The 142,986-nt window shown below is 50.3% G+C and overlaps 3 protein-coding genes across 4 annotated transcripts in view; 1 reads left to right on the top strand and 2 right to left on the bottom strand.

Moving 5' to 3' along the window:
- The window catches only part of LOC141050841 (RING finger protein 112-like), a 9,837-nt gene extending 105 nt beyond the window's left edge, over positions 1–9,732 (bottom strand). Inside the window, exons 1-13 of the mRNA XM_073547520.1 lie at positions 9,349–9,732; positions 7,763–8,051; positions 7,474–7,686; positions 6,966–7,103; positions 6,739–6,843; positions 6,597–6,647; positions 5,224–5,268; positions 4,996–5,082; positions 4,599–4,722; positions 4,108–4,238; positions 2,637–2,690; positions 1,388–1,462; positions 1–1,221 (exon numbers count right to left, since the gene is read on the bottom strand). The exon at positions 1–1,221 is cut by the window's left edge and continues 105 nt beyond it. Of these exons, the coding sequence (XP_073403621.1) occupies positions 832–1,221; positions 1,388–1,462; positions 2,637–2,690; positions 4,108–4,238; positions 4,599–4,722; positions 4,996–5,082; positions 5,224–5,268; positions 6,597–6,647; positions 6,739–6,843; positions 6,966–7,103; positions 7,474–7,686; positions 7,763–8,051; positions 9,349–9,716 (2,070 nt within the window). The 5' untranslated portion in view covers positions 9,717–9,732 and the 3' untranslated portion in view covers positions 1–831. The remainder of the gene's footprint in view (positions 1,222–1,387; positions 1,463–2,636; positions 2,691–4,107; positions 4,239–4,598; positions 4,723–4,995; positions 5,083–5,223; positions 5,269–6,596; positions 6,648–6,738; positions 6,844–6,965; positions 7,104–7,473; positions 7,687–7,762; positions 8,052–9,348) is intronic.
- Positions 9,733–14,846: 5,114 nt separating this feature from the next.
- Positions 14,847–26,366, bottom strand: LOC141050842 (RING finger protein 112-like). Of its 2 annotated transcripts, none has more exons than XM_073547522.1 (14): positions 26,198–26,366; positions 22,080–22,158; positions 21,544–21,826; positions 20,679–20,873; positions 20,270–20,407; positions 19,927–20,031; positions 19,528–19,578; positions 19,276–19,332; positions 18,701–18,787; positions 18,248–18,371; positions 17,869–17,999; positions 16,918–16,971; positions 16,142–16,216; positions 14,847–15,987 (listed from the first exon to the last, which is right to left on the bottom strand). In XM_073547522.1, exons 1-14 carry the CDS (start codon positions 26,349–26,351, stop codon positions 15,481–15,483), a joined length of 2,040 nt encoding a protein of 679 aa, XP_073403623.1. In that variant the 5' UTR covers positions 26,352–26,366; the 3' UTR covers positions 14,847–15,480. The 2 variants fall into 2 exon arrangements, with proteins under 2 accessions (XP_073403623.1, XP_073403624.1); XM_073547523.1 differs by lacking the exon at positions 26,198–26,366 and adding an exon at positions 22,846–22,986.
- Positions 26,295–107,520, top strand: LOC141050643 (transmembrane protease serine 9-like). The gene is made up of 16 exons (XM_073547229.1): positions 26,295–26,424; positions 44,531–44,793; positions 45,127–45,156; positions 63,756–63,918; positions 63,998–64,269; positions 65,946–66,115; positions 70,651–70,974; positions 71,142–71,242; positions 82,539–82,824; positions 100,161–100,263; positions 101,738–102,109; positions 102,581–102,604; positions 102,967–103,120; positions 104,680–104,951; positions 106,602–106,771; positions 106,854–107,520. The coding sequence occupies exons 2-16, from the start codon at positions 44,748–44,750 to the stop codon at positions 107,415–107,417; spliced, it is 3,051 nt and encodes a 1,016-aa protein (XP_073403330.1). The 5' UTR covers positions 26,295–26,424; positions 44,531–44,747; the 3' UTR covers positions 107,418–107,520.
- Positions 107,521–142,986: the final 35,466 nt, after the last annotated feature.

Below are 142,986 nucleotides of genomic sequence, written 5' to 3' on the forward strand. Positions count from 1 at the left end.
TTTGTATCAGATTTTATCCTTCAGTTACTGCCAGAGCAGCATTCACAGTGCTTTTATGTTCTCTTCCAAGAGTATACTTTATAGATAAGCAGAATTGTGATTACAGCTCCGGATGTAATTAAAGTGACATACACAGTGATGCTCCATCTCATAGGGTAATCTGAATTACTATCACAAGACCCCTCAGTAATAAGATGAACCTAGCTCACCATAGAACTGTATCGGTCTCGGGGGCTCCAATTTCTCAAGGACCCCTCACATACTGTATGTGAGTCTTAGGCTCCTACCTGATCAGTAATTGTTGTTGCCGTTTAATAGCCTCCTGTGTAACGACCTTTCTCCCGAACTCTTGGGTTTTAGTCTTACTCATAAATGGCAACTGCCTCCCCAAAAAAAGGTGAGACCCCCATACACGTCAGCAATTCTCTGCAAAGGCCAAAAACATCCCAGAATCCAAATATTCGGGAAAGTTTCACACCCCCTGGTATCTCAGGCTGGAAAATAGGCCGGAGGGATGTAACTATTCCCAAAATGTTAAATAAGCTTCTCCAGGAGGCTAACTGTCCGAAATTGGCAAATATGGGGTAAGGTATACCAATCTGTCCACCCAGGAAGCGGAGTTCCTATTACGGGGATTCACAAAGGAGACTTCCCTGGTCTTTGGCCATGTAAGAGATGGGGTCAATTGACTTACCAGTCCTAAAGTCACACACTCTTCATGATTGGGGATATCGGGGTCTTGTGGGGTTCATGCAGTTTTTATTATTAGGATCTTGCCCCAGAGAGGAGAAACCTGTGACAATACAATAAACAGAAGGCCATATTGTAGGGTCAACGGAAGAATCGTCCCACAAGTGCAGAAAACCCGGTCTTCAGCAGAGCGACTGTTGTTGCTGCTACCTCCGTAGCCACCGTCTTCTCTACTGCTACCACCGCCGGCTGTGCCATGACGACAGTCCCCCTGGCTGCAGCTGCCCCAACCACCCCATATATCCCCAGACCGGCAGTGACGCCCAGCGTGACAGCATTCATTGTGAAACGAGTGGTGTAACCGGAGCAAAACTTCTCTTGCTCCTCCTGGAGATGGGACGCCAGCTCTACCTGCAGCTCGCGGTGATGAGACAGGTTGGGACCTAGGAGAGAGTCTTTGAATTTTGCTGTGAGTTCTGCCGACTTCTCCAAGACCAGGGTCCTCATGGTTGATGGTAGGAGGTGATACGGCTATGTAGAGAAGAGAGGAGCACAAGATGAGATTGATCACCAAGGTCTACTTTCCATGATCACAACCTCCAGGGTTAGGACCTTCATGCCCGACAGCTCACAGGGCTTCTCCCAATCTTAGGTCTCCACCAGTGAAGCGTCTTTCGCAGTTTTAGTCGTGACTCACCTGATTCTTCAGGAATTCCTGGAGTTCATCTTTGATGCTTTCAAGGATCTTTTGGTTTTTGATGGCATAAAACATCTGCGAGGTGAAAAATGAATGACTGAGATACAGCGAGGAATGATGGTGTTATAAAGACTGGTTAGTCGGACATAGATTGTGGTCTCCCCAACACTTTGACACATTACTCCCCAATATCAAGTAACGGACACATCCATAATGTGAAGAAAGATGATGGTTTCATTGGTTCACATTTCCTCCAATCTCCTCCTCTTCTCATTGGCTTCTTCCCCTTTCGCCAATATTCTCCTGTATTTTGTGTCCCCTCCTGTCAGTTGACTCCTTCTGCAGGTGGTCCTCCTCCTGTGGCCTTTCCTGCACATTTCCTCCCTGCCAAATCGCTCCTGTTACTCATACCTTTCCTCTAACTTCTAGCTCTCCCTTTCTTCTTCAAACCCTCCCTCCTAAGAGTCATCCTCCCGAGCTTCTTCCTACTCCTATGTCTCCACCTTCCCTTCTCGCAATATTCTCCCACTGCAGTATCTACCTTCTCTGGCCTCTCTCTCTATAGTCCCACCATCTGCAGCTCCTTGTCCAGGTATGACCATTTCTTCCACGTTTCCTCCTCTACCTACCTTGACCACTACATTCTCCCCATATCCTCCTCATTCAGCTCCTTCCTCTCTTCTCTCCATATTCTCTCTGTGCTCCTCTTTACTTCTGTGTCTCTTCTCACCCAATTCCTCCTTCTAAAGCTCCTCCCTTTTGTGGTTCTTCTGCCACATCTCCTGCTTCTGATGCTCCTCCCTTTCCTGTGACACCTCCACCAAATCTCCTCCCCTGAAGCCCCTCGATCTCTCCTTTGGCTCTTCTGCTACAACTTCTCCCTCTGAATCTCCTCCTTCTCAAGCTCTTCCCTCTCTTGCGGATGCTCTACCCCATTTCCTCCCTTGGAAGCCCCTCTCTCTTCTGTAGCTCTTCCACCATATCTTCTCATCTGAAGTTCCACCCTCTCCCCTGGCTCTTCCACCACCTCGCCTCGCTCTCCTGTGGCTCTTCATCTAGATCTCCTTCCTCTGAGGTTTCTCTCTTCTGTAAGCTATCTTGTAATCTTGTAAAGATAATTTCTTTATTTAAACCTCTGGGTGCACAGTACAGGAGAATTATGGACCCTAAGATCCTCTGATAATTAGCGGGTCATGGTGGGACATTTTTTTTTCTCAGCTTGTTCTAGAGGTAAGATGACATCACTCACCTCCATTGGGGTAGAGAAACCATAGTTCTGCTTCTCCAGAACATCAACAAAGACCTGAAGAAGAAACGCTCTTTAGAAGGTTAATCATAGTCATTTGGAAACACATAATAGTCAAGCAATAGAAATGGCTAAATAGCCGCTACATGACAGCAGTGCTGTTACTGCTCACCCTCCATGACACCCCTGCTGTCTATTAGTGCACAACCCCCACAATATCCCTACCCCTCAACCACAGCCCTGCCCCTCAGCCACACCACTGTTGACATAGCCCTGCCCCCTCAGCTACACCCCTGCTGATGTAGCCCTGCCCCCTCAGCCACTCCCCTGCTGATGTAGCCTTGCCCCTCAGCCACACCCCTGCTGACGTAGCCCTGCCCCTCAGCCACACCCCTGCTGACGTAGCCCTGCCCCTCAGCCACACCCCTGCTGACGTAGCCCTGCCCCTCAGCCACACCCCTGCTGACGTAGCCCTGCTCCCTCAGCTACACCCCTGCTGACATAGTCCTGCCCCTCAGCCACACCCCTGCTGACATAGCCCTGCCCCTCAGCCACACCCCTGCTGACATAGCCCTGCCCCTCAGCCACACCCCTGCTGACGTAGCCCTGCCTCTCAGCCACACCCCTGCTGACGTAGCCCTGCCCCTCAGCCACACCCCTGCTGACGTAGCCCTGCTCCCTCAACTACACCCCTGCTGACATAGTCCTGCCCCTCAGCCACACCCCTGCTGATGTAGCCTTGTCCATCAGCCACACCCCTGCTGACGTAGCCCTGCCCCTCAGCCACACCCCTGCTGACGTAGCCTTGTCCCTCAGCCACACCCCTGCTGACGTAGCCCTGCCCCTCAGCCACACCCCTGCTGACGTAGCCCTGCCCCTCAGCCACACCCATGCTGGCACCGTTTGTTCCCTTTGCCACTTTCCTTCTGTCGTGGCCTGCCTTTCTGCGTCACCCCTGCTGACGTAGCCCTGCCCCTCAGCCACACCCCTCCTGACGTAGCCCTGCCCCTCAGCCACACCCCTGCTGACGTAGCCCTGCCCCTCAGCAACACCCCTGCTGACATAGTCCTGACCCTCAGCCACACCCATGCTGGTACCGTTTGTTCCCTTTGCCACTTTCCTTCTGTCGTGGCCTGCCTTTCTGCCTCACCCCTGCTGACGTAGCCCTGCCCCTCAGCCACACTCCTGCTGACATAGCCCTGCCCCTCAGCCACACCCCTGCTGACGTAGCCCTGCTCCCTCAGCTACACCCCTGCTGACGTAGCCCTGCTCCCTCAGCTACACCCCTGCTGACATAGTCCTGCCCCTCAGCCACACCCATGCTGGCACCGTTTGTTCCCTTTGCCACTTTCCTTCTGTCATGGCCTGCCTTTCCGCCTCACCCCTGCTGTCACCACCCTGCTCTCCATGATACCATGATGATAGTAATATGTTGGGTATAAATTATGGAGAAATCATAAAATTCCAGCTTTACCTGTAACATGGAGGGGATGTGGCTGCAGGTCAGAACTTCTCCCCTCGCATCCATCTTAATCCGATGCCACACTCCCCGCACCACATCTGCCACGTACATTCTCAGATTGTCCTGGAAATCCTCATCCATATCTGTCAGGAAGATGTTACAGGTGGTCGGTAAGGGGTGATCATTATACATGAAGAATAAAACTAACTCCAGGATCAGGAGATGATAAGACATAAAAAACATCACGTTACAGGCTAAAAACGTGACACCGTCCTCATGGTGTTACCTCCCCCAGCCCAGTGTTCATCCACCATCCCGCACTCTGCAGAATGGAACTCCTCTAACACTGGACAGACTTCTGCAAAGTTTTTGATAGAAAAGCATCATGGCCTATAATTTGGGGCATTTCTCACAAGCACAGATTTCTTATCTCACTCCATCATGGATCAGTTTCCAATCTCCCCAGTAAGGTCTCCATCACCCACCACGTTGAAGGACCTCACCTTGAAGTCTTCCTTGGCTCTCTCCAGTAATTCCTTTTCCTGGATGTGGCAGTAGGAAGCAGCGAGTGTGACTGCTCTTCAGACCCCATAAAACTTTGGGGTAACTACGGCCTTTCTGGAGTTTCTAACATGGATATAAGAACATAGATAAATCAAATCTCATATTCCGAAAACAGAGAAGGAATATAAAAGTCTGCAGCACTGGGATATGGTGAGCTATATGGAGGTTGGCTTGGTCAGTAGTGGAGGCTGTCAGCTAAGATGGCTTCAGTCCTCATGGACCAAACGGCCTGAGCTGCCACCAAGGCCAATGCTCCGAAAAGTCCAATGTCACCATGGCAGATCTCATACTGAATAGACTGAGATGTTTGGAGGCTGCGTCCATGGATTTTCATACCTCAATTTCCCGACTGATATAAAACCGAGCTGCGTCTCTTCCACAATTGTCGGAGTCGTGCCAGTCTCTGATTAAAATGTCCAGGAACTGAATCAACGTACAGAAGATACATGAAATGTCAGTGATAGGAAATATGGAGCTACAGAGAAAACAGAAACCTACATCCTATATCACCCCTTCCACCCACCACGATCATCCGCGGATTATAGGCCGGTCAGGGTCACCTACCTGTAACCGCTCAGAACCAAACTCCTCTCCCATGTTGAGGTACATCTGAAAGGACATTATCATCATTAGTCTGGAATGTTGCACACAGAACACACTTGCACCCATCTTGAAGGACCTCAGAATTAATTAGTCATTTTATGGAGGACACAACCATTTGGAGGAACCCTCTCCTTACCTTATTCACAATCAATCCCGAATGAGCCTTTTTTATGAAGGACAAAACTTATCAAAGCAGCTCCATTTCATGCCCATTCCAATGGACCTCACGATCAAACTGAGATAAGAAATTATTTTTGAGGACACAACCTATTGGAGTCTTCTATTCACCCCTGTCCTGACAGACCTCACAAAGTCTAAACTATGCCGGCCATTGTATAGGAAGAGACAACCTATCGGAGGAGCCCTCTCTTCACATTTATCCTGAAAGACCTCATAGTTATATAGACTGAAAAAAGACCTTGGTCCATCAAGGTCTCCGTTTCTCCACTAATTGTACATTTTGTCACTAATTTATCTATAACCCCCAATGTTATGTGTAGTGACTATTGAGGAAATCATCCAGCCCTTGTATAAAAGCTGCCATAGTGTCGGCCATTACTACCTCTTGTGGTCGACATACCACAGTCTGACTGCTCCAACCGTAAAGAACCCTTTCCTATTTAGCTGGAGGGATCGCCTTTCTTCACCTCTTGATATAATCTGGAGTATATCGGACACATGTGACTCAATTCATTGAAAACCTTACAGTAGAAGGTCAAAGCCCAACTTTCCGTAAACATCCAAATTTGGTCCAGTAATGATATTTTCACAGTTCTATCTGCCAGTAGATCCTGTTCCTCAGTTATCCAAACTATGGGTCCATTATCAACCGGACATCTCAAACCAGTCCTGCAGCCTCGTAGAGTGACTAACATGTCGCTCCATATTATACTAAGGAGCAGTCATAAATGCCAGTTACATTCCTCTTTAGATCATCCACGTGGTCACAATTTCATGTCTGCCTCAAACGTATCTAGTCAGCTCTTGAGGAAGCATCAAGAACCGATCACATCCCTTCAAGAACTAGACCTGGATATCAGATTTCCAAAATATGATTTAAGACTTAGTATAAAATCTACTCATATTTTGAGGAACCAGCAAGTCCTCAGTTTCATTCCTATGTATTCGGAGCACCAAGAAATAATCCAGTCACTATTCAGTCCTACATCCCAGTAGAAACCATTCAAGAACCCATACACTCCGATAGACCCTACAGAAACACGTCAAATCAGGACCTCTTCAGTATAACACTCATCCCGATCCTAACGAGGTCCATCTGTATGGCTGAAGGACTTGTAGACCCGTGATCTACCAAATGTCCACACAACACTCACCTCCATGTAGTCTAGTTCTGTCTCCTTCAAACTTCCAGCCACATTGAAAACCTACAAGATTCGACAAATTAGCCGTTAAATCCCTCATTTTTGTTTTTTGAACGGACCCAATAAGATCTATAGAAAATAGTAGACCCCTCACCAAATGAGAGCTGAGTAGCATGGACAATGCCGAAAGCTTAATGCAGCTCTCCCGGTCACCCTCGATATCCAGTGAACCCTCTGTGTCCAAAACATAGACCACTACCTAGGGGAATAGATTTGAGTCAGCGAGGTACAGAACAAAGGAACATTGCCAATGATGTTATGAAGGAGTAGAACTCTCAGATGAGATGGACGCCATGCCAGAGATGTGAATCCTGATCTCACCTTCTCTCCCTTCTGGCCCACCATGAAAGGTCTGTTCCAGATCCAGATCCCCTTTGTAGTGCTGTCGATGCCACATTTCCATTCGAAACCTTGGAGGGGTTCATCATTTGCTCCAAGACTGAAGTCCTCGCCCTTCTCCTACAAGAAGTTACAAAGGAGTCTGGTAACATCAAGCGGAGCTATAGGATCCCTCAGGTTAGAGGAGCAAATAAAGGGTCTTATCTCATTGGCGAGCCACACTGAAAATCCTCAACCGTCAGTCGCTGTATGAGAGCTACCGAGACCCCTATTCAGATCAAGGCCCTAGAATGAAGCTGACTGGTGTGTCACAGGTCGTGGGAGCCTCACAGAGAATTGAGCATCACTTGACATCCCCAGATACCCTCGGGCATCCAGTAATATCCATGGAAATCACCGTACAATGGCGCCAGGTTATCCCAGCACATCATATAAACATTTGTAGTGACTCGCGCACTATAAGTTTATGCCCCCCTTGGCCTCCGCTCACCTGACTCTCCAAGGCCCTCAAGACATAATTCATCAGGAACGACTTCCCGCGCCGCTTTTCTCCGATGACGCAGAGCAGATAGACAGGATAAGTGGACAGATGGCTGTTCATGAAGCAGTTGTAGACCACCGACTCATCCAGGTGTAAGCGGCCATTGCCATCCGTCCACACCAGCTGTAACGGGTAACCCTGCTCCGGAGGTTGCAGACATTCCTGTAGAATAACAGATGCTGGTAACGCCAAGATCTGATTTTTTCTGGATTGATTAGCCTGCTGGTCACATTGTTACCTGCTCTCTGGTTTTGTCCTGGATTCCCTTTTGGATCTTGTCGATGAGGTTCATCAGACGATAGTCGGGTGCAATCTGATTTCGGGGACACTGTGTCCTGCACTCGGGGCAGAGGTAACCGGCTGGGTGTGGGGTGCTCCAGTGTGTGGTAATACAGTTTCGGCAGAAGGTGTGCCCGCAGGCGATGGACACCGGATTCTGCAGGTCATCAAGGCACACTGAGCAGGTGATGTCCTCTGCTAGGACCTGGAAGCCAACGGCACCATCTGAAGGTAGCGGGGGGTCATTACTAAAGAAAACAGAGCACCAATTCAACTCGAGTCACTACAGGCAGTTGGCTACACGGTTACGCTGGTGATTGAACGGGACAGGGTGGCTATGCCAGAGATCGAGTGGGGAAGGGGGCATCGCCAGCAATCGAGCCGGACAGGGCACCTACGCCAGCGATCGAGTCGAGCAGGGGGGGCTACGTCAGCAATCGAGCGGGACAGGGCAGCTATGCCAGCGATTTAGTGGCTTTTCACAGCGATGGAGCAGGACAGGGCAGCTATGCCAACGATCGAGTCGGGCAGGGGGGGCTACGTCAGCAATCGAGTGGGACAGGGCAGCTATGCCAGTGATTAAGTCAGGCAGGGGGCATCGCCAGCAGTCGAGCGGGACAGGGCAGCTATGCCAGTGATTAAGTCAGGCAGGGGGCATCGCCAGCAGTCGAGCGGGACAGGGCAGCTATGCCAGTGATTGAGTCGGGCAGGGGGCATCGCCAGCAATTGAGCGGTACAGGGCAGCTACGCCAGCGATCGAGTCGAGCAGGGGGGGCTATGTCAGCAATCGAGTGGGACAGGGCAGCTATGCCAGCGATTGAGTGGCTTTTCACAGCGATGGAGCAGGACAGGGCAGCTACGCCAACGATCGAGTCAAGCAGGGGGGCTACGTCAGCGATCGAGCGGGACAGGGCAGTTATGCCAGCGATCGAGCGGGACAGGGCAGTTATGCCAGCGATCGAGCGGGACAGGGCAGTTATGCCAGCGATCGAGCGGGACAGGGCAGTTATGCCAGCGATCGAGCGGGACAGGGCAGTTATGACCAGCGATCGAGCGGGACAGGGCAGTTATGCCAGCGATCGAGCGGGACAGGGCAGTTATGACCAGCGATCGAGCGGGACAGGGCAGTTATGCCAGCGATCGAGCGGGACAGGGCAGCTATGCCAGTGATTGAGCGGGACAGGGCAGTTATGCCAGCGATCGAGCGGGACAGGGCAGTTATGCCAGCGATCGAGTGGGACAGGGCAGTTATGCCAGCGATCGAGTGGCTTTTCCCAGCGATGGAGTTGGACATGGCGGCTATGCTGTCGATAGAGTGGGATAGTGGAACTATGCAGGGCATGAGCAGGCGGTGCAGCTATGCTGGCGGCAGCAAAAGTTAGTGCGGCTATGCTTGCGATGGAGCAGAAGAGTGCGTCTTCTCAGGCGGCAGGGCAGGGCGGCTATGCTGGCGTTGGAGCTGACGCGACTCTCCTACAACCCGGACTACATATTTCAGTGCTGTCGTCGGTGTACAGACTGTCACTGTGGCCCCCGGCCTCTCACCTCACAGTCTCGGCGCTCTCGCTGGGTCTGGCCGCTCGCTCTCGCCGTGGTCTCTTTCTCACCCTCTTCCTCTGGGGCTCAGTCTGTGGTTGCGCCGGCCTGAGTGAGGTTTGCGGCCTCTCTGCCGCCCTGTGCCTCCTGGCCTCCATGTTTGTTTGTCTGCCTCCAGTGACAGTCACCGCTCCTCCTCCTCCTCCTCCTCCTCCTTCTCCTTCTCCTTCTCCTCCTCCTCCTCCTCCTCTGTGCAGCTGTTCTTCCAGTTCCTCACTACACCCCACCTGCCTCTGATGCAGCAGAGCTGAGCTGCTCCTTTGTTTCAGTTGTGGAATCTGAACTGTTGTGAGCAGTCTGGAGACAATAAGGAACATGAAATCCTCCCAAGATGTCCGGACGGTGGCGGGGCGGGAGCGCTGCGCCTTGGATGGCGCTCAGTGTGTATGGAAGCAATTAGTGACTGTAATGGGCCGGCGCCGCGTCTTCTGCGCATCGTGCCCGATCACGGAGTGCAAAGTCCTGTAACTTTCTCGTAGACTCTGGGGCGCTGTCATTATTGCATTTTCTCTTTTTTTTTTCTTAGTTTGTGACTTTTTTTTCGCCCGTTTTTCATTTGCGCCTTGTTCCTTGTTTTCGATGGACGCTGTTGGGTTTGGGATTTCCAGAAGTTCGCGGTTGTGAATGATAAAAAAAGTCAGAGAAGTTTTGCAGTTTGCGAATGTTGTGACATTGTGGAAGAAGGCGTCACATTACTGATTACGGACAACGCGCACGGAACCTTCGCTTTTTTTTGTCACTTTGTCGTCTGCTGCTCACTGAGGAGTCTCTGCCGAATCTATCAAAATGGCGCAGGCGGCTCAATATGGTGACAAGTAAAAAAAAAAAGTTCAAAAACCTCCTTAAGGCTTTGTTCACACGTTGCGTTTTTTTTCCGCCGTTTTACCAAATAAACCGCATCAGAAGCACTTAAAAGCTTACCATTCGTTTTAATGAATTCCGCACTTTTTGTGCAGATGTATGTGTCTTTACCGCGAAAAAAAACGCTTTGCGGTAACAGGCTCATTCATTTGTCGGAAAATTCCGCATTTCTAGCTATTTTCTATGTGACTGGGGACGCGCAAAAAACGCACGTTTTCTGGGAAGGAGTCCAGTTTTCATGCAGAAATTTTCTGCATACGCCGGCATTATTCTGTCTGTAAATATTTTACTGCTTTACACAACAAAAATCCTGTCCTTCAGGAAATCGCTCCGGGGAGGACTCGAGCACTGGAGGACTGGACGTCTGGAAGACTGGAGGACTAGAGCACTGGAGGTTTGGAAGACTGGAGGACTAGAGCACTGGAGGTCTGGAAGACTGGAGGACTAGAGCACTGGAGGTCTGGAAGACTGGAGGAAATGAGGACTGGAGGACTCGAGCACTGGAGGACTGGACGTCTGGAAGACTGGAGGACTAGAGCACTGGAGGTCTGGAAGACTGGAGGAAATGAGGACTGGAAGACTGGAGGACTAGAGCACTAGAGGTCTGGAAGACTGGAGGACTAGAGCACTGGAGGTCTGGAAGACTGGAGGACTAGAGCACTGGAGGTCTGGAAGACTGGAGGAAATGAGGACTGGAGGACTAGAGCACTGGAGGTCTGGAAGACTGGAGGAAATGAGGACTGGAGGACTAGAGCACTGGAGGTCTGGAAGACTGGAAGTCTAGGAGACTGGAGGACAGGAGGACAAGTTTTTCTTATTTTGTGTAAAAAGTATAAACCTGGAGCGAGACTTTAAGGCCCTGTGCACACGGTGCAGATTCTGTGCAGTTCTGCAGCAGATTTGGCCCTGCGGATCTGCAGCAGAACTGCAGGTGGTGTACAGTACCATATAAGGCTATGTAAAACAAAACTGCTGTGCACATGCTGCAGATTTTTCCGCGCAGATTTGGTGCAGATTTAAAACTGCAGCATGTCGCTTCTTTTGTGCAGTAATATAGAAATCCGCTGGTGAAAACTGCACTAAATCTGCAGGTAAAGCGCAGGTCATTTTATCTGCAGATTCAGCAAAATCAGCGCGGAAAATTCCCCAGCAGAATCCGCACCGTGTGCACACAGCCTGAAGAGTGCAGCACAAACCATGAGCGATGGCCGTCAGCGCTCTGATCCTTCGGGTTGAGGCCCGTAATCTCTTTTTCTTATATCTGAGGGTTTGTTACAATTGTTTCCCGTCTACACCATGATCTGGGAGTGGAGCAATGGTCACCGATCTCTCTGCTGTCCTCATCGTTTGTTACAGTGTGTCAGCGCAGGGAGCGGGTATCACTCAGGACGGCACTGCGGGGTTATGCACCGATCCATAGTAACAACCCTCCAGCTCTGAGGAGTAGTCGCTCTGTGAAGAGTTTTTCCAGAATGCTGCAAAAAGTGAATAAACTTCTCCTGTTTGTCACCTTGGCCCCTCCCTCTTGGCCATGACAGTTTGAAAAGCCCATGACTTGGTGCACAGCGAATCCCCTTCATTGTCTTCTAGTTCCTCTCATTTTTAAGATCTCTGCTTGCTGTTGATCAGAGGATTGAGTGGGATGCGGCCCTTCACAAAAAGCAATAATATACCGCCACCTGCTGCTGTCACTGAGAATTGCAACTCATAAAGCAGAGTGACCCAACAAACTGCTGATTTCCCACATTGCACTGCATGATTATTACACCTTTCAAAAATGTTATTAAATACGTATATGTGATGTCTGACAACAAGGAGGAGAAAAAGACAGCAGTCATGTATCTCTGTATACAGGGAGCTCCCCCTAGTGGTGGCTGCAGACAGGACCTTATCATGTATCTCTGTATACAGGGAGCTCCCCCTAGTGGTGGCTGCAGATAGGATCTTATCATGTATCTCTGTATACAGGGAGCTCCCCCTAGAGGTGACTGCAGACTGGATCTTATCATGTATCTCTGTATACAGGGAGCTCCCCCTAGTGGTGACTGCAGACTGGATCTTATCATGTATCTCTGTATACAGGGAGCTCCCCCTAGTGGTGGCTGCAGACAGGATATTATCATGTATCTCTGTATACAGGGAGCTCCCCCTAGAGGTGACTGCAGACAGGATCTTATCATGTATCTCTGTGTACAGGGAGCGCCCCCTAGAGGTGACTGCAGACAGGATCTTATCATGTATCTCTGTATACAGGGAGCTCCCCCTAGTGGTGGCTGCAGACAGGATCTTATCATGTATCTCTGTATACAGGGAGCTCCCCCTAGTGGTGGCTGCAGACAGGATCTTATCATGTATCTCTGTATACAGGGAGCTCCCCCTAGTGGTGACTGCAGACAGGATCTTATCATGTGTCTCTGTATACAGGGAGCTCCCCCTAGTGGTGGCTGCAGACAGGATCTTATCATGTGTCTCTGTATACAGGGAGCTCCCCCTAGTACTGGCTGCAGACAGGATCTTATCATGTATCTCTGTATACAGGGAGCTCCCCTAGTGGTGGCTGCAGACAGGATCTTATCATGTGTCTCTGTATACAGGGAGCTCCCCCTAGTGGTGGCTGCAGACAGGATCATATCATGTATCTCTGTATACAGGCAGCTCCCTCTAGTGGTAACTGCAGATTGGATCTTATCATGTATCTCTGTATACAGGGAGCTCCCCCTAATGGTGACTGCAGACAGGATCTTATCATGTATCTCTGTATACAGGGAGCTCCCCCTAGTGGTGGCTGCAGACAGGATCTAATCATGTATCTCTGTATACAGGGAGCTCCCCCTAGTGGTGGCTGCAGACAGGATCTTATCATGTATCTCTGTATACAGGGAGCTCCCCCTAGTGGTGACTGCAGAGAGGATCTTATCATGTATCTCTGTATACAGGGAGCTCCCCCTAGAGGTGAATGCAGCCAGGATCTTATCATGTATCTCTGTATACAGGGAGCTCCCCCTAGTGGTGGCTGCAGACAGGATCTTATCATGTATCTCTGTATACAGGAAGCTCCCCCTAGTGGTGGCTGCAGACAGGATCTTATCATGTATCTCTGTATACAGGGAGCTCCCCCTAGTGGTGACTGCAGACAGGATCTTATCATGTGTCTCTGTATAATAAGAGCTCCCCCTAGTGGTGACTGCAGACAGGATCTTATCATGTATCTCTGTATACAGGGAGCTCCCCTTAGTGGTGGCTGCAAGCAGGATCTTATCATGTGTCTCTGTATACAGGGAGCTCCCCCTAGTGCTGGCTGCAGACAGGATCTTATCATGTATCTCTGTATACTGGGAGCTCCCCCTAGTGCTGGCTGCAGACAGGATCTTATCATGTATCTCTGTATACAGGGAGCTCCCCCTAGTGGTGGCTGCAGACAGGATCTTATCATGTATCTCTGTATACAGGGAGCTCCCCCTAGTGGTGACTGCAGACAGGATCTTATCATGTATCTCTGTATACAGGGAGCTCCCCCTAGTGGTGACTGCAGACAGGATCTTATCATGTATCTCTGTATATACGGAGCTCCCCCTAGTGGTGGCTGCAGACAGGATCTTATCATGTGTCTCTGTATACAGGGAGCTCCCCCTAGTGCTGGCTGCAGACAGGATCTTATCATGTATCTCTGTATACAGGGAGCTCCCCCTAGTGGTGGCTGCAGACAGGATCTTATGTGTCTCTGTATACAGGGAGCTCCCCCTAGTGGTGGCTGCAGGCAGGATCTTATCATGTTTCTCTGTATACAGGGAGCTCCCCCTAGTGGTGACTGCAGACAAGATCTTGTCATGCATCTCTGTATACAGGGAGCTCCCCCTAGTGGTGACTGCAGACAGAATCTTGTCATGCATCTCTGTATACAGGGAGCTCCCCCTAGTGGTGACTGCAGACAGGATCTTATCCTGTAACTCTGTATACAGGGAGCTCCCCCTAGTGGTGACTGCAGACAGGTTCTTATCCTGTATCTTTGTATACAGGGAGCTCCCCCTAGTGGTGACTGCAGACAGGATCTTATCATGTATCTCTGTATAATAAGAGCTCCCCCTAGTGGTGACTGCAGACAGGATCTTATCATGTATCTCTGTATACAGGGAGCTCCCCCTAGTGGTGGCTGCAGACAGGATCTTATCCTGTATCTTTGTATACAGGGAGCTCCCCCTAGTGGTGGCTGCAGACAGGATCTTATCCTGTATCTCTGTATACAGGGAGATCCCCCTAGTGGTGACTGCAGACAGGATCTTTTCATGTATCTCTGTATACAGGGAGCTCCCCCTAGTGGTGGCTGCAGGCAGGATCTTATGTATCTCTGTATACAGGGAGCTCCCTCTAGTGGTGACTGCAGACAGGATCTTATCATGTATCTCTGTATACAGGGAGCTCCCCCTAGTGGTGACTGCAGACAGGATCTTATGTATCTCTGTATACAGGGAGCTCCCCCTAGTGGTGACTGTAGACAGGATCTTACCACATATCTCTGTATTCAAGGAGACATATAGAGATACATAAGCCAGTGTATAACTGGGTGAATAAGACACAGGATTTGGTGCTCTGTATCAGAACATGTATAAACTTTTATTATAGAATTTATTAGAACAAAAAAATAAACAGTATTTTCATTTTAAGAAAAATTCTCCCACATTGATACTTTTGTTTGTAACATTCAATTGATATAAAATTGTAAACAATCTATAAACCATATATTTATCGTTTTATCTATTAATATTTAGTTCTATTTACTGTAAATTTCATAAATTAGCGACAATCTCTTTGGAGTCACAGACTCGATATCTGATATTACACGGTACCCGGACTGCCAATTTTGGACATGTGCTGGACCTCTTGGAACCCTGAGAAGCTCATCCTAGGGGACAAGTGGCAGCGGCGCAGGATCACTCCCCAATAATGTGAATGGAAGACATGGAAACAGCGGAGTGGGCGCTCCGCCGGCCCTGACCTTGCTCATCACTTCTCCAGTGAATGAGTCTTTGATGGATGTCCTGTTACTTCTATTTTAAAGTCTTTTCTGTTTAGCGCCCCCTAGAGGACACATAGCCAGTACATCCAATTCAGTGTTATCGGAAGACTTTGGTCTCCAGGGTAAAGAACATGAACATCTTGCTGCAATTTGCCACTTTTGGGAGGTTATGTCTTCTTTTGGGGTCTGATGATGGCGGTCACTCTTCACTCCGCTTTGGGCACCAGCTTTTGGGTGTCTTCAGGCGTTGAGCCATTGGTATCACCTTGGTCATCGGGCGTCTGATCCTTCTTCTTCTTCTCTATATGCCCAATAATCCCCCCCACACCTCCTCCAACTCCTGTCCCAATAGCCCCTCCGACGGACCCTCCGACTGCCCCGCCGATTATGATAGCCTCCGTAGCCAGGACCGTTCCAGCCACGGCTGCTCCCACGATGCCTCCTGCCAGGGTGAGGATCCCTCCACCCACCGCACACCCGATCCCCACAGCGCACTTTGTGAAGCGCTTGGAGTATTCGGAGCAGAATTTCTCCACTTCTTGGTCCAGTAGAGCCTTCATCTCATAGGTCAGATTTATCCTCGCCGCGTCATTGCTGCCCCTCAGATTCTGCTCGTACTCCTGAAGGAGCCGTAAGGCCTCCTCGCTGACGACCTCCCTCATAGTAGAGGGCCTAACCTTCAACACCTTGATAGGAGAAGACGGGCTTGGAGCCTGAGGAGGACACGAGAAGATACGTTACATTTCATGGTCTATGACTACAGCCTGGTATGGACAGATGGACGAGGCTGGCGATGATCTATAACCATGCCGCCATGGCCGATCGCTCCGGATACAGAACGTCCCCACATGGGACGAGGGATCTTACCTTATTTGCAACAAAATCTTGGAATATTTTCACCGTGATCTTCAAGTTTTTGTGGTTTTCGAGGGCATAGAACATCTGGAGGAAGAGAACGAGGCGTTAATGTGATGACCGGAGACGAGGAGCCTCATCCCATCCTGTATGTAGGATACCGGGGTGAGAACTAACGATGGAGGAGAAACGATACGGCCATGGGAACATGGAGGGGAATCATCCTGAGGGATTACATCCTATGTGTCCGACTGGATCTTATGTGTCCGACTGGATCTTATGTGTCCGACTGGATCTTATGTGTCCGACTGGATCTTATGTGTCCGACTGGATCTTATGTGTCCGACTGGATCTTATGTGTCCGACTGGATCTTATGTGTCCGACTGGATCTTATGTGTCCGACTGGATCTTATGTGTCCGACTGGATCTTATGTGTCCGACTGGATCTTATGTGTCCGACTGGATCTTATGTGTCCGACTGGATCTTATGTGTCCGACTGGATCTTATGTGTCCGACTGGATCTTATGTGTCCGACTGGATCTTATGTGTCCGACTGGATCTTATGTGTCCGACTGGATCTTATGTGTCCGACTGGATCTTATGTTTCTTGGAATGTTTCAGAACTATGTATCCTGAGTGTTTCCTGTATGTGAATGACATGGGACTGGACATCGGGGAGAGGCCGGGCCCCAGTCGGCCACGATTCATGCAGATTAGGGGTCACCGTGATTTTGTGGATTGTAGCGCGCTGCCTCTAGTGGACGACATAGGACATGACACAATTACCTCTATAGGGGAAGCAAAGCTGAAGTTTTCTTGCTGCAAAGTACTGACGAAATCCTGAAAAATAAACAACACAGGAGAGAGAAGGGTTAACAAAGAAAAAAAAGAAAAAGACATATATATAAAAAGTACATAGTGGCTGAGAAGGTGGACATAATGTCAGCTGAGCATCAGTAGATGCAGACATGGCCGGAATGGAACGGGAGAAAAAAACAGTTCAAGCGCAGTGAAATGGGGAGTCGGGGGGGATTCTGGTTTTTGGGGTTTTGTTTCTAGGCTTTCACTAATAATGTGAATTTTCTTCGTAGTCATTTTCAGTCCTTTATTGCCCGTGATAACCAGCTGTGTGCGGGCAGAAGAGGACGCGGTTACTTGGATTACAGGGGAGGATTTTTTTTTTATAATTTTGGGGGAGGACGGGAAGGCAAAAATGTGACCCTCAGCGGCATTAATTACGGGCACTCAGGGCGCCATCACTGAGTCAGGGGGCCCATGCGTGCCTTGCCCGGGTGCCGGTAGCACACAATTTGACACTCTTCTTTTCCAATTTTTCTCCTTGCTGCTCGTTCTGCTCTCGGCATTAAAGCCTCCTCTTCAACCTTCAGTCCGGACACCCGTCGCTCATATTCTTCCTCTTTTTTCATCCACAAAAAACCGTACTGATGCCACGTCACGACCCCAATATAGCACTTGAGTCATTTAATGACCCTCTTAAAGGGATTACTTACAGAAAAGTCAGGGTTCCTCGCACCGTGCCATCGTTAGCTGATAAGAAGGAATTATTAACCCTTTTCTTGGTAATGGGTCTTATCAATTTACAAGAAATGATGAGCGAGGAGACTCTACACCGACAGGTCCCTAGCGCGGACCATAGCGCTACTGTAGCAGCGGAAAATGCCATATAACGCCCCGAGATAATCGTCAGAAGATCTGTGATAACATTTCATGTCCGACCTTCAGCATTCGGCCCAGCTGGCCGCACGTGATCCTCTCTCCATGGACATCGGTTTTACGGTGGAGCCAAACGTCTTCCATGACGCTGGAGATGTACGTGGTCAGGTGGCTCCTGAAGTCATCGTCCATGTCTGTGAAGAGAGGCAATAATCATCACACTGGAATATACAGGTATATTCTACCGGGTGGGAGCAGTCCTAGGGTCTCTTACCCTCCCGGCTTGCAGGTAATTTGGGGTGAGCAGTGTGTGGCGGGTGGAGGGGAAATGTAACACTGGATGGCGCCCATATCACGGTGGAGCAATGTTTCCATTGGTGGTGTCCCTCATCGCTCCGACTGATCGGTCTGTAGAGGATAGTCCCTCTAACTCGAGTCTTACCCGATAGCCGCCCTTCACTGGATCTCAGGAATGTTTTCCCCGGATGAGGCAGGAGGAAGCCGCTCACGGACGGACTGCGCAGAGTCTCCAGCACACGGCGGTATGTCGCGCTCTTCCGCAGCTTCTACAAAAACAGAGTGTAACTTTCCATCCTCAGTGTCAGGTTCGTACACCTCCTGGGATGGCCGATACCCACCCAAGATTTTATTCACGTAGCCATGTGTTGGAGACTTGCAGCTCCCCGAGTGTCACCAAAGTTTGGTGAAAAAACATCCAAATACAGACCGGCGCAGTTTGCAAAGGGCATCAGAAAAAAACCTCTTCTCAACAATTAGTGACCAATGACAACAAAAGACCTTTTGTAAATTGTGATAATCTGGAAGTCGGCACAAATTATGGCTCCGATGTGGTCACAGCCGGACAGTCCTAAATACAATAGGAGCTCTGTCATACCTCCGTCTCGTGCTCCAAGTAGGACTTTGCCGCTTCTCGACCACAGTCGTCGGGGTTATGCCAATCACGAACCAGAATATTCAGGTGCTAAAGTGTAGAAGACATCAAAGATGGAGAGATGCAACCACTGGGAGATGCAGGAAGTCAAAGGACGATGGGGACACTAAAAAGGCGGAGAAAGTATCTGCTCTGCTCCTAATCTTCAGGAAGGTGACCCCCACTGGTTTTCCATTGCTTATTACTGGAGCTCAGGTGGAGAGGACAAGCACTCAAGCTCACAATGGCTGACCGTAGTTGTGGTCCTTCATCTACACATCACCAGAGCGGACATAGGAGATGCCATAAACTCAACCAGAGAAAAGAAGACAGCTACAGTAATGTGCCAAGAAGTAGTGGTCACGATTTTGGTAAAATAGCCTGAAGGTTGCTGGGAAGAAGCTGAAGACATTGACCAATGATGTCATCAAGATGCCAGAAATGAACCCTATCAAAAACTGCACTCTAGAGATCCTGCAAAACATTCCCTACAGGATTGGTAAGAATGTGTGGAGAGAGCGACGCCGAGAGGAGGTCACCTGTAGATACTGTAGACAGAAGGATTCCCCTGTGAGCTCCGACACGTGGAGATACATCTGAAAAGACACAAATACATCTCGATCGATCCAGTCCATCTCGTAGAAATGAAACTCAAGGTTACATGGGCAGAAGCCTCTTCATTCCACTGATACATTGTAGTGACAATGTAACGATGGTCCGTGATACATTCAAGGACTGACATCGAGGAGAACAACAACAGATTTTTGTAGAGATGTCCTCGACTTCCGTACCTCCAGATAATCCAGCTCTGTTGTTTTCAAGCTTGCATTAATGTTGAAGATCTGAGGACACAAACAAACGTCACATGAGAAGATGTTCATGAAGAGGATGGACGCCCCATCACCAAGACGTTACATGAAATTACATCAACCCCCACTAGAGATCGCGTGAGTGACACAAGTATAGTAATCCTGCCATTGACAAGGGCGGTGGGCTACATCAATATCTAGGGGGTCTATACAAACTGCAGAGTGCAGCCACTCATTTATCTTTTATGCGGTTTGATTAGTGTGCCAAAACAAAAATATATATTGTGGTCATACATGTGTATTACACTCTCCAAAATCTCTTGAGGGAGTAAAGAGGTGTGTGGGCATGGGTATTCAGGGCTCCGCGAAGACCTCACATACCAGGTAGGAGCTGAGGAGCATGGACAAGGCGGAGAGCTTCACACAGGTCTCCCTATCACCTTCGATGTCCAGTGAACCCTCTGTGTCCAGGACAAACACGGCCATCTGTACAGAGAAGAAAGAAGGGTCACATCATAACCAAGGACCATGACGTCAATCGTGAAATCCAGTCTGTGCTTCTGTAAATGACATGTGATCGAGTAGCTGCAATCAGATCTGACATTCATCCATGATTTACAGAGACCGGAGATCGAAGCGATAATCGTTACATTGATCTTACCGGCGGCTCACGATAAAGAGTGCGAGGACAGACCTGATGAGAGACATACATTGTGCCCTTTACCTTTTCTCCGTTCCTCTCCAGGATAAAGGGTCTACTCCACAACCATATCCCTTTGGTGAGACTGTCTGTCCCGGATCGCCACTCAAAACCGTGGAGGGGCTCGTCCTGTTCCCCTAGGCGGATCGGCTGACCCTTCTCCTATACAGAAAAAATAAATTTGTGAAATCATTCTGAAACTATTTTCTCAATACCAAGGATGGATCCCCATCAATAACATATCTCCAAATGCAAGTCCCCCTCCCAGGGTAAGCATGTGCCGAACTCCTCTATAAAAACAAGTAACTTTGGGGTGGAGCAGATACAAGCATGAGGCCCCCCTAACCCTTGACTTGAGGGGTGATGATATGATCCCATTTAGTCCCTGTGACATTGGATGTTGCCCTTTATCCTGCAGGTTATGACTCCTCACCAGGCTGTAAAGTGCTCTCAGAATATAGTTCATCAGGCTGGACTTTCCTCTTCTCTTCTCTCCAATCACACAGATAAGGCACAGGGGGTAATCGGAGATCTTACGGTCCAAAAAGCAGCCATCAAGAACGGATTCATCCAGCCCCATTTTGTTGCAAGCATTGGTATAGACCAGCTGGACGGCACGTGGAGGAGCCTAGGAGGACATTAGTCATAGTCAATATTTACGCAGATCATTGCATCTCATATCTATGAAGTAGACAGATAGGAATGTCTAATGGTCTGCCATCTGTGATTACCCACAGGCTTCTCCTCCCCCATATCAAATAAACTTCCATGTATAACATTGTCACCGGTGTATTAACTGAAGACTGGCATGGCCCAAGTACCCATGGCGTTCCCTACTATTCTCTAACAACCCAAATGATACAACAAAGGTATGGGGCCATGATAAAGGTTTGTGTCATACATCTTTATGAATGTGTGGAATTTGCACCAGATAAAACTGTTTCTCTGTATTTGGCATTAAATTATTATCACTTTAAAGGCTCTAAAAACCACTTTTACCTACTAGTTTGGACTGTTATTTTTGACAGCTAAACCATTGGTATGAATCTTCAAGTATTAACCCATTCATTGTCTGAACAGTGGGCGTGGTTGAAATACCCATGGCGGTCCCTACAGTTTTTCAATAGCCAACATAATACTCTTATCTGTGTTATGATAAGTTAACATAAGTCTGTGCTGTAAATCTCAGCTAAGCGTAGACTTTGTACAAGCTATAACCATTGTTACTCAGCGTTCATTATTAAGTTATAGAAGGGCACACATGCTACAGAACGTGCAACTTTCTTACTTTCACCTACCAGTCTGGACTGCTCTTCTTTGACAACCAGCTGAACCTTTGACACCAGTTGCTGCAGGCGGTAGGCAGGTATGAGCTGATCTCTCGGACAGACTTTCCTGCATTCTGGACAGCGATACCCAAAGGGTTGTGGGGTGGACCAGTAGGAAGAGATACAGGGTTTACAAAAATTGTGCCCGCAGGTGATAGATACCGGGTCACGGAGCTCATGGAGACAAATGGAGCATGTGATATCGTCTTTTAGTTTGGAGAAATGTGCAGACCCTTCATTTGGCATGGCTGCCCTAATTCACAGAGACATCCGGCAGAAAGAAAAGGAAAGTTACAAGTCTCATCATGATAAGTTATGTGAAGTCAGGGAGTAAAGTAAAAGCAAAGTAGACGAAAACAGCAAAGCTGTGACGGAGCATGGATCAGACGATGCTGGGGATAAGTACAAACATGGACGACAATATGATAACGAGTCACATGACCTGCGCCTGGAATAAAAGGAGCTAAAGACTATAAACACCACAGGAAAAGTAAGGGATGACTTACGGCTTAGAGCGGCTGCTTCCCATGTGGCGAGTGCAGGGCGCCCTGATATCTATGGAGCCTGCGGGACAGAGGTCGATGACTGACATAGGAGGAGAAAAAGCAAACATATCAGACATGGAAACACCCTGACGGAGTTAACCCCTGAGCTACTGACACCGCGCAGAAAAGGCGAAGTACAGGAAGATCAACAGCCCTGACTGCACAGTGTATGCGCTCCATCACCTAGATTATGTCCATACACTGTATGCCCAGTTATAGCCACACATCGTACGTGTTCCATAGCGTCACAAAAGTTACAAACATGACCATAAATGTATAAAGATACATGCATTATTATTACAGCAAAACATACAATACACAGGATAACAGAGGGGACATCAAGAAAACTCCCACAGATGACAGAAAGGATGTAAATCCGGCACCAATGACAACACACACAGCGGATGCGGGGATGCGAAGGTGGATGCCAAGGAACAGCAGAAAGGGCTATGAAAAATCATCTCACAAGAAGATCGACAGCAGTGTAAAGTAACCATGATGCATAGCGGGTATCACCTATAAGCACCCGACAAGCGTGGCTTCTTCCAAAGGGGCAAAATGCATGTCAGGTGCAGACAGGTGATACCTGAGTCATTCCTTTTGGCTGTTTGCACATGTTGTGTTTTTGCTCTCTATTACTAGCACCAGGTCTTGATGTCAGCTCTGTGTTTGGACAATTCACAGTTGTCATCAACCCCAAGACCCATTACTCCGATTGTCACTGTACCAAGGCAGGAGGAGTCGGGCGAAGTGCCAGAATTGACGAATTGCACATGACGCTCCAATTCTGTGTAGGCTGCGGACTGCTCTAATTAGGCTGGGAAGGGGCCATTATCCATGGACTATCCCAGACTGTGTATCCGTACACCCCCGTGTCTCCATCGTATCCGTACACCCCCCCCGTGTCTCCATCGTATCCGTACAACCCCCCCGTGTCCCCATCGTATCCCAACACCCCCGTGTCCCCATCGTATCCGTACACCCCCCCGTGTCCCCATCGTATCCGTACACCCCCCCGTGCCTCCATCGTATCCGTACACCCCCCCGTGTCTCCATCGTATCCGTACACCCCCCCCGTGTCCCCATCGTATCCGTACACCCCCCCGTGTCCCCATCGTATCCGTACACCCCCCGTGTCTCCATCGTATCCGTACACCCCCCGTGTCTCCATCGTATCCGTACACCCCCCCCGTGTCCCCATCGTATCCGTACACCCCCCCCGTGTCCCCATCGTATCCGTACACCCCCCGTGTCTCCATCGTATCCGTACACCCCCCGTGTCTCCATCGTATCCGTACACCCCCCCCCGTGTCCCCATCGTATCCGTACACCCCCCGTGTCTCCATCGTATCCGTACACCCCCCGTGTCTCCATCGTATCCGTACACCCCCCCGTGTCCCCATCGTATCCGTACACCCCCCCGTGTCTCCATCGTATCCGTACACCCCCCCCGTGTCCCCATCGTATCCGTACACCCCCCCCCCGTGTCCCCATCGTATCCGTACACCCCCCGTGTCCCCATCGTATCCGTACACCCCCCGTGTCTCCATCGTATCCGTACATCCCCCCCGTGTCCCCATCGTATCCGTACACCCCCCGTGTCCCCATCGTATCCGTACACCCCCCGTGTCCCCATCGTATCCGTACACCCCCCGTGTCCCCATCGTATCCGTACACCCCCCGTGTCCCCATCGTATCCGTACACCCCCCGTGTCTCCATCGTATCCGTACACCCCCCGTGTCCCCATCGTATCCGTACACCCCCCGTGTCCCCATCGTATCCGTACACCCCCCGTGTCTCCATCGTATCCGTACATCCCCCCCGTGTCCCCATCGTATCCGTACACCCCCCGTGTCCCCATCGTATCCGTACACCCCCCGTGTCCCCATCGTATCCGTACACCCCCCGTGTCCCCATCGTATCCGTACACCCCCCGTGTCCCCATCGTATCCGTACACCCCCCGTGTCTCCATCGTATCCGTACACCCCCCGTGTCCCCATCGTATCCGTACACCCCCCGTGTCCCCATCGTATCCGTACAACCCCCCCCCCGTGTCTCCATCGTATCCGTACACCCCCCCCCCCGTGTCTCCATCGTATCCGTACACCCCCCCCCCCGTGTCCCCATCGTATCCGTACACCCCCCGTGTCTCCATCGTATCCGTACACCCCCCCGTGTCTCCATCGTATCCGTACACCCCCCCCGTGTCCCCATCGTATCCGTACACCCCCCCGTGTCTCCATCGTATCCGTACACCCCCCCCGTGTCCCCATCGTATCCGTACACCCCCCCCCCCCGTGTCCCCATCGTATCCGTACACCCCCCGTGTCCCCATCGTATCCGTACACCCCCCGTGTCTCCATCGTATCCGTACATCCCCGTGTCCCCATCGTATCCGTACACCCCCCCCCCGTGTCTCCATCGTATCCGTACACCCCCCCCCCCGTGTCTCCATCGTATCCGTACACCCCCCCCCCGTGTCCCCATCGTATCCGTACATCCCCCGTGTCTCCATCGTATCCGTACCCCCCCCCGTGTCTCCATCGTATCCGTACACCCCCCCCCCCCGTGTCTCCATCGTATCCGTACACCCCCCCCGTGTCTCCATCGTATCCGTACACCCCCCCCCCCCCGTGTCCCCATCGTATCCGTACATCCCCGTGTCCCCATCGTATCCGTACACCCCCCCCCCCGTGTCCCCATCGTATCCGTACATCCCCCGTGTCTCCATCGTATCCGTACACCCCCCCGTGTCTCCATCGTATCCGTACACCCCCCCCGCGTGTCTCCATCGTATCCGTACACCCCCCCCCCGTGTCCCCATCGTATCCGTACATCCCCGAGTCCCCATCGTATCCGTACACCCCCCCCCCGTGTCCCCATCGTATCCGTACACCCCCCCCCCCCCCGTGTCCCCATCGTATCCGTACATCCCCCGTGTCCCCATCGTATCCGTACATCCCCCGTGTCTCCATCGTATCCGTACATCCCCCGTGTCTCCATCGTATCCGTACACCCCCCCGTGTCTCCATCGTATCCGTACACCCCCCCCCCCGTGTCCCCATCGTATCCGTACACCCCCCCCCCCCCGTGTCCCCATCGTATCCGTACATCCCCCGTGTCTCCATCGTATCCGTACACCCCCCCGTGTCCCCATCGTATCCGTACACCCCCCCCCCCGTGTCCCCATCGTATCCGTACACCCCCCCCCCCCCCGTGTCCCCATCGTATCCGTACATCCCCCGTGTCTCCATCGTATCCGTACACCCCCCCGTGTCCCCATCGTATCCGTACACCCCCCCGTGTCTCCATCGTATCCGTACACCCCCCCGTGTCTCCATCGTATCCGTACACCCCCCCCGTGTCTCCATCGTATCCGTACACCCCCCGTGTCCCCATCGTATCCGTACACCCCCCACCGTGTCCCCGTCGTATCCGTACACCCCCCACCGTGTCCCCGTCGTATCCGTACACCCCCGTGTCCCCGTCGTATCCGTACACCCCCGGTCAGTGCTCCGCAGCCCCCCGTTCCCCCCCCCGGTCAGTGCTCCGCAGCCCCCCGGTCAGTGCTCCGCAGCCCCCCGTTCCCCCCCCCGGTCAGTGCTCCGCAGCCCCCCGGTCAGTGCTCCGCAGCCCCCCGGTCCCCCGCCCGGTCAGTGCTCCGCAGCCCCCCGGTCAGTGCTCCGCAGCCCCCCGGTCCCCCGCCCGGTCAGTGCTCCGCAGCCCCCCGGTCAGTGCTCCGCAGCCCCCCGTTCCCCCCCCCCCGGTCAGTGCTCCGCAGCCCCCCGTTCCCCCCCCCGGTCAGTGCTCCGCAGCCCCCCGGTCAGTGCTCCGCAGCCCCCCGTTCCCCCCCCCCGGTCAGTGCTCCGCAGCCCCCCGGTCAGTGCTCCGCAGCCCCCCGTTCCCCCCCCCGGTCAGTGCTCCGCAGCCCCCCGGTCAGTGCTCCGCAGCCCCCCGTTCCCCCCCCCGGTCAGTGCTCCGCAGCCCCCCGGTCCCCCCCCCGGTCAGTGCTCCGCAGCCCCCCGTTCCCCCCCCCGGTCAGTGCTCCGCAGCCCCCCGTTCCCCCCGTGTCTGTACCTCTCCTCTCCTCCCTTCTCTTCTCTTTCTCCTCAGTTTGCAGGAAGCCGGAACAGAAAGTGAAAGTGCTGGCGCCGCCCCCCGCGCTGTGATTGGCGGAGACTTGTGCAGGAGGCGGAGCTTTCCCTGTGTCTGGTGACTGATACATTTGCATCCCGCAGCCGCTGTCTGATTAACCCTTCGCTCTCCGGTGTCAGCCTCCTCCGCCCTCACTGCGGCCTCTCCGGGTGATCAGCTCTGGTTTCTCCAGGAGATTTTAGATTTTTTATTGCTGATTTTACCTTTAAATACTGGAGGAGAGCGGTGCGGCCCCTGAGTGAGGAGAGCAGTGTGAGGAGAGTACTGCGGCCCCTGAGTGAGGAGAGCAGTGTGAGGAGAGTACTGCGGCCCCTGTGTGAGGAGAGCAGTGTGAGGAGAGTACTGCGGCCCCTGTGTGAGGAGAGCAGTGTGAGGAGAGTACTGCGGCCCCTGTGTGAGGAGAGCAGTGTGAGGAGAGTACTGCGGCCCCCGTGTGAGGAGAGCAGTGTGAGGAGAGTACTGCGGCCCCCGTGTGAGGAGAGCAGTGTGAGGAGAGCGGTGCGGCCCCCGTGTGAGGAGAGTACTGCGGCCCCCGTGTGAGGAGAGCAGTGTGAGGAGAGCAGTGTGAGGAGAGCAGTGTGAGGAGAGTACTGCGGCCCCTGTGTGAGGAGAGCAGTGTGAGGAGAGTACTGCGGCCCCTGTGTGAGGAGAGCAGTGTGAGGAGAGCGGTGCGGCCCCCGTGTGAGGAGAGCAGTGTGAGGAGAGCGGTGCGGCCCCCGTGTGAGGAGAGCAGTGTAAGGAGAGCAGTGCGGCCCCTGTGTGAGGTGAGCAGTGTGAGGAGAGCGGTGGGGCCCCCGTGTGGGGAGAGCAGTGTGAGGAGAGCAGTGTGGGAAGAGCGGTGCGGCCCCTGTGTGAGGAGAGCAGTGTGAGGAGAGTACTGCGGCCCCCGTGTGAGGAGAGCAGTGTGAGGAGAGTACTGCGGCCCCCGTGTGAGGAGAGCAGTGTGAGGAGAGTACTGCGGCCCCCGTGTGAGGAGAGCAGTGTGAGGAGAGTACTGTGGCCCCCGTGTGAGGAGAGCAGTGTGAGGAGAGTACTGTGGCCCCAGTGTGAGGAGAGCAGTGTGAGGAGAGCGGTGCGGCCCCTGTGTGAGGAGAGTACTGCAGCCCCCGTGTGAGGAGAGCAGCGTGAGGAGAGTACTGCGGCCCCAGTGTGAGGAGAGCGGTGCGGCCCCCGTGTGAGGAGAGCGGTGTGAGGAGAGCGGTGCGGCCCCCGTGTGAGGAGAGCGGTGCGGCCCCCGTGTGGGGAGAGCAGTGTGAGGAGAGCAGTGTGAGGAGAGCGGTGCGGCCCCCGTGTGAGGAGAGCAGTGTGGGGAGAGCGGTGCGGCCCCCGTGTGGGGAGAGCAGTGTGGGGAGAGCGGTGCGGCCCCCGTGTGAGGAGAGCAGTGTGGGGAGAGCGGTGCGGCCCCCTTGTGAGGAGAGCAGTGTGGGGAGAGCGGTGCGGCCCCCGTGTGAGGAGAGCAGTGTGGGGAGAGCGGTGCGGCCCCCGTGTGAGGAGAGCAGTGTGGGGAGAGCGGTGCGGCCCCCGTGTGAGGAGAGCAGTGTGGGGAGAGCGGTGCGGCCCCCGTGTGGGGAGAGCGGTGCGGCCCCCGTGTGGGGAGAGCAGTGTGGCCCCCGTGTGGGGAGAGCAGTGTGAGGAGAGCGGTGGGGCCCCCGTGTGGGGAGAGCAGTGTGAGGAGAGCGGTGGGGCCCCCGTGTGGGGAGAGCAGTGTGAGTAGAGCGGTGCGGCCCCCGTGTGGGGAGAGCAGTGTGAGGAGAGCGGTGCGGCCCCCGTGTGAGGAGAGCAGTGTGAGGAGAGCAGTGTGAGGAGAGAGGTGGGGCCCCCGTGTGGGGAGAGCAGTGTGAGTAGAGCGGTGCGGCCCCCGTGTGGGGAGAGCAGTGTGAGGAGAGCGGTGCGGCCCCCGTGTGAGGAGAGCAGTGTGAGGAGAGCGGTGCGGCCCCCGTGTGAGGAGAGCAGTGTGAGGAGAGCGGTGCGGCCCCCGTGTGAGGAGAGCAGTGTGAGGAGAGCGGTGCGGCCCCCGTGTGAGGAGAGCAGTGTGGGGAGAGCAGTGTGAGGAGAGCGGTGCGGCCCCCGTGTGAGGAGAGCAGTGCGGCCCCCGTGTGAGGGGAGCAGTGTGAGGAGAGCGGTGTGAGGAGAGCGGTGCGGCCCCCGTGTGAGGAGAGCAGTGCGGCCCCCGTGTGAGGGGAGCAGTGTGAGGAGAGCGGTGTGAGGAGAGCGGTGCGGCCCCTGTGTGAGGAGAGCAGTGTGAGGAGAGCGGTGCGGCCCCTGTGTGAGGAGAGCAGTGTGGGGAGAGCGGTGGGGCCCCCGTGTGGGGAGAGCAGTGTGAGGAGAGCGGTGCGGCCCCTGTGTGAGGAGAGCAGTGCGAGGAGAGCGGTGCGGCCCCCGTGTGAGGAGAGCGGTGCGGCCCCCGTGTGAGGAGAGCGGTGCGGCCCCCGTGTGAGGAGAGCGGTGCGGCCCCCGTGTGAGGAGAGCGGTGCGGCCCCCGTATGAGGAGAGCAGTGCGGCCCCTGTGTGGGGAGAGCAGTGTGAGGAGAGCGGTGGGGCCCCCGTGTGGGGAGAGCAGTGTGAGGAGAGCAGTGCGGCCCCCGTGTGGGGAGAGCAGTGTGAGGAGAGCAGTGTGAGGATAGCGGTGGGGCCCCCGTGTGGGGAGAGCAGTGTGAGGAGAGCAGTGCGGCCCCTGTGTGGGGAGAGCCGTGTGAGAAGAGCGGTGTGGCCCCCGTGTGAGGAGAGCGGTGAGAGGAGAGCGGTGCGGCCCCCGTGTGAGGAGAGCAGTGCGGCCCCCGTGTGAGGAGAGCAGTGTGAGGAGAGCGGTGCGGCCCCCGTGTGACGAGAGCAGTGTGAGGAGAGCGGTGCGGCCCCGTGTGAGGAGAGCAGTGTGAGGAGAGCGGTGCGGCCCCTGTGTGAGGAGAGCAATGTGGCCCCCGTGTGAGGAGAGCAGTGGGAGGAGAGCGGTGCGGCCCCTGTGTGAGGAGAGCGGTGTGAGGAGAGCGGTGCGGCCCCTGTGTGAGGAGAGCGGTGCGGCCCCTGTGTGAGGAGAGCGGTGCGGCCCCTGTGTGAGGAGAGCGGTGCGGCCCCTGTGTGAGGAGAGCAGTGTGGGGAGAGCTCTGTGAGGAGAGCAGTGCGGCCCCTGTGTGAGGAGAGCAGTGTGAGGAGAGTGGTGCGGCCCCCGTGTGAGGAGAGCAGTGTGAGGAGAGCGGTGCGGCCCCCGTGTGAGGAGAGCAGTGTGAGGAGAGCAGTGCGGCCCCTGTGTGAGGTGAGCAGTGTGAGGAGAGCGGTGGGGCCCCCGTGTGGGGAGAGCAGTGTGGGGAGAGCGGTGCGGCCCCTGTGTGAGGAGAGCAGTGTGGGGAGAGCTCTGTGAGGAGAGCGGTGCGGCCCCGTGTGAGGAAAGCAGTGCGGCCCCTGTGTGAGGAGAGCAGTGTGAGGAGAGCGGTGCGGCCCCCGTGTGAGGAGAGCAGTGTGAGGAGAGCTGTGCGGCCCCCGTGTGAGGAGAGCAGTGTGAGGAGAGCAGTGCGGCCCCTGTGTGAGGTGAGCAGTGTGAGGAGAGCGGTGGGGCCCCCGTGTGGGGAGAGCAGTGTGGGGAGAGCGGTGCGGCCCCTGTGTGAGGAGAGCAGTGTGGGAAGAGCGGTGCGGCCCCTGTGTGAGGAGAGCAGTGTGAGGAGAGTACTGCGGCCCCCGTGTGAGGAGAGCAGTGTGAGGAGAGTACTGCGGCCCCCGTGTGAGGAGAGCAGTGTGAGGAGAGTACTGCGGCCCCAGTGTGAGGAGAGCAGTGTGAGGAGAGCGGTGCGGCCCCTGTGTGAGGAGAGTACTGCAGCCCCCGTGTGAGGAGAGCAGCGTGAGGAGAGTACTGCGGCCCCAGTGTGAGGAGAGCAGTGTGAGGAGAGCAGTGTGAGGAGAGCGGTGTGAGGAGAGCTGTGCGGCCCCCGTGTGAGGAGAGCAGTGTGAGGAGAGCGGTGCGGCCCCCGTGTGGGGAGAGCAGTGTGAGGAGAGCGGTGCGGCCCCCGTGTGGGGAGAGCAGTGTGAGGAGAGCGGTGCGGCCCCCGTGTGAGGAGAGCAGTGTGGGGAGAGCGGTGCGGCCCCCGTGTGAGGAGAGCAGTGTGGGGAGAGCAGTGTGGGGAGAGCAGTGCGGCCCCCGTGTGAGGAGAGCTGTGTGGGGAGAGCGGTGCGGCCCCCGTGTGAGGAGAGCAGTGTGGGGAGAGCGGTGCGGCCCCCGTGTGAGAAGAGCAGTGTGGGGAGAGCGGTGCGGCCCCCGTGTGAGGAGAGCAGTTTGGGGAGAGCGGTGCGGCCCCCGTGTCAGGAGAGCAGTGTGGGGAGAGCGGTGCGGCCCCCGTGTGGGGAGAGCAGTGTGGGGAGAGCGGTGGGGCCCCCGTGTGGGGAGAGCAGTGTGAGGAGAGCGGTGCGGCCCCCGTGTAGGGAGAGCAGTGTGAGGAGAGCGGTGGGGCCCCCGTGTGGGGAGAGCAGTGTGAGTAGAGCGGTGGGGCCCCCGTGTGGGGAGAGCAGTGTGAGGAGAGCGGTGCGGCCCCCGTGTGAGGAGAGCAGTGTGGGGAGAGCGGTGCGGCCCCCGTGTGAGGAGAGCAGTGTGAGGAGAGCGGTGCGGCCCCCGTGTGAGGAGAGCAGTGTGGGGAGAGCGGTGCGGCCCCCGTGTGGGGAGAGCAGTGTGGGGAGAGCGGTGCGGCCCCCGTGTGGGGAGAGCAGTGTGAGGAGAGCGGTGGGGCCCCCGTGTGGGGAGAGCAGTGTGAGGAGAGCGGTGGGGCCCCCGTGTGGGGAGAGCAGTGTGAGGAGAGCGGTGCGGCCCCTGTGTGGGGAGAGCAGTGTGAGGAGAGAGGTGGGGCCCCCGTGTGGGGAGAGCAGTGTGAGTAGAGCGGTGCGGCCCCCGTGTGGGGAGAGCAGTGTGAGGAGAGCGGTGTGGCCCCCGTGTGAGGAGAGCAGTGTGAGGAGAGAGGTGGGGAGAGCAGTGTGAGTAGAGCGGTGCGGCCCCCGTGTGGGGAGAGCAGTGTGAGGAGAGCGGTGCGGCCCCCGTGTGAGGAGAGCAGTGTGAGGAGAGCGGTGCGGCCCCCGTGTGAGGAGAGCAGTGTGAGGAGAGCGGTGCGGCCCCCTTGTGAGGAGAGCAGTGTGGGGAGAGCGGTGGGGCCCCCGTGTGGGGAGAGCAGTGTGAGGAGAGCAGTGTGAGGAGAGCGGTACGGCCCCTGTGTGAGGAGAGCAGTGTGAGGAGAGCAGTGCGGCCCCCGTGTGAGGAGAGCAGTGTGAGGAGAGCGGTGGGGCCCCCGTGTGAGGAGAGCAGTGGGAGGAGAGCGGTGGGACCCCCGTATGAGGAGAGCAGTGTGGGGAGAGCGGTGCGGCCCCCGTGTGAGGAGAGCAGTGCGGCCCCTGTGTGGGGAGAGCGGTGGGGCCCCCGTGTGAGGAGAGCAGTGTGGGGAGAGCGGTGGGACCCCCGTATGAGGAGAGCAGTGTGGGGAGAGCGGTGCGGCCCCCGTGTGAGGAGAGCAGTGTGAGGAGAGCGGTGCGGCCCCCGTGTGACGAGAGCAGTGTGAGGAGAGCGGTGTGAGGAGAGCGGTGCGGCCCCGTGTGAGGAGAGCAGTGTGAGGAGAGCGGTGCGGCCCCTGTGTGAGGAGAGCAGTGTGAGGAGAGCGGTGCGGCCCCTGTGTGAGGAGAGCAGTGTGAGGAGAGCGGTGCGGCCCCTGTGTGAGGAGAGCAATGTGAGGAGAGCAGTGTGGCTCCTGTGTGGGGAGAGCGGTGCAGCCCCCCTGTGAGGAGAGCAATGTGAGGAGAGCAGTGCGGCCCCCGTGTGAGGAGAGCAGTGTGAGGAGAGCGGTGCGGCCCCCGTGTGACGATAGCAGTGTGAGGAGAGCGGTGCGGCCCCGTGTGAGGAGAGCAGTGTGAGGAGAGCGGTGCGGCCCCTGTGTGAGGAGAGCAGTGTGAGGAGAGCGGTGCGGCCCCTGTGTGAGGAGAGCAGTGTGAGGAGAGCAGTGCGGCCCCTGTGTGAGGTGAGCAGTGTGGGGAGAGCTGTGCGGACTCTGTGTGAGGAGAGCAGTGTGAGGAGAGCGGTGCGGCCCCTGTGTGAGGAGAGCGGTGCGGCCCCTGTGTGAGGAGAGCGGTGCGGCCCCTGTGTGAGGAGAGCAATGTGAGGAGAGCAGTGTGGCTCCTGTGTGGGGAGAGCGGTGCAGCCCCCCTGTGAGGAGAGCAATGTGAGGAGAGCAGTGCGGCTCCTGTGTGGGGAGAGCAGTGCGGCTCCTGTGTGGGGAGAGCAGTGCGGCTCCTGTGTGGGGAGAGCAGTGCGGCTCCTGTGTGGGGAGAGCAGTGCGGCTCCTGTGTGGGGAGAGCAGTGCGGCTCCTGTGTGGGGAGAGCAGTGCGGCTCCTGTGTGGGGAGAGCAGTGCGGCTCCTGTGTGGGGAGAGCAGTGCGGCCCCTGTGTGGGGAGAGCGGTGGGGCCCCCGTGTGAGCAGAGCAGTGTGGGGAGAGCGGTGGGACCCCCGTATGAGGAGAGCAGTGTGGGGAGAGCGGTGGGGCCCCCGTGTGAGGAGAGCAGTGCGGCCCCTGTATGAGGAGAGCAGTGTGAGGAGAGCGGTGCGGCCCCCGTGGGAGGAGAGCGGTGCGGCCCCCGTGTGAGGAGAGCGGTGTGGCCCCCGTGTGAGGAGAGCAGTGTGAGGAGAGCGGTGCGGCCCCCGTGTGAGGAGAGCAGTGTGAGGAGAGCGGTGCGGCCCCGGTGTGAGGAGAGCAGTGTGGGGAGAGCGGTGGGGCCCCCGTGTGGGGAGAGCAGTGTGAGGAGAGCAGTGTGAGGAGAGCGGTGCGGCCCCGGTGTGAGGAGAGCAGTGTGGGGAGAGCGGTGGGGCCCCCGTGTGGGGAGAGCAGTGTGAGGAGAGCAGTGTGAGGAGAGCGGTGCGGCCCCTGTGTGAGGAGAGCAGTGTGAGGAGAGCAGTGTGAGGAGAGCGGTGCGGCCCCCGTGTGAGGAGAGCAGTGTGAGGAGAGCGGTGCGGCCCCTGTGTGAGGAGAGCAGTGTGAGGAGAGCAGTGTGAGGAGAGCGGTGCGGCCCCCGTGTGAGGAGAGCAGTGTGAGGAGAGCGGTGCGGCCCCCGTGTGAGGAGAGCAGTGTGAGGAGAGCGGTGCGGCCCCCGTGTGAGGAGAGCAGTGTGAGGAGAGCGGTGCGGCCCCCGTGTGAGGAGAGCAGTGTGAGAGCGGTGGGGCCCCCGTGTGAGGAGAGCAGTGGGAGGAGAGCGGTGCGGCCCCCGTGTGAGGAGAGCAGTGTGAGGAGAGCGGTGCGGCCCCCGTGTGAGGAGAGCAGTGTGAGGAGAGCGGTGCTGCCCCCGTGTGAGGAGAGCAGTGTGAGGAGAGCGGTGCGGCCCCGGTGTGAGGAGAGCAGTGTGGGGAGAGCGGTGGGGCCCCCGTGTGGGGAGAGCAGTGTGAGGAGAGCAGTGTGAGGAGAGCGGTGCGGCCCCCGTGTGTGGAGAGCAGTGTGAGGAGAGCGGTGCGGCCCCTGTGTGAGGAGAGCGGTGCGGCCCCTGTGTGAGGAGAGCGGTGCGGCCCCTGTGTGAGGAGAGCGGTGCGGCCCCTGTGTGAGGAGAGCGGTGCGGCCCCCGTGTGAGGAGAGCGGTGCGGCCCCCGTGTGAGGAGAGCGGTGCGGCCCCCGTATGAGGAGAGCAGTGCGGCCCCTGTGTGGGGAGAGCAGTGTGAGGAGAGCGGTGGGGCCCCCGTGTGGGGAGAGCAGTGTGAGGAGAGCAGTGCGGCCCCCGTGTGGGGAGAGCAGTGTGAGGAGAGCGGTGGGGCCCCTGTGTGAGGAGAGCAGTGTGAGGAGAGCAGTGCGGCCCCTGTGTGAGGTGAGCAGTGTGAGGAGAGCGGTGGGGCCCCCGTGTGGGGAGAGCTGTGCGGCCTCTGTGTGAGGAGAGCAGTGTGAGGAGAGCGGTGCGGCCCCTGTGTGAGGAGAGCAGTGTGAGGAGAGCGGTGCGGCCCCTGTGTGAGGAGAGCGGTGCGGCCCCTGTGTGTGGAGAGCAATGTGAGGAGAGCAGTGTGGCTCCTGTGTGGGGAGAGCGGTGCAGCCCCCCTGTGAGGAGAGCAATGTGAGGAGAGCAGTGTGGCTCCTGTGTGGGGAGAGCAGTGCGGCTCCTGTGTGGGGAGAGCAGTGCGGCCCCTGTGTGGGGAGAGCGGTGGGGCCCCCGTGTGGGGAGAGCGGTGGGACCCCCGTATGAGGAGAGCAGTGTGGGGAGAGCGGTGGGGCCCCCGTGTGAGGAGAGCAGTGCGGCCCCTGTATGAGGAGAGCAGTGTGAGGAGAGCGGTGGGGCCCCCGTGTGAGGAGAGCAGTGGGAGGAGAGCGGTGCGGCCCCCGTGTGAGGAGAGCAGTGTGAGGAGAGCGGTGCGGCCCCCGTGTGAGGAGAGCAGTGTGAGGAGAGCGGTGCGGCCCCGGTGTGAGGAGAGCAGTGTGGGGAGAGTGGTGGGGCCCCCGTGTGGGGAGAGCAGTGTGAGGAGAGCAGTGTGAGGAGAGCGGTGCGGCCCCTGTGTGAGGAGAGCAGTGTGAGGAGAGCAGTGCGGCCCCCGTGTGAGGAGAGCAGTGTGAGGAGAGCGGTGCGGCCCCCGTGTTTGGAGAGCAGTGTGAGGAGAGCAGTGCGGCCCCTGTGTGAGGTGAGCAGTGTGGGGAGAGCTGTGCGGCCTCTGTGTGAGGAGAGCAGTGTGAGGAGAGCGGTGCGGCCCCTGTGTGAGGAGAGCAGTGTGAGGAGAGCGGTGCGGCCCCTGTGTGAGGAGAGCGGTGCGGCCCCTGTGTGAGGAGAGCAATGTGAGGAGAGCAGTGTGGCTCCTGTGTGGGGAGAGCGGTGCAGCCCCCCTGTGAGGAGAGCAATGTGAGGAGAGCAGTGTGGCTCCTGTGTGGGGAGAGCGGTGCAGCCCCCCTGTGAGGAGAGCAATGTGAGGAGAGCAGTGTGGCTCCTGTGTGGGGAGGGCAGTGCGGCTCCTGTGTGGGGAGGGCAGTGCGGCTCCTGTGTGGGGAGAGCAGTGCGGCTCCTGTGTGGGGAGAGCAGTGCGGCCCCTGTGTGGGGAGAGCGGTGGGGCCCCCGTGTGAGGAGAGCAGTGTGAGGAGAGCGGTGCGGCCCCTGTGTGAGGAGAGCAGTGCGAGGAGAGCGGTGCGGCCCCCGTGTGAGGAAAGCGGTGCGGCCCCCGTGTGAGGAGAGCGGTGCGGCCCCCGTGTGAGGAGAGCGGTGCGGCCCCCGTATGAGGAGAGCAGTGCGGCCCCTGTGTGGGGAGAGCAGTGTGAGGAGAGCGGTGGGGCCCCCGTGTGGGGAGAGCAGTGTGAGGAGAGCAGTGCGGCCCCCGTGTGGGGAGAGCAGTGTGAGGAGAGCAGTGTGAGGATAGCGGTGGGGCCCCCGTGTGGGGAGAGCAGTGTGAGGAGAGCAGTGCGGCCCCTGTGTGGGGAGAGCCGTGTGAGAAGAGCGGTGTGGCCCCCGTGTGAGGAGAGCGGTGAGAGGAGAGCGGTGCGGCCCCCGTGTGAGGAGAGCAGTGCGGCCCCCGTGTGAGGAGAGCAGTGTGAGGAGAGCGGTGCGGCCCCCGTGTGACGAGAGCAGTGTGAGGAGAGCGGTGTGAGGAGAGCGGTGCGGCCCCGTGTGAGGAGAGCAGTGTGAGGAGAGCCGTGCGGCCCCTGTGTGAGGAGAGCAATGTGGCCCCCGTGTGAGGAGAGCAGTGGGAGGAGAGCGGTGCGGCCCCTGTGTGAGGAGAGCGGTGCGGCCCCTGTGTGAGGAGAGCGGTGCGGCCCCTGTGTGAGGAGAGCGGTGCGGCCCCTGTGTGAGGAGAGCAGTGTGGGGAGAGCTCTGTGAGGAGAGCGGTGCGGCCCCGTGTGAGGAGAGTAGTGCGGCCCCTGTGTGAGGAGAGCAGTGTGAGGAGAGCGGTGCGGCCCCCGTGTGAGGAGAGCAGTGTGAGGAGAGCGGTGCGGCCCCCGTGTGAGGAGAGCAGTGTGAGGAGAGCGGTGCGGCCCCCGTGTGAGGAGAGCAGTGTGAGGAGAGCAGTGCGGCCCCTGTGTGAGGTGAGCAGTGTGAGGAGAGCGGTGGGGCCCCCGTGTGGGGAGAGCAGTGTGGGGAGAGCGGTGCGGCCCCTGTGTGAGGAGAGCAGTGTGGGAAGAGCGGTGCGGCCCCTGTGTGAGGAGAGCAGTGTGAGGAGAGTACTGCGGCCCCCGTGTGAGGAGAGCAGTGTGAGGAGAGTACTGCGGCCCCCGTGTGAGGAGAGCAGTGTGAGGAGAGTACTGCGGCCCCAGTGTGAGGAGAGCAGTGTGAGGAGAGCGGTGCGGCCCCTGTGTGAGGAGAGTACTGCAGCCCCCGTGTGAGGAGAGCAGCGTGAGGAGAGTACTGCGGCCCCAGTGTGAGGAGAGCAGTGTGAGGAGAGCGGTGCGGCCCCCGTGTGAGGAGAGCAGTGTGAGGAGAGCGGTGTGAGGAGAGCGGTGCGGCCCCCGTGTGAGGAGAGCAGTGTGAGGAGAGCGGTGCGGCCCCCGTGTGGGGAGAGCAGTGTGAGGAGAGCGGTGCGGCCCCCGTGTGGGGAGAGCAGTGTGAGGAGAGCGGTGCGGCCCCCGTGTGGGGAGAGAAGTGTGAGGAGAGCGGTGCGGCCCCCGTGTGAGGAGAGCAGTGTGGGGAGAGCGGTGCGGCCCCCGTGTGAGGAGAGCAGTGTGGGGAGAGCAGTGTGGGGAGAGCGGTGCGGCCCCCGTGTGAGGAGAGCAGTGTGGGGAGAGCGGTGCGGCCCCCGTGTGAGGAGAGCAGTGTGGGGAGAGCGGTGCGGCCCCCGTGTGAGAAGAGCAGTGTGGGGAGAGCGGTGCGGCCCCCGTGTGAGGAGAGCAGTGTGGGGAGAGCGGTGCGGCCCCCGTGTGAGGAGAGCAGTGTGAGGAGAGCGGTGGGGCCCCCGTGTGGGGAGAGCAGTGTGAGGAGAGCGGTGGGGCCCCCGTGTGGGGAGAGCAGTGTGAGTAGAGCGGTGGGGCCCCCGTGTGGGGAGAGCAGTGTGAGGAGAGCGGTGCGGCCCCCGTGTGAGGAGAGCGGTGCGGCCCCCGTGTGAGGAGAGCAGTGTGAGGAGAGCTGTGCGGCCCCCGTGTGAGGAGAGCAGTGTGGGGAGAGCGGTGCGGCCCCCGTGTGAGGAGAGCAGTGTGGGGAGAGCGGTGCGGCCCCCGTGGGGGGAGAGCAGTGTGAGGAGAGCGGTGGGGCCCCCGTGTGGGGAGAGCAGTGTGAGGAGAGCGGTGGGGCCCCCGTGTGGGGAGAGCAGTGTGAGGAGAGCGGTGCGGCCCCTGTGTGGGGAGAGCAGTGTGATGAGAGAGGTGGGGCCCCCGTGTGGGGAGAGCAGTGTGAGGAGAGCGGTGCGGCCCCCGTGTGGGGAGAGCAGTGTGAGGAGAGCGGTGCGGCCCCCGTGTGAGGGCCCCCGTGTGAGGAGAGCAGTGTGAGGAGAGAGGTGGGGCCCCCGTGTGGGGAGAGCAGTGTGAGTAGAGCGGTGCGGCCCCCGTGTGGGTAGAGCAGTGTGAGGAGAGCGGTGCGGCCCCCGTGTGAGGGCCCCCGTGTGAGGAGAGCAGTGTGAGGAGAGCGGTGCGGCCCCCGTGTGAGGAGAGCAGTGTGAGGAGAGCGGTGCGGCCCCCGTGTGAGGAGAGCAGTGTGGGGAGAGCGGTGGGGCCCCCGTGTGAGGAGAGCAGTGTGAGGAGAGCGGTGCGGCCCCGTGTGAGGAGAGCAGTGTGAGGAGAGCGGTGGGGCCCCCGTGTGAGGAGAGCAGTGGGAGGAGAGCGGTGGGACCCCCGTATGAGGAGAGCAGTGTGGGGAGAGCGGTGCGGCCCCCGTGTGAGGAGAGCAGTGCGGCCCCTGTGTGGGGAGAGCGGTGGGGCCCCCGTGTGAGGAGAGCAGTGTGGGGAGAGCGGTGGGACCCCCGTATGAGGAGAGCAGTGTGGGGAGAGCGGTGCGGCCCCCGTGTGAGGAGAGCAGTGTGAGGAGAGAGGTGCAGCCCCCGTGTGACGAGAGCAGTGTGAGGAGAGCGGTGTGAGGAGAGCGGTGCGGCCCCGTGTGAGGAGAGCAGTGTGAGGAGAGCGGTGCGGCCCCTGTGTGAGGAGAGCAGTGTGAGGAGAGCGGTGCGGCCCCTGTGTGAGGAGAGCAGTGTGAGGAGAGCGGTGCGGCCCCTGTGTGAGGAGAGCAGTGTGAGGAGAGCGGTGCGGCCCCTGTGTGAGGAGAGCGGTGCGGCCCCTGTGTGAGGAGAGCAATGTGAGGAGAGCAGTGTGGCTCCTGTGTGGGGAGAGCGGTGCAGCCCCCCTGTGAGGAGAGCAATGTGAGGAGAGCAGTGCGGCCCCCGTGTGAGGAGAGCAGTGTGAGGAGAGCGGTGCGGCCCCCGTGTGACGAGAGCAGTGTGAGGAGAGCGGTGTGAGGAGAGCGGTGCGGCCCCGTGTGAGGAGAGCAGTGTGAGGAGAGCGGTGCGGCCCCTGTGTGAGGAGAGCAGTGTGAGGAGAGCGGTGCGGCCCCTGTGTGAGGAGAGCAGTGTGAGGAGAGCAGTGCGGCCCCTGTGTGAGGTGAGCAGTGTGGGGAGAGCTGTGCGGCCTCTGTGTGAGGAGAGCAGTGTGAGGAGAGCGGTGCGGCCCCTGTGTGAGGAGAGCAGTGTGAGGAGAGCGGTGCGGCCCCTGTGTGAGGAGAGCGGTGCGGCCCCTGTGTGAGGAGAGCAGTGTGGCTCCTGTGTGGGGAGAGCGGTGCAGCCCCCCTGTGAGGAGAGCAATGTGAGGAGAGCAGTGTGGCTCCTGTGTGGGGAGAGCAGTGCGGCTCCTGTGTGGGGAGAGCAGTGCGGCTCCTGTGTGGGGAGAGCAGTGCGGCTCCTGTGTGGGGAGAGCAGTGCGGCCCCTGTGTGGGGAGAGCGGTGGGGCCCCCGTGTGAGGAGAGCAGTGTGGGGAGAGCGGTGCGGCCCCTGTATGAGGAGAGCAGTGTGAGGAGAGCAGTGCGGCCCCTGTATGAGGAGAGCAGTGTGCGGAGAGCAGTGGGAGGAGAGCGGTGCGGCCCCTGTGTGCGGAGAGCAGTGTGAGGAGAGCGGTGCGGCCCCTGTGTGCGGAGAGCAGTGTGAGGAGAGCAGTGCGGCCCCTGTGTGGGGAGAGCAGTGTGAGGAGAGCAGTGCGGCCCCTGTGTGGGGAGAGCAGTCTGAGGAGAGCAGTGCGGCCCCTGTGTGGGGAGAGCTCTGGGGCCCCCGTGTGAGTAGAGCAGTGTGAGGAGAGCAGTGCAGCCCCTGTGTGGGGAGAGCGGTGGGGCCCCTGTGTGGGGAGAGCGGTGCGGCCCCCGTGTGGGGAGAGCAGTGAGGAGAGCAGTGCGGCCCCTGTGTGAGGAGAGCAGTGTGAGGAGAGCAGTGCGGCCCCTGTGTGAGGAGAGCGGTGTGGCGAGAGCAGTGCGGCCCCTGTGTGGGGAGAGCAGTGTGGGGAGAGCAGGGTGAGGAGAGCAGTGTGAGGAGAGCAGTGCGGCCCCTGTGTGGGGAGAGCAGTGTGAGGAGAGCAGTGCGGCCCCTGTGTGGGGAGAGCAGTGTGAGGAGAGCAGTGCGGCCCCTGTGTGGGGAGAGCAGTGTGGGGAGAGCAGTGTGGCCCCCGTGTGAGGAGAGCAGTCTGAGGAGAGCAGTGTGGCCCCTGTGTGGGGAGAGCAGTGTGAGGAGAGCGGTGCGGCCCCTGTGTGCGGAGAGCAGTGTGAGGAGAGCAGTGCGGCCCCTGTGTGGGGAGAGCAGTGTGAGGAGAGCAGTGCGGCCCCTGTGTGGGGAGAGCAGTCTGAGGAGAGCAGTGCGGCCCCTGTGTGGAGAGAGCTGTGGGGCCCCCGTGTGAGTAGAGCAGTGTGAGGAGAGCAGTGCGGCCCCTGTGTGGGGAGAGCGGTGGGGCCCTCGTGTGAGGAGAGCAGTCTGAGGAGAGCGGTGCGGCCCCCGTGTGGGGAGAGCGGTGAGGAGAGCAGTGCGGCCCCTGTGTGAGGAGAGCAGTGTGAGGAGAGCAGTGCGGCCCCTGTGTGAGGAGAGCAGTGTGAGGAGAGCGGTGTGGCCCCTATGTGAGGAGAGCAGTGCGGCCCCTGTGTGAGGAGAGCAGTGTGAGGAGAGCGGTGTGGTCCCTGTGTGAGGAGAGCGGTGTGGCCCCTGTGTGAGGAGAGCAGTGCGGCCCCTGTGTGGGGAGAGCAGTGCGGCCCCTGTGTGGGGAGAGCAGTGTGGGGAGAGCAGTGCGGCCCCTGTGTGAGGAGAGCAGTGCGGCCCCTGTGTGGGGAGAGCAGGGTGAGGAGAGCAGTGCGGCCCCTGTGTGCGGAGAGCAGTGTGAGGAGAGCAGTGTGGCCCCCGTGTGAGGAGAGCAGTGTGAGGAGAGCAGTGCGGCCCCTGTGTGCGGAGAGCAGTGTGAGGAGAGCAGTGTGGCCCCCGTGTGAGGAGAGCAGTGTGAGGAGAGCAGTGCGGCCCCTGTGTGCGGAGAGCAGTGTGAGGAGAGCAGTGTGGCCCCCGTGTGAGGAGAGCAGTGTGAGGAGAGCAGTGCGGCCCCTGTGTGGGGAGAGCAGTGTGAGGAGAGCAGTGTGGCCCCCGTGTGAGGAGAGCAGTGTGAGGAGAGCAGTGTGAGGAGAGCGGTGCGGCCCCTGTGTGGGGAGAGCAGTGCGGCCCCCGTGTGAGGAGAGCAGTCTGAGGAGAGCAGTGTGGCCCCTGTGTGGGGAGAGCGGTGCGGCCCCTGTGTGAGGAAAGCCAGCTCCTGCTTCTCCAGGGTTCCTCCTTCTCTGGCGATCAGCTGCTCCCCCTCTATACTGCAGTCAGTGCTCGGGGGGCTTTTGTCCCCCATTCTCCCCACAATACTGGGGTCAAAAGGGAAAGTTGCCATTTTTGTGTTTTTCAACCAAAATTTGCAGCTTTTATAATCTTTTACTCTGGATTTTGCAAACTATTTCACAGTGGGAGGGGCTCAGTGTAATGGGCGTGGCCTGCTGCCAGCAGGGGATTTGCTATATTTACAGTTGTGGCCAAAAGTATTGACACCCCTGCAATTCTGTCGGATAATACTCAGTTTCTTCCTGAAAATGATTGCAAACACAAATTCTTTGGTATTATTATCTTCATTTAATTTGTCTTAAATGGAAAAACACAAAAAGAATTGTCCTAAAGCCAAATTGGATATAATTCCACACCAAACATAAAAAAGAGGGTGGACAAAAGTATTGGCACTGTTCGAAAAATCCTGTGATGCTTCTCTAATTGTGTAATTCACAGCACCTGTAACTTACCTGTGGCACCTAACAGGTGTTGGCAATAACTAAATCACACTTGCAGCCAGGTGACATGGATTAAAGTTGACTCCACCTCTGTCCTGTGTCCTTGTGTGTACCACATTGAGCATGGAGAAAAGAAAGAAGACCAAAGAACTGTCTGAGGACTTGAGAAACCAAATTGTGAGGAAGCATGAGCAATCTCAAGGCTACAAGTCCATCTCCAAAGACCTGAATGTTCCTGTGTCTACCGTGCGCAGTGTCACCAAGAAGTGTAAAGCCCATGGCACTGTGGCTAACCTCCCTAGATGTGGACGGAAAAGAAAAATTGACAAGAGATTTCAACGCAAGATTGTGCGGATGTTGGATAAAGAACCTCGACTAACATCCAAACAAGTTCAAGCTGCCCTGCAGTCCGAGGGTACAACAGTGTCAACCCGTACTATCCGTCGACATCTGAATGAAAAGGGACTGTATGGTAGGAGACCCAGGAAGACCCCACTTCTTACCCCGAGACATAAAAAAGCCAGGCTGGAGTTTGCCAAAACTTACCTGAAAAAGCCTAAAACGTTTTGGAAGAATGCTCTTTGGTCAGATGAGACAAAAGTAGAGCTTTTTGGGCAAAGGCATCAACATAGAGTTTACAGGAGAAAAAAGAGGCATTCAAAGAAAAGAACACGGTCCCTACAGTCAAACATGGCGGAGGTTCCCTTATGTTTTGGGGTTGCTTTGCTGCCTCTGGCACTGGACTGCTTGACCGTGTGCATGGCATTATGAAGTCTGAAGACTACCAACAAATTTTGCAGCATAATGTAGGGCCCAGTGTGAGAAAGCTGGGTCTCCCTCAGAGGTCATGGGTCTTCCAGCAGGACAATGACCCAAAACACACTTCAAAAAGCACTAGAAAATGGTTTGAGAGAAAGCACTGGAGACTTCTAAGGTGGCCAGCAATGAGTCCAGACCTGAATCCCATAGAACACCTGTGGAGAGATCTAAAAATGGCAGTTTGGAGAAGGCACCCTTCTAATATCAGGGACCTGGAGCAGTTTGCCAAAGAAGAATGGTCTAAAATTCCAGCAGAGCATTGTAAGAAACTCATTGATGGTTACCGGAAGCGGTTGGTCGCAGTTATTTTGGCTAAATGTTGTGCAACCAAGTATTAGGCTGAGGGTGCCAATACTTTTGTCTGGTCCATTTTTGGAGTTTTGTGTGAAATGATCAATGTTTTGCTTTTTGCTTCATTCTCTTTTCTGTTTTTTCATTTAAGACAAATTAAATGAAGATAATAATACCAAAGAATTTGTGTTTGCAATCATTTTCAGGAAGAAACTGAGTATTATCTGACAGAATTGCAGGGGTGTCAATACTTTTGGCCACAACTCTATGTCATAACGCTCTGCCGAAGTCTACACGGGCCATACACAAATCTGCTGGAAGTGGAGGCAAAACGTAAGTGTATGGAAACACTCCGCTTCTTTATAAAGTGATCGTATTGTACTAAGTCCGCTGTACAGAATGTGGGCCGAAACATCACTGGTGGGCACAGACAGAAGAGGCCCCTGTGCAGACCACTGAGAAGAGGCCCCTGTGCAGACCACTGAGAAGAGGCCCCTGGGCTGACCACTGAGAAGAGGCCCCTGGGCTGACCACTGAGAAGAGGCCCCTGGGCTGACCACTGAGAAGAGGCCCCTGGGCTGACCACTGAGAAGAGGCCCCTGGGCTGACCACTGAGAAGAGGCCCCTGGGCTGACCACTGAGAAGAGGCCCCTGGGCTGACCACTGAGAAGAGGCCCCTGGGCTGACCACTGAGAAGAGGCCCCTGGGCTGACCACTGAGAAGAGGCCCCTGGGCTGACCACTAAAGAGACCCCTGTGCAGACCACTGAGAAGAGGCCCCTGTGCAGTCCAATAGCTCATAATGCACAATTTCACCAGCTTTGGAGGAGGCAGTGGCCCCTGTACAGCAGCACCAATGGTGTCTGTTCCTTGTGCCGTGTAGTGACTGAGCCCCTGCCTGTCCTATATGTATTGCCACAATTACACCGCCACCTAGTGGCCTGGTCTGCTGTAATGTGTACAGGACCTTTAGGTCACATGATCCTCCTGTTCAGGTCCAGTACACCCAACGCTGCCCGCCGTAGACCCTGCTGCCTTTACATAGATCGGCTGTATGGGGGATCTCCGTCTCTAGAAATCAGGGGAGACGGGGATGAGACTGCCAGAGCTGCTTATCACCGAAAACACGTGGACGCCTGTCCGATCCGAATCGCCCTGTGCAGGAGGGAGCCGGGAGTGGTGGCCATCGGCCAGAGTAACTATGACGACCGGCTGTGTCTTGTGTATGGCCAGTTGTGCCCAGTGTACGGGGCAGCTGAGGCTCCGGTGGTTTTTTCATTTATTTTACTCATTTATATGGCACCATTAATTCCACAGCGCTGTACAGACATTATCATCATGGTTCCCGGGGGCTTTACAGCTCCGCCTGCCCTGACCCCGATGGCTGCGGGAATGTACAAAACCTAATTTTCATCACCAAGTTTTGCCTTTTTCAGTATAACTTGGGGTCCCTTAATGTAGACCCCCATGAATGAGCTGGATTAGAGAGTGGCTCTATACAGTACCCACTCTGGGGGTCCCGGCATGTCCAGTCTCTTGGCTTCATTTCTCCTGTGGGGGCGCTCCAGGGACTCTGAGCACCTGCACTCAGATTATGATTGTCGGGGTTCCCAGCTCTACCGGATCCTGTCGATGGGTGCGGGCGGTCACACCGGTGTCCATGCCTGCCGGGCGCGGGCGGTCACACCGGTGTCCGTGCCTGCCGGGCGCGGGCGGTCACACCGGTGTCCGTGCCTGCCGGGCGCGGGCGGTCACACCGGGGTCCGTGCCTGCCGGGCGCGGGCGGTCACACCGGGGTCCGTGCCTGCCGGGCGCGGGCGGTCACACCGGGGTCCGTGCCTGCCGGGCGCGGGCGGTCACACCGGTGTCCGTGCCTGCCGGGCGCGGGCGGTCACACCGGGGTCCGTGCCTCGTGCCTATAAATAGCTCCATACATCTAGACAGACGTCAGATCTGATTGTCATTTCTGTGGTTGTTCTTCTGCAGATCAGGAACCGGCTCTTCAGGTTACAGGGGGTGATCACGTCACCGGGCGACAATACCGATCTGTGGGCTCGTTACTGAGACCGTAGGGCGAGGTGCACCGTCATATGCAGCATGTGCTGAAAATGTGCAATCAGGTCACAAACTGGTTACCCCACATTCCCCCGAGATCAGCGGCACGATCCGATCGTGGTCAGCGAGCGCGGAACAGGAGCCGAGCATGTCCTCCCCGAGAGCGGCCTGGAGCCTGACCCTGATCCTGCTGGGTGAGTGACCCCCGAACTTGAGCCATTCTGGCCAATGAAATAGCCACGTGCTCTTCACTCTGAGCTGGTGGGAAGTGGTGGGAACTGGCGGGAGCTGGCGGGAGCTGGCGGGCTGCTGTCATCTTTTGTCTATATATGGAGGTTTGGTGATTGCCTTGGAGGTACGAGACCCGGGAATTCTATTTATCTATCTATCTATCTATCTATCTATCTATCTATCTATCTATCTATCTATCTATCTATCTTCCTGTTGATTCTTTGTCTCTGTCCTTTCCATCTTGGATACTGTAACAGAGGAGGATATTATTTTAACCATTTATTTCCCACCTGCAGGGACTCTTGGAGTTTCTCCGTCGACACAGGGTGAGTCCAGACCTAAAATTGTATAGAGATAAGAAAAACTAATGTCAGATGTATAAAGGTTTATATGTGCGATAAGAGAGCGTCACCCGCAGATCCCCCATAACAGAGCGTCACCCGCAGATCCCCCATAACAGAGCGTCACCCGCAGATCCCCCATAGCAGAGCGTCACCCACAGATCCCCCATAGCAGAGCGTCACCCACAGATCTCCCATAGCAGAGCGTCACCCACAGATCCCCCATAGCAGAGCGTCACCCACAGATCCCCCATAGCAGAGCGTCACCCACAGATCCCCCATAGCAGAGCGTCACCCACAGATCCCCCATAGCAGAGCGTCACCCACAGATCCCCCATAGCAGAGCGTCACCCACAGATCCCCCATAGCAGAGCGTCACCCACAGATCCCCCATAGCAGAGCGTCACCCACAGATCCCCCATAGCAGCGCGTCACCCACAGATCCCCCATAGCAGCGCGTCACCCACAGATCCCCCATAGCAGCGCGTCACCCACAGATCCCCCATAGCAGCGCGTCACCCACAGATCCCCCATAGCAGCGCGTCACCCACAGATCCCCCATAGCAGAGCGTCGCCCACAGATCCCCCATAGCAGAGCGTCGCCCACAGATCCCCCATAGCAGAGCGTCACCCAAAAGATCCCCCATAACAGCGCGTCGCCCACAGATCCCCCATAACAGAGCGTCGCCCACAGATCCCCCATAACAGAGCGTCGCCCACAGATCCCCCATAACAGAGCGTCACCCACAGATCCCCCATAACAACGCGTCGCCCACAGATCCCCCATAACAGAGCGTCGCCCACAGATCCCACTGATAATCGTTGCCCACAAAAAGTCTGTTTTCCAGCAGGGAATGTCCTGTGTGGTTTCGGCCGTGTGTTCCCGTTCTGTGACACTCTTGGACGCTCCTTCACTTGTTCTTTCTTGTGATAGTAAAATAATTATCAGCGCCCAGATCAGTAATAAAACCGCCGGAAAGTGTAACCTACGAACCAAGTAATGCTGCATCACCCGGTGCCAGGAGCCTGCCGATCATACTGACATGTATAGCGCCGCACCCGTATACACGGTGATAAGGGAACAATGGGACATGGAATAACCGGAGGAAGAAGAAGACGTCATCACAACAATAACAACTACAGCACAGTCACACGGAGCAGATTATAGTAGTTATATTCTTGTACATAGGGACAGTATTATAGTAGTTATATTCTTGTATATAGGGGGCAGTATTATAGTAGTTATATTCTTGTACATAGGAGCAGTATTATAGTAGTTATATTCTTGTACATAGGGGCAGTATTATAGTAGTTATATTCTTGTATATAGGAGCAGTATTATAGTAGTTATATTCTTGTATATAGGGGGCAGTATTATAGTAGTTATTTTCTTGTATATAGGAGCAGTATTGTAGTAGTTATATTCTTGTACATAGAGGGCAGTATTTTAGTAGTTATATTCTTGTACATAGGAGCAGTATTATAATAGTTATATTCTTGTACATAGAGGGCAGTATTATAGTAGTTATATTCTTGTACATACGGGCAGTTTTATAGTAGTTATATTCTTGTACATAGGAGCAGTATTATAATAGTTATATTCTTGTACATAGAGGGCAGTATTATAGTAGTTATATTCTTGTACATAGGGGGCAGTATTATAGTAGTTATATTCTTGCCTATAAGGGCAGTATTACAGTAGTTATATTCTTGTACATAGGGGCAGTATTATAGTAGTTATATTCTTGTACATAGGGGCAGTATTATAGTAGTTATATTCTTGTACATAGGAGCAGTATTATAGTAGTTATATTCTTGTATATAGGGGCAGTATTATAGTAGTTATATTCTTGTACATAGGGGGCAGTATTATAGTAGTTATATTCCTGTATATAGAGGCAGTATTATAGTAGTTATATTCTTGTACATAGGGGCAGTATTATAGTAGTTATATTCTTGTACATAGGGAGCAGTATTATAGCAATTATATTCTTGTACATAGGAGCAGTATTATAGTAGTTATATTCTTGTATATAGGAGCAGTATTATAGTAGTTATATTCTTGTACATAGGGGCAGTATTATAGTAGTTATATTCTTGTACATAGGGGGCAGTATTATAGTAGTTATATTCTTGTACATAGGGGCAGTATTATAGCAGTTATATTCTTGTACATAGGGGCAGTATTATAGTAGTTATATTCTTGTACATAGGGGGCAGTATTATAGTAGTTATATTCTTGTACATAGGAGCAGTATTATAGTAGTTATATTCTTGTACATAGGAGCAGTATTATAGCAGTTATATTCTTGTACATAGGAGCAGTATTATAGCAGTTATATTCTTGTACATAGGGGCAGTATTATAGCAGTTATATTCTTGTACATAGGGGCAGTATTATAGCAGTTATATTCTTGTACATAGGGGCATTATTATAGTAGTTATATTGTTGTATATAGGGGCAGCATTATAGTAGTTATATTCTTGTACATAGGAGCAGTATTATAGTAGTTATATTCTTGTACATAGGGGCAGTATTATAGTAGTTATATTCTTGTACATAGGGGCAGTATTATAGTAGTTATATTCTTGTACATAGGGAGCAGTATTATAGTAGTTATATTCTTGTACATAGGGGCAGTATTATAGTAGTTATATTCTTGTACATAGGGAGCAGTATTATAGTAGTTATATTCTGGTACATATGGAGCAGTATTATAGTAGTTAGATTCTTGTACATAGGGGCAGTATTATTGTAGGAGGTAACGCAGGATCAGTAATGTATGTACACAGTGACTGCACCAGCAGAATAGTGAGTGCAGCTCTGGAGTATAATACAGGATGTAACTCAGGATCAGTAATGTATGTACACAGTGACTACACCAGCAGAATAGTGAGCGCAGCTCTGGAGTATAATACAGGAGGAAACTCAGGATCAGTAATGTAATGTATGTACACAGTGACTGCACCAGCAGAATAGTGAGTGCAGCTCTGGGGTATAATACAGGATGTAACTCAGGATCAGTAATGTAATGTGTACTTTGTGATCTCACCAGCAGAATAGTGAGTGCAGCTCTGGGGTGTAATACAGGATGTAACTCAGGATCAGTAATGTAATGTATGTACACAGTGACTGCACAAGCAGAATAGTGAGTGCAGCTCTGGGGTAAAATACAGGATGTAACTCAGAATCATTAATGTGATGTATGTACACAGTGACTGCACCTGCAGAATAGTGAGTGCAGCTCTGGAGTATAATACAGGATGTAACTCAGGATCAGTAATGTAATGTATGTACACAGTGACTGCACCAGCAGAATAGTGAGTGCAGCTCTGGGGTAAAATACAGGATGTAACTCAGGATCAGTAATGTATGTACACAGTGACTGCACCAGCAGAATAGTGAGTGCAGCTCTGGGGTATAATACAGGATGTAACTCAGGATCAGTAATGTAATGTATGTACACAGTGACTGCACCAGCAGAATAGTGAGTGCAGCTCTGGGGTATAATACAGGATGTAACTCAGGATCAGTAATGTATGTACACAGTGACTGCCCCAGCAGAATAGTGAGTGCTGCACTGGGGTATAATACAGGATGTAACTCAGGATCAGTAATGTATGTACACAGTGACTGCACCAGCAGAATAGTGAGAGCAGCTCTGGGGTATAACACAGGATGTAACCCAGGATCAGTAATGTAATGTACACTCACTGGCCACTTTATTAGGTACACCTGTCCAACTGTGTGTTAAGACTTAATTTCTAATCAGCCAATCACATGGCGGCAACTCAGTGCATTTATTCATGTAGACATGGTCAAGACAATCTCCTGCAGTTCAAACCGAGCATCAGTATGGGGAAGAAAGGTGATTTGAGTGCCTTTGAACGTGGCATGATTGTTGGTGCCAGAAGGGCTGGTCTGAGAATTTCAGAAACTGCTGATCTACTGGGATTTTCACGCACAACCATCTCTAGGGTTTACAGAGAATGGTCCGAAAAAGAAAAAAAATCCAGTGAGCGGCAGTTCTGTGGCCGGAAATGCCTTGTTGATGCCAGAGGTCAGAGGAGAATGGGCAGACTGGTTCGAGCTGATAGAAAGGCAACAGTGACTCAAATTGCCACCCGTTACAACCAAGGTAGGCAGAAGAGCATCTCTGAACGCACAGTGCGTCGAACTTTGAGGCAGATGGGCTACAGCAGCAGAAGACCACACTGGGTACCACTCCTCTCAGCTAAGAACAGGAAACTGAGGCTACAATTTGCACAAGCTCATCGAAATTGGACAGTAGAAGATTGGAAAAACGTTGCCGGGTCTGATGAGTCTCGATTTCTGCTGCGACATTCGGATGGTAGGGTCAGAATTTGGCGTAAACAACATGAAAGCATGGATCCATCCTGCCTTGTATCAACGGTTCAGGCTGGTGGTGGTGGTGTCATGGTGTGGGGAATTTTTTCTGGGCACTCTTTGGGCCCCTTGGTACCAATTGAGCATCGTTGCAACGCCACAGCCTACCTGAGTATTGTTGCTGACCATGTCCATCCCTTTATGACCACAATGTACCCAACATCTGATGGCTACTTTCAGCAGGATAATGCGCCATGTCATAAAGCTCGAATCATCTCAGATTGGTTTCTTGAACATGACAATGAGTTCACTGTACTCAAATGGCCTCCTCAGTCACCAGATCTCAATCCAATAGAGCATCTTTGGGATGTGGTGGAACGGGAGATTCGCATCAGGGATGTGCAGCCGACAAATCTGCGCCAACTGTGTGATGCCATCATGTCAATATGGTCCAAAATCTCTGAGGAATGCTTCCAGCACCTTGTTGAATCTCTGCCACGAAGAATTGAGGCAGTTCTGAAGGCAAAAGGGGGTCCAACCCGTTACTAGCATGGTGTACCTAATAAAGTGGCCAGTGAGTGTATATACACAGTGACTGCACCAGCAGAATAGTGAGTGCAGCTCTGGGGTATAATACAGGATGTAACTCAGAATCAGTAATGTAATGTATGTACACAGTGACTGCACCAGCAGAATAGTGAGTGCAGCTCTGGGGTATAATACAGGATGTAACTCAGGATCAGTAATGTAATGTGTGTACACAGTGACAGCACCAGCAGAATAGTGAGTGCAGCTCTGGGGTATAATACAGGATGTAACTCAGGATCAGTAATGTAATGTATGTACACAGTGACTGCACCAGCAGAATAGTGAGTGCCGCTCTGGAGTATAATACAGGATGTAACTCAGGATCAGTAATGTAATGTATGTACACAGTGACTGCACCAGCAGAATAGTGAGTGCAGCTCTGCAGTATAATACAGGATGTAACTCAGGATCAGTAATGTAATGTATGTACACAGTGACTGCACCAGCAGAATAGTGAGTGCAGCTCTGGGGTATAATACAGGATGTAACTCAGAATCAGTAATGTAATGTATGTACACAGTGACTGCACCAGCAGAATAGTGAGTGCAGCTCTGGAGTATAATACAGGATGTAACTCAGGATCAGTAATGTAATGTATGTACACAGTGACTGCACCAGCAGAATAGTGAGTGCAGCTCTGGGGTATAATACAGGATGTAACTCAGGATCAGTAATGTAATGTATGTACACAGTGACTGCACCAGCAGAATAGTGAGTGCAGCTCTGGGGTATAATACAGGATGTAACTCAGAATCAGTAATGTAATGTATGTACACAGTGACTGCACCAGCAGAATAGTGAGTGCAGCTCTGGGGTATAATACAGGATGTAACTCAGGATCAGTAATGTAATGTATGTACACAGTGACTGCACCAGCAGAATAGTGAGTGCCGCTCTGGAGTATAATACAGGATGTAACTCAGGATCAGTAATGTAATGTATGTACACAGTGACTGCACCAGCAGAATAGTGAGTGCAGCTCTGGAGTATAATACAGGATGTAACTCAGGATCAGTAATGTAATGTATGTACACAGTGACTGCACCAGCAGAATAGTGAGTGCAGCTCTGGGGTATAATACAGGATGTAACTCAGAATCAGTAATGTAATGTATGTACACAGTGACTGCACCAGCAGAATAGTGAGTGCAGCTCTGGAGTATAATACAGGATGTAACTCAGGATCAGTAATGTAATGTATGTACACAGTGACTGCACCAGCAGAATAGTGAGTGCAGCTCTGGAGTATAATACAGGATGTAACTCAGGATCAGTAATGTAATGTATGTACACAGTGACTGCCCCAGCAGAATAGTGAGTGCGGCACTGGGATATAATACAGGATGTAACTCAGGATCAGTAATGTAATGTATGTACACAGTGACTGCACCAGCAGAATAGTGAGTGCAGCTCTGGAGTATAATACAGGATATAACTCAGGATCAGTAATGTAATGTATGTACACAGTGACTACACCAGCAGAATAGTGAGTGCAGCTCTGGGGTATAATACAGGATATAACTCAGGATCAGTAATGTATGTATACAGTGACTGCACCAGCAGAATAGTGAGTGCAGCTCTGGAGTATAATACAGGATGTAACTCAGGATCAGTAATGTAATGTATGTATACAGTGACTGCACCAGCAGAATAGTGAGTGCAGCTCTGGAGTATAATACAGGATGTAACTCAGGATCAGTAATGTAATGTATGTACACAGTGACTGCACCAGCAGAATAGTGAGTGCAGCTCTGGGGTATAATACAGGATGTAACTCAGGATCAGTAATGTAATGTATGTACACAGTGACTGCACCAGCAGAATAGTGAGTGCAGCTCTGGAGTATAATACAGGATGTAACCCAGGATCAGTAATGTAATGTATGTATACAGTGACTGCACCAGCAGAATAGTGAGTGCAGCTCTGGAGTATAATACAGGATGTAACTCAGGATCAGTAATGTAATGTATGTACACAGTGACTGCACCAGCAGAATAGTGAGTGCAGCTCTGGGGTATAATACAGGATGTAACTCAGAATCAGTAATGTAATGTATGTACACAGTGACTGCCCCAGCAGAATAGTGAGTGCGGCACTGGGGTATAATACAGGATGTAACTCAGGATCAGTAATGTAATGTATGTACACAGTGACTGCACCAGCAGAATAGTGAGTGCATCTCTGGAGTATAATACAGGATGTAACTCAGGATCAGTAATGTATGTACACAGTGACTGCACCAGCAGAATAGTGAGTGCAGCTCTGGGGTATAATACAGGATGTAACTCAGGATCAGTAATGTAATGTATGTACACAGTGACTGCACCAGCAGAATAGTGAGTGCAGCTCTGGAGTATAATACAGGGTGTAACTCAAGATCAGTAATGTAATGTATGTACACAGTGACTGCACCAGCAGAATAGTGAGTGCAGCTCTGGGGTATAATACAGGGTGTAACTCAGGATCAGTAATGTAATGTATGCACACAGTGACTGCACCAGCAGAATAGTGAGTGCAGCTCTGGAGTATAATACAGGATGTAACTCAGGATCAGTAATGTAATGTATGTACACAGTGACTGCACCAGCAGAATAGTGAGTGCAGCTCTGGGGTATAATACAGGATGTAACTCAGGATCAGTAATGTAATGTATGTACACAGTGACTACACCAGCAGAATAGTGAGAGCAGCTCTGGGGTATAATACAGGGTGTAACTCAGGATCAGTAATGTAATGTATGTACACAGTGACTGCACCAGCAGAATAGTGAGTGCAGCTCTGGGGTATAATACAGGGTGTAACTCAGGATCAGTAATGTAATGTATGTACACAGTGACTCCACCAGCAGAATAGTGAATGCAGCTCTGGGGTATAATACAGGAGGTAAATCAGGATCAGTAATGTAATGTATGTACACAGTGACTGCACCAGCAGAATAGTGAGTGCAGCTCTGGGGTATAATACAGGATGTAACTCAGGATCAGTAATGTAATGTATGTACACAGTGACTGCACCAGCAGAATAGTGAGTGCAGCTCTGGGGTATAATACAGGATGTAACTCAGGATCAGTAATGTATGTACACAGTGACTACACCAGCAGAATAGTGAGTGCAGCTCTGGGGTATAATACAGGATATAACTCAGGATCAGTAATGTAATGTATGTATACAGTGACTGCACCAGCAGAATAGTGAGTGCAGCTCTGGAGTATAATACAGGATGTAACTCAGGATCAGTAATGTAATGTATGTACACAGTGACTGCACCAGCAGAATAGTGAGTGCAGCTCTGGGGTATAATACAGGATGTAACTCAGAATCAGTAATGTAATGTATGTACACAGTGACTGCACCAGCAGAATAGTGAGTGCGGCACTGGGGTATAATACAGGATGTAACTCAGGATCAGTAATGTAATGTATGTACACAGTGACTGCACCAGCAGAATAGTGAGTGCAGCTCTGGAGTATAATACAGGATGTAACTCAGGATCAGTAATGTATGTACACAGTGACTGCACCAGCAGAATAGTGAGTGCAGCTCTGGGGTATAATACAGGATGTAACTCAGGATCAGTAATGTAATGTATGTACACAGTGACTGCACCAGCAGAATAGTGAGTGCAGCTCTGGAGTATAATACAGGGTGTAACTCAAGATCAGTAATGTAATGTATGTACACAGTGACTGCACCAGCAGAATAGTGAGTGCAGCTCTGGGGTATAATACAGGGTGTAACTCAGGATCAGTAATGTAATGTATGTACACAGTGATTGCACCAGCAGAATAGTGAATGCAGCTCTGGGGTATAATACAGGATGTAACTCAGGATCAGTAATGTAATGTATGCACACAGTGACTGCACCAGCAGAATAGTGAGTGCAGCTCTGGGGTATAATACAGGATGTAACTCAGAATCAGTAATGTAATGTATGTACACAGTGACTGCACCAGCAGAATAGTGAGTGCAGCTCTGGGGTATAATACAGGATGTAACTCAGGATCAGTAATGTAATGTGTGTACACAGTGACAGCACCAGCAGAATAGTGAGTGCAGCTCTGGGGTATAATACAGGATGTAACTCAGGATCAGTAATGTAATGTATGTACACAGTGACTGCACCAGCAGAATAGTGAGTGCCGCTCTGGAGTATAATACAGGATGTAACTCAGGATCAGTAATGTAATGTATGTACACAGTGACTGCACCAGCAGAATAGTGAGTGCAGCTCTGGGGTATAATACAGGATGTAACTCAGAATCAGTAATGTAATGTATGTACACAGTGACTGCACCAGCAGAATAGTGAGTGCAGCTCTGGGGTATAATACAGGATGTAACTCAGGATCAGTAATGTAATGTGTGTACACAGTGACAGCACCAGCAGAATAGTGAGTGCAGCTCTGGGGTATAATACAGGATGTAACTCAGGATCAGTAATGTAATGTATGTACACAGTGACTGCACCAGCAGAATAGTGAGTGCCGCTCTGGAGTATAATACAGGATGTAACTCAGGATCAGTAATGTAATGTATGTACACAGTGACTGCACCAGCAGAATAGTGAGTGCAGCTCTGCAGTATAATACAGGATGTAACTCAGGATCAGTAATGTAATGTATGTACACAGTGACTGCACCAGCAGAATAGTGAGTGCAGCTCTGGGGTATAATACAGGATGTAACTCAGAATCAGTAATGTAATGTATGTACACAGTGACTGCACCAGCAGAATAGTGAGTGCAGCTCTGGAGTATAATACAGGATGTAACTCAGGATCAGTAATGTAATGTATGTACACAGTGACTGCACCAGCAGAATAGTGAGTGCAGCTCTGGGGTATAATACAGGATGTAACTCAGGATCAGTAATGTAATGTATGTACACAGTGACTGCACCAGCAGAATAGTGAGTGCAGCTCTGGGGTATAATACAGGATGTAACTCAGAATCAGTAATGTAATGTATGTACACAGTGACTGCACCAGCAGAATAGTGAGTGCAGCTCTGGGGTATAATACAGGATGTAACTCAGGATCAGTAATGTAATGTATGTACACAGTGACTGCACCAGCAGAATAGTGAGTGCCGCTCTGGAGTATAATACAGGATGTAACTCAGGATCAGTAATGTAATGTATGTACACAGTGACTGCACCAGCAGAATAGTGAGTGCAGCTCTGGAGTATAATACAGGATGTAACTCAGGATCAGTAATGTAATGTATGTACACAGTGACTGCACCAGCAGAATAGTGAGTGCAGCTCTGGGGTATAATACAGGATGTAACTCAGAATCAGTAATGTAATGTATGTACACAGTGACTGCACCAGCAGAATAGTGAGTGCAGCTCTGGAGTATAATACAGGATGTAACTCAGGATCAGTAATGTAATGTATGTACACAGTGACTGCACCAGCAGAATAGTGAGTGCAGCTCTGGAGTATAATACAGGATGTAACTCAGGATCAGTAATGTAATGTATGTACACAGTGACTGCCCCAGCAGAATAGTGAGTGCGGCACTGGGATATAATACAGGATGTAACTCAGGATCAGTAATGTAATGTATGTACACAGTGACTGCACCAGCAGAATAGTGAGTGCAGCTCTGGAGTATAATACAGGATATAACTCAGGATCAGTAATGTAATGTATGTACACAGTGACTACACCAGCAGAATAGTGAGTGCAGCTCTGGGGTATAATACAGGATATAACTCAGGATCAGTAATGTATGTATACAGTGACTGCACCAGCAGAATAGTGAGTGCAGCTCTGGAGTATAATACAGGATGTAACTCAGGATCAGTAATGTAATGTATGTATACAGTGACTGCACCAGCAGAATAGTGAGTGCAGCTCTGGAGTATAATACAGGATGTAACTCAGGATCAGTAATGTAATGTATGTACACAGTGACTGCACCAGCAGAATAGTGAGTGCAGCTCTGGGGTATAATACAGGATGTAACTCAGGATCAGTAATGTAATGTATGTACACAGTGACTGCACCAGCAGAATAGTGAGTGCAGCTCTGGAGTATAATACAGGATGTAACCCAGGATCAGTAATGTAATGTATGTATACAGTGACTGCACCAGCAGAATAGTGAGTGCAGCTCTGGAGTATAATACAGGATGTAACTCAGGATCAGTAATGTAATGTATGTACACAGTGACTGCACCAGCAGAATAGTGAGTGCAGCTCTGGGGTATAATACAGGATGTAACTCAGAATCAGTAATGTAATGTATGTACACAGTGACTGCCCCAGCAGAATAGTGAGTGCGGCACTGGGGTATAATACAGGATGTAACTCAGGATCAGTAATGTAATGTATGTACACAGTGACTGCACCAGCAGAATAGTGAGTGCATCTCTGGAGTATAATACAGGATGTAACTCAGGATCAGTAATGTATGTACACAGTGACTGCACCAGCAGAATAGTGAGTGCAGCTCTGGGGTATAATACAGGATGTAACTCAGGATCAGTAATGTAATGTATGTACACAGTGACTGCACCAGCAGAATAGTGAGTGCAGCTCTGGAGTATAATACAGGGTGTAACTCAAGATCAGTAATGTAATGTATGTACACAGTGACTGCACCAGCAGAATAGTGAGTGCAGCTCTGGGGTATAATACAGGGTGTAACTCAGGATCAGTAATGTAATGTATGCACACAGTGACTGCACCAGCAGAATAGTGAGTGCAGCTCTGGAGTATAATACAGGATGTAACTCAGGATCAGTAATGTAATGTATGTACACAGTGACTGCACCAGCAGAATAGTGAGTGCAGCTCTGGGGTATAATACAGGATGTAACTCAGGATCAGTAATGTAATGTATGTACACAGTGACTACACCAGCAGAATAGTGAGAGCAGCTCTGGGGTATAATACAGGGTGTAACTCAGGATCAGTAATGTAATGTATGTACACAGTGACTGCACCAGCAGAATAGTGAGTGCAGCTCTGGGGTATAATACAGGGTGTAACTCAGGATCAGTAATGTAATGTATGTACACAGTGACTCCACCAGCAGAATAGTGAATGCAGCTCTGGGGTATAATACAGGAGGTAAATCAGGATCAGTAATGTAATGTATGTACACAGTGACTGCACCAGCAGAATAGTGAGTGCAGCTCTGGGGTATAATACAGGATGTAACTCAGGATCAGTAATGTAATGTATGTACACAGTGACTGCACCAGCAGAATAGTGAGTGCAGCTCTGGGGTATAATACAGGATGTAACTCAGGATCAGTAATGTATGTACACAGTGACTACACCAGCAGAATAGTGAGTGCAGCTCTGGGGTATAATACAGGATATAACTCAGGATCAGTAATGTAATGTATGTATACAGTGACTGCACCAGCAGAATAGTGAGTGCAGCTCTGGAGTATAATACAGGATGTAACTCAGGATCAGTAATGTAATGTATGTACACAGTGACTGCACCAGCAGAATAGTGAGTGCAGCTCTGGGGTATAATACAGGATGTAACTCAGAATCAGTAATGTAATGTATGTACACAGTGACTGCACCAGCAGAATAGTGAGTGCGGCACTGGGGTATAATACAGGATGTAACTCAGGATCAGTAATGTAATGTATGTACACAGTGACTGCACCAGCAGAATAGTGAGTGCAGCTCTGGAGTATAATACAGGATGTAACTCAGGATCAGTAATGTATGTACACAGTGACTGCACCAGCAGAATAGTGAGTGCAGCTCTGGGGTATAATACAGGATGTAACTCAGGATCAGTAATGTAATGTATGTACACAGTGACTGCACCAGCAGAATAGTGAGTGCAGCTCTGGAGTATAATACAGGGTGTAACTCAAGATCAGTAATGTAATGTATGTACACAGTGACTGCACCAGCAGAATAGTGAGTGCAGCTCTGGGGTATAATACAGGGTGTAACTCAGGATCAGTAATGTAATGTATGTACACAGTGATTGCACCAGCAGAATAGTGAATGCAGCTCTGGGGTATAATACAGGATGTAACTCAGGATCAGTAATGTAATGTATGCACACAGTGACTGCACCAGCAGAATAGTGAGTGCAGCTCTGGAGTATAATACAGTATGTAACTCAGGATCAGTAATGTAATGTATGTACACAGTGACTGCACCAGCAGAATAGTGAGTGCAGCTCTGGGGTATAATACAGGATGTAACTCAGGATCAGTAATGTAATGTATGTACACAGTGACTACACCAGCAGAATAGTGAGAGCAGCTCTGGGGTATAATACAGGGTGTAACTCAGGATCAGTAATGTAATGTATGTACACAGTGACTGCACCAGCAGAATAGTGAGTGCAGCTCTGGGGTATAATACAGGATGTAACTCAGGATCAGTAATGTAATGTATGTACACAGTGACTACACCAGCAGAATAGTGAGAGCAGCTCTGGGGTATAATACAGGATGTAACTCAGGATCAGTAATGTAATTTATGTACACAGTGACTGCACCAGCAGAATAGTGAATGCAGCTCTGGGGTATAATACAGGATGTAACTCAGGATCAGTAATGTAATGTATGCACACAGTGACTGCACCAGCAGAATAGTGAGAGCAGCTCTGGGGTATAATACAGGATGTAACTCAAGATCAGTAATGTAATGTATGTACACAGTGACTACACCAGCAGAATAGTGAGAGCAGCTCTGGGGTATAATACAGGATGTAACTCAAGATCAGTAATGTAATGTATGTACACAGTGATTGCAGCAGCAGAATAGTGAATGCAGCTCTGGGGTATAATACAGGATGTAACTCAGGATCAGTAATGTAATGTATGTACACAGTGACTGCACCAGCAGAATAGTGAGTGCAGCTCTGGGGTATAATACAGGATGTAACTCAGGATCAGTAATGTAATGTATGTACACAGTGACTGCACCAGCAGAATAGTGAGAGCAGCTCTGGGGTATAATACAGGGTGTAACTCAGGATCAGTAATGTAATGTATGTACACAGTGACTGCACCAGCAGAATAGTGAGTGCAGCTCTGGGGTATAATACAGGATGTAACTCAGGATCAGTAATGTAATGTATGTACACAGTGACTACACCAGCAGAATAGTGAGAGCAGCTCTGGGGTATAATACAGGATGTAACTCAGGATCAGTAATGTAATGTATGTACACAGTGACTGCACCAGCAGAATAGTGAGTGCAGCTCTGGGGTATAATACAGGGTGTAACTCTGGATCAGTAATGTAATGTATGTACACAGTGACTCTTCTGTTTATCTCAGTTATATGAGGTGTATATCTTTGTGTGACCTCAGTTACTGATGTTGATGTGTATTTGGTTATTTACATAATCTGCTCTTGGTTATTTTATCTGATGCACAGTTCCTGTGTCTTCATTACTTACATGTGACCACTAGATGTCAGTGTTTTCTGTATTTAGCGTCTCAGTTTAGCGCTCGTGCTTTGGTCTTGGGCGCTCTCACGTTGTGCTCTCGCACTCATTCCTTGGTCTCATCGGAGCTCATGTTCGAACCTTCACGCAAAATGGGATTTGGGTGTTTTGTGTCTCAGGGGCTGTACGTTATTATGGTGCTGGCAGAGGGAACGTGCGCTCGGTCGTGCATCATTTCCAGGTGTGTATGCCTACTGGAGGCGCCAGAACGCAGAGCGAAAAATAAAATAAAAATTAAAAAGTATATAAAGAATAATTTGCAGTGATTCGCACCGTGTCTAAAACATTATTGCATTTTTTCCTCATGTTGCAAGATTTTATTGTCAATTGTAATTTTATCTTTTTTAGCCAAAATCTTTTGTAAACTAATTAAATTTTAGATTTCTTTGTCACACATGGACGTCAGTGAGAAGAGTGATACGTTGTTGTAGATGTCTTTATCCTTCAGCGCTTCCCTTTCTTCTCTTTTTTCTTATTTCCTTTCCTTCGTAATACTTGGTCTTTCTTCTTCTTCTTGTTTTGTATCTCTTGTATTGTTCTTCTTCGCTTTTTAATTTTTATTTATTTTCTTCTTACTTTGTATCCCTTTGTTCTTAAGTCGTCTTCAGCGATTGTTCCTCCTCTTCTGCGTCACACCTCATTGTTCTGCCTCGTGTGCCTCACACTTCATCGTTCCTCCTATTCCGTGTTCTGCCTTGTCTTTCCTGCTCTTCTGCATCTCGTCCCCTTGTCCCTCCTCTTTTTCTGCATCACGCCCCGTCCTTCATCCTCTTTTTCTTCTGTTTCGCATCTCCTCGTTCCTCCTCTTCTTTGTACCTGATCGTTCCTCTTCTTCCGCATCGCGCCTCGTCATTCCTCCTCTTTTCCGCTGTGCCTTGTCCTTCCTCCTCTTCTGCGTTGACTCCTCACTCCTCTTCTGCATTGTGCATCCTCTTTCCTCCTCTTCTGTGTTCTGCCTCATTATACCTCCTCTGTTGTATCTCGTTGTACCTCCTCTTCTGCATCTCGCCTCCCTCGTTTCTCCCCTTCTGTTTCGTACCCCCTCTTCTGAATCGTACTTTGTCATCCTCCTCTTCCACTTCATATCTCGTAATACCACTTCTGATCATAGCTCATCTTTCCTCCTATTCTGCCTCGTGCCTCCTTATTCCTCCTCTTCTTCATCATACCTCATCATTCCTCCTCTTCTGTCTCATGCCTCCTCGTTCCTCCTCCTCATGATACCTCATCTTTCCTCCTCTTCTGCCTCGTGCCTCCTCATTCCTCCTCTTCTTCATCGTACTTCATCATTCCTCCTCTTCTGTCTCATGCCTCCTCGTTCCTCCTTCTTATCATACCTCATCTATCCTCCTCTTCTGCCTCATGCCTCCTCATTCCTCCTCTTTTTCATCGTACCTAGTCATTCCTCCTCTTCTGTCTCATGCCTCCTCGTTCCTCCTCCTCATCATACCTCATCTTTCCTCCTCTTCTGCCTCGTGCCTCCTCATTCCTCCTCTTCTTCATCGTACCTAGTCATTCCTCCTCTTCTGTCTCATGCCTCCTCGTTCCTCCTCCTCATACCTCATTTTTCCTTCTCTTCTGCCTCGTGCCTCCTTGTTCCTAATACTTCTTCATCGTACCTCGTCATTCCTCCTCTTCTGTCTCATGCCTCCTCGTTCCTCCTCCTCATCATACCTCATCTTTCCTCCTCTTCTGCCTCGTGCCTCCTCATTCCTCCTCTTCTTCATCGTACCTCGTCATTCCTCCTCTTCTGTCTCATGCCTCCTCATTCCTCCTCCTCATGATACCTCATCTTTCCTCCTCTTCTGCCTCGTGCCTCCTCATTCCTCCTCTTCATCGTACCTTGTCATTCCTCCTCTTTTTCGTCATATCTTGCCGTTTCTCCTCTTCTGCATTGTAAGAGGTGGCCAGGTCGGTAGTCGTAGCTGAGGACACCGGGGCTCTGGTGTCCTTGCCTCCTCCCACAGAAAACCCATCAGCTTTTACCGGTGTACCTCTTTGGGGTGCTGGTCCACCATCAGGGATTCCATAGCAGTGAGACCCAGCTCCCGCACACTTGGTTTCAGTGCTCAGGGTTGAAATGACGGACACAGATACCGATTCAGATATCAACTCAATGATTTTACTTTTCTCTTCAATGATCCCGGAGACATCCGTTACATTACAGTCCACACAGCCTTCCTCCTGCACTTTCCCTTTCTTACTTTCTGTATCCTCACGTGCATTATGTGGTAGTAGCGCCCTTGGCAGTACCGCATCATCACTCCTGTTGGACCTCAAGACATAGGGGATCACGTTCATCCGCTTCGCCCTGGATTTGCAAGCTTCAGCTCTATTAAAGATCTGCCACATGGTGAACACTCTGCACACCGGAGCACGACTTTTGGATCACAATTCCTTCTTCGTTCCTGCTTCTGTCAAAAACTGCAATTTCCTGGGTGCTCCGGTCTTATCCAGCACCCGTCTGACTATGCCCGTGCTTTTCTTCTTCATAACGTTGCGTAGCTGCTATGGCGTCCTGGGCTTAGAGCCCTTGTGGACCTGTCAGGCGTGCTTGCCCTTCTGTCTTATTCCTATAGCCTACACTAGCTTAACCCATAGCAGCTCCTCCTACCGTTAACCCCTATGTGAACTTCCTATCAACTATACCTAACAAAGCACACTAGTATACCCCCATCTATTGGCCCACAACAGAACTACACTTACCCAGTCTATGAACTCTATGCTAATAGTGCCCTCCACTACTGAACCCAAAGGATGCACTGACTTACCCTAAACTAATACATCAATATGCAAAACAATACAATACAATCTATACAGCATGGTAACACATATATAGTGTGGCAGTACCAATGAGAACGGTGGTAGTACACAATAGTGTAGCAGTACTGAGCATAATAATATCTGTACAACATTTACAATATATTAACATTAGAACTCCTTAAAGGTAGGTGGCTTTAAAGGGATATTCTACTTCAATCCCCTGCAGCATCATACCTCCTCGTTCCTCCTCTTCTGCGTCATGCCTCATCGTTGCTCCTATTCTGTATCACACCTCCTCACTCCTCCCCTTCTGCGTTGTACCCCTTCTTCTCCGTCATGCCTCGTTGTTCCTCCTCTTCTCCGTCGTGCCTCCTTGATCCTTCTCTACTGTCTCATCTCCTCATTCCTCCTCGTCTGCATCGTACCTCGTCATTCCTCCTCTTTTCCCTCATATCTCATCTTTTCTCCTCTTCTGCATCATACCTCGTCTTTCCTCTTCTTCTGTATCATACCTCATCTTTCCTCTTCTTCTGTATCATACCTCCTCGTTTCTCCTCTTCTGCGTCTTGCCTCATCATTGCTCCTTTTCTGCGTCATGTCTCCTCGATCCTCCTTTTCTGTGTCTCATCTCCTTGTTCCGCCTCTTCTGCGTCGTGCATCATCGTTGCTCCTCTTCTGCATCATGCCTCATTGTACCTCCTCTGCTGCATTGTACCGCATTGTACCTCCTCTTCTGCATCGCACCTCCTCACTCCTCCCTTTCTGTGTTGTGCCTCCTTGATCCTCCTCTACTGTGTCTCATCTCCTTGTTCCTCCTCTTCTGCGTCGTGCATCATCGTTGCTCCTCTTCTGTGTCGTGCATCATCGTTGCTCCTCTTCTGCGTCGTGCATCATCGTTGCTCCTCTTCTGCGTCGTGCATCATCGTTGCTCCTCTTCTGCGTCGTGCATCATCGTTGCTCCTCTTCTGCGTCGTGCATCATCGTTGCTCCTCTTCTGCGTCGTGCATCATCGTTGCTCCTCTTCTGCGTCGTGCATCATCGTTGCTCCTCTTCTGCGTCGTGCATCATCGTTGCTCCTCTTCTGCGTCGTGCATCATCGTTGCTCCTCTTCTGCGTCGTGCATCATCGTTGCTCCTCTTCTGCGTCGTGCATCATCGTTGCTCCTCTTCTGCATTGCACCTTGTTGTACCTCCTCTTCTGCATCGCACCTCCTCACTCCTCCCCTTCTGCGTCGTACCCCCTCTTCTGCGTTGTTCCTCCTCGATCCTCTTCTATTGTGTCTCCTCTCCTTGTTCCTCCTCTTTGCATTGTACCTCGTCGTTGCTCCTCTTCCCGCATCCTCCCTATTGCTCTTTGTTGTTTGCCTCTCTTTAACAACCCATAATCCCGTCTCCTCTTCTCTTAAAATCCCCAAACTTTCTTTTATATTTTCCTGTCTATAGAATGTGGAAAACCTCAAGTCTCCAATCGAATCATGGGAGGGCAGAACGCCCAGGCCGGTGAGTGGCCATGGCAAGTGAGCCTACGGTTGAACGGTCGTCACTTTTGTGGAGGGTCTCTCATCAGTACGACGTGGGTCGTGTCAGCGGCGCACTGTATAACGAGGTCACGTCCTTCTCTTCTTATTCTGCTTCCATGTTGGTCTCAGCATTTCTCCTAATGATTGTATTGTTGTTTTTTCTAGTGAAGTGACGACCTCCTCACTCACCGTCCATCTTGGTTCATATCAAATCTCTTTGCCAAATTCCCATGAAATCTCTGTGAATGTGAAGAAAATCATTAGGAATCCTACTTTTACTGACGTAGGATCATTAGGTGACATCAGCCTGATCGAGCTGACGAGCAACGTGACCTTCACATCTTACATCCTCCCCGTCTGCCTCCCTACAGCCAATGTCACCTTTCCCATGGGCCTCATGTGTTGGATCACCGGCTGGGGAAACACGCGATACGGTGGTAGGTATTCACATTGTGATGTGCAGGGCGCCGCGCTCTTCCTGTCATAAATGTTACAGACAAGGGAGTCTTGCTGGTTGTGACTCAGGAGAAGCGCGCAGCTTTCCGGTTACACTCCGATTAGATACAGCACGGTGGCTCAGTGGTGCAGCCTTGCAGCGCTGGAGTCCTGGGTTCGAATCCCACCAAGGACAACATCTGCAAGGAGTTTGTGTGTTCTCCCCGTGTTTGCGTGGGTTTCCTCCGGGTTCTCCGGTTTCCTCCCACACTCCAAAGACATACTGATAGGGAATTTAGATTGTGAGCCCCATCGGGGACAGTGATGATAATGTGTGCAAACTGTAAAGCGCTGCGGAATATGTTAGCGCTATATAAAAATAAAGATTATTATTACAGCAAGGAGACAATCCATTAATGTTCCACTTCTCACTGATGACCTGGAGTCAGGTACTGCCTTCCTAGCATAGCCTGTCTCCATGCTTGGGGCTTGTCCATGGCACTTAGGTGAGTGCTACCACAACACCCTGGTAGACTCTTGTTTTCTTAATACATGCTACAGTTTGCCGTCTAATCTCCACGCTCTCTACACTCCTCCTTGACAATCTGGAACACACATTCTACCCCAGAAGACCACACTCCAATCTGATTCGGCCCTGTCTCTCTCTAGGACCTGACATGGTTTCTCTCCAAGTGCACAGACCGATATCTGACGACTTCTCCTGGAGCTTGGACGTGTGCCCAATAGGGTTTCTTGCACCAACCCTGCCCTGTGTAAGGTCTGACTTATTTGCCCCATGGAAGATGCAGAACAATGTCCTTGCCTTCCTCAACATCATCACAAGACTCCAAAGGTGGCACTGCCCATGACAAGTCTTGCGTGGAACCGCAGCTGGGACAGAAGCGTCCTCCATCTGTCCCTAAACTATGACCATAAGGTTCTGTTCCAAATAAATCACCTCGGCCGAACCCATTCCACAGGCGCCACCACTGCAAAGGTCCAAGTGTTGTGCAAGAGAAGAATAGCGGATGGTTCTCAGCACATCGGTGGTGCAGTCTGGGTTCATCTGCAAAAAGTCACCAACAAGGGAAAACTCTTCACCCGCATTGTCTGAAGGCGTCCACTCATGATAAATGGAACCATACGATGACTTGTGAGATGTGACTCAACTCATAAAATGTCACCTAGAGAAACTCTAACAGATGTGCAAATTGAGAATTTACCATATTTTACTGTTCACGAGAGCGAGCATTGGAGACGGACAACATGGTCAGAAGAATAGAAGGAGCAAGGTGAAGAGGAAGCAGCAACCAGATGGCTGGATAAAGTCACGATGTCAGCGGAGAAGACCCTGGTGGACCGATCCAGGCTGCACAACATTGATCTTCCTCCAGATCGTTCCTCCATCAAGTCACCATGGCTGGAGATGGAGCGGAAGGCTGTTAAATTGAAATCGGCACTTGGAAGTTGATCCCTCTGAAGTTCACTCTTTGCAATTTACAGGATAAAATCTGTGGAAAGTTCACAACAAATCCTCCTGTAAGTGTTCGCAGATTTTGCTGCTGATTTGTCCCAGTTTTTGACACTCAGTTACGTGTCGTGTGGATGTTTCCTAGAGTGTCCTGGATGATGATGATGGGATGAGCCATAAATTAATGCGTGAGGTCTTTTCTTGCAGTGAGTCTCCCAAGTCCCATGACTTTGCAGGAAGTGTCGCTGCCTCTGATCGATACCCAGACCTGCGATGAACTCTATCACATCTCGTCTGCGACCAGCAACTCAACTCCAATTATCCTGGCGGACATGATCTGCGCAGGGTATAAAGCAGGGGGCACAGACTCGTGTCAGGTAGGTGTCCTTATGTCAGATATCAGTCCCATGCAATATATGATGATGCTGTATATAGTGGATTTGCATTCGAGTGATTCAGCACAACTTGAATGTTCCATATTCTGCCGCTGGGGTTTGGAGAGAATAAATGTAGGGTAGCAAAAAAAATACTCCCTGCGCTGCCCACCTGTCCTGCCGCCCACTTGTCCTGCCTCTCACCTGCCCTGTTGCCAACCTGTCCTGCCGCCCGCCTGCCCTGTCGCCCACCTGCCCTGCCGCTCCAGCCACTCGTCCAGCCCTCCATGCATTTCATTCCCTCCGACCTCATCTCTCCATCAGTATCAACGTCCTCGTCCACATCAACATGTCATGGCGTCAGGATGTGCAAGGCCCGAGGTGCTGACTGTGCTGCAGGAGGCACACGTGACGTCAGAGCTCGGTGTTATGAGCTCATTTTCTGCTCCACCAGTTGGGAGTTCCCCTTCCGTTCTCCCTCTGTTAGTGACAGGAGGTGGAGAGGTTGGCTTAAGTGGTAGTGATCTGCCACCTGGTGAGGAAGCTAACGATTGGATCTCTGGAGGATCTGAGTGGATATCAGACAGCCGACGCCCTATCCTATTGCTGGTGATTTAATCTGCATCTCAGGTCCAGGACTCAGCTCTGTTCCAGTCTTCTCAAGATAAGTTTGTTTTTTGCTAATGTTCTCACTTGCTCTTGTTGGTCATTTCAGTTTTTGTGTGGTCAGCCAGTCCAGCTGGGCTGGTCTGGATTTCCACACTTATTTGCCAAATTGTCTTTTTTTTTGTCCCTTATTAGATTGGCCTCTTTTTGCTCTGTCTCAGAATATTTCAGAGTGCTGATGTAGTGGGAGAAGTCTAGTGACTTCAGGGTTAATTTTGTTATCAGAAGTGTTGGACATTATTTTTGTAGGGTTTTTGGCAGATTGCAGACAGTATCTTTCCTTTCCTATCCTTTCTAGTTAGTTTGGCCCCATCGTTTGCTCAGCCTATTTTCCTGCCTGTGTTTGTGCTTCATCTTGCTTCACCGTCAATACATGTGGGGGCTGTCTTTCCTTTGGGGTCTGCTCTGGGGCAGTTAGTTTTTCTCTGTTCCAGCTTTAGGCTTATGGAGTTCTCCGGTTGTGACGAAGCGTCTAGGAACAACGTAGGAACGCTCCACGACTGCTTCTAGTTGTGCTGTTAAGATCAGGGATCTGCAATCTGCATAGCTACCAACTTCTCTGGTTTTCTGAGACTTAGCTTTTGTCTTGTTTTTCCTCCTCGGTTACTCAATCATAACAGCTCGGTGTTACTGCACAAAGTGAAGAAGCTGGAAGAGCGCACTGCACATCGATGACCAAGAGTAGGACAGACGCTGGGATACAGCGTCGGACGAGATGAGCAGTCACGTGTATTTTATTCTCCTTTCCCAGCCCTTTTAAAAAAAATCTGCAACGTAAAGGCGAGCCAGATCCATTTTACCAAATTCTCATGAAGACGGAAAATTTTTTTTTTGAAAACTTAAGGTGAATTCGGTTTGGAATCCTGTCATGGAGCGGGACGAGCTGAGTGGATTGATATATACTTTTCTGGAAAAATATTCAGTAGAACTTGTAATATGCTCATTTGACTGTGCACAGGGAGAGCTGTCAATCACTAGGTAGGACCGCCCACTGGACTCCAAAGTCCAGAATAAGTAGAGATTCAAATGAATAAAATACAAGTTATTCTGAGTCTTCTCCCACTAAGTTATATATTAATCTGCTCAGATCCTCCTGCTCTATAGCATCATGACCCCAGGTCAGACTGAATGAGTTCCCCTTAATGTAACAGAAAGAGACGAGAGAATGGTAAGGGATGATGTGATCAGGGCAGATGCCGTCAGGGGGATGTGATCAGGACGGATATTGTCGGAGCGGATATCATCAGGGCGGATATTGTCGATGTGGTTGGGTTGGATGACGCCGGGGCAGATGTGGTCAGGAGGGATGTCCTTAGGGCGGAAGTGGTCAGGAGGGATATCGTCAGGGTGGATCTTGTCAGGGTGGATATTGTTGAGGTCGATGTGGTCGGGGCGGATGTCACAGGGGCAGATATGGTCAGGAGGGATGTCCTTAGGGAGGATGTGGTCAGGAGGGATGTCTTTAGGGCAGATGTCAGGGGGATGTGGTCAGGAGGGATGTCGTCAGTGCGGATGTGGTCAGGAGGGATGTCCTTAGGGCGGATGTGGTCAGGAGGGATGTCGCCGGGGCAGATGTGGTCAGGAGGGATGTTCTTAGGGCGGATGTCGTCAGGGCGGATGTGGTCTGGAGGGATGTCCTTAGGGCGGATGTCGTCAGGGCGGATGTGGTCTGGAGGGATGTCGTCGGGGCGGATGTGGTCAGGAGGGATGTCCTTAGGACAGATGTCGTCAGGGGGATGTGGTCAGGAGGGATGTCGTCAGTGCGGATGTGGTCAGGAGGGATGTCCTTAGGGCGGATGTGGTCAGGAGGGATGTTGCCGGGGCAGATGTGGTCAGGAGGGATGTTCCTAGGGTCAAGAGGGATGTCGCTGGGGCGGATGTCGTCAGGGGGATGTGGTCAGGAGGGATGTCGCTGGGGCGGATGTGATCTGGAGGGATGTCGTCGGGGCGGATGTGGTCAGTAGGGATGTCCTTAGGCCGGATGTCGTCAGGGGGAATGTGGTCAGGAGGGATGTCGTCGGGGTGGATGTGGTCAAGAGCGATGTCGTCAGGGAGATCTGGTCAGGAGGGATATCATCGGGGCGGATGTGGTCAGGACTCAGGAGGGATGTCTTCGGGGTGCTGCGCAGGATGACACCCGCCAGACCAGATGAAATTAAGGATTTAATGAACACTACACATTTCAAGGACGGTCCGTCCCCTTCATCAGGTAAGAACCAGCATTTGGTGACACTAGTGGAATTTCTATAGACCAACGGATAGTGAGACGTAAACTCTCAGGACATTTTGGTGATTTATTAGTAATGTCTAAGTAACTCTTATTCCATTTCTCATGTTGTATCTGAGATGAAGCAATACTTCTTCACCAGGCTCCTGATGACACTTTGGGACCCATTGAATGTAGTGACATTTCTATTTGTTGTCTATGGTGGATTTTGTGGCCCCTTTCAGACCCTCTTGGTCCCTCCTTTTAGCCAGGCGATCTATCTGGTGGAGGTTTTTGGTTCTTTCAGAGGCATTCTTTAGAATTCCCTGAGGGTAACCCTTCTTCATAAACCCCCTTATTCAAGATATGTGGCTCTCTCCGAAAATCTTAATTCGTTGTACAATTTTTTCCGATGTGCCAGTATTGTCCATATTTTATCCACTTCGGAAGATGGACACTGGATAATCCCAGTAACTGTTCACATTCACTTTCTTGAAATGAGTCAGTGTATACATTTCACCATCGTCATTTCTTGAAATGATCAAATTGAGGAATTCAATGCGATTATTTGAGAAGGTGGATGTGAATTCCAGCCTCCATGAGTTCTTATTCAGATCATTTATGAAGGATTGAGCCTCATGTTATGTTCCTGTCCAGATGAAAAATAAATCATGTATAAATCTCCTGTAAAAGAAGATGTAATGCACTGGCAGGAGAGACCACCCAATGTGCAGGGATTCAAAATGCCCCATTGAGAGATCGGCATAACTGGGCGCGAGTCTCGTCCCCATGGCACTGTCCTCGGTCGGCCAATAGGTCACTCCATCAAAGGAGAACATGTTATGCTCCAGTATAAACTCAATACTCGAAAAATAAATTCTGGTGGTTGGCAATGGAGTTATCCCGGTAAAGGTAGGACTCCACCACAGCCGGACCTAGTTGATGGTCAATGGTAGAATATAAAGAATTGACATCTATGGTAAAGAGAATACATTGAGAAAGGGTTGGGCGACTTTTCAGTTCCATAATCAGAGGTGGTGAACCCTGTACATGAGAGTCAAGTTGTTACTCATTCTGAAGGAACAGATCAATATAATGGGACAAATTTGGGGAACCCTCCGGAGTTTTATATCAGCCGTCTCGTGTCCAGGACTGAACCTCAGTATTGAGCACACCCAATTGCCCTGACCAAAGTTGCCCTTACGACAGTCGCCTTGATGACATCTGACCTGGCGACATCCACCCTTCAGGACTGCCGGCTATGTGCTTGAAGCAGTGTTGTGCCGCCACAATCCCTCCCCCATGCTTCTGTCCTTGGTGACTTCCACATGGCGCTCTCTCTTTTTTTGGTTGTCTTTCCTTAAAGTGACAGTATACAGTTTAGAGAAGTTATTGGGTAAGTTATAGTCAGTGTGAGATGCTTGATGAGGTCGGGCCCTGGTCAGAGAACCCCCCCATCATGGCTTGGTTCGTCTATGCTTCACATATAAGACACTGATTTGTAATGGAGATGTAACAAACAATGGTGTCCGGTGTCCATATTGACCGCTAGGACTAGGAGAGCTCTTGTGCCCCGTTCCTGTAGGATCTTGGACAAGGTTGGATATATCGGGGTGAACTATGTTATGACCTGACCATCTTTCTACTTCTGTTTCCCTCTCTCCAGGGTGACTCTGGTGGCCCCTTGGTGTGTTCGGAGAAAGGACAATGGTTTTTGGCCGGGTTGGTGAGTTGGGGAGATGGATGTGGCCTGGTGAATCGTCCTGGCGTCTACACCAAAGTGACTTTCCATATAGACTGGATTAAGATGAACGCTCCAGACTCAGAAGAGAATACTTTGGATGTTACCTTCACCGACGTGGTCAATAAAGATGCTTATCTGTACTCCACGAGCACGAGCGTGACCACGGGCCTGACCACGGGCCTGACCACCAGCCGAGCTACAAGCCTCCTCTGTATGTTTCCGCTCCTGTCTTTCCTGGCCTCACTTTTCATATAATGCTAAGGGAAAGTGGAGCGCTGTCCAAGAGCCAAGAAGCAAAGACCACCCCACCCCACCCCAGCAATGATCCCAGCCAGTCACATATTACAGGGAATCTAACAGATGAATACTTTTATAGAATTATTTTTTTGAATTTCTCTTTTTCTTACTCATAGGATATTATATTAAGAGAAGCTGATATCTCGGCAGTTTTCCTTCTCGTCACTGAAAGTCATATTAGGCTGATAATTTGTTCTGTGCTCATCTCAGGCATCACGTGAGCACAATACTCACTATAATGATGGTAACAGATCACCTCCTCTTCCTCCCTGCACAGGACGCATACCATGCCTCCTACCGTCTCCCATAGAAGTCATTCAGTGATGTCACAGGTCACTTCTTTCCACTCTTTGATTAATAACATCGCCCTGATAAGTGATCACCCACAGCAATCCACCATAGACGGCAGTGTTACAGCTCACCTCCTCCCCCTCCTTGTAGAATGACTTTTCCCCAGGTGACAAAGCATGCTCACAATACTTTTCTATAGAAGTCAATAGGTGATAGTCAAAGCACTCCTCCTCTATGTATAATGACCTCTGCACTGATCACAGACTATGCCTACAACATTTTCCTCCTCTCCCTTTGGTAGGATGAGTTTTGCACAGGTCATAGAGCATGCCCACAATGCTGTCCCATTGAAGTAAATGGACAAAACTCCCCTTCTCCCACCTCTCTGCACAGAGATATCACAAAGCATGTCCACAACACTCTCCCATGGAGGTCAGTGAATATTTCAGAACTGCTGTTGTCTGTGGCCCCGTGCCATGAATGCTGATGACCGCAGCTCACTCCTGCTTTACATGTTAGCTACAATCTGTCCCAATAAAGGTTAGATGAATGGTTTCATTTACCCTTATATATTGGCCTCTTTATTGAAGGGATAATTACTAGAGCTACAAATGCTCGATATCCTCCAACAATCTCAGAGAAGATACCTTCATGGCCCATATACACGTTGGACTGTCAGCTCATCCTGATATTTTCAGCTCCGGACAACTAATATGTATGGGGCCTGTCAGAACAACAGTTAGGGCTGTAGCAAAGCCAGGAAGGACTGGGTTAAATCCTAGCACTGCAGCTCTTGATTAGAGGCACCTGACTAGCTTTGACTAAGAGCTAGGACCTAGGTTCACTACAGGTGTCAGTGCTGGATGCTGAGCAGAATCGAGCTTGCTGCTGGCGAGTGACCAGCCAAAATGTGAACTATAGCTGAGAAAGAGAAGTGCCAGGGTCTCTCTCTAGAGAGATGAAAAGAAAACAAATCACTGTTGGAAAAACAGTGGTGCACAAGTAGGATAACCAAATCCATCAACTGTAATGCAGAAACACTTGGCACTCGTTTAGGTGCGTTCAAAGGAAATGCATTAAGCGTAGCAAATCCAGAAAAACAAGAGACATTTCGGTCAACACAAGACCTTCAAAAATACAAAAAATTTGTAAAGGAAAATACAGAAAGAACACCATAAATCAATTTGGTCATTGAATCCAAGAACAAACAATAATTTTACAAAACATCATCTGTGCATGAGGAAAGATAGGAGGACGATCCCAAATCAGCATTATTCAAAATAAGGAAAAAGAGAATTAGTAGTGGAAAAAAGTGTCCTGAGTGCCCATCAGTATTGAGTACCCGCTGGTACTCAGGGATTTTTCTACCTTATTTTGAATGAATCACATTAGAAACAGTTGAAACCAAAAGTTTCCATCCACTATATATAAAGACCCATTTCATGTTTTTCTCATTATCTGACATGAAATCAGACTAAAACTTTCCCATTTTAGGCCAATAAGGATTACCATAATTATTAATATTTGCCAAATGCCAGAATAATGAGAGAGAGAATGTTTTAGGGCATTTTTATTACTGCAAAGTCAGAAGTTTCCCTCCATTTCATTGGTATTTGGTACCATTGCGCTTACACTGAATGACTTGGGTTAGATGTTTGGGATCTCCTTCCACAAGCTTCTCACAATAGTTGGTCGGAATTTGGGCCCGTTCCTCCTGACAACACTGGTGCAATTGATCCCGGTTTGTAGGTCACGTTGCTCGCACCGGCCTTTTCAGCTTTGCCCATAAATTTTCTCTAGGATTGAGATCAGGGCTTTGTAATGGCTGCTCCACAACATTGACTTTGTTATCCTGAAGCCGCCTTGTTACCATTTTGGCAGTATGCTTCAGGTCATTGTCCATTTGGAAGACCCATTTCTGACCAAGCTTTAACTTCCTGGCTGATGACTTGAGATGTTGCTTCAGTATTGCCACATAATCTTTTCTCATGATGCCATCTATTTTGTGACGTGCACCAGTCCCTCCTGCAGGAAAACAACCCGACAGCATGATGCTGCCTCCCCCATGTTTCACAGTTGGGATGGTATTCTTAGGCTTCCAAGCTTCTCCCTTTTTCCTTCAAATGTAACGATGGTCATTATGCCCAAAAAGTTCAATTTTCATTTCATCAGACCACAGAACATGTCTCCAACAATTTAAGTCTTTGTTCCTGTGTGCATTTGCAAACATTAATCTATTTTTTTTAATGTTTCTTTTGGAGTAATGGCTTCTTCCTGGCAGAGAGGCCTTTCAGCCCATGTTGATACAGTATTCGTTTCACTGTGGATATTGACACAATCTTACCAGCTTCCGCCATCATCTTCACAAGGTCTTTTGCTTTTGTCCTTGGGTCGATATGCACATGTCAGACCAAAGCTCATTCATCTCTGGGACACAGAACCCGTCTCCTTCCTGAGCGGTATGATGGTTGGACATTCCCATCTTGTTTGTACTTGTGTATAATTGTTTGTACAGATGAACGAGGCGCCTTCAGGTATCTTGAAATTGTACCCAAGGATGAGCCAGACTTGTGCAAGTCCACGATTCTCTTCCTGATATCTTCAGACTTTCCCATGATGCTACACAAAGAAGCAGTGTGTTTCAGGTGTGCATTAACATACTCAGATGTTGCCAGAAGCTTCAAAAACAGGTGACATCATCATATGGGCCGTCCACAATTGTGTAAAGACAGAGTAATTTCAGTGTATGGAAACGTCTGACCTTGCAGTAATAAAAATGCCTTAAAACATTCTCTGTCATTATTCTGGCATTTGGCAAATGTTAATAGTTATGGTAATCCTAATTATCCTAAAACCGGAAAGGTGTATTCTGATTTCATGTCAGATATTGAGAAAAGCATGAAATGTGTCTGTATATATAGTGGATGGAAACTTCTGGTTTCAGCTGTATATGCTGATTTGGAAACGTCCTCCTATCTTTCTTCATGCACCGCTGATGCTTTTTAAAATTGTTTGTTCTTGCATTCAATGACAGAATTGATTTATTTTGTTGTTTCTGCTTTTTACTTTATTTTACAGTGTTTTGTATTTTTGTTAACAGACTGATGAAGGTCTTGTATTGACCTAATAGTCTCTTATTTTTCTGGATTTACTACTCATAATAAATTTCCCTTTCCCACACCTACACAAGTGCCAAGTGTTTCTACATTACATCTCTCTGAATAGAGACTGCACGGGTCAGATAGGAAAGCTGAGCAGTCTGTGTGTTGGAGCTGCAGAGTAACATGTTGGAGCTGCAGCCTGTTCAGTGTGATCTCTGCTGAACACTTCTGTTTGGCGCTGGAGACCGCTGAAGCTCGTTCTGAAGGTGATACTGGGGGGATCGGCCTCTTCTGTACGAAGTTTGTTCCTGGAGAAAGGACTGTTGGGGTGAGCTTCACTGGCACATATGAGCTCCTGATGAACTGATTATTTACTGTGATACCTTTGTGACCAGAAGAGCCTGTTTTGGTTTGGATTTCTTTGGAATCTTATGTAAACAATAAAACTGCACCTGTTTGGATCAAACCTCATCACTTTTGTGAACGCTGCCTAATGCCTACCTGAGAGGTGAATCCCTACAGGGCACATATGGAGCAAGCTCTATTTTTGCCTCTCAGCTGAGCCATCATGGCGCCCTCTGGTGGATACAATTGTGGCCACTTGTTTGGATTGATCAGGGCATGGCATTTTACAAAGGTCTGTCCCTGTGGACGTTTTTTGCACATCATTGCACTTTTATTGCTATTCTCCTTTACTGCAGCTATTATGTATTGCTCCTGTCCAGTAAAATAAAAGACACCAATCTGAAAGCCTCCTCATATTTTGTCTATAGCAGCTTATCGTGATACATATAAATGAAGGGTTAAAACCAAGAAGCCTAATCCTTGCTACACAGGTAATCCTGATAATGGAAACCCTTTCTCCATGTTCTGACCTCCGGCTGAGCTCGTTCCTATACTCCTACTAGTAAGAGCTTGGGAACGTCCACAGCATCAGGTCAAATACTCGCAGGTTCTTGGACAGCTGGCAGGTCTGCAATACGAGGACCGGTATGAGCAGACGCCATCTATAGAATAGAATAGAATCGTAGAGTTGGAAGGGACCTCCTGGGCCATCTGGTCCAACCCCCTGCTCAAAGCAGGATTCGCTAAATCATCCCAGTCAGATGTCTGTCCAGCCTCTGTTTGAAGACTTCCATTGAAGGAGAACTCACCACTTCTCGTGGCAGCCTGTTCCACTCATTGATCACTCTAACTGTCAAAAAGTTTTTTCTAATATCAAATCTGTGTCTCCTCCCATTCAGTTTCATCCCATTGCTTCTAGTCTTTCCTTGTGCAAATGAGAATAAAGTTGATCCTTCTACAATGTGACAGCCCTTTAGATATTTGTAGACAGCTATTAAGTCTCCTCTCAGTCTTCTCTTTTGCAAACTAAACATTCCCAAATCCTGCAACCTTTCCTCAAGACAGGGTTTGCAGACCGGTCACCATTCTGGTCGCTCTTTTCTGAACTTGCTCCAGTTTGTTGATGTCTTTTTTAAAATGTGGCGCCCAAAACTGGACACAGTATTCCAGATGAGGTCTGACCAAAGAGGAGTAGAGGGAAATAATGACTTCACGTGATCTAGACTGTATGCTTCTGTTAATACATCCTAGAATTGCATTTGCCTTTTTTGCTGCTGCATCACACTGTTGACTCATATTCAGTCTGTGATCTATTAGTATACCCAAGTCTTTTTCACATGTGCTGTCACTTAGCCCTATTCCTCCCATTCTGTATATGCTTTTTTCATTTTTATTGCCCAGATGTAGTACTTTGCATTTCTCCCTGTTAAAAACCATTCTGTTAGTTGCTGCCCACTTCTCCAGTTTATTTAAATCTTTTTGAATCCTCTCTCTCTCTTCTCTAGTATTAGCTATCCCTCCTAGCTTTGTGTCATCAGCAAATTTAATCAGTTTACCCTCAGTTCCTTCATCTAAATCGTTGATAAAGATGTTGAACAATACAGGGCCCAGGGCAGAGCCCTGTGGTACCCCACTTGAGACATTCTTCCAACTGGATGTGCAGCCATTTACGACCACTCTTTGGGTCCGATCACTAAGCCAGTTATGAATCCACCTAACAGTTGCCTTGTCCATTCCATACTTAGTCATTTTTTCAATAAGGATTGTATGAGAGACTTTGTCAAATGCTTTGCTGAAGTCAAGATATACTATATCTACAGCATTTCCTTGATCCACCCAATCAGTGATCCACCCAATCAGTATAGGGTCCCTGACTTTCAGGAGTAGAGGGAAGCAGAGCAAGCTAGGCATAGAGTTTGGGTTAAGGTGTATGGTTATAGGGTTAGAGTTATGGTGATTAGGGTTCCCAAGTCCTGACCCCTATTCTATGGAATATGGGCTATTGTGGTTATAGGTCAATCAAAAAATCTTAAATTCAGTCTAGTTTCTGATCATCATTACATTTTTTCCCTGGTAGACCAACATATTCTACCACTTTGGAGACCACTCAACTGAAGGTGGTTGTAACTGAATTGACTGAGACGATCTTCCCACAAATTGAGTTTTCCTCCAACATTGAGTGCCTCTGCCTCGCTTGTACTTAGCAGTGCAGGGGACCTAATTCTTCCCCACTGATTTATGTAGGTCATCGTGGTGGCATCTCCTGCCAGGACTGATAGAGAAGACCTAGGAGACCACCTCCAGTTCTTTGGTGTTGGAGAACACAACAGGATTCCAAAGACCTTGAATTTTCTCAACATTGTCACCCACATCCTTGAATTGATCAATACTCTGAACTCCCCACTGACCAGGAATGTTTTTTTCTGCCATGCATTAGATGGATCCAGCAGTGAACGTGATCATTGGGATAACCTGAAGGTCTCGATTAGGGAGGTCTTCCATCCCTTCCATCCCTTTTGGATTCCCAGTTACAAATGCTGGAGATGCCTTTTGGCTCAAGAGACATTGCTAATTGTAACCAAGATTAGGTCCATGAGTGTCATGTGGAAACTCTTCTGGGTTCCTACTGATTTTATATTCATACTAGAAGGAGAATAGTTCTTGGTGTCTTCTTCAATTGACTACAATCAGGTTGGAAATCTTTGGTGTTACAAAAATCCATCATAGAGAGGATAGATGGTTTCTAGCTCGGATCTCATGTCTTCATAGGGCATCATTGACATCTCAGCCAATCATCTAGGTGCCGCACAATGACAGTTCTCTCTAGATGACCACTGGTCAACATTTTAGGACCAGTTTTGAGCAGAAACTAGTTATGGTATTAATCCCAAATGGAAGAACCTAAAACTGGAAGCATCAAATATTTCACCTCCTGCCGGATGGATAATTGTAAGAATTCTCTGTGGGCCACTAAGTCTTACAGAAAGCCACTTCTGAGGTCCCGAGAAACCATCAGTAGCAGGATTAATCTTCTTAAGACCTTCCCTTCAATTCTACAAGATGGAAAGTTGTAGACTCTCGAATACTGATATTTGATAGTAACATTGCCAACCCCGGCGGTCCTGCAGGAGGTGGAGCTACCTCTCATCAACTCCTCCGCATGTGACCATATGTTCAAAGACATCTACAACATCACTTCCTCCATCGCCATTGTGCAAGATGACATGATCTGCGCTGGCTACAGTGAGGGCAGGAAGGATGGCTGCCAGGTGGGCACACGCGAAATTCAGCCATATTACAACTTGCTTGATATATGCAGGAGATTCTCACTAAATTAGAGATAGAAATGAATTTATTTCAGTTCTTCAATACAAAACATGAATCTCCTCTATTCTATAGAGTCATTACACACAGAGGGATCTATCTCACGGGTTTATTTCTGGTGATGTTGATGATTATGGCTTACAGCCAATGAAAACCCAAAAGTCATTATCTCAGTAAATTAGAATAATTAACAATAAACCCCTGTAAAGGCTCCTAAGTGTTTATAAAGGTCTCTTAGTCTGCTTCAGTAGCTCCGCAATCATGGGGAAGACTGCTGACTGACAGATGTCCAGAAGGCTGTCACTGACACCCTCCACAAGGAGGGGAAGCCACAGAAGGTCATTGCTAAAGAAGCCGGCTGTTCACAGAGTGCTGGATCCAAGAATATTAATGGAAAGTGGAGTGGAAGGAAAAAGTGTGGTAGAAAAGGGTGCACAAGCAACCGGGATAACCGCAGCCTGGAAAGGATTGTTAGGAAAAGGCCATTCAGTAATGTGGGGGAGATTCACAAGGAGTGGACTGCTGCTGGAGTCATTGCTTCACACCACACACAGACGTGTCCAGGACATGGGCTACAAGTGTCACATTCCTTGTGTCACCCACTCATGACCAATAGACAACGCCAGAAGTGTCTTACCTGGGCCAAGGAGAAGAAGAACCGGACTATTGTCAGTGGTCCCAGAGTCTGGAGGAAGAGTGGAGGCCACAATCCAAGCTGCTGGAGGTCTAGTGTGAAGTATCCACCATCAGTGATGGTTTGGGGAGCCATGTCATTTGCTGGTGTAGGTCCACTGTGTTTTATCAAGACCAAAGTCAGTGCAGCCGTCTACCAGGACATGTTAGAGCACTTCATGCTTCCCTTTGCCGACAAGCTTTATGGAGATGGAAATGTCATTCTCCAGCAGAACTTGGCCCCTGTCCACACGGCCAAAAGTACCAATACCTGGTGTAAAAGCAGCAGTATCACTGGGCTTGATTGGCAGCAAAGTCGCTTGACCTTAACCCCATAGAGAATCTATGGAGTATTGTCAAGAGGAAGATGAGAGACACCAGACCCAACAATGCAGACGAGCTGAAGGCTGCTATCAAAGCAACCTGGGCTTCCATAACCCCTCAGCAGTGCCACAGGCTGATCGCCTCCATGCCACGCCGCATTGATGCAGTAATTGATGCAGAAGGAGCCCGACCCAGTACTGAGGGCATTTACTCATCATACATTTCAGTAGGACAACATGTCGGATTTCACAATCATTTTTCCAGCTGGTGTTATAAAGTATTCTAATTTACTGAGATAATGACTTTTGGGTTCTCATTGGCTGTAAGCCATAATCATCATCATTACCAGAAATAAACCCCTGACATAGATCCCTCTGTGTGTAATGACTTATTGTATTGAAGAACTGGAATAAATTCACTTTTTGATGATATTCTAATTCTGTGAGAAGCTCCTGTAATATCTGCACAGTCCTAAAGCTCTGAGACTGACACAATTAGATTTTCACATTTCGTGTCTTTAATGTTTTTTGCTCTTTTAGTCGCTGGTTCTATGGTTACTGACGGACAATTATAAATATTCTGTAGGTTATTACATTTTATTGATAAATCTATGAAGTTTCTTTGCGTCAATATTCCCAGCGCTGCCCCTAATTATCCAGAATTCTGCCCTTCTCTTGGCAGCTGGATATTGGCTTCTGGGCAGATTCTGACTGATGGCCTCCCGTTCTTGTCTCATCGGAGCTCGAAGTCATGACAATTTCTGTTTTTTTTTTGTCGCTTTTTGAGAATTGACCGCAGGTTTTGAAAGGGACTAAGATCTGGGGGGTTTCCGGCCTGGGCCCAAAATGTCACAATGTGCGGGGGGCTTCTCATCCATGGAGGGGGTCATCACAATGTGTGGGGGCTTCTCATCCATGGAGGGGATCACTCACAATGTGCGGGGGTTTCTCATCCATGGAGGGGATCACTCACAATGTACGGGGGCTTCTCATCCATGGAGGGGGTCACACAGAATGTACGGGGGCTTCTCATCCATGGAGGGGATCACTCACAATGTGTGGGGGCTTCTCATCCATGGAGGGGATCACTCACAATGTGTGGAGGCTTCTCATCCATGGAGGGGATCACTCACAATGTGTGGAGGCTTCTCATCCATGGAGGGGGTCACTCACAATGTGTGGAGGCTTCTCATCCATGGAGGGGGTCATCACAATGTGTGCGGGCTTCTCATCCATGGAGGGGATCACTCACAATGTGTGGGGGCTTCTCATCCATGGAGGGGATCACTCACAATGTGTGGAGGCTTCTCATCCATGGAGGGGATCACTCACAATGTGTGGAGGCTTCTCATCCATGGAGGGGATCACTCACAATGTGCGGGGGCTTCTCATCCATGGAGGGGGTCATCACAATGTGTGGGGGCTTCTCATCCATGGAGGGGATCACTCACAATGTGCGGGGGCTTCTCATCCATGGAGGGGATCACTCACAATGTGTGGGGGCTTCTCATCCATGGAGGGGATCACTCACAATGTATGGGGGCTTCTCATCCATGGAGGGGATCACTCACAATGTGCGGGGGCTTCTCATCCATGGAGGGGGTCACACACAATGTACGGGGGCTTCTCATCCATGGAGGGGATCACTCACAATGTGTGGGGGCTTCTCATCCATGGAGGGGATCACTCACAATGTGTGGAGGCTTCTCATCCATGGAGGGGGTCACTCACAATGTATGGAGGCTTCTCATCCATGGAGGGGATCACTCACAATGTGTGGAGGCTTCTCATCCATGGAGGGGATCACTCACAATGTGTGGAGGCTTCTCATCCATGGAGGGGATCACTCACAATGTGTGGAGGCTTCTCATCCATGGAGGGGATCACTCACAATGTGTGGAGGCTTCTCATCCATGGAGGGGATCACTCACAATGTGTGGAGGCTTCTCATCTATGGAGGGGGTCACTCACAATGTGTGGGGGCTTCTCATCCATGGAGGGGATCACTCACAATGTGCGGGGGCTTCTCATCCATGGAGTGGTCACACACAATGTGCGGGGGCTTCTCATTCATGGAGGGGATCACTCACAATGTGTGGAGGCTTCTCATCCATGGAGGGGGTCATCACAATGTGTGGGGGCTTCTCATCCATGGAGGGGATCACTCACAATGTGTGGGGGCTTCTCATCCATGGAGGGGATCACTCACAATGTGTGGAGGCTTCTCATCCATGGAGGGGATCACTCACAATGTGTGGGGGCTTCTCATCCATGGAGGGGATCACTCACAATGTGTGGGGGCTTCTCATCTATGGAGGGGGTCACTCACAATGTGTGGGGGCTTCTCATCCATGGAGGGGATCACTCACAATGGGCGGGGGCTTCTCATCCATGGAGTGGTCACACACAATGTGCGGGGGCTTCTCATCCATGGAGGGGATCACTCACAATGTGTGGGGGCTTCTCATCCATGGAGGGGCTCACTCACAATGTGCGGGGGCTTCTCATCCATGGAGCGAATCACTCACAATGTGTGGGGGCTTCTCATCCATGGAGGGGATCACTCACAATGTGTGGGGGCTTCTCATCCATGGAGGGGGTCACTGACAATGTGTGGGGGCTTCTCATCCATGGACGGGGTCACTCACAATGTGCGGGGGCTTCTCATCCATGGAGGTGATCACTCACAATGTGTGGAGTCTTCTCATCCATGGAGGGAGTCACTCACAATGTGTGGGGGCTTCTCATCCATGGAGGGGGTCACTCACAATGTGCGGGGGCTACTCATTCATGGAGGGGATCACTCACAATGTGCGGGGGCTTCTCATCCATGGAGGGAATAACTCACAATGTGCGCGGGCTTCTCATGCATGGAGGGGGTCACTCACAATGTGCGGGGGCTTCTCATCCATGGAGGGGATCACTCTCAATGTGGGGGGCCTCTCCTCCATGGAGGGGATCACTCACAATGTGCGGGGGCCTCTCCTCCATGGAGGGGATCTCTCACAATGTGCGGGGGCCTCTCATCCATGGAGGGAATAACTCACAATGTGCGCGGGCTTCTCATGCATGGAGGGGGTCACTCACAATGTGCGGGGGCTTCTCATCCATGGAGGGGATCACTCACAATGTGCGGGGGCCTCTCCTCCATGGAGGGGATCTCTCACAATGTGTGGGGGCTTCTCATCCATGGAGAGAATAACTCACAATGTGTGGGGGCTTCTCATCCATGGAGGGGGTCACTCACAATGTGCGGGGGCTTCTCATGCATGGAGGGGGTCACTCACAGTGATATCTAAGACCATGGAGTATACAAGCTGTACATATAATTATATACCATCGCTATCATAGGATGCGCTACACCTGCAATAACTGTATTTTTTTACTTTTCATGGGATTCGAGGGGTCCGCTTGCATGTCAAATTGGTAATTTTTGGTTTCTCGCTGTAATTGTAAGCTGGGGAGGCGGATGTGCCAGGCCCGGAGAACCAGGAGTGCACACCAAGGTCTCCAGCTTCTCAGCCTGGATCCAGGAAACCATTGATCTCACTGGAACATCTGAGGGAAATGTCAGTGCGACAACCATCAGCATCAATACATTCAGCACCAGGGAGCCAGCTTCTGCTGCACAAAACATCACCTTCATAAACATCCGCGGAGGGACCAACCGAGCCGGGCAGAGGCCGGACATGGACGTGGCGCAGTTACTGCTCCGCCTTGTTCTTATCGGCACATTTCGCTTTGTAACAATATAACAGATCTGTTCTCCGTCATGAAGGTCCTGGAACATTTGTGGACAGAACGGTAGAGATAAGTAGGAAAGGTCCCCACCCTCCATCCCACAGGTCCTGTACAAGCGCTCACTGGTCCCTACTGGTCCATGCCCCAGGTCCTGTACCGGACACAATGGAAATCCCCCTGGTCTGTCCCCCTGCGAGGTGGGTGTAGAGGACAGGACACATTCCTAGAAATCATGGCTGACATGAAGTGCTGATCACATTTTGTGTGCAGACTTTAATACTATTTTTCATTCCCTGAGGACCCCTTTAATCCTCTGCAGTTTATCATAAACCCCCTGCAGACCCTTTACTCCCCCTGATAGCAACCTATAAATCTCTCTGACTCTTAAGGATTCATGGTTTGGATCCACATTGATCTGGATGGGCCTTTTTAGCCTTCTTTAAGGGGTTTTCCAGGACTTGTGCATTGATGGTGTATTCTTACCATAGGGCAATGTTAGACTAATGGGATGCACCATGTGGCAGCCCCCCGATCAGCTGTATGTAGGCAGGGAAAGCAGCCAGTACAGCTCAGCGCCATATACCGAGCAGTGACCATTCTTGGTACTGCAGCTCAGATCACATTCACTTTAATGGAAGCTGAGCTGCAGTTCTGAGGATGGCCACTCTACAGCGTGTGGCGCTCTGCTGTTCTGATTCTGTTCAATGTGTATTTAAGGCCGCAGCAGAAGATGATTATAGTTGATCGCTGAGGTTGGACCCCACTAATCTGATATTGAGAGCCCACCCTAAGCCCCTATAACTATATTACTGTGGTCATTATGGTCGTACAGGACTGGGGGCCACGATGAATACAGGGGGCAGTGCAGCCGGCCTGCCCTGTGTGAATACAGACTTTGGCGCACTGACGTGATGAGCTCCAATCATGGGAAGTGACGGAGTTCAGTAAGTTATGTAACAGTGAAGTCACATCGTCCCCATCATCACGTTCCTCATAAAGCTGCCATCTATTCATACTTCTGGACTCGTTCGTCCCCGATTGTTCCCTCTAAGAACCTTCATTATGTAACGTCCGTCTATAAGTTACTTATTGTTCTTCCATCTCCAGATTTTGCTCCTGTCACTAATCACTTCCATGTGAGTATTCCCCATGTGTCCTGTCAAAAGCACGTGCCATAGCTCTGACATCACTTGGTCCTCAGCTCCAGCAGATCCTGTCCTTCCGGGTCCCTATCAATGAGGCTTCTCACACAGAGATCCTGGAGCAAGAAGAAGAAGATCATTGTTTTTCCTGTGATCAGCGCCAATTACTCCTCTGTTATAGTGAAACACATCTCAGTACCAATGCTTTCTGGCTGATGTATTGGTCACTTTTGAATGTTGGTTGTGCTTTCACACTCGTGGTAGTGGAGGTAGCGGTCCTGCTGCTGGGTTGTTGCCCTCCTACGGCCCCGTCCACATCTCCTGGTGTACTGGCCTGTCTCCTGGTAGCGCCTCCAGCCTCTGGACACTACACTGACAGACACAGCAAACCTTCTTGCTACAGCTCGCATTGATGTGCCATCCTGGATGAGCAGCACTAACTGAGCCACTTGTGTGGGTTGTAGAGTCCATCTTATGCTACCACGAGTGTGAAAGTACAACCAACATTCAAAAGTGACCAAAACATCAGCCAGAAAGCATTGGTACTGAGATGTGGTCTGTGGCCCCCACCTCCAGAACCACTCCTTTATTTTTTTGAGCAGTGTATCTACACGAATCATCCCGGGTACTTGCCTACTGAGCCACCTGACGGCTTCATCTTCTATCTTATCTGGAAAATATAAAGAGCCGATCCTTACTGTCTGTAAGACGGAAAGAAAAGCAATAAAAAGTCTACATCTGAGTCTATATACTCAGGCTGATGTTATAGAGAAGGGTCAGACATATCACTGCCCACCACTAGGTCCCGAGAAACCATCAGTAGCAGGATTAATCTTCTTAAGACCTTCCCTTCAATTCTACAAGATGGAAAGTTGTAGACTCTCGAATACTGATATTTGATAGTAACATTGCCAACCCCGGCGGTCCTGCAGGAGGTGGAGCTACCTCTCATCAACTCCTCCGCATGTGACCATATGTTCATCCATGGAGGGGATCACTCACAATGTGTGGAGGCTTCTCATCCATGGAGGGGATCACTCACAATGTGTGGGGGCTTCTCATACATGGAGGGGTCACTCACAATGTGCGGGGGCTTCTCATCCATGGAGGGGTCACTCACAATATGCGGGGGCTTCTCATCCATGGAGGGAGTCACTCACAATATGCGGGGGCTTCTCATCCATGGAGGGGCTCGCTCACAATGTGCGGGGGCTTCTCATCCATGGAGGGGATCGCTCACAATGTGCGGGGGCTTCTCATCCATGGAGGGAGTCGCTCACAATGTGCGGGGGCTTCTCATCCATGGAGGGGATCACTCACAATGTGCGGGGGCTTCTCATCCATGGAGTGGTCACACACAATGTGCGGGGGCTTCTCATCCATGGAGGGGATCACTCACAATGTGCGGGGGCTTCTCATCCATGGAGGGGCTCACTCACAATGTGCGGGGGCTTCTCATCCATGGAGGGGATCACTCACAATGTGTGGGGGCTTCTCATCAATGGAGGGGGTCACTCACAATGTGTGGGGGCTTCTCATCCATGGAGGGGCTCACTCACAATGTGTGGGGGCTTGTCATCCATGGAGGGGATCACTCACAATGTGCGGGGGCTTCTCATCCATGGACGGGGTCACTCACAATGTGCGGGGCTTCTCATCCATGGAGGGGGTCACTGACAATGTGTGGGGGCTTCTCATCCAAGGACGGGGTCACTCACAATGTGCGGGGGCTTCTCATCCATGGAGGTGATCACTCACAATGTGTGGAGTCTTCTCATCCATGGAGGGAATCACTCACAATGTGTGGAGTCTTCTCACCCATGGAGGGGGTCACTCACAATGTGCGGGGGCTTCTCATCCATGGAGGGAATAACTCACAATGTGCGCGGGCTTCTCATGCATGGAGGGGGTCACTCACAATGTGCGGGGGCTTCTCATCCATGGAGGGGCTCACTCACAATGTGTGGGGGCTTGTCATCCATGGAGGGGATCACTCACAATGTGCGGGGGCTTCTCATCCATGGACGGGGTCACTCACAATGTGCGGGGCTTCTCATCCATGGAGGGGGTCACTGACAATGTGTGGGGGCTTCTCATCCAAGGACGGGGTCACTCACAATGTGCGGGGGCTTCTCATCCATGGAGGTGATCACTCACAATGTGTGGAGTCTTCTCATCCATGGAGGGAATCACTCACAATGTGTGGAGTCTTCTCATCCATGGAGGGGGTCACTCACAATGTGCGGGGGCTTCTCATCCATGGAGGGAATAACTCACAATGTGCGCGGGCTTCTCATGCATGGAGGGGGTCACTCACAATGTGCGGGGGCTTCTCATCCATGGAGGGGGTCACTCACAATGTGTGGGGGCTTCTCATCCATGGAGGGAATCACTCACAATGTGTGGAGTCTTCTCATCCATGGAGGGGGTCACTCACAATGTGCGGGGGCTTCTCATCCATGGAGGGAATAACTCACAATGTGCGCGGGCTTCTCATGCATGGAGGGGGTCACTCACAATGTGCGGGGGCTTCTCATCCATGGAGGGGGTCACTCACAATGTGTGGGGGCTTCTCATCCATGGAGGGAATCACTCACAATGTGTGGAGGCTTCTCATCCATGGAGGGAATAACTCACAATGTGCGCGTGCTTCTCATGCATGGAGGGGGTCACTCACAATGTGCGGGGGCTTCTCATCCATGGAGGGGGTCACTCACAATGTGCGGGGGCTTCTCATCCATGGAGGGGGTCACTCACAATGTGTGGGGGCTTCTCATCCATGGAGGGGGTCACTCACAATGTGTGGGGGCTTCTCATCCATGGAGGGAATAACTCACAATGTGAGGGGGCTTCTCATGCATGGAGGGGGTCACTCACAATGTGCGGGGGCTTCTCATCCATGGAGGGGGTCACTCACAATGTGCGGGGGCTTCTCATCCATGGAGGGGGTCACTCACAATGTGCGGGGGCTTCTCATCCATGGAGGGGGTCACTCACAATGTGCGGGGGCTTCTCATCCATGGAGGGGGTCACTCACAATGTGCGGGGGCTTGTCATGCATGGAGGGGGTCACTCACAATGTGCGGGGGCTTCTCATCCATGGAGGGGGTCACTCACAATGTGCGGGGGCTTCTCATCCATGGAGGGGATCACTCACAATGTGCGGGGGCCTCTCCTCCACGGAGGGGATCACTCACAATGTGTGGGGGCTTCTCATCCATGGAGGGGGTCACTCACAATGTGCGGGGGCTTGTCATGCATGGAGGGGGTCACTCACAATGTGCGGGGGCTTCTCATCCATGGAGGGGGTCACTCACAATGTGCGGGGGCTTCTCATCCATGGAGGGGATCACTCACAATGTGCGGGGGCCTCTCCTCCACGGAGGGGATCACTCACAATGTGCGGGGGCTTCTCATCCATGGAGGGGGTCACTCACAATGTGCGGGGGCTTCTCATGCATGGAGGGGGTCACTCACAATGTGCGGGGGATTCTCATGCATGGAGGGGGTCACTCACAATGTGCGGGGGCTTCTCATCCATGGAGGGGGTCACTCACAATGTGCGGGGGCTTCTCATCCATGGAGGGGATCACTCACAATGTGCGGGGGCCTCTCCTCCACGGAGGGGATCACTCACAATGTGTGGGGGCTTCTCATCCATGGAGGGAATAACTCACAATGTGCGGGGGCTTCTCATCCATGGAGGGGGTCACTCACAATGTGCGGGGGCTTCTCATCCATGGAGGGGATCACTCACAATGTGCGGGGGCCTCTCCTCCACGGAGGGGATCACTCACAATGTGTGGGGGCTTCTCATGCATGGAGGGGGTCACTCACAATGTGCGGGGGCTTCTCATGCATGGAGGGGGTCACTCACAGTGATATCTAAGACCATGGTGTATACCAGCTGTACATATAATTATATACCATCGCTATCATAGGATGCACTACACCTGCAATAACTGTATTTTTTTACTTTTCATGGGATTCGGGGGGTCCGCTTGCATGTCAAATTGGTAATTTTTGGTTTCTCGCTGGAATTGTAAGCTGGGGAGGTGGATGTGCCAGGCCCGGAGAACCAGGAGTCCACACCAAGGTCTCCAGCTTCTCAGCCTGGATCCAGGAAACCATTGATCTCACTGGAACATCTGAGGGAAATGTCAGTGCGACAACCATCAGCATCAATACATTCAGCACCAGGGAGCCAGCTTCCGCTGCACAAAACATCTCCTTCATAAACATCCGCGGAGGGACCAACCGAGCCGGGCAGAGGCCTGACATGGACGTGGTGCAGTTACTGCTCCGCCTTGTTCTTATCGGCACATTTCGCTTTGTAACAATATAACAGATCTGTTCTCCGTCATGAAGGTCCTGGAACATTTGTGGACAGAACGGTAGAGATAAGTAGGAAAGGTCCCCACCCTCCATCCCACAGGTCCTGTACAAGCGCTCACTGGTCCCTACTGGTCCATGCCCCAGGTCCTGTACCGGACACAATGGAAATCCCCCTGGTCTGTCCCCCAGGAGGTGGGTGTAGAGGACAGGACACATTCCTAGAAATCATGGCTGACATGAAGTGCTGATCACATTTTGTGTGCAGACTTTAATACTATTTTTCATTCCCTGAGGACCCCTTTAATCCTCTGCAGTTTATCATAAACCCCCTGCAGAGCCTTTACTCCCCCTGATAGCAACCTATAAATCTCTCTGACTCTTAAGGATTCATGGTTTGGATCCACATTGATCTGGATGGGCCTTTTTAGCCTTCTTTAAGGGGTTTTCCAGGACTTGTGCATTGATGGTGTATTCTTACCATAGGGCAATGTTAGACTAATGGGATGCACCATGTGGCAGCCCCCCGATCAGCTGTATGTAGGCAGGGAAAGCAGCCAGTACAGCACAGCGCCATATACCGAGCAGTGACCATTCTTGGTACTGCAGCTCAGATCACATTCACTTTAATGGAAGCTGAGCTGCAGTTCTGAGGATGGCCACTCCACAGTGTGTGGCGCTGTGCTGTTCTGATTCTGTGCAATGTGTATTTAAGGCCACAGCAGAAGATGATTATAGTTGATCGCTGAGGTTGGACCCCACTGATCTGATATTGAGAGCCCACCCTAAGCCCCTATAACTATATTACTGTAGTCATTATGGTCGTACAGGACTGGGGGCCACGATGAATACAGGGGTCAGTGCAGCCGGCCTGCCCTGTGTGAATACAGACTTTGGCGCACTGATGTGATGAGCTCCAATCATGGGAAGTGACGGAGTTCAGTAAGTTATGTAACAGTGAAGTCACATCGTCCCCATCATCACGTTCCTCATAAAGCTGCCATCTATTCATACTTCTGGACTCATTCGTCCCCGATTGTTCCCTCTAAGAACCTTCATTATGTAACGTCCGTCTATAAGTTACTTATTGTTCTTCCATCTCCAGATTTTGCTCCTGTCACTAATCACTTCCATGTGAGTATTCCCCATGTGTCCTGTCAAAAGCACGTGCCATAGCTCTGACATCACTTGGTCCTCAGCTCCAGCAGATCCTGTCCTTCCGGGTCCCTATCAATGAGGCTTCTCACACAGAGATCCTGGAGCAAGAAGAAGAAGATCATTGTTTTTCCTGTGATCAGCGCCAATTACTCCTCTGTTATAGTGAAACACATCTCAGTACCAATGCTTTCTGGCTGATGTTTTGGTCACTTTTGAATGTTGGTTGTGCTTTCACACTCGTGGTAGTGGAGGTAGCGGTCCTGCTGCTGGGTTGTTGCCCTCCTACGGCCCCGTCCACATCTCCTGGTGTACTGGCCTGTCTCCTGGTAGCGCCTCCAGCCTCTGGACACTACGCTGTCAGACACAGCAAACCTTCTTGCTACAGCTCGCATTGATGTGCCATCCTGGATGAGCAGCACTAACTGAGCCACTTGTGTGGGTTGTAGAGTCCATCTTATGCTACCACGAGTGTGAAAGTACAACCAACATTCAAAAGTGACCAAAACATCAGCCAGAAAGCATTGGTACTGAGATGTGGTCTGTGGCCCCCACCTCCAGAACCACTCCTTTATTTTTTTGAGCAGTGTATCTACACGAATCATCCCGGGTACTTGCCTACTGAGCCACCTGACGGCTTCATCTTCTATCTTATCTGGAAAATATAAAGAGCCGATTCTTACTGTCTGTAAGACGGAAAGAAAAGCAATAAAAAGTCTACATCTGAGTCTATATACTCAGGCTGATGTTATAGAGAAGGGTCAGACATATCACTGCCCACCACTAGGGGGCGACTGTCTGAAGGAGGGATCGAGGCAGCCACCGTGTACAATTGTATCCAGTGCAGACAATGCTCTGTGAGCTAAACAGCCTGGACTCCACAATGATATATTGTAAAACAACTAGTGTCCATAGCGCTGTCTTGACCATATTTGCCAAGTTTTTGAAGATGGCATCCGGGGAGAGGTCCAGAAATGTGGCATCCACGCTCCACCCTCTCCATGCCCAGTGTCTAACCCATCAGCACCTCACCTCCGGGACAGCGAGGCAGGCAGAACCTTCAGGAATGGCAGATTTCTAGAAGGTCTCAGAGAGGCACAATTGCCGACTCTTCCGGGAGTCTGAGTTTTGTTCCTCTTTGCCCTGAGCCTCATCTATGGTCTACACTGGATACATTGGTTTCTACTCCTCAGCAGTCCACTCCTTGTGAATCTCCCCCACATTACTGAATGGCCTTTTCTTAACAATCCTTTCCAGGCTACGGTTATCCCGGTGGCTTGTGCACCTTTTTCTACCACACTTTTTCCTTTCACTTCACTTTCCATTAATATTCTTGTATACAGCGCTCTGTGAACAGCCGACTTCTTTGGCAATGACCTTCTGTGGCTTCCCCTCCTTGTGGAGTGTGTCAGTGACTGCCTTCTGGACTTCTGTCAGGTCAGCAGTCTTCCCCATGATTGTGGAGTGTGTCAGTGACTGCCTTCTGGAAATCTGTCATGTCATCAGTCTTCCCCATGATTGTGGAGCTACTGAAACAGACTAAGGGACCTAGATAAACACTTAGGAGCCTTTACAGGTGTTTATTGTTAATTATTCTAATTTACTGAAATAATGACTTTTGGGTCTTCATTGGCTGCCGTCGCCCTCACACCCATGGCAGCGGGTTACCCGGTACCGGGCCGGTGTCAGGGGGATGTGTCACAGCAGCGGTGACCCGGTCCGTGGCCCTGGGCGCCCAATATCAATGGCGGTGATGTTAATAGTGTTATTGTTTATTGTAATAGTTTGTGACGCCACCCGTGGTGTTTGGCAAGGGAGATGGTAAGCCAACGCTGCATGCAGATCCGCTGGGACTGATGGTGTGGTGCAGCAAAGATGGTATAGCTCCCCACAGGTGGAGCTGTAGTCCCAGGGCAGTGTAGGTGCAATGGACGAGGAGAGGCGCAGAATGGTATAGATGCTGTTACCCAGATGTAGCGGTGCTGGAGGCGCTAACGACGAATGAATGGAGGACACCAGGGCTTGTAGTTTCAAAGCTTTACTCACAGGTCATGGTACCCACTGGTGCCTGCCTCCGTGCCGAGTCCTCCGGGGTAGAGACTCAATCAACCTCCCGGGCAAGTCAGGGTTCTCCTCTCCAACACTTCGCCAACATGTGCCTTTCCTGAACGACTCCTCTATTGCGCCTTTTAGTGTGAAGAACTCCAGTAGCGTAGTTCTCTGGAATTCCTCCTGTCAGATGTTCCTAGAACCTTACTTGTATGACAGACAGCTGTAGCCTGATCAGGGACCTCTTGGATCCCGGCTCTCTATCTGTGTTGCTGGTTGCTGTTGTGTCCCAAGTCTTAGATGGGAGTAGTGCATTTACAGCCAACTACTCCACCGGTGTCTGCTGCAGAACCATAAGTGTCCATACAACCTCGGGTACCGGGCCCCGGCCTTGCGCTGAGAACCTATAGGCAGGGTTCCTCTTCCAACCCACAACTCATCTCTGTTCTCCTACTCCTTCGTTCCGCGCTGTTCTCTCTCTTATGGAAGCTTAGGTTGCAGTTCTTTGTCTTTCTCCTTCTCTTCTCTTTCCCGTGCCAGCTGGCTCAGATCACTAAGGCAGCTGGAGCACTCTTTCTAAACTGAACTCAAACTGAACTCAAAACTACAGAACTGAACTCCTCTCGCCTGACCTCCCGTCAGACTGACCTACTAACCTCAACTTTCCCTCTCTTTTATACTAACTCCACCCACCTCCCAGCACATCTCGTGTTACGAAGCAGGGTTCCACGAAGGGTGCTCTGCTACCCCTAGCCTGAAGCTGCTAGGCAGACCTACTGAACTATCCTGTGTGTGGGATGCAGGTGTTGGAGTGTGGAAAGGAGTTCCCAACTTACCTAGTTGGTGGGGCACTACACCTTAGGAGAAGGTGCAGTACCTCTGTGGCGACTGAGCCTCAGGGGCGCCACAGCTGTAAGCCATAATCATCAACATTACCAGAAATAAACATGTGAAATACATCACTCTGTGTATAATGACTCTATAGAATATATGAGTAGAAGTAGAAACTTCTATTCCCAGATCACTTGTTCCATGGCTCAATGCTGAGGCCGGGGCTCATTGTCCACAGGAGAACGTTCTCACTGTAAAGCCATTGTCTCTAGTTACCAGTCTTTTCAGTATGGAGCTGTCATATATGACAAGTCTGGAGAATACAGCAGATGTTCCCTCTTCCACGTATATAATATAACCCAGAAGCCATTGTGATCTAGATGAGTGGCCGCCGTCCATTGTCCGGTCCTATAAGGGAAGGATAAAAAAATTGCTGGGATTTATTAGGTAAACTCCAGACCGGACGAGCGATCCGAAGACTTTGTGTTATAGACTAAGGAGGAGATTATGGCAGATACGAAACTCAAGCCTTTAATCCTGGTATAATAATATGATGAAAACTGGTGCCGAGAAGCTGTCTCATTGCTGGAGCCACACGACCTCGAGGGCAGGTGGAATAGACCGATGGCCACCAAATAGGCAGGATAACCAGTGTGTTTGAATGAAAGAAACCTTGACGAGTCTTGTAATGATGCAGCATGGTTGGTAACACTACCCACTGGATCCTACCAATGGGTAGAGCCATGACATTATCTCTGTGTATCTGTGCCCATATAGTCGCCTAGAACCTCTGATACACGAGAGGACCTCATCCGACCAAGGTTCAGCCAAGATGACCAAACAACAGATGGAACTCAATGATCTGAAATGGATTTGTCCTCAACTCATGGTAAGAAGAACGACTCAACACATAAATCAAGGACAACTTACCAAAACATTTCCATCAATGCTGATGACGATGTGAAAACAGAAGATAACCTGCGGATCCTTATAGTGATCATCTACTCACCACCAACCATACACTAACCACTTCTCATCCAACCTCCTAAGTCCTAACCAATTGTTCACCAATCATCGGCTTATCCATCGGAAGTAAAGAAGTAAAGTCAGTATACCCGGTGGTCTGGGGTAAAGTCAGTATACCCGATGGTCTGGGGTAAAGTCAGTATACCCGATGATCTGGGGTAAAGTCAGTATATCCGATGATCTGGGGTAAAGTCAGTATACCCGATGATCTGGGGTAAAGTCAGTATATCCGATGATCTGGGGTAAAGTCAGTATACCCGGTGGTCTGGGGTAAAGTCAGTATACCCGGTGATCTGGGGTAAAGTAAGTATACCCGGTGGTCTGGGGTAGAGTCAGTATACCCGATGGTCTGGGGTAAAGTCAGTATACCCGGTGATCTGGGGTAAAGTCAGTATGCCCGATGATCTGGGGTAAAGTCAGTATACCCGATGGTCTGGGGTAAAGTCAGTATACTCGATGATCTGGGGTAAAGTCAGTATACCCGGTGATCTGGGGAAAAGTCAGTATACCCGGTGATCTGGGGTAAAGTCGGTATGCCCAATGATCTGGGGTAAAGTCAGTATACCCGATGATCTGGGATAATGTCAGTATACCCGGTGGTCTGGGGTAAAGTCAGTATACCCGATGATCTGGGGTAAAGTCAGTATACCCGGTGGTCTGGGGTAGAGACAGTATACCCGGTGATCTGGGGAAAAGTCAGTATACCCGGTGATCTGGGGGTAAAGTCAGTATACCCGATGATCTGGGGTAAAGTCAGTATACCTGATGATCTGGGATAAAGTCAGTATACCCGGTGGTCTGGGGTAAAGTCAGTATACTCGCTGGTCTGGGGTAAAGTCAGTATACCCTGTGGTCTGGGGTAAAGTCAGTATACTCGCTGGTCTGGGGTAAAGTCAGTATACCCTGTGGTCTGGGGTAAAGTCAGTATACCCTGTGGTCTGGGGTAAAGTCAGTATACCCGATGATCTGGGGTAAAGTCAGTATATCCGATGATCTGGGGTAAAGTCAGTATACCTGGTGATCTGGGGTAAAGTCAGTATACCCGATGATCTGGGGTAAAGTCAGTATATCCGATGATCTGGGGTAAAGTCAGTATACCCGGTGGTCTGGGGTAAAGTCAGTATACCCGGTGATCTGGGGTAAAGTAAGTATACCCGGTGGTCTGGGGTAGAGTCAGTATACCCGATGGTCTGGGGTAAAGTCAGTATACCCGGTGATCTGGGGTAAAGTCAGTATACCCGGTGATCTGGGGTAAAGTGAGTATGCCCGATAATCTGGGGTAAAGTCAGTATACCCGATGGTCTGGGGTAAAGTCAGTATACCCGATGATCTGGGGTAAAGTCAGTATACCCGGTGATCTGGGGAAAAGTCAGTATACCCGGTGATCTGGGGTAAAGTCGGTATGCCCAATGATCTGGGGTAAAGTCAGTATACCCGATGATCTGGGATAATGTCAGTATACCCGGTGGTCTGGGGTAAAGTCAGTATACCCGATGATCTGGGGTAAAGTCAGTATACCCGGTGGTCTGGGGTAGAGACAGTATACCCGGTGATCTGGGGAAAAGTCAGTATACCCGGTGATCTGGGGGTAAAGTCAGTATACCCGATGATCTGGGGTAAAGTCAGTATACCTGATGATCTGGGATAAAGTCAGTATACCCGGTGGTCTGGGGTAAAGTCAGTATACTCGCTGGTCTGGGGTAAAGTCAGTATACCCTGTGGTCTGGGGTAAAGTCAGTATACTCGCTGGTCTGGGGTAAAGTCAGTATACCCTGTGGTCTGGGGTAAAGTCAGTATACCCTGTGGTCTGGGGTAAAGTCAGTATACCCGGTGATCTGGGGTAAAGTCAGTAAGTATACCCGGTGATCTGGGGTAAAGTCAGTATACCCGATGATCTGGGGTAAAGTCAGTATACTCTGTTATGAATGGGAAACCGAGGAGGAAAAAAAGACAACAAGCTAAGTCTCAGAAAACCAGAGAAGTTGGTAACTATGCAGATTGCAGATCCCTGATCTTAACCGCACAACTAGCAGCAGTCGTGGAGCGTTCCTATGTTGGTCCTAGACGCCTCGTCACAACCGGAGAACTACATAAGCCTAAAGCAGGAAAAGAGGAACACTAACTACCCCAGAGCAGGCCCCAAAGGAAAGATAGCCCCCCACATGTATTGATGGTGAAACAAGATGAAACTACAAACAAAGGCAGGAAAATAGGCTGAGCAAACGATGGGGTCCGGCTAACTAAAAAGGACAGAAAAGGAAAGACACTGTTTGCAATCTGCCAAAAAAAACCCTACAAAAATATTGTCCAACACTTCTGACAGCAAAATTAACCCTGAAGTCACTAGACTTCTAAAACTACATCAGCACTCTGAAATATTCTGACAGAGCAAAAAAGAGGCCAATCTAATAAGGAACAAAAAGCAGATTGGCAAATACTGATTAATAGGAGTGGAATTTCAGCATAGCCCCAGCAGGGGCAGGCTGAATACACAAAAAACTGAATTGACCAACAAGCGCAAGTGTGAACAATAGCAAAAAACAAACTTAACTTGCGAAGACTGGAAGAGAGCTGAAGTCCAGGACCTGAGAAGCAGACTGAATCACCAGCACCCGGATAGGGCATCGGCTGTCTTATATCCAGTCTGATACTCCAGAGATCCAATCGTTATCTTCCTCATCAGATGGCAGATCACTACCAGTTAAACCAACCGCACTACTTCCTGTCTCCACCAGAGGGAGAACGGAAGGGGAACTCTCAACTGGTGGAGCAGAAAATGAGTTCATGACAATACTCGGTGGTCTGGGGCAAAGACAGTATACCCGATGATCTGAGGTAAAGTCAGTATACCCGATGATCTGGGGTAAAGTCAGTATACCCGGTGATCTGGGGTAAAGTCAGTTTACTTGCTGGTCTGGGGTAAAGTCAGTATACCCGATGGTCTGGCATAAAGTCAGTTTACCAGATGGTCTGGGGTAATGAAGTAAAGTCAGTATACCCCGTGGTCTGGGGTAGTGAATGGTTAAAGTCAGTATATCTAGTGGTCTTTGGGTAGTCAAGGGGTAAAGTCAGTATATCCCATTGTCTATGGTAGTGAATGGTTAAAGTCAGTATACCTGATAGTCTGGGGCAGTAAATTATTAAAGTAAGTATATCTGTTGGTCAAGAGTAGTGAATGGTTAAAGTCAGTATATGCGGTGGTCTTTGGGTAGTGAAGAGGTAGAGGCAGTATATCTGGTAGTCTAGGGCAGTAAAGTCAGTATACCTTCTAGTCTAGGCCAGTAAAGTCAGTATACCTTCTAGTCTAGGGCAGTAAAGTCAGTATATCTGGTGGTCTGGGGTAGTGAAGTAAAGTCAGTATATCGGGTAGTCTAGGGCTGTAAAGTCAGTATACTTGGTGATCTGGGGTAGTGAAGTAATGTCAGTATACTCGGTGGTCTAGGACAGTGAATGATTAAAGTCAGTGTCATGGATTTACAACGACAGATAGGAGCCAGAAGACCACTGCATCTAATTTCTCCTTCTCCTGCAGTGATTAGAAGCAATTCACCTTCATATTAAATGATGCAGATTTCTTTTAGCAGTGCAGGGGTTAATCTGCTCAGTTGAGAGCTCCTGGAAGCTTTCCTGCATTAAGGCTCTCACCTGTGCCCTGTTGGCTCCTCCATTCTCCTATATAATCTGAGCCTGGCTAACACTCATTGTCAGAGTAGCTTATGCTGCATGGCTGGAGGTTGTTGGAGAAGGTGTTTGGTGGGTTTATCTGTGACCATCGCTTGGTTTTTGGGTGTGTGATTATTCCCTTCCTTCTCCTACTTTGCTTTTCCCCATCCTCCACTCCCCGGTGCATACCTCTGTTACAGTTGTGGCCAAAAGTATTGACACCCCTGCAATTCTGTCAGATAATACTCAGTTTCTTCCTGAGAATGATTGCAAACACAAATTCTTTGTTATTATTATCTTCATTTAATTTGCCTTAAATGAAAAAACACAAAAAGAATTGTCCTAAAGCCAAATTGGATATAATTCCACACCAAATATAAAAAAGAGGGTGGACAAAAGTATTGGCACTGTTTGAAAAATCATGTGATGCTTCTCTAATTTGTGTAATTAGCAGCACCTGTAACTTACCTGTGGCACCTAACAGGTGTTGGCAATAACTAAATCACACTTGCAGCCAGGTGACATGGATTAAAGTTGACTCAACCTCTGTCCTGTGTCCTTGTGTGTACCACATTGAGCATGGAGAAAAGAAAGAAGACCAAAGAACTGTCTGAGGACTTGAGAAACCAAATTGTGAGGAAGCATGAGCAATCTCAAGGCTACAAGTCCATCTCCAAAGACCGGAATGTTCCTGTGTCTACAGTGCACAGTGTCATCAAGAAGTGTAAAGCCCATGGCACTGTGGCTAACCTCCCTAGATGTGGACGGAAAAGAAAAATTGACAAGAGATTTCAACGCAAGATTGTGCGGATGTTGGATAAAGAATCTCGACTAACATCCAAACAAGTTCAAGCTGCCCTGCAGTCCGAGGGTACAACAGTGTCAACCCGTACTATCCGTTGGCGTCTGAATGAAAAGGGACTGTATGGTAGGAGACCCAGGAAGACCCCACTTCTTACCCCGAGACATAAAAAAGCCAGGCTGGAGTTTGCCAAAACTAACCTGAAAAAGCCTAAAACGTTTTGGAAGAATGTTCTCTGGTCAAATGAGACAAAAGTAGAGCTTTTTGGGCAACGGCATCAACATAGAGTTTACAGGAGAAAAAAGAGGCATTCAAAGAAAAAAACAAGGTCCCTGCAGTCAAACATGGCGGAGGTTCCCTGATGTTTTGGGGTTGCTTTGCTGCCTCTGGCACTGGACTGCTTGACCGTGTGCATGGCATTATGAAGTCTGAAGACTGCCAACAAATTTTGCAGCATAATGTAGGGCCCAGTGTGAGAAAGCTTGGTCTCTCTCAGAGGTCATGGGTCTTCCAGCAGGATAATGACCCAAAATACACTTCAAAAAGCACTAGAAAATGGTTTGAGAGAAAGCACTGGAGACTTCTAAGGTGGCCAGCAATGAGTCCAGACCTGAATCCCATAGAACACCTGTGGAGAGATCTAAAAATGGCAGTTTGGAGAAGGCACCCTTCAAATATCAGGGACCTGGAGCAGTTTGCCAAAGAAGAATGGTCTAAAATTCCAGCAGAGCATTGTAAGAAACTCATTGATGGTTACCGGAAGCGGTTGGTCGCAGTTATTTTGGCTAAAGGTTGTGCAACCAAGTATTAGGCTGAGGGTGCCAATACTTTTGTCTGGCCCATTTTTGGAGTTTTGTGTGAAATGATAAATGCTTTGCTTTTTGCTTCATTCTCTTTTGTGTTTTTTCATTTAAAACAAATTACATGAAGATAATAATACCAAAGAATTTGTGTTTGCAATCATTTTCAGGAAGAAACTGAGTATTATCTGACAGAATTGCAGGGGTGTCAATACTTTTGGCCACAACTGTATATGTGTGAGTACATTTGTATGATTGGCATTTGTCATTACCTCTGTTCATATTACCTTGTTAGTCTGGTTGGTATATTACGGTACACTACTACTTTCTTCTTCCCTTGGTGTGGGAAGGGTACAGACTGAGGGCAGGTGCAGGAACTATGTCAAGGTACGTGGCCCCGGCGTCTTCCCCATCAGAAGCAATCCGGGGAACAGGGTAAGCTAGGGTGGCAACATTGGGGACAGGGAAGGAACCACGAGTCCCAGGATACCCGACAACAGAGTTGTGACAGTCAGTTTTCCTGGTGGTTTGGGAATGTCACATTGTTCATCTCTAATTTCTTCAGTTCTGGCTAAGATCAGGCAGAGTGATTCAGGAGCGCTCTGCCCAATCATTGTGTGCCGAGCTCAGGGGGTCTGTGCATCAACTTTCTCTGAATAGTTGTAGATTATGAACTTAGAGGGGATCGTGGTAACAGAGGGGATTCAGGGTATCTGGAGCCCCCCAAGTGCTCTACTGGGAAACATTTCATTATCACGAGCAGCACATCATGTTATTCTGGGGCGGAAAATCTGACGGTAACACATGGCTGAGAATGATGGGGCCATTCACTATCCAGATTCATCCACATCTAGAAGAATGGAGCGGATTATCCTCCTCTGGGGGGCACGGTGGCTCAGTGGTTAGCACTGCAGCCTTGCAGCGCTGGGGTCCTGGGTTCGAATCCCACCAAGGACAACATCTGCAAGGAGTTTGTATGTTCTCCCCGTGTTTGCGTGGGTTTCCTCTGGGCACTCCGGTTTCCTCCAACATTCAAAAAACATACTGATAGGGAATTTAGATTGTGAGCCTCAACGGGGACAGTGATGATAATGTGTGCAAACTGTAAAGCGCTGCGGAATATGTTAGCGCTATATAAAGATTATTATTATCTTACATAAGTGATCCGCGGCTTCTTCCAGGAATTCTGGCCGTAAAGCACGACTGTAGCCACAGGCGTCTGTTCAGATGATGAAGTGCTGTCAGCCCTGAACCGTCCTCCTGGAAACTCTAATAATGACTGACAAATCACAGGACATTCTCTGACAGCACAATGTGACCCCAGAAGTACATAGAGACCCTCATAACAGCCCAGTGTAAGGTGTGGGGTCCAGGTCTGATCACATCACTAGATTATATACAAGCACAATATTATATTGAGGGAAAAAGCGTTTTTATCTCCCTTATTCTGGAGCCATTTCTGGCCGGGAAGCAGCATTCGGGATTCTTCCAAAATTCGTCATTCCCAGACTTGTTCTTGTCCATTCCACAACTTATAGTTTGTGATATGGACATTTTTGCTTTACACTGTGGAGCGCCCCTACTTGTGTCTCACAATGTCATATTACGAGATCCTTGTCCCCAAAGTAACGGTCACCATAGGTGAGTGCTCGGCTCCACATGGTGCTGACGTCCGGTCACCGCTGAGCCGCCATATTACGGGACATTACCAAGAATCAATGTATTTATTTTCCGAAGAGAATGAATCATCATAAGATCCGGAAGCCGATATAAAACACAACAGAGAGAAACATACTGTGTCATCCCTAGGATGCGTAATGTCAGCGGTGAGGATGGGGGGGTGCCGTTCCCACCTCGGAGGGATAGAAAACAATCCCACACTCACAAAGAGACTGCAGTATCCACATGATGTCATGAAATAGAAGCAGAAGAAAAGTAGATAAGGAACAGAAGAGGAAGGGGGAAAAAAGGTCCTGGAAGGAGGGTGGAACCGCGATGGGGTCTACAACCTCCCGTCCGCATCAGGTGCATTACAGGCGGACACGTTCCCTGGAATAACTGACTTGCTATGTGCAGGATGGAGAGGGATTGTTGTGTCCCTGGCAGGGAAATATTGATTTGCCGTGGTGCAAAATGTATAAAAAGGTTAAAAAAGTAACAAATAGACCAGATCTTCTTGGCCGCTCATCTGCTTCCAAGGGTTGAGCGATGAGATCTGCCATATGGAGTGAAGCCCATGTCCTCCAACCATTCCCCTAGTGTGATGGGGCTAGAGGACTTCCATTTTTGTGGAATAACTGACTTTGCAGCTTGTAGAAGATGTCGAACCAGTGAACACTTGGCTGAGGTAGTGGGAGAGTAAAACGGGAAGGGTCAGACACAGACAGAAGAAGCTCCGGTGCCAGAACAATATATGGGCCCTTGGTAGTCATATTGCTCCTCATAATGCTCCTTTCCACCTGACTTGGAGGTGGTGGTGGGTCCTCTAGCTCTTGGGCTCCTTTTTGGCTGCCCAGACTGCACCAATGGTCTGTCCACCACAAATTGGGACACCTTAGACTTAGAGTATTCGATGCAGAGATTCCCATCAGTTTGCTGATCATTTTGAGTAGCGGTGTCCAAAATCCTTGAAAAGTGAGGTCGCTACCCCAGATATGGGACATTGTGCCCCTAGGAGCACCTCAATATCAGTGGTCAGGTACAGAGGGCTCCATCTATGTGGTGTGGACCATGGAGACACTATTTAGTAAGTGATTTCTTTGACTTGTTGCAGTCACCGCTCTGTGAGACGTCCTCACTTTCTGAAGTTACTTTGTAAAGGAGAAGTCCTCTGGCGTCAGGCAATGACTTGACCAGTCAATGATGATGGAGTTTCTGACTTTGTTGTAGTCGTGCGTGGCAGAAAGATTTGCTCTTGGATCGGACACTTTATTTCTGCGCGAGGCGATTAATTCCTCATTTGTTCTTCTAATTGTTGATGTGATAATCTCCTGGCGCCGTCATTTATGAATTATTACTGTTATGTAAGAAAGTTGGAGCAGTTCTTCATGGAGACAATGGAGGCTCAGTCCCTGAGCGAGGACATGGAACGTTCTCTGGACTGACACCGCCTCAGGGAGCCAAGGAGGCTACAAAATGCAGGTGAAGATGGTGCAGCCAGTCATTCACCTGCTGGAGGACGACAGGACACTGGTGGGGTCTGCAAGGACTGGAGCGCTAGGAGACATCCTGAGAAGGATAAAGAGGAGAAGACTATATTGGGGCAAGGCGGTTGATGCCCATAGTCAGCGGCTGTTAGTGAGTCACCGGTGTGAAGTATATCCAGGGGGGGTCCACGAGTCCGGCCATCTGCATATTCCACTTATCGAGGACACAGCTGCGCTGATGATGGAGCCCCAATGGCCGAGAAATGGTGTCCGATGTCTCCATGGACAAGGACAACCAATGACCTGGAGGACCACCTCTGCCATTTTACTTCTAGCTCTAGGTGGGTGGTCGTACATGACGGCTAATGCCATATTCTATGGTTATAAAGCTTCCTACATCTCAGACCGGGCTGCTTACAGGCAGTCGTAGAGGTGCCCTATTAGATGGGGCAAAGATCGTGAGAGTCTGGTCCACCAATCAAGACAACATTGTGAGCCCCACTGGGGACAGTGATGATTAGGAAAAGCCGCGGAGTACATGGCGCTGTGTAAAATTAATAGGGGAAATTAATAGGAGAAATAAATGTGGCCTCAGGACGGCAGCGTTTATCTCCCAGCACCGTGCTGGTGACCTCCTTCTCCATCGCTCTTCTCATTATCAGCTATTACACAGTTTCCTCATTGTAAATTCTACAATCTGTGATCATTCAGGAGAACTCGAGACCTCGCTGTGTACAGATGTGTGTTCTGTGTATTCTCAGTGTTTCATATCTCTGCTCAACAACTAATGGCTGATTGTTCTTATCCTCCAGGTATAGTGCTGACTACAGCTTCAGGTATCTATCTATTGTCTATTATCTATCTATCTATTATCTATCTACAGTATCTATTATCTATCTATCTATTATCTATCTATTTATTATCTATCTATCTATCTATCTATTATCTATCTATTATCCATCTAACTATTATCCATCTAACTATTATCTATCTATCTATCTATCTATTATCTATCGATCTATCTATCCATTATCTATCTATCTATTATCTATCATCTATCTATCTATTATCTATCTTTCTATTTATCTATTATCTATTTTTCTATCTATTATCTATCTATCTATCTATCTATCTATCTATCTATCTATTCTATAAAGCTGATTAGAGGTGAGATCCGTTCTGGTTTGCTTTCTTGCAGTGGACGGTCATCAGATCTCCCGTGTTGTGGGTGGGCAGAACGCGGACCCCGGGGAGTGGCCCTGGCAGGTCGGCCTCATCTGGAGATCAAACACTGTGTGCGGGGGGGCGCTCATCTCCCCCTCCTGGGTGGTCAGTGCAGCGCACTGTGTGGAGTAAGTTCCTTTCTCTCTTATAATCTTTCTGCCTCTCCAGTTTTTATGGCGGGGGTGGTGCACCAGAGGGTCCTCCGCCAGGCCCATGTGTAATACCATTGCCCATATCGTCCAGCAGAAGAAAATGTAATGATGTAACCTGTGGGAGGATGATACGACCATATAAGGGTAATTAAAGGGAATGTGTCACCAAGCTTTTGCCACCTAATCTGAGAGCAGTGTGATGTAGAGACAGAGACCCTGATTCCACTGATATGTCACTTACTGGGCTGTTTGCTGTAGTTTTATCAGCAGGAGGTTATCCCTAGAGACTAGTAAATCTACTGCCATGCAGTCCTCCATATTCTTAAGCTCTGTATAACCCCGCCCCCCACCACCAGATTGACTCCTTTCAGCCTCTGCACAGTGCTCACAGAAAGCAGCCAATCAGTGGTGTGGGGCGTGGTTTTATAGAGCTCAGCATTAGGGGAACTCCTAGATCTGCAGCAGAAAAAACAGAGATTTTATTAAAATGACAGCAAGCAGCCCAGTAAGTGACACATCGCTGGAATCAGCATCTCTGCCTTTTCAACATGCAGCTCTCAGATGGGGAACAAAAACGGGTGGCAGATTCCCTTTCAATTAGGAATGAAGCTTGGAATAATATTTCTGTGGTGAGGCCAAATACATCCAGTCATACGCCAGTAGTATTTTCTGGAAAGAGGCTGTTTGCCTCTCATTTTATGTACCAAGTTTATGTTTTGCAGCTTTTGTTACGATTTGCATTAGTAAAATATTTTAAAAAGACAAGCTAAACTTTTTTCTCTATATATAATCTTTGTATTATACTCCATTACTTTATTTCATTATTATATTTATTATTAGATCTTAGAAAGTGCTGTTTTAGCTGCCTAGTTCATTCTCTTTTAGAAGCTGCTTTGAACTACTGCTCTACAAAGGGACCAGTACTCAAACACTATCTACAAAGACTCTCATTGTCTGAGCATGGAGGAGGTGAGCAGAGAGGCTGATACATCAAGTGTTTCTACATAGTGTTTGATTACAGGTTTTTTCTAGAGCAGCAGTTCAAAGCAGCTTGTAAAAGAGCATGAACTAGGCAGCTAAAACAGAACGTTCCGCAAGGAGTTTGAAAGAGTGAAAAGCAAAATTGGGAGCTGAGTTTAGTATAAAGATTCTAACTTTTCAAAAGTTGATCCATGAATAAATGAATATAATATATATAAGATAGTAAAATAAATAAAATATTAATTGAAAAAATAGTTTAGTTACTCTTTAAACAATAAGGCTTCACGTGATTGGCTGTGATCATTTTGACATGTAATACCACTCCCAGCCACCTGGAGTGCTAGTAGGGCAAATCAAGGGTTTCCATTGGAGCTCATGTCATACGACGCTCTAGAGCGCCACCTTGTGGTAGGAAGGTAACTGCAGTATATTTTTCAGAATGTTCTATCTGATAGTACTTGCTGGTTTTACCAAAACGATCGACAATGACAATCATAAGTTTGATTTTCTTTTACAATCCATATTGACATTGCTCTTTATTATTTTTATCTCAGTTACAGGAATGCCAGTGACTTCATGGTTGTGTTGGGGGCGCTGAACCTCATTGGAGCGAACCCCACAAAAGTTTATGTGGCAGTAAAACAAATAATCATACATCCCATTTTCAACGGAGATGGAACCAGTGGGGACATAGCGCTACTAGAACTGGCCCTTTCCGTCAGCTATAATGACTATATACAACCAGTTCCTCTTCCATACCAAGACCAGGAGTTCCCAGATGGAAAGCTCTGCTGGCTGACCGGCTGGGGACAAACTACCGAGGAAGGTGAGGAAGCAAGAAAATTCCAAATCTTTTGTATCACTTGCTGTCATTTTGTTTTTGTCATTTGATTATTCAAATAAGTCAAAAAAGTCAATCAACTGCCATGATGTAGGGGCAGAAATCCTGATTCCAGGGATGTGTCACACAGCATAGTCAGTGATACAGATTTCTTTGAAATGCTCATCTCTGTATAATCCCACCCACACCACTGATTGGCAGCTTTTTGTCAAAGCAGAAGGCTGCCAATCAGTGGTGTGGGCGCGGTTGGACTAGAAGGCACCAGGCACCTAGTCCTGTAGTGATAAAATCAGTGTTTAATCAGCAGGAGATTATCACTACAGGATTAGACGCCTGGTGCCTCCTAGTCCAACCGTGCCTGGTGTCCACCTTCTGATGTCCATGTTCTGGTGTCCATGTTCTGGTGTCCACCTTCTGGTGTCCATCTTCTGGTGTCCACATTCTGGTGCCCGCATTATGGGGTCCACATTCTGGTGTCCACATTATAGGGTCCACATTCTAGTGTTCACACTGTAGTGTCCACATTATGGGGTCCACATTCAGGCATCCACATTGTTGGGTCCACATTCCGGTGCCCACATTCTGGTGTCCAGATTGTTGGGTCCACATTCTGGTGCCCACATTGTGGTGTCCACATTCTGGTGCCCACCTTCTGGTGTCCACATTCTGGTGCCCATATTCTGGTGTCCACATTCTGGTGCCCATATTCTGGTGTCCACATTGTGGTGTCCACATACTGGTGCCGACATTCTGGTGTCCACATTGTGGTTTCAGCCATTATTCATTAACATGTGCCCAGGTACTTGTGAATGGTCCTGTTCTCAGGATCGGTGAAGGTCCGAAAATCCGAGAGGTCAGTCTCCCATCAACTGAACTTAGCTTTTAGACTTAATCAGCTGACACAAAAACAAATGTGCTAAAAATTCTAATTCGGCTATGAAATTCAATGTATTTAATGGAAATTGATTGAGACTTGATTGTAGCCTCCCTGCTTTCTCCTCCTGCACTGGATGTAATGAGTGATAAGGAGCTGCTGAGTCTTAGTGCAGTTGGAAGGCTGAAATTCCCCTGCAACTGGGGCTAAAATACCAGTTACAAGGGGAATGCAAAAAAATGAAAATATCTATAAGTAAAAAGGCCCCCCCACCACCAACAACAGAAAGGGCTTTTATCAACTTATAGGGGGCAAAGTGTATAAAATATATGAATAAATGAGAAAAAATAATTAAATTAGCACAATAAAAAAGATTAAAGCATAAATAATCTGCCAGTCTAATCACGATAAAAACAGTCCAATATATAAAAATAATATCTACAGGAAAGAGAATGCAATTTAAAGTGTTATTCAATGCTCCTTTGAGGTCTAAAAAAAAATAAAAAAGGTGAAAAATAGACAAATATTTCCGATTTTTCTTTACATTTTACCGCAATAATTGTGCCCGGTTAGGAAGGGAATCCATCCCAGGTCACTTCCACGATTACCACAATATTTTTTTAACAAATCCTCCTTTTTGATGGACTGTCCAAGACTTTCTTGATCGTTGTCATCAGCGGTCCCATGTCCTTGCTGTATGTAGGGCGGCCGCCGGGCATCGGATGGTGCATGGTATTAATACGTCCTTTCCTTGGTTTCAGCTAAACTGGTGGCTCCACAGACGTTACAGGAGGTCCCTCTCCCTCTTATCAATTATATGGACTGTAATAAAATGTTCCAAAAGTCTTTCAACATGGATTCACCTTTTGACTTTGTTAAAAAAGACATGATCTGTGCCGGCTATCCCGAGGGCAAGAAAGATGGCTGCCAGGTGAGCGCGCCTCATTTATACTGAGCTCATAGGTTGCCTTCTGTGTGACTTACCCATAACGTTATCACATTGCGTTCTGCAGGGGGATTCTGGAGGACCCTTAGTGTGCAAAAATGGCAAATCCTGGATTCTGGTTGGAATCGTGAGTTGGGGCATTGGCTGTGCCCGGCCAGACAAGCCAGGTGTCTACACAAAAGTCAGCAACTTTTGCTCCTGGATACAAGATGAATCCGGTGTGACTACAGTCTTGGAAATGAGCAAGGATGCAATGACTGAACACTTGTCCACCTTGGTCACAGAGAAGACAGAAGTGGACCTTCCAACTGAACACGTGTCCACCTTGGTCACAGAGAAGACAGAAGTGGACCTTCCAACTGAACACGTGTCCACCTTGGTCACAGAGAAGACAGAAGTGGACCTTCCAACTGAACACGTGTCCACCTTGGTCACAGAGAAGACAGAAGTGGACCTTCCAACTGAACACGTGTCCACCTTAGTCACAGAGAAGACAGAAGAAGATCCTCAGACGATCTCCTCATCTAAAGTGACCAATCGAGGCACCAGTCTAACTGGCAAGAAGCTCCCAATGCCAATGAGTCTTTTGGTCGGGGTCTTTGTGTTAATCAGAATTTTGGACGTTGTGTAAGAAGTTCTCCCCCGTCTGTAAATATGGCCAATTTTGATACTTGTGAAATTTATTTTTTTTCATGTATTTTATAAACTTGTCAATAAAAAGTGTCAACCATCAATTATCCATTACTTTCCATAATATTACCCCCCTCTCTCGGAATACTTACATAGTAGGAGGAATATTTATCGGGGACAGTTTGCCAAATCGAGAGTATACTCATCAGCGCTGTCGGTTTGCAGTTAGAGCGTCGGGCCAGACCATGGTAGGTGAGAGCAGCAATGTCTCTTGTTGTTGGACTATTTTGTATTTTTTAGTCCCTATTGGTTGATCTTGAACCATACAAAGGATGTTACTACAGATCTATGATTGCAGGAGATTCTACGGCCTAACCAGCCAAGAGAACAGGGTCAGTGTGTCATCCATAGAAATGGTCAGATACCTGAGAAATCCATTGTGCTTACTATAAAGATCCAGCTCCAGAGGTGACTCCTCCAGAGTTACAGTTCTATCAGATTGAACCTTGTGTTCTCCAGCAGGAGAGGGGGCTCTTGTCTTTTGGGGGGATTTCACATGAAACAGCTTTTGACCATATTTTTTGTATGGGTCACTTACGTACCTGTACACATTAATCATATTCCGTTTAGGCCTGTTTCACACATACGTTTTTTATGCCAGTTGTAATCCACGAAAAAGGCAGAAAATGGATCCGTGTCCGTTCTGACATCAACGTGTGCCACCGGACCGTTGTTTTTACGGATCCGGCGAAGGATGAAATTTAAAGGAACCGCTGCCTGGGGGAAGGGGGAGGAGAGAGAGATTTTTCAGCCGCCAGAACAGGATTTAGGGTTAAATTTCCGGCAAAGGCAATTCTTCCGGGCATGCGCAGTGTACAAACGCGGATCCGGCCAGCAAAAAAACGTTTCATTGTCCGTCCAGTCATGTCAGCGGACGCCAAAATTTTGGCGGATCCGTAAAAAAATGGATCCAACGGATGACCATCCGTCAAGATCCGTCAATAATGCAAGTCAATGGGAAAAAAAAACGGATCCGCCAAAAAAAATGGCGGATCCGTTATTTTTGCAAAACGGCGGATTTTAACTGATGGAGACTAATGGAAATGTGAAACAGGCCTTAGACGTCTCTTCTCATACATAAGTAAATATAATTGTTTTCAGCTGTTCCATGCCCCTCACCAGATTGGTGGTTCCTTTGTACCTTTTCTAGCTCCACGTCTCCTGGTAGCGCCTCCAGCCTCTGGACACTACGCTGACAGACACAGCAAACCTTCTTGCCACAGCTCTCATTGATGTGCCATCCTGGATGAGCTGCACTACCTGAGCCACTTGTGTGGGTTGTAGAGTCTGTCTCATGCTACCACAAGTGTGAAAGCACAACCAACATTCAAAAGTGACCAAAACATCAGCCAGAAAGCATTGGTACTGAGATGTGGTCTGTGGTCCCCACTCCATTATTGAGGGTGTCTTGATAATTGCCAATAATCTCCATCTGTTGTCTATTCCATTTGCACAACAGCATGTGAAATTGATTGTCAATCAGTGTTGCTTCCTAAGTGGACAGTTTGATTTCACAGAAGTTTGATTTACTTGGAGTTAGATTCTGTTGTTTAAGTGTTCCCTTTATTTTTTTGAGCAGTGTACATTGGCGGCCTTCCTCACAATGCCGTGCAGTTACCATCACATGTTATAGTACGGCCAATCAGGAGCTGCTATTGATCAGAGGTCACTATTGACTCATAACCACTATAAAAGCATAAGCAGGAAATGCATCAGCCTTTGTGTGGGTAATGTGGATGGGAGCGAATCGAAGCTATAGATAGGGAGAGAGAAACTAATGATAGAGAATATTCTGTGCAGATAGTGAGTGACTGCAGTAAAGATTAGGGTGTCAAGAGAAAAGAGAATAAGCTTCCATTCATTTTTTTTACAGTATGCACCTTGCAGTATGATTAATATGATACCTTTACTCTGTGGCTCAGAATTAGACATGAGCAAAAGAATTTAATGCAAATTGAATTTATGACAATTTTCTTTTACATTTACTGGACTCGACAAATTCGAACAATTAATGATTTGCTTCACACAACCCACCAAAAAATACCCATGACCATTCTACTCAAAATAGAAGATTGCATCAGCCAGAAAGCAGGCTCCCATAATGCCTTGCAGGTATCATATCACATGGTATAATCACAACCAATGTAGGGACTATCAGAACTAGTATAAAAGTCAAGGCAGGGAATTCAGCAGCCATTTCTGGAGGAAGATGTCAGACAAAAGACATCAGAGCGTCCACCTCAGTAATAGAGATAGGGAGAGAAAGATCTACAACATTGGAGAAATACACTAGACACTAATATGTTGTACAACTTCAACAGTGAAGAGGATGAGTGTAGTAGTTTATGAATATTACAGATATTCTATTGATAGAGGGAGAGATGGGACAGGTGCCAGCAGCAATTCCAGGATCAGTGTGATAGATCAGTGATGTGGTGGAGCTGGCATTTAAATTACAATTTGAATTACAATTCCACATAATTTTTTTTTATTCTTATTGTACTAGAAAGCAGCAGCAAGGCAGCGCAAGTGTTTTTATAGAAAAAAATCTGAAATCCATGTCAATCACAGATGGTGTGCTTGCTTGCCACAATGACTGTTCTGGGTTTTTGCATTTCTTGTTATTTTTTTTTGAAGAAGAGACAATTTCTTTTGTATAAAACTCCCTAATGGAGACTGAATCTCACAAAGTGCGCAGGTCACAATTATTTTTTTTGCACATCTGTTTTACTAGTCAAATTTTACATCTCTAAACACTGCCATTACTTGCTCCAGGTGCTGAATTTTTGGGCATGCATCTACTGAGCATTCCTCATATTTTCATTTTGTGGAAGGAGCTTGAATTTTGGTAAAACATAGAAACAAAAAATATAAAAATGGATTCTTTTAACTTTGCCTGTCTGTTTTTTCACATCTGCTTTACTAGTTTAATATGACAAGTGTACATGTCACTCATTTTCCTACATGTGCAAGTACATATCTAGCATTTCTTGCTACATTCTTCCTGTTGACGGTTGTTATGATTGTTTTTGTTTAAAGTTATTTATAGTCTTGTAGACAATGAATAGTAAAAGAATAACCTAAAATGACAATGGACAGTAGAGTAAAGCCAGGTAGGATTGAGTTAAATCCCAGCACTGCAGGTATTGGTTAGATGCACCTGATTAGCATTAACTAAGAATCAGAGCTTGTCTTCACTACAGATTTCAGTCTGCTGGGGGTTGAGCAGAGTCGAGTATGCTGCTGGTGAGTGACCAGCTAAAATGTGAGCTATAGCTGTGATAGAATCATTCCAGAGCCTCTAGCTGAATAAATACCGCACGGATCAGCTAGGAAAGCTGAGCAGTCTGTGTGTTGGAGCTGAGGAGTAACTTGTGGCAGCTGCAGCCTGTTCAGAGTGAGCTGTGTTTGAAGTTCTGTTTGGTGCTGGAAACTACTGGAGCTCAGACTGAAGGCGATACCGAGACTGGTGGGATCCTATTTCTTCTGTGTATGAAGTCTGCTCCAGGAGAAAGGACTGTAATCTGTTGTGGTGAGCCGCACTGACACATATGAGCTCCTGAATGAGCTGGATATTTGCTGTGATACATTTGTGCTCAGAAGAGGATGTTTTGGTTTTGATTCCCATGGAGTCTTATAAAAGCAATAAAACTGCACCTGTCTGGATTAAACTGTATCGCCTGTGTGAACGCTGCCCAATGCCTACCTGAAAGCGTGAATCCCTGCAATGGGGAAATGTAAAAGAAAACTCTATTCCACGGCTAAGACTGTGGGGTCTGCCAGGAGCGTAATCCCCACCAGTGGCACCAGCTGCCGGGACAGTGGTGGTACTACCGACGCACGCCCTCACCCGACATCCCATACTTCTCAGCCCGTTATTTGGTGTGCATTTGCAGACAGATAATTTTTATTAAACAACATTGTAAAATCCAGAAATCTGCGTTGATTCTGTAGAAGTGATTCTTCCACTAATCGGCTATTTCACACGATGTTTCCACGTTTCTGCCTTGAGACGTTCTCTGCTGCAGTTCACACTTGTTCTTCTCTTAGCAGTGGATTCTTCGGCAGCGTTCCCATAGATTTCCATGGGATGGACGTCTGTTTCTCAGGTGTCCGTTCTGGGGACACACTATGGCCGCTGCCGGTGACGCGGCTCACTCTGCAGGATATAAAGATCGAGCGCGGAAGGAAAAGGATCAGATTAATAATTCAGGGGCCGACAGGACGGATATTCACAGATGTTAGAAGTCTGACAATGACGGCGCTCAGGGGACTGATCACAGGACAGAGGTCCTGCACTGAGGAAGATGATGGATAGGAGCTACATAGGAAGGACTACTAGTGCCAGCAGACCCAGCAATGTCCACATGGGGTCCGAGATGCTCAGGCTCCCTGAACCTTTCACAGGCTGTTTGCTTGTTGGTTGCACTGGGATGTTTGTCAGTTCAGCAAATGTCATATCCGGGATGTAACGCTCTATCCAGGACTGGTAGGAGGTCACCAGGGCGGGGGCGTAACTAGAACTGATTGGGCCCCATAGCAAACTTTTAAACGGGGCCCCCTCAAAGACACACACCCCTCAATGACACACCCCCTTCAAGACACACCCCCTTCAAGACACACCCCCTTCAAGACACACCCTCTTACCGATAATGCATACTGGAGTTGGCTGAGTGGCTGGCCTGGCATTAATTAAGCTGAGACAGTGAGGGCTGCCTGCCTTCCTCCGCACAAACCAACCTCCAGGAACTACATTTCCCAGAGGTCCATGCGGCAGGCAGCTCTGCAAAGAGCTAATAGACAGCGAGGGCTCAGGGAAGGGGCGGGACTGAACTAGTCTGAAGCAATACACTGGCTGCAGGCAGGGAGGCGGGTCCAATATGTGCTTTGCTCCGCACAGCAGGCACAGAAATACAGCGTAGGCTGCGAAATCATAGTGTACATTTTTTCCACCGGGGCCCCGGATCCCCTACACTACACGCACCGGGCCGGCGGGCCTCCAAGACAGCGTTGGCCACAGCACCCGCCGGAGCGCCACAGTAATGTACCGTATATACTCGTGTATAAGCCGACCCGTGTATAAGCAGACCCCCCTAATTTTGTCACAAAACTTACTGACTCGTTGTATAAGCCTAGGGTGGAAAATGCCGAAGCAACTGGTAAATTTCAAAAATAAAATGGGCCCCATAAGATGCTCCATAAAGTTCATGATGGGTTTCATAAGATGCCCCATGCAAAAATACGCCTAATAATGCTGCACAGTGAATAATGGTGGCCCTATAACATGCTCCATAATAACATATGCCCCATATAATGCTGCAGTGATTGGTGGTCCCTTATAATGCTGCACAGTGATTAGTGGCCCCTTGTAATGCTGCACAGTAATTAGTGGCCCCTTGTAATGTTGCAAAGTGATTAGTGGCCCCTTGTAATGCTGCACAGTGATTAGTGGCCCCTTGCAATGCTGCACAGTGATTGGTGGCCCCTTGTAATGCTGCACAGTGATTAGTGGCCCCTTGTAATGCTGCACAGTGATTGGTGGCCCCTTATAATGCTGCACAGTGATTGGTGGCCCCTTGTAATGCTGCACAATGATTGGTGGCCCCTTGTAATGTTGCAGTGATTAGTGGCCCCTTGTAATGCTGCACAGTGATTGGTTGCCCCTTGTAATGCTGCAGTGATTAGTGGCCCCTTGTAATGCTTCACAGTGATTAGTGGCCCCTTGTAATGCTGCACAGTGATTGGTGGCCCCTTGTAATGCTGCACAGTGATTAGTGGCCCCTTGTAATGCTGCACAGTGATTCGTGGCCTTTTGTAAAGCTGCACAGTGATTAGTGGCCCCTTGTAATGCTGCACAGTGATTCGTGGCCTTTTGTAAAGCTGCACAGTGATTAGTGGCCCCTTGTAATGCTGCACAGTGATTAGTGGCCCCTTGTAATGCTGCAAAGTGATTAGTGGCCCCTTGTAATGCTGCACAGTGATTAGTGGCCCCTTGTAATGCTGCACAGTGATTACTGGCCCCTTGTAATGCTGCACAGTGATTAGTGCCACCTTGTAATGCTGCACAGTGATTAGTGCCACCTTGTAATGCTGCACAGTAATTAGTGGACCCTTGTAATGCTGCAAAGTGATTAGTGGCCCCTTGTAATGCTGCACAGTGATTGGTGGCCCCTTGTAATACTGCAAAGTGATTAGTGGCCCCTTGTAATGCTGCACAGTGATTGGTGGCCCCTTGTAATGCTGCAAAGTGATTAGTGGCCCCTTGTAATGCTGCACAGTGATTGGTGGCCCCTTGTAATGCTGCACAGTGATTAGTGGCCCCTTGTAATGCTGCACAGTAATTAGTGGCCCCTTGTAATGCTGCACAGTGATTAGTGGCCCCTTGTAATGCTGCACAGTAATTAGTGGCCCCTTGTAATGCTGCAAAGTGATTAGTGGCCCCTTGTAATGCTGCACAGTGATTAGTGGCCCCTTGTAATGCTGCACAGTGATTAGTGGCCCCTTGTAATGCAGCACAGTGACTGGTGGCCCCTTGTAATGTCGCATTGATTAGTGGCCCCTTGTAATGCTGCACAGTGATTGGTGGCCCATTGTAATGCTGCAGTGATTAGTGGCCTTTTGTAATGCTGCACAGTGATTAGTGGCCCCTGGTAATGCTGCACAGTGATTGGTGGACCCTTGTAATGCTGCACAGTGATTGGTGGCCCCTTGTAATGCTGCACAGTGATTAGTGGCCCCTTGTAATGCTGCACAGTGACTGGTGGCCCCTTGTAATGCCGCATTGATTAGTGGACCCTTGTAATGCTGCACAGTGATTAGTGGCCCCTTGTAAAGCTGCACAGTGATTAGTGGCCCCTTGTAATGCAACAGTGATTAGTGTCCCCTTGTAATGCTGCACAGTGATTACTGGCCACTTGTAATGCTGCACAGTGATTAGTGGCCCCTTGTAATGCTGCACAGTGATTGGTGGCCCTTTGTAATGCTGCACAGTGATTGGTGGCCCCTTGTAATGCTGCAGTGATTAGTGGTCCCTTGTAATGCTGCACAGTGATTAGTGGCCTCTTGTAATACTGCACAGTGATTGGAGGCCTCTTGTAATGCTGCAGTGATTAGTGGGCCCTTGAAATGCTGCACAGTGATTAGTGGCCCTTTATAATGCTGCACAGCGATTAGTGGCCCCTTGTAATGCTGCACAGTGATTAGCGGCCCCTTGTAATGCTGCAGTGATTGGTGGCCCCTTATAATGCTGCACAGTGATTGCTGGCCCATTGTAATGCTGCACAGTGATTGGTGGCCCCTTGTAATGTTGCAGTGATTAGTGGCCCCTTGTAATGCTGCACAGTGATTGGTGGCCCCTTGTAATGCAGCAGTGATTAGTGGCCCATTGTAATGCTGCACAGTGATTAGTGGCCCCTTGTAATGCTGCACAGTGATTGGTGGCCCCTTGTAATGCTGCAGTGATTAGTGGCCCCTTGTAATGCTGCACAGTAATTAGTGGCCCCTTGTAATGTTGCAAAGTGATTAGTGGCCCCTTGTAATGCTGCACAGTGATTAGTGGCCCCTTGCAATGCTGCACAGTGATTGGTGGCCCCTTGTAATGCTGCACAGTGATTAGTGGCCTCTTGTAATGCTGCACAGTGATTGGTGGCCCCTTGTAATGTTGCAGTGATTAGTGGCCCCTTGTAATGCTGCACAGTGATTGGTTGCCCCTTGTAATGCTGCAGTGATTAGTGGCCCCTTGTAATGCTTCACAGTGATTAGTGGCCCCTTGTAATGCTGCACAGTGATTGGTGGCCCCTTGTAATGCTGCACAAAGATTGGTGGCCTTTTGTAAAGCTGCACAGTGATTAGTGGCCCCTTGTAATGCTGCACAGTGATTAGTGGCCCCTTGTAATGCTGCAAAGTGATTAGTGGCCCCTTGTAATGCTGCACAGTGATTAGTGGCCCCTTGTAATGCTGCACAGTGATTACTGGCCCCTTGTAATGCTGCACAGTGATTAGTGCCACCTTGTAATGCTGCACAGTGATTAGTGGCCCCTTATAATGCTGCACAGTGATTGGTGGCCCCTTGTAATGCTGCACAGTAATTAGTGGACCCTTGTAATGCTGCAAAGTGATTAGTGGCCCCTTGTAATGCTGCACAGTGATTGGTGGCCCCTTGTAATGCTGCAAAGTGATTAGTGGCCCCTTGTAATGCTGCACAGTGATTAGTGGCCCCTTGTAATGCTGCACAGTAATTAGTGGCCCCTTGTAATGCTGCAAAGTGATTAGTGGCCCCTTGTAATGCTGCACAGTGATTGGTGGCCCTTGTAATGCTGCACAGTGATTAGTGGCCCCTTATAACGCTGCACAGTGATTGGTGGCCTTTAGTAATGCTGCACAGTGATTAGTGGCCCCTTGTAATGCTGCACAGTGATTAGTGGCCCCTTGTAATGCTGCACAGTGATTGGTGGCCTTTAGTAATGCTGCTCAGTGATTAGTGGCCCCTTGTAATGCTGCACAGTGATTAGTGACCCCTTGTAATGCTGCACAGTGATTAGTGGCCCCTAGTAATGCTGCACAGTGATTAGTGGCCCCTTGTAATGCTACACAGTGATTAGTGGCCCCTTATAACGCTGCACAGTAATTAGTGGCCCCTTGTAATGCTGCACAGTGCTTAGTGGCCCCTTGTAATGCTGCACAGTGATTAGTGGCCCCTTGTAATGCAGCACAGTGATTAGTGACCCCTTGTAATGCTGCACAGTGATTAGTGGCCCCTTGTAATGCTGCACAGTGCTTAGTGGCCCCTTGTAATGCTGCACAGTGATTAGTGGCCCCTTGTAATGCAGCACAGTGATTAGTGACCCCTTGTAATGCTGCACAGTGATTAGTGGCCCCTTGTAATGCTGCACAGTGATTAGTGGCCCCTTGTAATGCTGCACAGTGATTAGTGGCCCCTTGTAATGCTGCACAGTGATTAGTGACCCCTTGTAATGCTGCACAGTGATTAGTGGCCCCTTGTAATGCTGCACAGTGATTAGTGGCCCCTTGTAATGCTGCACAGTGATTAGTGGCCCCTTATAATGCTGTAGAGCGATTGGTGGCCCCTTGTAATGCTGCACAGTGATTAATGGCCCCTTGTAATGCTGCACAGTGATTAGTGGCCCCTTGTAATGCTGCACAGTGATTATTGGCCCCTTGTAATGCTGCACAGTGATTAGTGGCCCCTTATAATGCTGTAGAGCGATTGGTGGCCCCTTGTAATGCTGCACAGTGATTAATGGCCCCTTGTAATGCTGCACAGTGATTAGTGGCCCCTTGTAATGCTCCACAATGATTAGTGGCCCCTTGTAATGCTGCAGTGATTGGTGGCCCCTTACAATGCTGCACAGTGATTGGTGGCCCCTTGTAATGTTGCAGTGATAAGTGGCCCCTTGTAATGCTGCACAGTGATTGGTGGCCCCTTGTAATGCTGCAGTGATTAGTGGCCCCTTGTAATGCTGCACAGTGATTAGTGGCCTTTTGTAATGCTGCAGTGATTAGTGGCCCCTTGTAATGCTGCAAAGTAATTAGTGGCCCCTTGTAATGCTGCAAAGTGATTAGTGGCCCCTTGTAATGCTGCACAGTGATTAGTAGCCCCTTGTAATGCTGCACAGTGATTAGTGGCCCCTTGTAATGTTGCACAGTGATTGGTGGCCCCTTGTAATGCTGCACAGTGATTGGTGGCCCCTTGTAATGCTGCACAGTGATTGGTGGCCCCTTGTAATGCTCCACAATGATTAGTGGCCCCTTGTAATGCTGCAGTGATTGGTGGCCCCTTACAATGCTGCACAGTGATTGGTGGCCCCTTGTAATGTTGCAGTGATAAGTGGCCCCTTGTAATGCTGCACAGTGATTGGTGGCCCCTTGTAATGCTGCAGTGATTAGTGCCCCCTTGTAATGCTGCAGTGATTAGTGGCCCCTTGTAATGCTGCAAAGTAATTAGTGGCCCCTTGTAATGCTGCAAAGTGATTAGTGGCCCCTTGTAATGCTGCACAGTGATTAGTGGCCCCTTGTAATGCTGCACAGTGATTAGTGGCCCCTTGTAATGTTGCACAGTGATTGGTGGCCCCTTGTAATGCTGCACAGTGATTGGTGGCCCCTTGTAATGCTGCACAGTGATTGGTGGCCCCTTGTAATGCTCCACAATGATTAGTGGCCCCTTGTAATGCTGCAGTGATTGGTGGCCCCTTACAATGCTGCACAGTGATTGGTGGCCCCTTGTAATGTTGCAGTGATAAGTGGCCCCTTGTAATGCTGCACAGTGATTGGTGGCCCCTTGTAATGCTGCAGTGATTAGTGCCCCCTTGTAATGCTGCACAGTGATTAGTGGTCCCTTGTAATGCTGCACAGTGATTGGTGGCCCCTTGTAATGCTGCACAGTGATTGGTGGCACCTGGTAATGCTGCACAGTGATTAGTGGCCCCTTGTAATGCTGCACAGTGATTAGTGGCCCCTTGTAATGCTGCACAGTGATTAGTGGCCCCTTGTAATGCTGCACAGTGATTGGTGGCCCCTTGTAATGCTTCAGTGATTAGTGGCCCCTTGTAATGCTGCACAGTAATTACTGGCCCCTTATAATGCTGCACAGTGGTCATTAGTGGACCCTTATAATGCTGCACAGTGATTAGTGGCCCCTTGTAATGCTGCACAGTCATTAGTGGCCCCTTGTAATGCTGCACAGTGATTAGTGGCCCCTTATAATGCTGCAAAGTGGTCATTAGTGGCCCCTTATAATGCTGCACAGTGATTAGTGGCCCCTTGTAAGGCTGCACAGTGATTGGTGGCCCCTTGTAATGCTGCACAGTGATTGGTGGCCCCTTGTAATGCTGCACAGTGATTGGTGGACCCTTGTAATGCTGCATAGAGATTAGTGGCCCCTTGTAATGCTGCACAGTGATTAGTGGCCCCTTACAATGCTGCACAGCGATTGGTGGCCCCTTGTAATGCTGCACAGTGATTAATGGCCCCTTGTAATGCTGCACAGTGATTAGTGGCCCCTTGTAATGCTGCACAGTGATTGGTGGCCCCTTATAATGCTGCACAGTGATTGGTGGCCCCTTGTAATGCTGCACAGTGATTGGTGGCCCCTTGTAATGTTGCAGTGATTAGTGGCCCCTTATAATGCTGCACAGTGATTAGTGGCCCCTTGTAAGGCTGTACAGTGATTGGTGTCCCATTGTAATGCTGCACAGTGATTGGTGGCCCCTTGTAATGCTGCACAGTGATTGGTGGCCCCTTGTAATGCTGCATAGTGATTAGTGGCCCCTTGTAATGCTGCACAGTGATTAGTGGCCCCTTGTAATGCTGCACAGTGATTGGTGGCCCTTAGTAATGCTGCACAGTGATTAGTGGCCCCTTGTAATGCTGCACAGTGATTAGTGACAACTTGTAATGCTGCACAGTGATTAGTGGCCCCTTGTAATGCTGCACAGTGATTAGTGGCCCCTTGTAATGCTACACAGTGATTAGTGGCCCCTTATAATGCTGCACAGTAATAGTGGCCCCTTGTAATGCTGCAAAGTGATTAGTGGCCCCTTGCAATGCTGAACAGTGATTAGTGGCCCCTTGTAATGCTGCAGTGATTAGTGGCCCCTTGTAATGCTGCACAGTGATTAGTGGCCCCTTATAATGCTGCACAGTGGTTATTAGTGGCCCCTTATAATGCTGCACTGTGATTAGTGACCCCTTGTAATGCTGCACAGTGATTAGTGGCCCCTTGTAATGCTGCACAGTGAATAGTGGCCCCTTGTAATGCTGCACAGTGATTAGTGGCCCCTTGTAATGCTGCACAGTGCTTAGTGGCCCCTTGTAATGCTGCACAGTGATTAGTGACCCCTTGTAATGCTGCACAGTGATTAGTGGCTCCTTGTAATGCTGCACAGTGATTAGTGGCCCCTTGTAATGCTGCACTGTGATTGGTGGCCCCTTGTAATGCTGCACAGTGATTGGTGGCCACTGGTAATGCTGCACAGTGATTAGTGTAATTGTAGATTGTAAGCTTGCGAGTAGGGACCTCACTCCTAATGTCACTGTTTGAATTGTCTTAACTTGTATTGAATTTATTGTCTGTACATGTCCCCGCTTAATTGTAAAGTGCTGCGGAATATGTTGGCGCTATATAAATAAAAATTATTATTATTATTATTATTATTATTATTAGTGGCCCCTTGTAATGCTGTAGTGATTAGTGGCCCCATGTAATGCTGCACAGTGATTAGTGGCCCCTTGTAATGCTGCACAGTGATTAGTGGCCCCTTGTAATGCTGCACAGTGATTGGTGGCCCCCTTGTAATGCTGCACAGTGATTGGTGGCCCCTTGTAATGCTGCACAGTGATTGGTGGACCCTTGTAATGTTGCATTGATTAGTGGCGCCTTGTAATGCTGCGCAGTGATCAGTGGCCCCTTGTAATGCTGCTCAGTGATTAGTGGCCCCTTGTAATGCTGCATAGAGATTAGAGGCCCCTTATAATGCTGCACAGCGATTGGTGGCCCCTTGTAATGCTGCACAGTGATTAATGGCCCCTTGTAATGCTGCACAGTGATTGTTGGCCCCTTGTAATGCTGCACAGTGATTGTTTGCCCCTTGTAATGCTGCAGTGATTGGTGGCCCCTTATAATGCTGCACAGCGATTAGTGGCCCCTTGTAATGCTGCACAGTGATTGGTGGCCCCTTGTAATGCTGCAGTGATTAGTGGCCCCTTATAATGCTGCACAGTGGTCATTAGTGGCCCATTATAATGCTGCACAGTGATTAGTGGTCCCTTGTAATGCTGCACAGTGATTGGTGGCCCCTTGTAATGCTGCAGTGATTAGTGGCCCCTTGTAATGCTGCACAGTAATTAGTGGCCCCTTGTAATGTTGCAAAGTGATTAGTGGCCCCTTGTAATGCTGCACAGTGATTAGTGGCCCCTTGCAATGCTGCACAGTGATTGGTGGCCCCTTGTAATGCTGCAAAGTGATTAGTGGCCTCTTGTAATGCTGCACAGTGATTGGTGGCCCCTTGTAATGTTGCAGTGATTAGTGGCCCCTTGTAATGCTGCACAGTGATTGGTTGCCCCTTGTAATGCTGCAGTGATTAGTGGCCCCTTGTAATGCTTCACAGTGATTAGTGGCCCCTTGTAATGCTGCACAGTGATTGGTGGCCCCTTGTAATGCTGCACAAAGATTGGTGGCCTTTTGTAAAGCTGCACAGTGATTAGTGGCCCCTTGTAATGCTGCACAGTGATTAGTGGCCCCTTGTAATGCTGCAAAGTGATTAGTGGCCCCTTGTAATGCTGCACAGTGATTAGTGGCCCCTTGTAATGCTGCACAGTGATTACTGGCCCCTTGTAATGCTGCACAGTGATTAGTGCCACCTTGTAATGCTGCACAGTGATTAGTGGCCCCTTATAATGCTGCACAGTGATTGGTGGCCCCTTGTAATGCTGCACAGTAATTAGTGGCCCCTTGTAATGCTGCACAGTGATTGGTGGCCCCTTGTAATACTGCAAAGTGATTAGTGGCCCCTTGTAATGCTGCACAGTGATTAGTGGCCCCTTGTAATGCTGCACAGTAATTAGTGGCCCCTTGTAATGCTGCAAAGTGATTAGTGGCCCCTTGTAATGCTGCACAGTGATTGGTGGCCCCTTGTAATGCTGCACAGTGATTAGTGGCCCCTTATAACGCTGCACAGTGATTGGTGGCCTTTAGTAATGCTGCACAGTGATTAGTGGCCCCTTGTAATGCTGCACAGTGATTAGTGACCCCTTGTAATGCTGCACAGTGATTAGTGGCCCCTTGTAATGCTGCACAGTGATTAGTGGCCCCTTGTAATGCTGCACAGTGATTGGTGGCCTTTAGTAATGCTGCACAGTGATTAGTGGCCCCTTGTAATGCTGCACAGTGATTAGTGACCCCTTGTAATGCTGCACAGTGATTAGTGGCCCCTAGTAATGCTGCACAGTGATTAGTGGCCCCTTGTAATGCTACACAGTGATTAGTGGCCCCTTATAACGCTGCACAGTAATTAGTGGCCCCTTGTAATGCTGCACAGTGCTTAGTGGCCCCTTGTAATGCTGCACAGTGATTAGTGGCCCCTTGTAATGCAGCACAGTGATTAGTGACCCCTTGTAATGCTGCACAGTGATTAGTGGCCCCTTGTAATGCTGCACAGTGATTAGTGGCCCCTTGTAATGCTGCACAGTGATTAGTGGCCCCTTGTAATGCTGCACAGTGATTAGTGACCCCTTGTAATGCTGCACAGTGATTAGTGGCCCCTTGTAATGCTGCACAGTGATTATTGGCCCCTTGTAATGCTGCACAGTGATTAGTGGCCCCTTGTAATGCTGCACAGTGATTAGTGGCCCCTTATAATACTGTAGAGCGATTGGTGGCCCCTTGTAATGCTGCACAGTGATTAATGGCCCCTTGTAATGCTGCACAGTGATTAGTGGCCCCTTGTAATGCTGCACAGTGATTATTGGCCCCTTGTAATGCTGCACAGTGATTAGTGGCCCCTTGTAATGCTGCACAGTGATTAGTGGCCCCTTATAATGCTGTAGAGCGATTGGTGGCCCCTTGTAATGCTGCACAGTGATTAATGGCCCCTTGTAATGCTGCACAGTGATTAGTGGCCCCTTGTAATGCTCCACAATGATTAGTGGCCCCTTGTAATGCTGCAGTGATTGGTGGCCCCTTACAATGCTGCACAGTGATTGGTGGCCCCTTGTAATGTTGCAGTGATAAGTGGCCCCTTGTAATGCTGCACAGTGATTGGTGGCCCCTTGTAATGCTGCAGTGATTAGTGGCCCCTTGTAATGCTGCACAGTGATTAGTGGCCTTTTGTAATGCTGCAGTGATTAGTGGCCCCTTGTAATGCTGCAAAGTAATTAGTGGCCCCTTGTAATGCTGCAAAGTGATTAGTGGCCCCTTGTAATGCTGCACAGTGATTAGTAGCCCCTTGTAATGCTGCACAGTGATTAGTGGCCCCTTGTAATGCTGCACAGTGATTGGTGGCCCCTTGTAATGCTGCAGTGATTAGTGGCCCCTTGTAATGCTGCACAGTGATTAGTGGCCCCTTGTAATGTTGCACAGTGATTGGTGGCCCATTGTAATGCTGCAGTGATTAGTGCCCCCTTGTAATGCTGCACAGTGATTAGTGGTCCCTTGTAATGCTGCACAGTGATTGGTGGCCCCTTGTAATGCTGCACAGTGATTGGTGGCACCTGGTAATGCTGCACAGTGATTAGTGGCCCCTTGTAATGATGCACAGTGATTAGTGGCCCCTTGTAATGCTGCACAGTGATTAGTGGCCCCTTGTAATGCTGCACAGTGATTGGTGGCCCCTTGTAATGCTTCAGTGATTAGTGGCCCCTTGTAATGCTGCACAGTAATTACTGGCCCCTTATAATGCTGCACAGTGGTCATTAGTGGACCCTTATAATGCTGCACAGTGATTAGTGGCCCCTTGTAATGCTGCACATTGATTAGTGGCCCCTTATAATGCTGCAAAGTGGTCATTAGTGGCCCCTTATAATGCTGCACAGTCATTAGTGGCCCCTTGTAATGCTGCACAGTGATTAGTGGCCCCTTATAATGCTGCAAAGTGGTCATTAGTGGCCCCTTATAATGCTGCACAGTGATTAGTGGCCCCTTGTAAGGCTGCACAGTGATTGGTGGCCCCTTGTAATGCTGCACAGTGATTGGTGGCCCCTTGTAATGCTGCACAGTGATTGGTGGACCCTTGTAATGCTGCATAGAGATTAGTGGCCCCTTGTAATGCTGCACAGTGATTAGTGGCCCCTTACAATGCTGCACAGCGATTGGTGGCCCCTTGTAATGCTGCACAGTGATTAATGGCCCCTTGTAATGCTGCACAGTGATTAGTGGCCCCTTGTAATGCTGCACAGTGATTGGTGGCCCCTTATAATGCTGCACAGTGATTGGTGGCCCCTTGTAATGCTGCACAGTGATTGGTGGCCCCTTGTAATGTTGCAGTGATTAGTGGCCCCTTATAATGCTGCACAGTGATTAGTGGCCCCTTGTAAGGCTGCACAGTGATTGGTGTCCCATTGTAATGCTGCACAGTGATTGGTGGCCCCTTGTAATGCTGCACAGTGATTGGTGGCCCCTTGTAATGCTGCATAGTGATTAGTGGCCCCTTGTAATGCTGCACAGTGATTAGTGGCCCCTTGTAATGCTGCACAGTGATTGGTGGCCCTTAGTAATGCTGCACAGTGATTAGTGGCCCCTTGTAATGCTGCACAGTGATTAGTGACAACTTGTAATGCTGCACAGTGATTAGTGGCCCCTTGTAATGCTGCACAGTGATTAGTGACAACTTGTAATGCTGCACAGTGATTAGTGGCCCCTTGTAATGCTGCACAGTGATTAGTGGCCCCTTATAATGCTGCACAGTAATAGTGGCCCCTTGTAATGCTGCAAAGTGATTAGTGGCCCCTTGCAATGCTGAACAGTGATTAGTGGCCCCTTGTAATGCTGCAGTGATTAGTGGCCCCTTGTAATGCTGCACAGTGATTAGTGGCCCCTTATAATGCTGCACAGTGGTTATTAGTGGCCCCTTATAATGCTGCACTGTGATTAGTGACCCCTTGTAATGCTGCACAGTGATTAGTGGCCCCTTGTAATGCTGCACAGTGAATAGTGGCCCCTTGTAATGCTGCACAGTGATTAGTGGCCCCTTGTAATGCTGCACAGTGCTTAGTGGCCCCTTGTAATGCTGCACAGTGATTAGTGACCCCTTGTAATGCTGCACAGTGATTAGTGGCTCCTTGTAATGCTGCACAGTGATTAGTGGCCCCTTGTAATGCTGCACTGTGATTGGTGGCCCCTTGTAATGCTGCACAGTGATTGGTGGCCCCTGGTAATGCTGCACAGTGATTAGTGTAATTGTAGATTGTAAGCTTGCGAGTAGGGACCTCACTCCTAATGTCACTGTTTGAATTGTCTTAACTTGTATTGAATTTATTGTCTGTACATGTCCCCGCTTAATTGTAAAGTGCTGCGGAATATGTTGGCGCTATATAAATAAAAATTATTATTATTATTATTATTATTAGTGGCCCCTTGTAATGCTGTAGTGATTAGTGGCCCCATGTAATGCTGCACAGTGATTAGTGGCCCCTTGTAATGCTGCACAGTGATTAGTGGCCCCTTGTAATGCTGCACAGTGATTGGTGGCCCCCTTGTAATGCTGCACAGTGATTGGTGGCCCCTTGTAATGCTGCACAGTGATTGGTGGACCCTTGTAATGTTGCATTGATTAGTGGCGCCTTGTAATGCTGCGCAGTGATCAGTTGCCCTTTATAATGCTGCACAGCGATTGGTGGCCCCTTGTAATGCTGCACAGTGATTAATGGCCCCTTGTAATGCTGCACAGTGATTGTTGGCCCCTTGTAATGCTGCACAGTGATTGTTTGCCCCTTGTAATGCTGCAGTGATTAGTGGCCCCTTGTAATGCTGCACAGTGATTGGTGGCCCCTTGTAATGCTGCAGTGATTAGTGGCCCCTTATAATGCTGCACAGTGGTCATTAGTGGCCCATTATAATGCTGCACAGTGATTAGTGGTCCCTTGTAATGCTGCACAGTGATTGGTGGCCCCTTGTAATGCTGCACAGTGATTGGTGGCCACTTGTAATGCTGCACAGTGATTGGTGGACCCTTGTAATGTTGCACAGTGATTAGTGGCCCCTTGTAATGCTGCATAGAGATTAGTGGCCCCTTGTAATGCTGCACAGTGATTAGTGGCCCCTAGAAATGCTGCATAGAGATTAGTGGCCCCTTGTAATGCTGCACAGTGATTAGTGGCCCCTTATAATGCTGCACAGTGATTGGTGGCCCCTTGTAATGCTGCACAGTGATTAATGGCCCCTTGTAATGCTGCACAGTGATTAGTGGCCCCTTGTAATGCTGCATAGTGATTGTTGGCCCCTTGTAATGCTGCAGTGATTGGTGGCCCCTTATAATGCTGCACAGTGATTGGTGGCCCCTTGTAATGCTGCACAGTGATTGGTGGCCCCTTGTAATGTTGCAGTGATTAGTTGCCCCTTGTAATGCTGCACAGTGATTGGTGGCCCCTTGTAATGCTGCAGTGATTAGTGGCCCCTTGTAATGCTGCACAATGATTGGTGGCCTTTTGTAAAGCTGCTCAGTGATTAGTGGCCCCTTGTAATGCTGCACAGTAATTAGTGGCCCCTTGTAATGCTGCACAGTGATTAGTGGCCCCTTGTAATGCTGCACAGTGATTGGTGGCCCCTTGTAATGCTGCAGTGATTAGTGGCCCCTTGTAATGCTGCACAGTGATCACTGGCCCCTTGTAATGCTGCACAGTGATTAGTGCCACCTTGTAATGCTGTACAGTGATTAGTGGCCCCTTGTAATGCTGCACAGTGATTAGTGGCCCCTTATAATGCTGCACAGTGGTCATTAGTGGCCCCTTATAATGCTGCACAGTGATTAGTGGCCCCTTGTAATGCTGCACAGTGATTAGTGGCCCCTTGTAATGCTGCAGTGATTAGTGGCCCCTTGTAATGCTGCACACCGATTAGTGGCCTCTTGTAATACTGCACAGTGATTGGTGACCCCTTGTAATGCTGCAGTGATTAGTGGCCCCTTGTAATGCTTCACAGTGATTAGTGGCCCCTTGTAATGCTGCACAGTGATTAGTGGCCCCTTGTAATGCTGCATAGTGATTAGTGGCCCCTTGTAATGCTGCACAGTGATTAGTGGCCCTTTATAATGCTGCACAGCGATTGGTGGCCCCTTGTATTGCTGCACAGTGATTAGTGGCCCCTTGTAATGCTGCACAGTGATTGTTGGCCACTTTTAATGCTGCAGTGATTGGTGGCCCCTTATAATGCTGCACAGTGATTGTTGGCCCCTTGTAATGCTGCAGTGATTAGTGGCCCCTTGTAATGCTGCAGTGATTAGTGGCCCCTTATAATGCTGCACAGTGATTATTGGCCCCTTGTAATGCTGCACAGTGATTAGTGGCCCCTTATAATGCTGCACAGTGGTCATTAGTGGCCCCTTATAATGCTGCACAGTGATTGGTGGCCCCTTGTAATGCTGCACAGTGTTTGGTGGCCCCTTGTAATGCTGCAGTGATTAGTGGCCCCTTGTAATGCTGCACAGTGATTAGTGGCCCCTTGTAATGCTGCACAGTGATTAGTGGCCTCTTGTAATACTGCACAGTGATTGGTGGCCCCTTGTAATGCTGCAGTGATTATTGGCCCCTTATAATGCTGCACAGTGCTTAGTGGCCCCTTCTAATGCTGCATAGTGATTAGTGGCCCCTTGTAATGCTGCAGAGCAATTGGTTGCCCCTTATAATGCTGCACAGTGATTAGTGGCCCCTTGTAATGCTGCACAGTGATTATTGGCCCCTTTTAATGCTGCACAGTGATTGGTGGCCCCTTGTAATGCTGCAGTGATTGGTGGCCCCTTATAATGCTGCAGAGTGATTGTTGGCCCCTTGTAATGCTGCACAGTGATTGGTGGCCCATTGTAATGTTGCAGTGATTAGTGGCCCCTTGTAATGCTGCACAGTGATTGGGGCCCCTTGTAATGCTGCAGTGTTTAGTGTCCCCTTGTAATACTGCACAGTGATTAGTGGCCCCTTGTAATGCTGCAGTGATTAGTGGCCCCTTGTAATGCACAGTGATAAGTGGCCCCTTGTAATGCTGCACAGTGATTAGTGGCCCTTGTAATGCTGCACAGTGATTAGTGGCCCCTTGTAATGCTGCACAGTGATTAGTGGCCCCTTGTAATGCTGCACAGTGATTAGTGGCCCCTTGTAATGCTGCACAGTGATTGGTGGCCCCTTTTATGCTGCAGTGATTAGTGGCCCCTTGTAATGCTGCACAGTGATTAGTGTCCCCTTGAAATGCTGCACAGTGATTAATGGCCCCTTGTAATGCTGCACAGTGATTAGTGGCCCCTTATAATGATGCACAGTGGTCATTAGTGGCCCCTTATAATGCTGCACAGTGATTAGTGGCCCCTTGTAATGCTGCACAGTGATTAGTGGCCCCTTGTAATGCTGCACGGTGATTGGTGCCCCCTTTTAATGCTGCACAGTGATTGGTGGCCCCTTGTAATGCTGCAGTGATTAGTGGCCCCTTGTAATGCTGCACAGAGATTAGTGGCCCCTTGTAATGCTGCACAGTGATTAGTGGCCCCTTTTAATGCTGCACAGTGATTGGTGGCCCCTTGTAATGCTGCAGTGATTGGTGGCCCCTTATAATGCTGCAGAGTGATTGTTGGCCCCTTGTAATGCTGCACAGTGATTGGTGGCCCATTGTAATGTTGCAGTGATTAGTGGCCCCTTGTAATGCTGCACAGTGATTGGGGCCCCTTGTAATGCTGCAGTGTTTAGTGTCCCCTTGTAATACTGCACAGTGATTAGTGGCCCCTTGTAATGCTGCAGTGATTAGTGGCCCCTTGTAATGCACAGTGATAAGTGGCCCCTTGTAATGCTGCACAGTGATTAGTGGCCCTTGTAATGCTGCACAGTGATTAGTGGCCCCTTGTAATGCTGCACAGTGATTAGTGGCCCCTTGTAATGCTGCACAGTGATTAGTGGCCCCTTGTAATGCTGCACAGTGATTGGTGGCCCCTTTTATGCTGCAGTGATTAGTGGCCCCTTGTAATGCTGCACAGTGATTAGTGTCCCCTTGAAATGCTGCACAGTGATTAATGGCCCCTTGTAATGCTGCACAGTGATTAGTGGCCCCTTATAATGATGCACAGTGGTCATTAGTGGCCCCTTATAATGCTGCACAGTGATTAGTGGCCCCTTGTAATGCTGCACAGTGATTAGTGGCCCCTTGTAATGCTGCACGGTGATCGGTGCCCCCTTTTAATGCTGCACAGTGATTGGTGGCCCCTTGTAATGCTGCAGTGATTAGTGGCCCCTTGTAATGCTGCACAGAGATTAGTGGCCCCTTGTAATGCTGCACAGTGATTAGTGGCCCCTTGTAATGCTGCACAGTGATTAGTGGCCCCTTGTAATGCTGCACAGTGATTAGTGGCCCCTTGTAATGCTGCACAGTAATTAGTGGCCCCTTGTAATGCTGCACGGTGATTGGTGCCCCCTTTTAATGCTGCACAGTGATCAGTGGCCCCTTGTAATGCTGCTCAGTGATTAGTGGCCCCTTGTAATGCTGGATAGAGATTAGTGGCCCCTTGTAATGCTGCACAGTGATTAGTGGCCCCTTGTAATGCTGCACAGCGATTGGTGGCCCCTTGTAATGCTGCACAGTGATTAATGGCCCCTTGTAATGCTGCACAGTGATTAGTGGCCCCTTGTAATGCTGCACAGTGATTGGTGGCCCCTTGTAATGCTGCAGTGTGGTTGGTGGCCCCTTGTAATGCTGCTCAGTGATTGGTGGCCCCTTGTAATGCTGCAGTGATTAGTGGCCCATTGTAATGCTGCAGTGATTATTGGCCCCTTGTAATGCTGCACAGTGATTAGTGCCCCCTTGTAATGCTGCACAGTGATTAGTGCCCCCTTGTAATGCTGCACAGTGATTAGTGGCCCCTTGTAATGCTGCAAAGTGATTAGTGGCCCCTTGTAATGCTGCACAGTGATTGGTGGCCCCTTGTAATGCTGCAGTGATTAGTGGCCCCTTGTAATTCTGCACAGTGATTGGTGGCCCTTTGTAATGCTGCACAGTGATTAGTGGCCCCTTGTAATGCTGCAGTGATTAGTGGCCCCTTGTAATGCTGCACAGTGATTGGTGGCCCCTTGTAATGCTGCACAGTGATTGGTGGCCCCTTGTAATGCTGCAGTGATTAGTGGCCCCTTGTAATTCTGCACAGTGATTGGTGGCCCCTTGTAATGCTGCAGTGATTAGTGGCCCCTTGTAATTCTGCACAGTGATTGGTGGCCCTTTGTAATGCTGCAGTGATTAGTGGCCCCTTGTAATGCTGCACAGTGATTGGTGGCCCCTTGTAATGCTGCACAGTAATTAGTGGCCCCTTGTAATGCTGCAGTGATTAGTGGCTCCTTATAATGCTGCACAGTGATTAGTGGCCCCTTATAATGCTGCACAGTGATTTGTGACCCCTTGTAATGCTGCACAGTGATTAGTGTCCCCTTGTAATGCTGCACAGTGATTAGTGGCCCCTTGTAATGCTGCACAGTGATTAGTGGCCCCTTGTAATGCTGCACAGTGATTAGTGGCCCCTAGTAATGCTGCACAGTGATTGGTGGCCCCTTGTAAGGCTGCAGTGATTAGTGGCCCCTTGTAATGCTGCACAGTGATTAGTGGCCCCTTTTAATGCTGCACAGTGATTGGTGGCCCCTTGTAATGCTGCAGTGATTAGTGGCCCCTTGTAATGCTGCACAGTGATTAGTGGCCCCTTGTAATGCTGCACAGTGATTGGTGGCCCTTTGTAATGCTGCACAGTGATTAGTGGCCCCTTGTAATGCTGCAGTGATTAGTGTCCCCTTGTAATGCTGCACAGTGATTAGTGGATCCTTATAATGCTGCACAGTGATTAGTGGCCACTTATAATGCTGCACAGTGGTCATTAGTGGCCCCTTATAATGCTGCACAGTGATTAGTGGCCACTTATAATGCTGCACAGTGGTCATTAGTGGCCCCTTATAATGCTGCACAGTGATTAGTGACCCCTTGTAATGCTGCACAGTGATTAGTGGCCCCTTGTAATGCTGCAGTGATTAGTGGCCCCTTATAATGCTGCACAGTGATTAGTGGCCCCTTGTAATGCTGCACAGTGAGTAGTGGCCCCTTGTAATGCTGCACAGTGATTACTGGTCCCTTGTAATGCTGCACAGTGATTATTGGCCCCTTGTAATGCTGCAGTGATTAGTGGCCCCTTGTAATGCTGCAGTGATTAGTGGCCCCTTGTAATGCTGCACAGTGATTAGTGGCCCCTTGTAATGCTGCACAGTGATTGGTGGCCCTTTGTAATGCTGCACAGTGATTAGTGGCCCCTTGTAATGCTGCAGTGATTAGTGTCCCCTTGTAATGCTGCACAGTGATTAGTGGCTCCTTATAATGCTGCACAGTGATTAGTGGCCACTTATAATGCTGCACAGTGGTCATTAGTGGCCCCTTATAATGCTGCACAGTGATTAGTGGCCACTTATAATGCTGCACAGTGGTCATTAGTGGCCCCTTATAATGCTGCACAGTGATTAGTGACCCCTTGTAATGCTGCACAGTGATTAGTGGCCCCTTGTAATGCTGCAGTGATTAGTGGCCCCTTATAATGCTGCACAGTGATTAGTGGCCCCTTGTAATGCTGCACAGTGAGTAGTGGCCCCTTGTAATGCTGCACAGTGATTACTGGCCCCTTGTAATGCTGCAGTGATTGGTGGCCCCTTGTAATGCTGCAGTGATTAGTGGCCCCTTGTAATGCTGCACAGTGTTTAGTGGCCCCTTGTAATGCTGCAGTGATTAGTGGCCCCTTATAATGCTGCACAGTGATTAGTGGCCCCTTGTAATGCTGCACAGTGATTAGTGGCCCCTTGTAATGCTGCACAGTGATTAGTGGCCCCTTGTAATGCTGCAGTGATTAGTGGCCCCTTGTAATGTTGCACAGTGATTGGTTGCCCCTTGTAATGCTGCACAGTGATTAGTGGCCCCTTGTAATGCTGCAGTGATTAGTGGACCCTTGTAATGTTGCACAGTGATTGGTTGCCCCTTGTAATGCTGCACAGTGATTAGTGGCCCCTTGTAATGCTGCACAGTGATTGGTGGCCCCTTGTAATGCTGCCCAGTGATTGGTGGCCCCTTGTAATGCTGCACAGTGATTAGTGGCCCCTTGTAATGCTGCCCAGTGATTGGTGGCCCCTTATAATGCTGCACAGTGATTAGTGGCCCCTTGTAATGCTGCACAGTGATTGTTGGCCCCTTGTAATGCTGCACAGTGATTAGTGGCCCCTTGTAATGCTGCAGTGATTAGTCGCCCCTTGTAATGCTGCACAGTGATTGTTGGCCCCTTGTAATGCTGCACAGTGATTAGTGGCCCCTTGTAATGCTGCACAGTGATTAGTGGCCCCTTGTAATGCTGCAGTGATTAGTGGCCCCTTGTAATGTTGCACAGTGATTAGTGGCCCCTTGTAATGCTGCACAGTGATTAGTGGCCCCTTGTAATGCTGCAGTGATTAGTGGACCCTTGTAATGTTGCACAGTGATTGGTTGCCCCTTGTAATGCTGCACAGTGATTAGTGGCCCCTTGTAATGCTGCACAGTGATTGGTGGCCCCTTGTAATGCTGCCCAGTGATTGGTGGCCCCTTGTAATGCTGCACAGTGATTAGTGGCCCCTTGTAATGCTGCCCAGTGATTGGTGGCCCCTTATAATGCTGCACAGTGATTAGTGGCCCCTTGTAATGCTGCACAGTGATTGTTGGCCCCTTGTAATGCTGCACAGTGATTAGTGGCCCCTTGTAATGCTGCAGTGATTAGTCGCCCCTTGTAATGCTGCACAGTGATTGTTGGCCCCTTGTAATGCTGCACAGTGATTAGTGGCCCCTTGTAATGCTGCACAGTGATTTTTGGCCCCTTGTAATGCTGCACAGTGATTACTGGCCCATTGTAATGCTGCACAGTGATTAGTGGCCCCTTGTAATGCTGCACGGTCATTAGTGGCCCCTTACAATGCTGCTGCTGCTGCTCCTCAGCGTTGCCGGCCCTGCACAGTGACTGTTCAGGCAGAGGGCGCCTGCTAGCTACGTCATAGTGCCCTCTGACCTGAACGTCACTGCCAGAGGAAGCAAGACAGCAGAGCGAGGCGCAGTGGTGGAACGGGGGACAGGTCAATATGGCTCCCTCCGTTAAACTCACCTCTCCTAGCATGTGTCTTGCAGCCCCCCGTGCTTATTTCATCTCAGCACCTTTCTTCCTGCTTTCAGTGTCCATGTGGTGCAGCTCATCACATATGCGCATATGTAATGAGCCCTCATTACATATGCGCATTTGTAATGAGCGGCCGCTGAAAGCAGGACAAACAGTGTTGAGAAGATGGAATAAACAGGGGGGGGCTGCAAGAGACATGCAGGAGAGGTGAGTATGTACTTAATTGCACTACCCGGGTAGTGCCGATCGGAGCCAGGGACCCGGGCCCCTATATAGGCCGGGCCCTAAAGCAACCGCTTCGGCTGCTACCCCGGTAGTTATGCCAGTGCACCAGGGTGTAGACAGCCGGAAGGTATGGAAGAGCGCAACCCACTGACCAGCTCACAATGTCAACCTGGTACCAGGATCCACTAACTTTACACACCAGAGGTCCTCCAGAGTCTCCCTGTGAGATAAGGAATCAATAATCAGTTTATTACACTGGCAAAAACTCTGCATCCTGTATTATACCCCAGAGCTGCACTCACTATTCTGCTGGTGCAGTCACTGTGTACATACTTTACATTACTGATCCTGAGTTACATCCTGTATTATACTCCAGAGCTGCACTCGCTATTCTGCTGGTGCAGTCACTGTGTACATACATTACATTACTGATCCTGAGTTACCTCCTGTATTATACCCCAGAGCTGCACTCACTATTCTGCTGGTGCAGTCACTGTGTACATACATTACATTACTGATCCTTAGTTACATCCTGTTCTATACACAGAGCTGCACTCACTATTCTGCTGGTGCAGTCACTGTGTACATACATTACTGATCCTGAGTTACATCCAGTATTATACTCTAGAGCTGCCCTCACTATTCTGCTGGTGCAGTCATTGTGTACATACATTACATTACTGATCCTGAGTTACATCCTGTATTATACTCCAGAGCTGCATTCACTATTCTGCTGGTGCAGTCACTGTGTACATACATTACATTACTGATCCTTAGTTACATCCTGTATTATACACAGAGCTGCACTCACTATTCTGCTGGTGCAGTCACTGTGTATGTTCTGTTTCCGACACTTAATTCATAATGTTTGATTGTCTATCTGATAATATTACTAGTGAATATTCAAAATGTTCGGTTTCATCCATAGATTTAATGTTTTCATTGCTTCTGGCTCCATCCAGTGGCCAGAGTCATAACCGCAGTGTTACTCTATTTTACTTTCATTTTTGCTTCTTTTTTTCCCTCCATTCACAATGTATTCTGGGAAAGTTGCAAGGCACCCTGGTAAGTTTGCAAAGGATCATGGTTAGTCCAGCCCCCATTTTCCCTCCAGTTCTCCATTTTCTCTCAGCCTACATCCTAAAAGCATCTAATTTCTCTTCCCCCTTTGTGACAGCATCGCTGGTAAGCAAACATGCTTCCTGTGTCTAATTCCTGTCTCAGATCAGCCTGCTCAGTTAGGTTCCCCCTCCTCAGCTAGTAGTGCAGATGTTGATTCTTAATGTGTTATGTATGATATGTATCCCTGATGTACCCTGTATTGACTCAGTGTATGTATATGTTGTATTTGTTGTTTCACCACATCAATATACCACTACATTCAATAAAGCACAGATTCATCCTACAGTCTCCTTATTGGACCCGCGGTATAACAGTTTAGCTGCCTGTATAAGCTACATGAATTCTGGTTCATTTATTGAGGACAGAACAGTGAAACAGTGGCTCTCCAGCTAGTGGGAACTCAGAGCTAGAAGAGTCTTCCATCCTGCCGAGGCCAGTTACACAGTGCTGTCCAGCTAGTGCAATTCAGGGAAAAGACAGCCCTTCATCCAGCTTGCAGGAACTAGTGAAACTGCACCCACACACCTAGTGAGATTCAAGTCACCGGCTCCACAGAGACTAAAGGCCCCGTCACACACAGCGAGATCGCTAGTGAGAGTGCTGTGTTTGACACACATCAGCGACCGGCTCCCCCGCCGGGTATCGCTGAACGCACTCGAACATCCTGGGCTGTATTTTGATCGTTGGTCTCCCGCTGGCCAGCACGCATCGCTGCATGTGACAGCGAGAGACCAACGATCAGCGACGCTGAGAGCTGGTTTCCAAGGTAAACAGGGGGAATCTAAGAGCCGCTTGGTGTAAGGTAGCGCTGTCATTCAGATAGGGGATTCTCGCTTGGCAGCCAAATAATCACATCCGGCACGGGTTTTCCATAAACCATAACAGTCCATGCGGTTTATTCAGGCATCATAAACCACAGCAGCAACCTAAAGTTCATATACACAGCATAGCGTCCATGACAGAGCTTCTCTCTGCTGTCCCTGTATTCACACAGGTTATGCAATGTCCATTGCGCAGGCTTTCTAGCCTCACAGTTCTCACCCCGTCAGGGTGTTACCTCATGGCTGCTTCATCCATACTGCAGATGTTCATTCCCTCCAGGGAACTATCAGGCACTTGCAGCCATTAAACACTGCATTCACGTGCTGTCAGGAAAGGAGTCCCATCTCCCAGCAGGACCTTCCACCACGGACCAACCGGGTCCCTGCATTCACCCATGTGAGCTACCCTGGCCACCTTATATGGTCCGTAGCCACGCCCACCGGGTCACATGGCTATGACCTCATCACAGGTCCTTCACACACTCACATAGCCTTTTACTACAGGCGTTTTCAGACACACCCCTGGGTGGATTTGTAGGTAGCCAGGCTCACCCGTCTCCCCAGCTACCTGGAGACTTCTCACTGACACATTGAAACAGCACCTCAGCAGTATCACTGCTGATCAACACACACGTAAGTCTCCATCTCAAGGCCACCCACCTTGAGATACATAAAGGTCCTTCAGGATTCTGCCACTTATCCTCTCTCCTAGGACATCCACACAGCACCCCCTAATGGACACAGTGGTCACTACACCACAGGGGTCAGTGTGGTTGAACCCGAGTAGGCAATGTTCGATACAAACCCTGAACTTTCCAGATCGGGTTTGCTCATCACTAGATACACTGTTACACCGCTCCGCCATACTCACCCGGCCTCCGCTCCCACGCCGCAGTCGCCCTCCGCTCCCACGCCGCAGCCTCTCTCCACCCGACGGCCGCGGCGGTCACCTGAGACAGGTCCACGACCGATGCCTTCCCTGCATGCTATGCGCATGCGCCATAGGCCGCGGCCGCGCCTCCTTCCTGCTTCTTATGCTCCGGCTGTGCCCTAACCCGGAAGCACCTGTGGACCAATGGCTGACCAGACGGGGCCATATCAGGCCGCTTCCCCCTGAGGGAGGCGCCTGATCGTTGTGTTTCCTGACACTCTGGCCTCGCTCCTTCGTGCACACACTGCTGCTGCAGTTCCTGTCTCGGCTGCTCCTCACAGCAGCTTCTCAGTCCCGCTACCTGTGTTCCTGCCGACCTACTCCACTCCTGCCTTCAGTGTTCCTGTCGTCCTACTCCAGTCCTGCCTTGTGTTCCTGCCGACCTACTCCAGTCCTGCCTTCAGTGTTCCTGTCGTCCTACTCCAGCCCTGCCTTGTGTTCCTGCCGTCCTACTCCAGTCCTGTCTTCAGTGCTCCTGCCGTCCAACTCCAGTCTCAGTCTTACTCCGGTCCATCCTGAGCCGCCCCTCTCGGTACCGGCTACCATGGTACTCGAACCCCTGGGCCTGCTCCTAACGGTCCCTGTATAGGGGTCGGTTCCACCTGGCAGCTCACCCGGGGCCCCTCGGTGCCACGGTCCAGAGGGTCCACTCTCGGAGTTCCCGCTCCTGACCACCCGCGCTAACAGTACGATCAGGCCATGGACTCCGCCGGTACTACGGCTGCTACCCAGAAAGAGTTGCTATTCCTACGGGAGAATCAGGGGCGCATTATGTCAATCATGAAGTCGATGGACACCCGTTTGTCGGCCTTACAGGTGGCCGATCCTGGAAATGCCACTCAGCTGGCCAGTCTCCAACAGGAGCTGGGTCAGCAGCAAGATACTCAAACCCACATTTTGTCCTACATGGCCTCCTTTGATAGTCGCTTGTCGGCCCTCCAGGCTGCCGCTGCAGTGCCGACACCTTCCCCTGCGTCTACTGCTCCTCCGACGCCCCGCCTCGCCAAGCCGCCTCGTTTCACTGGGGATCCCAAGCTCTGTAGGGGGTTCTTAAATCAGTGTAGTCTCCACTTTGAATGGCTGCCGCAGCAATACCCCTCGGACCGGGTCAAAGTGGCCTTCATCATGTCCCATCTGGAGGGAGAGGCCCTTTCTTGGGTAAACCCGCTCTGGGAACGTGACGACCCAGTCGTTTCGAGTCTCCCGGTTTTCCTGGATACGTTTCGTAAGGTTTTCGATGAGCCGGGCCGGTTAGCCTCTCTCACTGAGTCACTCTTTAACTTACACCAGGGCTCTCTCACGGTCGGACAGTACGCTATTCGCTTTCGCACTATTTCCTCCGAGCTCGGCTGGAATAACGCAGCTTTGGTGGGGGCATTCTGGCGCGGTCTTTCTAGTAAAATAAAGGATGAACTCGCAGGTCGAGATACCCCGTCCACCTTAGAGGACCTTATCTCGCTGGCTACCCGCATTGACCTGCGCTTCCTGGAGCACGCTCAGGAGTCAGTGAGAGACAGGCGCTCCTCCAGGTCAGTTTCTCCTTTCACTCAGTCGGCCAGCTCACGTTCAGTCGGATCTTCTTCCCTCCCTTCGGGTGAGCCCATGCAGATAGATCATCTCAGGTTGGCCAAGTTACGTCAGAGAGAGAGACGGGCACAAGGTCTGTGCCTCTATTGCGGTCATTCGTCACACTATATCCGCACCTGTCCTAAGAGACAGGGAAACGACTCCACCTAGGTCAGGTAAGAGAGGCCTTCCTAGGTGATGATGATGATTCCTCTCAACCCCTTACGATTTCTGTGCTTTTGATTTCAGGAGGGAGGCGTGGTTCCGAGGTGGCCTACGTGGATTCGGGCTCAGCGGGTAACTTCATTCGGCCGGAGGAGGTAGACAAATACCGAATTCCTGTAGTCACTCTACCTAACCCAATTCAGATTGCCACCGTGGATGGCAAACCGCTACAGGTGTCCGTCACCTTAGTCACTGAAGAGGTGGAATTGCAAATCGGAGCCTTACATCGAGAGAAGATAGCCTTTTACGTTTTACCTAAGCTCTCTCACGCCATTCTACTCGGTCTTCCATGGTTAAGGACTCATCAGCCTGTTCTCGACTGGTCTTCTGGGGAGATACTCCGCTGGGGGCACCCGTGCCAAGCTCGCTGTCTGATTCCTGTCCGCCTGGCGGCCGCTCCACGGTCACCTCCAGACCTCCCGGGTCTTCCTCCAGCTTACAGCTCCTACGCCGATGTTTTTGATAAGAAGGAAGCGGAGGTCCTCCCTCCACACCGGCCGTTTGACTGCCCAATTGAACTTGTTTCTGGTTCAACCCCCCCAAGGGGCAGAATCTACCCTCTGTCTCCCGTGGAGACCACCGCCATGTCTGAGTACGTCCGAGAGAACCTCGCCAAAGGCTTTATACGGAAATCCTCTTCGCCCGCAGGAGCCGGGTTCTTCTTCGTCAAAAAGAAGGACGGGACTCTTCGGCCATGCATCGACTATAGGGGCTTGAATGAGATTACCATCAAGAACAGGTACCCTCTTCCACTCATTCCAGAACTGTTTGACTGTCTCAGAGGGGCTCGGGTCTTTACCAAGCTGGACCTCAGAGGAGCCTACAATCTGGTCCGTATCCGTGCAGGTGACGAGTGGAAGACCGCTTTCAACACTCGAGATGGCCATTACGAGTACCTGGTCATGCCCTTCGGTCTTTGCAATGCTCCTGCAGTCTTTCAAGAGTTCGTCAACGAGATCTTCCGGGATCTCTTGTACTCCTGTGTGGTCGTGTACTTAGACGACATCCTCGTCTTCTCGCCGGACCTCTCGTCCCACAGAAAGAGTGTCCACCTGGTGCTTCAGCGGCTTCGGGAGAACCGTCTGTATGCAAAGATCGAGAAATGTCTCTTCGAACAGACCTCTCTGCCATTTCTGGGATACATTATCTCCGACGCTGGTCTAAGGATGGACCCCGAGAAGTTGTCTGCCATCCTCAAATGGCCTCGCCCCATCGGATTAAAGGCGATACAACGATTCCTTGGGTTCGCCAACTATTACCGGCAATTTGTCTCCCACTTCTCCGCGATCCCATTTCTGTGCTCACCCGTAAAGGGTCTACTTCCAAGGATTGGTCTCCTGAGGCAGAGCAGGCCTTTCTGACCCTAAAACGGGCTTTCTCCATGGCTCCGGTCCTGCATCGCCCTGAGAGCGATCGACCTTTTGTACTCGAGGTGGACGCTTCCTCGACTGGTGCCGGGGCGGTGTTGTCCCAGAGAACCGTCTCCGGTCGCCTGCACCCTTGTGGCTTCTTCTCGAAGGCCTTTTCTCCATCCGAGTGTAACTACTCGATCGGTGACTGGGAACTTTTGGCTATCAAGTTGGCCTTGGGGGAATGGCGCCACCTCCTGGAAGGAGCTGTACATCCTTTTGTCATCTTCTCGGACCACAAGAATCTGGCCTATCTCCAGTCTGCCCAGAGACTAAACCCTCGCCAGGCCAGATGGTCTTTATTTTTTGCCCGATTTGATTTCGAGCTCCGATTCCGTCCCGGCAACAAGAATTCCAAAGCCGACGCCCTGTCCAGGGTCTTCCAACCACACGAATCCACGGAGGAACCGTCACATATCATTGAGCCCACTAGGATCATCACCGTGGCTCCAGTGAACTGGCTTACTCCTCCGCCTGGCAAGACGCTTGTGCCAGAGAATCTCAAGCAAAAGGTTCTTCTATGGGGGCACTCCTCCAAACTGGCCGGCCATGCCGGAACTAAGAAGACTCTTGACCTTATCAAACGTCACTACTGGTGGCCCTCACTTCGCCAAGATGTACTCGACTTTGTGGCTTCTTGTCCATCCTGTGCAAAAAACAAGGTGCCACGGAGATCTCCGTCCGGCTTGTTGCTTCCGTTGCCTGTCCCTACGGTTCCATGGGAGAACATCGCCATGGATTTCATCACCGATCTACCCTGCTCTGCGGGCTGCACAGTCATCCTGGTGGTGGTGGATCGTTTTTCCAAGATGGCTCACTTCATCCCTCTGCCGGGTCTTCCCTCAGCGCCAGAGCTGGCCAAAATCTTCATTCATCAAGTCTTCAGGCTTCATGGTCTACCTCGACGCATTGTGTCTGACCGAGGGGTTCAGTTTACCTCCAAGTTCTGGCGTTCGCTTTGTAAGCTCATGAACGTTTCCCTCGACTTCTCCTCGGCCTACCATCCACAGTCCAATGGACAAGTAGAGCGTACCAACCAGACGCTTACGGGATACTTACGCCACTTCTCTAACGCCCACCAGAACGATTGGGTCAACTTACTCCCCTGGGCAGAGTTCGCTTATAACAACCATGCTGGTGAGTCTTCGGCCACGTCTCCGTTTTTCATTGTTTTTGGCAGACATCCTGGTGTTCCTCTTCCGATAACCCCTGCCTCTGAGGTACCCGCGGCCAATGCCTTGTCCTCGGAATTTTCTAAGATTTGGGCTGAGACCAACACATCACTCAAGAGATCCGCTGATCAGATGAAGAACTATGCTGACAAAAAGAGGTTGGATTCTCCTCCGTATCGTGTTGGCGACAAGGTCTGGCTCTCCTCCAAATTCGTCCGACTAAAACTGCCCTCTTACAAGTTGGGTCCACGCTACATTGGTCCGTTTGAAATTCTGGGACGTATTAACGAAGTTGCCTACAAATTAAGGTTGCCAGCTTCGCTCCGGATCCCGAACACCTTTCACGTCTCTCTCCTGAAGCCTGTGGTGCTGAATCGTTTCCACTCCTCGCTTGATCTTGGTCCTCAGCCGGTGGGGGCCGACAACATTTTTGAAGTACAGGACATCCTCGCTGTGAAAAGGGTTAGAGGTAGGACTTTCTTTCTCGTTGATTGGAAGGGTTTTGGTCCTGAGGAGAGATCCTGGGAGCCTCGGGAGAATATTAATGCTCCCCGTATCCTCAAGAGGTTTCTTGTTAACCTCCGGGGGGGGCGGCTTAGGGGAGGGGGTACTGTTACACCGCTCCGCCATACTCACCCGGCCTCCGCTCCCACGCCGCAGCCTCTCTCCACCCGACGGCCGCGGCGGTCACCTGAGACAGGTCCGCGACCGATGCCTTCCCTGCATGCTATGCGCATGCGCCATAGGCCGCGGCCGCGCCTCCTTCCTGCTTCTTATGCTCCGGCTGTGCCCTAACCCGGAAGCACCTGTGGACCAATGGCTGACCAGACGGGGCCATATCAGGCCGCTTCCCCCTGAGGGAGGCGCCTGATCGTTGTGTTTCCTGACACTCTGGCCTCGCTCCTTCGTGCACACACTGCTGCTGCAGTTCCTGTCTCGTCTGCTCCTCACAGCAGCTTCTCAGTCCCGCTACCTGTGTTCCTGCCGACCTACTCAACTCCTGCCTTCAGTGTTCCTGTCGTCCTACTCCAGTCCTGCCTTGTGTTCCTGCCGACCTACTCCAGTCCTGCCTTCAGTGTTCCTGTCGTCCTACTCCAGCCCTGCCTTGTGTTCCTGCCGTCCTACTCCAGTCCTGTCTTCAGTGCTCCTGCCGTCCACCTCCAGTCTCAGTCTTACTCCGGTCCATCCTGAGCCGCCCCTCTCGGTACCGGCTACCGTGGTACTCGAACCCCTGGGCCTGCTCCTAACGGTCCCTGTATAGGGGTCGGTTCCACCTGGCAGCTCGCCCGGGGCCCCTCGGTGCCACGGTCCAGAGGGTCCACTCTCGGAGTTCCCGCTCCTGACCACCCACGCTAACATACAGTATGATATATAATGGATGACAAAAAGAAGCCATTAAGTGTAACACCACTAGTACATGACAGTGAAATGATGGTCACTTGTCGTAGATCAGGGGTGTCAAACTCATATTCACCAAGGGCCACACCAAGTTAATGGTTGTCCCCAAAGGGCCGCTTGTTACTGAAAGACCAGATGCACACAACCGAGTCCCGTCCAGAACATGTATTTCTCTGCAGTGCATGCCCCTGTATAAGGCATGTCACGGGGGATCAGCTCTTTACCGGGCGCTATCACATCTCCCCTGGATCTCACTGAAGTCATGGAGAGCTATGGCTGCAGCTTCCAGTCACTGGTCCTTGTCGTTGGTGCTGAAAGCTGCTGATAAACAGCTGGTTCAATGCAGAATACAACTGGACCCTATTCTTGGCCTAATCTGAGGAATGGGCATCAATAGAAAAAGGGATCCTGAAGTGAGAATACCACTTTTATCTGCTGCTCCATTCTTTGGTGTACTGGCAGAGTGTTCTGTGAGGGCTAATCCCAAAACCCCCCTTCTGATAAAGAGGTTCTGTAGAAGCTGGTGAACCACCACCTTAGTTCAGCAAAGCCAATATCTCCGTTCTGCAGAGAAGGTTGGTGGGATTAACCCTATAGTCAGTCAACAGTCTCCCTGCTTCCATACATAGCCTGCATTAAAGGGGTATTCTCATGCCAAACAGCAAAATTAGGCAGCATGCTTTCAGCAATTATGTTGTGGTAAGCATGCTGCCGATCTTCCCCCCCTGATACTTACCTAGAGGTCTTCTGCTGATCTTTGCCTAATCTTCTCCTGGCTGTGTGGGCTGGCGATCGCCATGCTGGATCCGGAGGCCACTACGAGTCCTCTCCTTCTTCCCAGCATCCTCTTCTTCTGCCTGATCTCATCGCGGCACTGCGCATGCGCAGCAGAGTTTTGGTGACAGGAGAGGCATCCTGCCCCCTGGATTGACTGATGAATGGGGCAGGAGTGACGTCATGTCAGTGAGCGGCCAGGAGACATTCGGCCTCACTGCCGCGGCATTCATCATGCTTCATGGATCAGTGATCCAGGCAAGATGAAAAGACAGCCGGAAGCAGGAGAAGACGTCATGGCGAACCGCTAGACTGCACTCCGGGACCCAAGAGCTGCAGCTGTGACAGGTAAGTATGTCAGTTTTTTTGTGTTCTAGGGTGATAATACTCCTTTAAGGCCAGCCAGAAAAGACACTGGGTGAGCTGCGGAAAAGGCAGCCACAGGAATCCCCAGCAATTGGGGTCCTGTATATTTTATCCCCAGGTATGTTCAGCCCTAGATGTTTAGTTCCCTGCATGTTGACCCCAAAAGCTGAGGGTGAAACATCTTGGGTCAAAATGCTAGGGGCAAATCATCAGATGGTGACACATCCAGGGACAAAATGCTGTAGGTGAAACATCCGGGGGCAAACTGCCCGGGGCGAAAAATCCGGGGGCGAAACATCCAGGGGCGAACTGCTGGAGGCGAAACATCCGGGGGCGTACTGCTGCTGGGGGTGAAACATCCGGGGGCGAAACATCCGGGGTGAACTGCTGGGGGTGACCTGCTGGGGGCGAAACATCCGTGGGTGAACTGCCGGGGGTGAAACATCCGGGGGTGAAACATCCGGGGGTGAAACATCCGGGGGCGAACTGTGGGTGGTGAAATATCCAGGGGCGAACTGCTGGGGGTGAAACATCCAGGGGCGAACTGCTGGGGGTGAAACATCCGGGGTCGAACTGCTGGGGCAAACTGCTGGAGGCGAAACATCCGGGGGCGAATTGCTAGGGGATTGCTGGGGGCGATATGTGCAGGG

The sequence above is a fragment of the Dendrobates tinctorius genome, unplaced genomic scaffold, assembly GCF_039654945.1.
Source record: "Dendrobates tinctorius isolate UK_male_01 unplaced genomic scaffold, ASM3965494v1 ptg000152l, whole genome shotgun sequence".
NCBI classification, from domain to species: domain Eukaryota; kingdom Metazoa; phylum Chordata; class Amphibia; order Anura; family Dendrobatidae; genus Dendrobates; species Dendrobates tinctorius.

Coding starts and splice junctions, on each gene's coding strand:
- LOC141050643 (XM_073547229.1), top strand. CDS start 44,748: ATGTCCTCCCCGAGAGCGGCCTGGAGCCTGACCCTGATCCTGCTGG. Junction 102,110..102,580: donor CATTTTACTTCTAGCTCTAG/GTGGGTGGTCGT, acceptor CTTATCCTCCAG/GTATAGTGCTGACTACAGCT. Junction 102,605..102,966: donor AGTGCTGACTACAGCTTCAG/GTATCTATCTAT, acceptor GCTTTCTTGCAG/TGGACGGTCATCAGATCTCC.
- LOC141050842 (XM_073547522.1), bottom strand. CDS start 26,351: ATGCAAATGTATCAGTCACCAGACACAGGGAAAGCTCCGCCTCCTGCA. Junction 19,333..19,527: donor CAGAGCTGGATTATCTGGAG/GTACGGAAGTCG, acceptor GTGTCTTTTCAG/ATGTATCTCCACGTGTCGGA. Junction 16,217..16,917: donor GCTTTGCTTCCCCTATAGAG/GTAATTGTGTCA, acceptor CTCTTCCTCCAG/ATGTTCTATGCCCTCGAAAA.